Source organism: Phodopus roborovskii, unplaced genomic scaffold (genome assembly GCF_943737965.1).
Source record: "Phodopus roborovskii unplaced genomic scaffold, PHOROB, whole genome shotgun sequence".
Lineage (NCBI taxonomy): Eukaryota > Metazoa > Chordata > Mammalia > Rodentia > Cricetidae > Phodopus > Phodopus roborovskii.
In genome coordinates this window covers 2087664-2204496 of record NW_026125545.1, presented here as the reverse complement: position 1 = coordinate 2204496, position 116833 = coordinate 2087664, and the positions used below count along the sequence as shown (strand labels likewise).

The 116833-nt window shown below is 41.7% G+C and overlaps 1 protein-coding gene across 5 annotated transcripts; it reads right to left on the bottom strand.

The window, feature by feature from the left end:
- Positions 1-3186: 3186 nt before the first annotated feature.
- Positions 3187-64473, bottom strand: Fbxo34 (F-box protein 34). Of its 5 annotated transcripts, none has more exons than XM_051177095.1 (3): positions 64276-64473; positions 38971-39035; positions 3187-5829 (listed from the first exon to the last, which is right to left on the bottom strand). In XM_051177095.1, the coding sequence occupies exons 1-3, from the start codon at positions 64444-64446 to the stop codon at positions 3693-3695; spliced, it is 2373 nt and encodes a 790-aa protein (XP_051033052.1). In that variant the 5' UTR covers positions 64447-64473; the 3' UTR covers positions 3187-3692. The 5 variants fall into 5 exon arrangements, with proteins under 5 accessions (XP_051033052.1, XP_051033051.1, XP_051033053.1 ...); XM_051177094.1 differs by lacking the exon at positions 64276-64473 and adding an exon at positions 63728-63928; XM_051177096.1 differs by lacking the exon at positions 38971-39035 and having other exon boundaries at positions 64276-64444.
- Between the last annotated feature and the right edge of the window lie 52360 nt (positions 64474-116833).

The following is a 116833-nucleotide window of genomic DNA, read 5'->3' as shown; positions in this document are numbered from 1 at the left end:
GTGCACAATAGTTACAGGACTTGGTACCTGATATGCAGTAGATGTCAGTTCATTATTGGCACTTTTCAGTTTGAGGAAGGGCTTAGTGTCAAGTGATTCTATCTTGTTTATGTGAAGCAGTCTGGGGGGGGAGGGAAGACAGGCGGTCTACTGAGCAAAGAAATAGCAACAGTTGATGTACAAAGAGCTGGTAGTACATAAAAACTGTCTTAAGATGGCCTCAGAATGCTAACAGGCATGGAAAGTACACACGACAAAGGTGACTAAACAAAGCCCAACGGAACCCCAGGGGCCAGGCTGTAAGCACCTGCCCACAGCAGGCTGCTGGCAGCACTAGTCTATAGCAAGTATCTGTACATTGGATTCAAAACAAAACTAACTCCTGTAGGAGCTTCTCTAGACAAGCGTCTTCCCCTGCGATATCCTATGTCCAGAGGCAAAGGTCCTTTAAATTCCCTTCAGGATTTCATAGAAACTATGGAATGAGCCAGTGTCGCCCAAACCTGTCAGCACTATGAAGCTAGGTTTGGGGATACATGCCTATAATCTCAAATACTCAGAAGGCTAACCTGGACTGCCTGAGACCATGCTCTCCCCCCCCAAAAAAAAATAGTGAAAAGGGTTGGGAATTTGGCTCAGCTATAGAGAGCTTGCTGATCAAACATGGGTTTCAAACATACTATGATGTGTATACCGTATGAGGCAAGTTTCCTTTGGCTGGGTAGGATAGGGGAGGACCCTGGAGTGTTTCTGTCATGATCCTTCAGTGTGATGCAGGAAGGGAGCACCATGTCGACAGGAATAAGGTGAGCCATTTTCCTGGGGGCTCAGAAAATATGGTTCATTAACATTGGCTGCTCTCCCAGAGGACTAGGGTTCAGTTTCTAGTACCTACAGGACAGCTATCAACTATGTAACTCCAGTTTTAGGGGACATATTGCCATCTTTTGACTTTCACAGACATACATGCAGGCAAAACATATACATAAAATCTTAAAACCAAAACCAAAGCATGGGTTATTTCTCCATTCGACACTAGAGGGCCACATAAATCTTTCTCCAAAAGCAGCATTACATTCTGGCAGTAGGGACCAGCATTGGTGCCTTCCAACACCACCAACAAAAGCCTCTGTTCAGCTCTGGTAACCTGTCCTGCCACAGGTCAAATTGCACCATCTATTTTTGAGGTAATGCTAAGTGGCATGGGGCCATCCTGTGTCCCTGCTGTCAGTCAGCCCAGTCCCACACACAGCTGTGTAGCTTGTGATAACCAGGTTAGAAATGCTGACTCATGAAAACCAAAGTTATTTATCCTGTACACCCATGGGGGAGAACCATGGCCAGCAATGGATGAACACACAGAGCATGAGGCACATCACACACCCTTGTCGTCCTGTGTGTTATATCCTTTAATCCCACATTATGAGGGATTAAACAACAAACTTTTTGGACACTGATTGCCAGTTTGGCTCAAACCAACAACAGATGTCTTGAAGACAAGTTGTTCTCAGCCTGATGCTTCAGGCCAGCATAGCATGGCCCATTTGACAGGGGGTGGCTTCCCTGGCATGGAGTCACTTTGTAGTTTCAGCCTGCTCTCAGCAGTTATTGCTAAGGATAAAAGAAAAACCTAAACCAGAGAGATGGCTCAGCAGTTAGGAGCCAAAGACCCAAGTTTGGCTCCCAATACTCTGTTACTACTGTAATTCCAGATGTAGGGCATCTGACACCTTCTGGTGTGCAAGAACAAGTGCACTCGCTTGTGTACACACACACACACACACACAGAGTCTTTCACTACATTAGTTTGAAGCCACTCTGCCCTCTGGCCAACACAGTAAAGCTGGCTCTACCTAGATGTCCTCCTGGCCAAATTTGTATCCTATTTAAGGTAACAACTGCCCTTTGCTTTCCGATCACTCACCCACATTTATCATCCTGTCCTCCCTGCAACTTACCGTAATAACAAGATTTCTGTGTGTGTGTATGACTTCTGACTTTTGGGTTGTTTTTGTATTTTGATTTTACAGCCCCAACTCTTGGGGGCTCAGGATTCCCCAGCTTTATTGAGCATCACATGTCCATAAGTCTGAAAATTCTCAATGGCTTCTAAGTGACTTCTATGGACAAGTTGTGAGAATTCCTTGGATATTACTTAGTTATACAGGGAATATGTTAATACTAGACAAATTCAAAATGCTAAAAGGTCATAAAATTTTAAACCTAATTTAAGGGAGGATGACGCTGTCATAGATAAACACTACCCTCCCTTTTTAGTAGCGTTTATGTTTGAAATCTGTTAATCCAGGAATGCCTCAGGCTCGGCAGTGCTCTTGCCTTGTCCCAGAGTTCTGGGATTGCAGGCACGAGCCACCACAAACAGCTTCAAATCAAAGCTTTAGAAGGTCCTTAACAAGCAGGCTGGAGAGGTTGCACCACAGTGAAGAGCACCAGCTGTTCTTCCGGAGGAAGGTTTGATTCCCAGCAAACATATGAGGGCTTACAACCCACTCTAACTCCAATTCCAGGGCATCTAATGCCCTCTCTTGGCCTCTTCAGGCACTTGGCAAGCATGTGGTGCATATATTCATGCAGGCAAAAATATCCATACACATCAAAGTTTGGTTGTTTGTTTTGTTTTGTTTAATTACAACTGAATTTGTAAGTACCTTCAAAAACCTCACATTCAGGAGCTGGAGAGAGGATTTTGGCAGAAGAATCGGGTTCAGTTTGTTGGGTAGACTGTAACTCAAGCTCCTGGGTAGAGGATCTGGCACCTTTGTCCCCTAGGGTGCTTGTACGCAAAAGCAAGCACATGCACACGTAAAATAACTCTTTGGGCCGCATGGCTCAGCAGTTAAGAACATGTTGCTCTTGCAGAGACCCAGATTTGGTTCCCAGCAGTTTCAGAGGGTCCAAAACTACCCACATTTACACACAAAATCTTAAAAAGATTATATCCCACCCCTTCCCCCCAAATCTTTGTAAACTCAGGCCCCATTTAAAATGTGCATTTTTATTGAAGATTTTTTAAAAAATTTTTCTTAACCGGACAAAATGATGGACAATGTTTTGACTATTATATGATATTGTCTTACTCTGTGGTGATTATGTTCAGTCAACTGTCCATAATATACATTACTGGATTTTCATCACGTTATTTACAGAGGGGCCAAAGCACTCATCTCCAGGTACAGGCGCTCAGGTTTAATGTGCACTTTCACAGCCCCATGAAAACACAACCATTATATACACTGTAAACACCACAGGGCATAAACTCCACCTGCAAACATCATTCTCACAAAATCAAGCACACAAGGTATAGGTACAGTGCCCAACTTTCTGTTTAGGCATAATTCTCAGAGGCTTTGCTTTCTTTTCCACTCACTCCAAATACAGAGCCAGTACTGGGACATTTTGGGATCCCCTGTGGGGACTGCCTGGTGACCTCTGGATGTCCTTGATGGAGGCAAACAGGCAGAGTTCTTCACAGCTGAAAGGGTTAAATGTGAGGCACCACCATACAAAACCATGGAACTAATCTCATGTACAGCTGGCAAATTAAGTGTTTAAAAACTGCCTGTGCAATAGCAGTCTGGTCTGAGCAGAGACTCCGGAAAGGGTGGGGATGAGGTCACACGCCTCAGGGTTGACCCAGATGTTTCACAGTCCTGCTCCCTCTTATGTGGACTTCAGTATTCCTCTTCCGTTTCGCTCCCTCTTGATTTCTTATGGATTGCCCGATTAAAGCTGTGGCAGGCAGGTAACCAGTGATTGTCATGAAGGCCCAGCTTACAGCCAGGGAAGCCCTTCTGAGACCGGTGGCAGCACATCCAGTACCCAGGCCCATAAGGCAATGCCTGGCAATAGGGTTTGGGGTGCCACCGGCACAGGGACACATCACCTTTCACATACTTTTTCTTGCACTGCTTGCAAGGGTCTTCTCTATAGCGTGGGTCTCGAACCCACCGAGAATCTGCTGGCCTGATGTTGTAGTATTCGATGATGAACTTGAAATAGCGGCAGGTACATTTAAGAACTGCTAAACTCCTGGTGGGGAGTAACCTGAAGATTTTAACCATGATGTGGTGAGGCAGGCATACCATGTATTGCTGAGGCTCCAGAAGTTGCTGGATTTTAAACCTGGTCTCCAGAAAATCCTGAGACACCTGCTTCTTCCAATTGGATGCCTCAAGCACTGGTGATGTACTTTCCACCACAGCAGCTGCTGGGACAAATGGCTCCACAGAAACACCTTTCTCCTCACATACACTGTTGCCCTCAGCAGCATCTTGAGGCCTCCTGGCCTCTGAAGCCTCTTGTGCTGTGTGTTCATTCAACTGGGAACATTCTTGCTGGTCCTTCCCAGGTGAGAGAAAAAACAGCATCCCTGGAAGAGGCTCTTCAAGGGAGTCTAAAGCAGAAGGCTGGTCTTTCTCTACTGTGCACACCGTAATACTGATGCACACAGTTTCTTTTCTCTGATTGGAACTGTGGTTTGTGAGTGGTACAAGTGCTCTGCTCATACAACTGATAGCATCTGTGGGCAATTCAGTGGCTTGAAGACAGGTGTGAGAAGAAAAGGGCAATTCATCAAATTCATCTGTCATTTCTATGTCATGCCTGTTGCAGTTCTTCGCAGCTGTTTGCTGACCTGGCTCTAATTCTGTGCTATCCGTGTGGAAGCTCACGCCTGCTGGCGAGGGACAGCCCTTAGACATAGCATCCCAGACCTGGTCACCCACAGAACAGTGGTCAGCTGTGGAGGGTCCTTCACCCATAGACACTGACTGCATGGGATGTACCTGGGTGTCAGGTACATCTGTGGGGCCTTTTCCATTTTTGTCATCGGCCTGAGCACCATTAGTGAGCAGCACCCTGCCTACATTTCGACGGAAGCTGTTATTCCGTGACAGGGTCCCCGGTTCCCGCTGGCCCTGGTGCTTCAGGCACTCGGACTCCAGCCTGGCTACCATGTCAAGGACACGGACTGGCTCACTCTGTGACCTGCCACCCTCAGGATTTCCTCTTTCCGTGGGTTCTTCACAAGTTCCTGGGGCAGAGAACGGCTCAGATGCAGGTGGCACAGCTCGGGACTGGCCAGTAATCTTCACGATGGCAGTCGAATTTGTGCAGTTTTTCGAACAGTTAGCTAGCAGAGCACTGGCTCTCTGCTCAAGGAAGGCAACCATCTGTATCACCGACAGAGGCCTTCCAGTATAGACACCATCCCCACTGTCACTCACATAATGCACAGAACAGTGCTCAATGCCACATGCAAATGGCTCAGGCTGATAGCACTGGCTGTTGGTTTCTCTCATCCTTTCTAACTGTACCTTGGCTTTCTTAAGATCCCCTGATTTTTTCCTTCTTTTAGTGGCTCTCCCATCGATATCCCAGGAGCTTTTTATTTTCATAGATCCTATCCTATTGCTACACTGGTGGGCTGCAAAGAATGCAATTTTCTCCTTTGTATTTCCAGGCTTGACAATAGCCCAGCTACCAGGCAGTCCTCCTTCTTCACCCTGGTGTACTGTTGCAGACGGCACATTCTTCTTGGCTTTCACATTCAAGCTGTTCTCCACAGGACTCTTCCCACTCATACTGCATAGAACATTTGGAGAAAGGATCCCAAAAGGTTTTCTAGATGTTGCTTTGACAAGGGAGGCTGAAGGAAAGACAGTTGGTTTCATGTAGTTAGCTTTGCCCTTTTCATCACTGACAGTGTTTTGGTGGCTCACAGGTGTTCTTAGAGGGTCCGTGCTGACTTCGAGAGGGCACTCTCTCTTCTGGAGTTTCCAATATGGCTTAAGGTGCATAACAGATGCCCTGGAACAGGAGGGAAGAAAACCGACTTAGATGCAGCTTCTAGCAAGAGAAATTTGTCTTCCCAACTTCTAAAGTTTTTACCAAAAGTCACATTTCAGCTTGTTAGGGCTACTGGTTAACGTAAACGAATCCTTAGGATTGCTCATTTTGTCTTGAAAACAGGAGGGAGAGTTTCACCTAGGCCAGGCTGGCCTATGACTTTCTGATCCTCCTTCCTCCATAATCCCAAGATTAGACTCAGTATTGGGGATTGAACCCAGGACTTTGTAGACACTAAGCAAGTATTCTACCAGCCGAGATTACAATCCCAGCTCTCCTCCTCCCATCTTATTCTCCATAACTATAGTGTCTCATTACATAACCCATGCTGATTTCAAAATTGTGATCCTCCTGCCTCAGTTTCCTGAAATGCTGGGATAACAGACATGCATACCATGCCCAATCCTAGTAGATTGTTTTATTTGGTGGGTAGATTTGTTTGTTTGGGATAGCGTCTCAGTATGTAACCCTGGCTGTCTTGAAACTCACAAAAGAACTGCAATTCTCAGCCCCTAGAATATTTTTAATCATTATCTTTCTAGGTCATCACAATTAGCATCTTATTGGTTGCATGTAAAAATAATTATCATTTCTTCAACCATTCCCATAGTGTTGTCTATTCTGCTGCCTATAACTTTTTACTTATTATAGTATACTTTATTTATATACTAGTCTAGGCTTTTAAATTATTTATATTAAGTATCCATTTTAATTGGCCTTTTGGCTAAGGCCAAGTTTAAATCTCCTTTAGCTATCTTAAATAAAATGTAGAGCCCAGCCAGATTCCTTACTAATTCTAAAAAAAGTTTGAACTAGTTAGACAAAATAAAGAAAAAGAAAGAAAAGGCCATGGCTCCCTCTTCTTCCTTTCCTGGCCAGGGGGCAAAGACGAAGGCATTTCAGGATTGAGACAGAAAGATGATTAGAGGACACTGGCTTCCATCCTGGTCTCTGCTATCACCAAGTAGCTAGACGGGGAATACAATTCAGGCATGGTGCTTCCTCTGTTAACTGAAGGGCTGAAACACTAGATATCCAATGACACACACCCTAGAGCCCTTGCCACAAAAATTCCCTGGGATATCCTACCAACCAAAATAAAGGTGTGCAGTCTCAGGTTTGTGGGAGCAAGGCTATACTTGCATATCTACACATGGAGAGATCCACCCTACTGGAGATGATTGCCTAAGACATGCATCCTAGTAGTAAGGAAGTAGAATTCTTCACATGGGTTTATGAGTGCCTAACGCAGCAGCTTTTAACTACCTTCAGGAATCAGTGCTGACGGCCACGGCCAAGTATGGAAGTTCTTCTTTATCTTTCAATTTAATTTTTGTAGCTCTCCAGTCCAGCCTCAGCTGTCTTCTAACTATGTAAATGGAAACTCTACTCTTATGGTATACAAAGGGCCTTTAAACAACTTTTTTACATTTATTTTTATGTAAGCACAGGCATATGCCACGCAGCACATATGGGGAGGTCAGAGGACAACTGGCAGGAGTCGGTTCTCCCCTTTCACAATGTGAATTCCAGGGATCAAACTCGGCTCCAGGTTTGGTGGCAAGCACCTCAACACACGGAGCCATCTCTACCCTATGATAGATCTTAACAAGATCCTTCTGATTGCTCTGACAGCTCATAACCTAAGCATCTGTGGGGAGCTTCTCCCTTCTTACACCACAACATTTTAATAGCTTTCTGTCATATGCTAGAATTTAGTCTTCCCAAAAGAACCACCCAGAGTTCTCCAAGAACGAGATGATATATAAAGAAAGAAAAGAGTCATCATAGTGAGTGCTCTCTCTCTTTGTGCCAACTATGTGCTGGAATTTCTTATCCTCCTGTAAGATAAATCAAAGCATAATGATTTCATCACAGAATACCTGTGAATAAATTCAAACTTCAGCATTGTGTGCTGTTTTGCAATGCACAATGTTTTCTTTGCCTCCCTCCTCACAGTATTTTAGCTGCTGTGCTGTCTAGTTTTATGACAATATGACACAAGCTATAGTCATCTAAGAGGAAGGAACCTCAACTGAGAAAACTCCTCCAGAGATGAGACTGTATGCAGACAAGCCTCTAATTGATAGGGGAGGGCCTGGCCCACAGTGGGTGCTGCCATCCCTGGGCTGGTGGTCCTGGATTCTATAATGAAGTAGGCTAAGCAGGCCATGATGAGCAAGCCTGTAGGCAGCACTCTCCATGGCCTCTGCATTAGCTCCTGCCTCCAGGTTCCTGCCCTGCTTGAGTTCTTGTCCTGACTTCTTTCAATGATGACCAGTGATACAGAAATGTAAGTCAAATGAACTCTTTCCTCTTTGATTTTGGTCATGGTGTCTCATAGCAATAGTAACCCCAACTAGGGCAGGTACTATTACTGACAGAGACATATGAGAAGAAATGAGTATAATTAGGGGAGGCATTTGCTTGCACAAAACCTGTGAAGTCCACTCTACTGACAATAACTGAATTGGCAGTTTCAGCAAGATAAAAACTGGAGGTATCCCAAAGAAGGAAGTGAGGGGGTAAAGAGAACTATAATACAACCGAGTGCTGGGGAGGGAGGCCTAGGAGGCACCATGGAGGAGGAGTGTGACCTAACAGTTCTGAGACAAAAACAGGCTCTGGTAAGACTTAGACTACAAACATCTGAGTTGGTTGAAATTGGTGGTGAATTAAGGATTCCAGGACATCTGTTACAAAAACACCAAAAATAAAAAGACGGCAGCACTTTGCCCACTTCCACCCCACTCTAGAGACAAGCACAGTGGGAAGTCCCAGCCAGGGTTCTATGGCTGCCAGGCTCTTCATTACTGAGTCAGAACCTTGTCCATGCTAGGCATAATCTGTGCTAGGCAAGCACTCTATCACTGAGCAACACCCCCAGGTCTCAACTGTGACAGTTTGCTAATTAGCTAGGTGTGACGGCACATGCCTACAATCCCAGCACCATCTATAGAGAGAGGCAGGAGGATGAGGATTGAGATGGTGGGAGGTCAGTGTCAGATGTGGGTACCCTCAGCTACACAATGACTCTGAGACCAGCTGTGGTTTAAACAAAGTCTGCTATAATCAAGCCCTCCTCTCTTGTAATTAAATAACATGCAAGCCTATGTAGCACCTACATAGCAGCTTCTTTGGCCCTCAGAAGAGCCCATTCATCAGTTTCCCCAGGATTGGGCCCAGGTTCTGTTTTAAATCTTACACTAAAGTTGGAAGAGACTTTGGTGACAGCCAACAATAAGTGTTGGTAGGGCTTTGACTTTGGGCTGGGGAGCTAATAGGAGTGAGGCAGAACTGTGTGCCAAGAAGTTGAGGACAGACATGATCTGTGCTCAAGCATCTCCTCTAAAGACAGACTTCCTTGTGGCTCAGGCTTCTTACTGCTCAAGACTTTCGTCTCAGCTGCGGAGATTGTTTAAGAGCACCTTCAGGTTGTGCTTTCTTTCCTAGCTCTTAGACACCAGAGCTCCTCAAGGTCCATCCTGTTTACAGACCATGATTCCTTTTAGGTGATGTCTAGATGACCATTTTTGGCTCTAATTAGTTCCCCCACACGGATGACTCTCCATCTTGCCATTTCCTGTGGCATACCTGCTCACCTGCATGACAGACAGTAAGGACCTCAAAACCTAACACTAGTAGATGACAGTCTCAGGTACCCACACTAGCAAGCCAGAAACTGAGCCACTTGGATTTCTCCTCCCTGGACCCTATACCAAGTCATAAAATATGGCCTCCTCAGCATCCCTAGCACGACTGCTACGTTTAGCACCATCTTATCTCTGTTGCACAGTTGGTGGCTACAAGAAAAGCAGAGTGCTAGAGTCCATCCCAGCCAATGTACCAGCTTTCACTCCTGTTTTGTCCTGCTTATTCATAGAACTGTAAGGATGGGGCCAGAAAGATGAAAGCTACACATGTAATCAATTCTAAAGCAACAAGATCCATAAAACCTAACCGCTTTAGCACTCATTCACTTGACTATCTGCCCTTCTATTTCCTTCTAACTACTTAGCATTACTAACCAATCAGGACTAGACACTTACACAACCATGAGATACAGTCACTGTTACAAAGAGACAGAACAATTACAAGAGAATGTGATAAGTTATATAGGGTGTCATGGGTCTATGTCATGAGTCTATGAGGGAAGGAGAGAGGAGGGGTAGACATTTTAGAGGTGAGGCTACCAGCCCTGAGCTTGAGGGGAAACGGGTCTCAGAGGCCCTTACTTTTTAAGCTAAAGCCTTGAAGGAAATCACACAAAGTCCTAAAAGGCTCAAAAGGAGATGTTTGGGGAAATACAGCTAACAAGAGTCTGAGCTAAGATCCTAACAGTATATAGGCAAGCAAGATTCTCTCAGCTCATTACAGTTGGATGCAGGAGAAGCATCAAGGGTCCTTAAATGTATGGCTTCGGCACCTGCATGAATGGGTCCTCTCTGGATGGCCGGCCAGATCTGCAGAAGGGAAGGCAGAGGTTAAGTTCAGTTTCTCAGAAATGTGCGGTGTGGGTGCCTGTAAAACAGTAGATAAGAGGTCAGGTAGAAAAGAAGAAAGGGGAAGACAGCTGCCACTGAAGTATTTCAACAAGAGATTGAAACAAGTTGTTTCAATAGATGTGTCCCACGAGTTTGCATGATAAACATGTATTATTGCTTTTATAGTAGAAAAATGTGTATAAATGGAATATGGTAGTGCATCCCTACAATACAAACACAGCTACTGGGAAGCAGATGTAGAAGGATTTGATGCACACATGTATGCTTGAAGCCCACCCCACCACCAAGACTTTATCTCAAAAACCCAAACAAAAATGGAACTAGTCACTGACAGACTCTGTAACAACACAGTTCACAGGTTGATGAATAAATGTTCAGTAGTTAATTAAAAGGAATGTGGTTAGAAGGGAAAAGACCAATTTTCTGAGTACAGTGCCAGCTGCTGGTAGACTCCTTGGTGACCCACTGTGAGAAACTGCAAAAGGGAAAGCAGATCTGATCAGAGCGGCTTTCGGGAGCTCGGCTGTAAGGGAGAGCATGTCTAACACACTGGATTTGCAGGACTGTGGTGAGGGGAGCATGTCTAACACACTGGATTTGCAGGATTGTGGTGAGATTAACAATCAAGTAACTCACACTTGGACAACTTCATGCAGTGATGGCCAACATCTAGTTTTCAAAAGCTCAAAGCATTCTGGTTACACGCTATCTAAGTCCATCCAGCTCACAGATGTTTGGGGAGAGGCGCTCAGTGCTCAAGAGCACTGGCTGCTTTTACAAAGGGTTTGGTTCCAAGCACCAGCATGGTGGCTCACAATCATCTGTAAACCAATTCCAGGGATTCAATTTTCAGTGCCATCTTCTGACCTCTGTGGGCAGCATGTTATTCATATGGTACATGCAAGCAAATACTTATACATAAAAACATCTTAAGAAAAAAGTGAGAAAAACTAACCTGAAGATAGTATAAAATCACAAGTTTAAGCTACAAAAGATTAAACTGATGTGTTAAAAAATGTGTACGGGGTAAGGTGTGGTAGGTAGATTACACTTGTAATTCTAGCATTCAGGAAAGTGAAGATGGCTGTGAGTTCAAGGTCAGCCTGGCCATAGTTCCAAGGCAATCTAGGTTATGACTTGAGACTTTTATCACTCCCACCTCCAGCCAAAAGATTTGTGTATGAACACCAAACCATCAAAAAGTCAAAGCAAGGTTTTCATATGTACAGTGCTGGGAATCAAACCCAGAGCCCTGCACATGCTAGGCAAGCAAAGTGACTAGCTCCATCCCTAGCTCCTGGTCTTTTGAGGTAGGGTCTCCCTTGCTAGGATAACAGGTATTTACTGCCAAATAATAACTACACAGAGGGATAAACTTGATTTCTAAGGAACTAAAAGGCAACATGTGATGAAAATAAGAATTTTTAAAAGATCCTGTCTCAAATGTTTAAAAAAAAAGCTTTCGGTGTGTGGTGGCGCACGCCTTTAGTCCCAGTCAGCACTCTGGAGGCAGAAGCAGGAGGATCTCTGAGTCTGAGGCCAGCCTGGGCTACAGATTAAGTTCCAGGACAGAAAAAAACCTCTCTCAAAAAAAAAGGCTTCTAGAGACACAGCTGTCTGAAGAAGGGGGAGCTCATGGACCCCCAGACTGATAGCTGGGAAACCAGCATTGGAATGACTCAGAACCCCATGAACATGAGTCTCAGAAGACCTGGGTAGTCTAAGGGACCTCTGATACCAGGATGCATCCCTGGTGCACAAAAGGACTTTGGGAGCACATTCCCCATGGAGGGATACTCCCTTAGCCTAGAGGCAGGAGGGAGGGCCTAGGGCCTATTCCAAATGACTTGACAGATTTTGATGATCCCTCCTGGAAGGCATCACCTTCCCTGTGGAGTCGGGTGGAGGGACGGGATGGGAAGGGGCCAGGGGGCATGGGAGGGAGGAAAGGAAAGAAAGGGAACTTGGATATGTAAAATAAGAAAAAAAAATGATAATACACACACACACACACACACACACACACACACACACACACACACACACACACACACACACCAAGTATAAGTACTACATCTTCCTCAGCAGGCCATCACACAGATGGCTAGCAGTTCTAGCGGCATGCTTCTGTGTGGGGTGGGGGTGGTAATGATTTATAGTTAACCTTGATTTTCAACTTGATGGGACTTAAGAGTCACCACAGAAACCAATCTGTGATCATGTCCATGAGGAAGGAGCTTCTAAACAGGTTAACTGAGATAGAAGATCTACTCTAAATGTGAGGTCCCAGCTGACTGAAAAGGAAAAGGACATTTCTGTATTCATTGTTCTCTCTTCTTGGCTGTGAATGCAACATAACAGCAGCCTCCTGCTCCTGCCCCCACAGGAACTATAACTTCTACAACTGTTAATCAAATCCTCCTTTATTTAAGTTGCTTTTGTCAAGTATTTTGTCATGGTAACAAGAAAAATAATTAAGACATGACTTCTGGAGACCCATAGCTAGATCATGATAAAAATTAAGATTTAGAATAAAACTGCAAGCTCAGGGATGGAGAGAGGGCTCAGTGGTTAAGAGCACTTGGAGCCTTTGCAAAGGATGAGAGTTGGATTCTCTAACTCCAATGCCAGAGGAGTCACTAATGCCCTCTTTTGTCCTCTAAGGCTATTATGCATAATATATATACATACATATATACAGGCAAACATTCACACATAATGTAAAAATAAAGTCTTAAAACATATAGAACCTCTTAGATAATTTTTCTTTAAAAAAAAAAAAAAGGCAACCCGATGTGGTGGCTCATATCGGTAAATTTAACACTTAGTGAGGCAAGAGAATCAAAACAAAAAAAACTTGCAGTCCAGCTACTCAGGAGATGAGGTAAGACTGTGTTAGCTCTGGAGCTAAGGGCCAGCCTGCACACACCACATCAAGGCCTCAAACAAAATACATTAGTAACAACTAAATGTCTAAGCTCATCTACTGTATAAACAAAGTTACTCAGGATTCTCTTTATCAAAAGAGCTTTTATCTCTGAAATGAGGTCATTTTCTTGCATGCATGGCAGAAGAGTGCACCTTATCAGAACAGTAGTTTTCAAGAAGGCACAAGACACTCCACTGCTGTTAATTGGAAAAGGTGCCATGACCAGGAGGGTGTGAATACAGACGGAGGCACAAGAAAAGATGCACCCACCTCTCTTAAGTACTGACAGAATGTATCCAACTCCCACAGAACACTAAAAAACCTTGTATGTGGGGAAACAGCTTCCTAAAACCAGCTCCTGAAGACAAGGTGTTGGCTTTGTCATGGAGACCTTCAGCTCTTTTTTCACTTTCAGTTTAAGAGAACAGTCTCACTATGTAGCCCAGGCTGGTTTGAACTTGGGGACTCAATATCCTCTTACCACCCATGTAGCTGGGGCCATAGACACCTCCCTTACCCATTCTTACATAGTTTTAAAGGAATACTCACCAAAGCCTTTATGGCTGATTTGTCTCAGGGTGATTAAATGGTTAGTAGCACGTAATAGGGGGAAAATCTGTATCTCTTAATTGATGGTAAACAAACAAGCCACAACCAGGAGAACAGCCTATGGAAACATGCAGTTCTGAAGAGAGGGAATTCACACCTTCCATCTTAGAACTGGCTATGGCTCTTAAAGACAGGGGTGCCCCACTTGACTCAAGGTTAATTGTTCCATGAATTCTATACAGTAAAGAAGACCAAACACAATGAATTTTCAGGAAATAATTTATGGTAAACTCCATAAGACAATGAAATAGGCAGGCACAGAGAAGTTACACTGAATTAGCACTTGACCCCCAAAGCCTCATTTAAGTCACTATTATCTCTTTAAAGGCCCTCTTTTTAACACTCCGAGGTACTGAGGGATGGTCTGCAACAGAGAGAGTCATAACACCTAACATTAATGAAAAGTAACAAATAGATCTCACACCTTTAATCCCCGAATGGCGGAGGTGCAGAGGCAGGTAGAGCTCTGAGTTCGAGGCCAGCCTGGTCTACATAGTGGTGGAAAGAGACAGAGGAGAGAGAGGAGATAAAAGGGAGAGAGGAGAAACAAAGAGGGAGGGATAGGGGGGCAAGAAAGTGAACTGATAGAAACTCTACATAATCCAAAATGATTCAAGACCTCATGTGAGAATATAGTGGACAAACTTCTAACATACTGAAAAATATATATGGAAAGGAAAAATTTTATTATTCATGTTAATTAAAATTTCTTTTATATCAAGTACAGCGATCTAACCTTTTTCCAGTCAGGGAATCCTTTGAAATACTGATCAAAGAAAATGGGCCACTCCTGAGGAAATGGCATGTCTTCGAAATCTGTCACTGTTTCAAGATATTCACAAATCACCCGTCTAAAGTTCAGCAGGGTCCACAGACATACGTCATGGAGTTCTAACTTACAGATCACTTGTTTATCAAAATTAAAAACAAACCTGGGGCCAGGGCTGTGACTCACTGGCATAGTGTTTGCTCAGCATGCAGGAAGCCCGGGATTTGATCCCTGGCCTGCAGAGACCTGGACAGAGTGGTACAACTGGACTGGGAGGTGAAGGCCCAGAGTCAGACAATCAAGACAGTGTCCAGCTACACAGCAAGTCCAAGGCCAGTTTGGTACATGAGACCCTCTTAAAAATATATAAAATAAAAAGCCTCTTAAAAGGTAAGCAAGCCTGACAATGTAAGTTTGTTCCCAGGAACCTTCTGTGGAAGAAGAGAATCAGTTGTTCTCTGACCTCATGTGTTTTATGTGTATACATACAATGAAGAATAAAATATTTTTAATCAAAAAAAGTGCTTGAACATGACAAGGCACAGGAATATGCTCACATTTACCTATTTTCCAAAGTATGGGAGGCAGTGCAATCATCAGTTCACAAATGAATTTTAAATATTAACTATGGGGTAAGAGGGGGAAAAAATTAGTCTTTTGAGAAAGCTAAACTAGGGTTGGAGAGTTGGTAAAGTGCTTGCCTTACAAGCACAAGGGCTTGAGTCTGACACAAAGGGCCTATATAAGAAATCTGGGCATAGTGACATGCACTTGTCATCCAGCACTGAGGATCACAGTAGACTGACTGCTGGGTTCATTGCCAATAAGAGAGCCTGTCTCCAAAAACAAGGTGAGCATCCCTAAGGAGCAAAACTTATAATTCCTCAATCCTCTACACACATGTACGTACACACACACACACACTCTCTCTCTCTCTCTCTAAACTGCAGTTTGGTATAATGTTAGCTGCAGAAGTCAGGGGAAAAAAAAGAGAGAAAATGTGTAATAGGTAGAAGTCACTAACAGGCTATCATTTCAGCATACCAAATTTACAGCCACCAAGGTACTATGATGTGGAAGGCTAAGAGCTGCCTTGTACTTCTCTACACAGCAGCATACTCTGACTTTCCTTTAAAGGGAGTCTAGATGGACTCAAGTCAGTTCTTCCTAGGAGAAAGGGATACACAATGGCACATTTGACTGTGCAACTGTGTATGTTAGAGCTACCCTGTAAGAGCTAATTAGTAAAAAGCCTGAGCTATTGGCCGAGCATTTATAAGTAATATTAAGCCTCTGTGTGATTATTTGTGAGCAGCTGTGGGAAAACAACTGCCTGAATCACTGAGTTGGCAACTTCTCTTTTCTGGGCTGCCAGATCCAGCTATTTACTTTAAACAAAATATTCTTTCAAATGATACAAAAGTATCATTATGTTACAAACATTAACAGAAGACTATGGGGAAGGCCCTAGAAGATACCAAATGAGCTCCAGATGCCTGAATATATTCAAGTGGAAAATGGGCAGTTACAAAGCAAAACCTTATTGTAAAGTAGAAAACCTAACAAATAGTATTTTCTGAAACTTCTTTCTACAAAAGGGAGAGGGTACACACAAGACACCAAGGCAAGGAGGATTGTCGTGAGTTTGAGGCCAACTAGGGCTATAAAACAAGTACTAGGCAAGATTAGGTCTTGAAAAAGTCCCCACTCCTGAGAAAACAAAACAAAGCAAACAAACCATAAAACCAATGCCTTCAATAAGTAATGCCAAACCTACCTGTACTACCGAGTCCAGACATTATTTTAGACTCTACTGTTCAAATTTCAAATCAAGCCCAGAAATAATACTTTAGAAAATAAGCAGGTGAATTCATTTAAAAAGCTTAAGTATAGCTGGGGATATACAGCTCAATGACAAAGTACTTGGAAAGCATTTTAAAGCCCTAGGTTTGACCTTCCCAGCACTTTAGAAAAAGAAAACAAGAAAAAGCAAGCAGGTGAGGCCTTATAACAGCCACATATAGTATCCAAGTAGGGAAGTACATGTTAATTTGAACACAAACTAAACCCTAACAAGCTGAGAAATGAGCGTTAAGTAGTCTAAGACAGCACCCTAACTAGACAAATTATAGGGAATTTGAAGTTGGACTATTACCAACTACTCAATATATACTATACTGAGAATCTTAACACCAAATATTAGGATTCTGGCATTATGCTGGCCTGCCCCCAGTTCCCCGGCAGAATGCACTCAGCTAACACCCAGGCTGCTACATCAGTATGTAGCACAGTCTGCACTCAGGTGCAAAGGTCTCTTTAAAAGAAAAACTCCACCCACTTCCTCTTTCCCAGCTGTTAAGAGCCAGCCAGGACTTGTCCTGCCTCTCCTCTCACCTTTCCATTCTCTTCCCTCCCCTCCCCTCCTCTCAGTCTGCATCTCTTTTTCTTCTTAACCCCCTCCCCCTTCATTTTCCCTAATAAAACCTCCCACTTAAACTCTGTCTGCCTGGTGTGTTTGTTCCTCAGCCGTCATGGAATCTTCCAAGCAAGGTCCCCTCTAGCCGTATTAGAACACCTAATCCTGTCACTGCTACCCAGTGTTATAAAGGATACTAACAATAAAAATACAGTCAAAGCCATCAGCGTCTTTAAGGGGAAATGTATTTCCTCATAGGTGGTGGTTAAAAGAGGAATAGCAGAAGTAATCATGCCCATTTTGCAGCTTGTGCCGTATTAAGGTCTTGAATAAGACGACTCTTGATGAGAGAGCAAAACACTTTCATAAACAAAACTTACCAAGTGCAAATTTGGTCAGCCCTGGAGAACCAGCCACCAATTTACAGGAAAACATGGGTGAATAGGAATTACCTTACCCACCCAAGGGATATACAGAACAATAAAATCTGAACCATGGGGAAACTATAGAAAAGTTCTTTAAAAACCTTGATTCTTCAGACAACTTCCAACTCAAAATAGGAAAAAGGTGAGAGATGATATATTATTAAGAGTTCTTGTTAATAAGAATTAACAAACACATAGTACTAGCTAGCACTTGGGAGGTAAAAACAGCACCAGGAGTTTAAGGCCACCCTGAGCTATGTGAGGTAATAAACTGCTGAAGCTTCATCATGTAGAACTTCCTTTTCTATTTCTGTACAAAGCTCAATTTTTCTATATTTACTGTTTAAAAAGAGAAGTAAATACACAGAAGCATTGGGAAACACTGAATAAGTGAGCTCTGAAATGTTCATTATGTATACACAGTGTGGACCAATCGGCTAACTGACTTGGAGAGAGGTGTGATGGGTGAGGCAACTCTGCACCCTGAGTCCCACAGCTGCCTAACTCCTTCCTGGTTCAGACAATGGTCACCAACGTAAGTTCTTGTTCCACTCCACACCCATTACTGAAAACTGAATAGGAAGTAAATCAGGAAGCAATTTAAAAAGACAGACAAGGAGACACTAGGAAATCAAGTAATAAAAAAAGAACTGAAGTAAAGGTGACACTGGTTAATGGCAACCACTTTCTGTTTTTTTCTTTTAAAGAAAACTCAAGATACATTGTTTTGAGAAAAGGTCTCTTTGCTGAGTCCAGGCTGACCTTGAACTTGAGAGCTTCTTAGTGACAGAATTACAGGCACGGACCACTGGAGCTGGTTCATCAATTGACTTTTTTGTTTGTTTGTTTCTCTGTGGCTTTGGAAGATGTCCTGGAACTAGTTCTTGTAGAGCAGGTTGGCCTTGAACTCAGAGATCCACCTGCTTCAGCCTCTCAAGTGCTGGGATCAAAGGCGTGCACCACCAACACCAGGTTCAATTGACGTCTTAAACACATAGGACTTTCTTTCTCTCCTCCCTCCTCCCTTCTTTCCTTTCTTCTTAAAGTTCTGTGTATGTGTGGGGAGGGGGAATGTGTGCCTCAGCACATGTGCGGCAGTCAGAGGATCTGTGCCTCAAATTCAGGTCATCATGCAATGTAGCAAGCACTCTTATGAGCGTCTGGTTGGCCCTAAGCAGTATGACTGTCAGTACCCCAGTCTATATTCTAAAACAAATAGCCTACGAAGTACCTGGATCTATCTTGTTTAAGTACTCTTAACTTTACCAAATTTAATGTAAGATACATGTAAAAATTTAAACACAAAAATTTGCTGTTTTAAATTATCTTGTAAATATCTTCTTATAGCAAGAATCATGACTATCTACCCACATTCACTGATGGGGAAAGAGAAAAGACATTATTTTGTAAATAAAAGTGACTTAGCCGTTTTTATTGAGCATGGTGACCACTTAGCTAGATACAATTAATATTCTCATTTACAAATGTATAGCTTAATTAAAATTTAGAATAACTCTTGGGGCCTAGAAAGATGGCTCAGCAGTTAAGAGCACTGGCTGCTTCCAAAGGACCCAATTTGATTCCCAGCACCCGCATGATGGCTTGCTACTATCTTACACCCTCTTTTGGCTTCCTCCAGTGGGGCATGCTTGGGGTGCACAAACATATGCAGGTGAAACACTCAAATATTTTAAATTAGTAAAAGTTTATGACTCTTGTTTGCCTTTTTGAGATGGGGTGTTATTAATATTACTATGTATCCTAGGCTGGTCTTGAACCCATAATCTTCCTGTTTCAGTCTCTCAACTGCTGGGATTAAAGTCATTAACTGCCTCTTCTGGCTAGGTAATTTTTAAAATTTATTTATTTTTATTTTATGTGCATTGATGTTGCCATGGATGTCTGATCCCCTGGAACTGGAATTATAGACAGTTGTGAGCCACCATGTGGGTGTTGGTAATTGAATCCTGGTTCCTCAGGAATAGCAGTCAGTACTCTTAACTACTAAGCCATCTCCCCAGCCCAAGTCATTCATTCATTCATTCATTCATTCATTCATATATATATATATATGTATATACACACACACACACACACACACACACACACACACACATATATATAGTGTTAGGGTGTGTGTGTGTGAGAGAGAGACAGAGAAAGAGAGAGAGAACACTAGTCTGCATAGCTAGGAATTAAACCCTTAAGATATAGTCCAGCATACATTACAGTATTTAAAACAAAACCATGCATATTTATATAAACCCATATGTAACAACCAGTAGTCATAAATGTCAAATGAGTTATATAATATATAATTACCAAATGTTCCTATCAGTAAGCACAATGCATTTGATTGTTTTCCTTTAATCCTAATTCTCCACTCTCAAAGGAAATATAAGTCACAGATCAGAGTCACTTATTTTAATTAAAAATAGCTCTTAATTGGGTCTGGTGGTGCAGACTTGCAATCCCAATGTGGGGATCTGAATGACAATGGTCCCCCATAATGCAACTCCTGCCATAATTTCCTCCGCTTATGCTTTCCCAACCCCCTTGAAGATGAGAGGTGAATAAGGCAAAGAATAGAAAATGCTATCTAGTACGCAGTCACTCAATCTTGAGTATGTTCCTGCAACACAAAGACATTTGGCTGAAGTAGTAGCTTTCCGCAGCATTCTAGTTACTTCAACTATCCCTATGCAATGTCAGATTTTAAAGACAATTCAGGACATCAGCTTTGTGAAAACAAGCACTTTTAAAATAAAGGCATTTACTTTTTTATACTGTCAAACTAAATAGAGAAAAACAACTTTCATACTGCTAGTAGATTCTGGGATAGAACAGTGTAGTTATGTAGGTATTCAGCAAGCTCCTTTTTGTTTGCAGAAGCCCCAAATCCTGTTTTTTTAAAGAATAAAGACACCAAGTTTTAACTAGAAACACTGTAAGGCCTTCCCATGATTCTTTATTATGCCAAACACAGCTATCTAAAGGCATATCTACATAGATCTTTAAGAATAAAAAAAGCCAAACTATTATCAGAACAAATAAATTTTCCGATAGACTTCTAAACACCCAGATTACAAAGGAAGAGAATACCAAAAAGCAGAAAAATACTTTGAGGTTTATATTATAAAATATAATTAATCTATGTCTTATCATGTCCTGGTTATTTCTGCATAGCAATTTTATATTTATTTTTAAAACATATATTATTAACTTCAATAGAAACCCCCAACTTAACTGGTTCAGGATTATTAGAAAGTATGCAGAGATCACATCTAGAACCCTTTAGTATTTCTATTACTAATAAAGCAAACCACAAAGGAGACTGACAGCAAGATCAAGCTTCACTGCCAGCCAAAGCAGAGCACACTGTTATGGTTTCAATGTGAGCACGTAGGCACGCACAGGCAGGCACACACACACCAGGTTCCTGTTTTTCAACAGTTGGCTCCAGTTGATGGCACTGTTTTGGAAGATTATGTAACCTTTGGGACATGAATCTAGTTTCAAAATATAAGGATATGGGGCTAGAGAGTTAGCTCACTGGCTAAGAGCAGTTGTTGTTGTAAAGGCCCTAAGTTCAATTCCCAGCACCCACAAGGAGGCTGACCACCTCCTTGGGCATCAGGCACACTTGTGATATACAGATGTACATGCAGGCAAAACACTCATACACATGAAATAATAAAAAATATATATCTTAAAAAATGTGGGGACCTGGAGGCAGGGTGCCTAGGTATATAGCCTAGAGTTCTTCTGGGTCTCTTACCAGGTCCTAGGAGAAGTGAACAAAAACTAAGCTGCATCTCTCAAGTATTTTGCCACAGGAGGGAGAAAGAACACAGAAGTCACATATGGAGGAGGAAAAGCCAGAGGATAAAAGAAAACTGTACAAATTTCTTCCATATTATCCATTTTATAGATAATAAGCAACCATAATCACAGCTAACAAACTGCTGGAATTTATGATGCACACTTTTAACCTTTTCCTTTCCATACCTAAGACAGGATGCTGCTTCCTTGCATTGCTCGATTGTCAACTGTAGGCCACTGGGAAAGTAAGAAAGCAACACAGACACAACCCCACACACCTCCCCTAAACTTAGCAGCATTCAATATTTAGTAAGGAATGCTTTAAACCTATACTTTTCATAACATATCATTTGGCTTTTTCTGCTGCTGAATCACTTCTATCTTGGGGGCCACTATGCCAGATGATCCTCTTTCTTCACTGTTAGTGGTCCTGATGTTAGCACATCTATCTATGTCAGCCCTGCAACATCTGTACTCATGCAACCATTATGCAGAAAAGGAGATCAGCACTCAGAAAATGACACCAGCTCAAGACCACTGTGCTGGTTATTAGTTTTGTCAACTTGACACAGCTAAAGTCTCCAATTGTGGGGCATATCTGTGGAGAATTGTCTTGATTAATGGAAGAGGGAGCAACCCATTGCAGGCAACATTTCTGATGCAATGAAACAAAATGTAACATTTTAAGTAAAAAATATAATTTTTTAAAAATATAAATAGAGGTATACTAAACCCCACTATGAAAACAATGTGGTTTACTTCAGGAACTAATACTTAGTCCCACCATGTCTGAAACAACACATCTCGGTTTTAGACACCTTATATAAGACAATCTGAGGAAAAAATTCTCTATCAAAAAAGCCTATAGTGATTAACAAATAACATTACCTGGCAGCAAAACTGAAGCTAACCTGAAGTGTTATGGAGAACACAAGGTCCAGACCTAGCTTACAATCAACCAACCCTCTAAAAGCCAAATCTTTCAGCCAAGTTCACCAGTGCCATAATCCTTTATCTAGAGCATTCAAGGAAAAAGGCTCAGGAGTTTAAAGTCATCTTCAACTAATATAGAAATGTCAAAGCCAGTCTGGGCCACATGAGATGCTGGAAAGGAGAAAAGAGAGAGAGGGGGAGAGACAGAGAGAGAGAGACAGAGACAAGAGAGACAGAGACAGAGGGAGGGGGAGTCAGTTCTTAGAGTAAAAGTAACATTTATTTTGCCTTAGAACAGAATGCACAGTTAAGAAAACCATTAAACACTCTAAAATAACCAAGTGTCATGTTCTTCGCTCTTGAATTCACTAGGGAATATCTTACACCTAAAGACAGATAAGCTTCAATGCACTAAAACCTTGATTTCGTGAGGGTGAAATGAAGACTTCAGCAACAGGTAACACAGAACAGTGGAGAGAACTCAAGTTATCTTATAGCCAAACCTAGTCAGGCTTGATAGACGTACACACCTGTGCTCCAGTTTCAAACCAGTATTAGTCAAACTGATATCAAAAGAGTATTTTGTTTGTTATAAAGCACACATGATCATAGAACATAAAACTAGAAAACTGTATACATGGAAGAACATCAATAAATTTCTTCTTTTGGATAGAACTTATTACTCAAATTTATAGCCTATAAATTTAGATCAGTAATCATTTAGTACAGGAGAAGATGAAAACAGTGTAGGAAAAGCTATCAACAGATATAAACCAGAGTTAATAAAAACCACAAAGAAAGCAGCGATTTCCAAGGCACACCTTCTCCAGATCTGTAACACGACTGTCGTGTTAAAACTAGAAGCATCTGGTAAGAGTCTGCACAGACCAGGCTATAAGAAATGCAATGCTTAGCTTTGAGGGTTTTTTTTTTTTTTTTCCACCTTCCATCTCATTTAACAAGTATAAAACAATTCCAGCCTCTAATTTGGATGTTCAAGTAAATTGTTTCTCCTCTTCAAATCCCACAGTTCAGAAGCTTAATTATCTTTTAGCTACCAAAGCCATGATCCTTGCAGTCACTCACTCAGGCTCCTGAGCACCTGCCTAGGTTCTAAGCATCCTTTTAGAGGTTAACACAGCAATAAACAAAAACCTCACCTTCATCCAGTGTACCTTCTCATTTGGAGATGAATTTTAAAAGTGCATGAAATTAGAGTAAAGGCTAAAGAGGACAGAAAGGGAAGTGAACACACACACACACACACACACACACACACACGCGCGCGCGCACGCATGCTAAACTCAGGTCAAAGACTTCACAAGCTACGTTGCAGCCAACCAGGTCACAAAATAAGGTGTGGTCTTTTGGCTTTTGTTTTTTAATAAAAAAAAAAAAAGAACATGAAAACTCAAATGACAAACATCAGGCTATCGCAGAAAGGCAAAACAAACAGGGACATCTTTGGAGACTGAAGCCAATTCTGGTATACAATCAAATCAGCCCTTCAAGTCTCAGATCTGAAATAAATTGTAGGAAAACATGGAATACAGAAAGAACACCCCCCCCCCATCCCAAGCAGGATAAAATCTGAATTTTAAAAGTTTTTCATATTAGCAAGAGTATAAAGGAATTCCAGAGTTTATAGCCCTGAAATTATATTTGGATAGAAAAAAAAAATGATGTCATGCCTATATGATGCTGCTTGGCTGTAAACTCTTTTCATGATCCTCCTGCCTCAACCTCCAGAGTGTTGGGATTACAGGCATGTACCACCACACCCAGCTCTTAGCTATTAACGTCTGGCACAGTTATGGGAAAGCCATAAATCTAAAACCACACACACACTGCCTTTCCAAAAGCTCTCATTTGGAGAGGGGAGAGGGAGAGACAGGAATACAAAACATTAAGAGAAACAAAATCCAGGTAAGGCAAGCAGTAGAAATAGCTATTTTTAATTTAATATGGAATTTTAAAAATTTAATGTAATAAATCAATTTAATAAAGAAAATGTCACTGAAATTAATATTTTCTAATGCATAACAGAAAAAGTAAGAAGGTTCAAGAACCTATGAGAAAAATCTTTGTTTAGAAACAAGTTCTCCCATAGTCTAGGCTGGCCTCCTAATAGCCTTATGGCTATATAGCCAAGGATGACCTTGAACTCCTGACCTTTCTGCCTCCACTCCTCAGTGTTGGGATTAAAACATACATCATCATACCTTGCAAAAATTTTGTGTATACTAATTTTTAGGATCATATCATTGTGAATTTGCCTTTTGGTCTTTACATTCACAAAGTCTTTTGATTACAAAACGCCTCCCCCAAAGAGCCATGTTTAATTTTTCTGCCCCTACAATCCGGCCTCATTTCCACAAATCCCAGAAAATTATGTTGAGTTCTCAAAATATTTTTTATTTTTTTCCCTCAAATTATTATTGAATAGAAAGCTGTACCTTTGAAAATACAAAGATTAAAAAGAATCAAGGAGCCTAATTAAATATCCTTTATAAAATCATCACGCTGGTTTATTACCTATCCTCTTCAGGTGATACAGCTGAATAGATTTTAACATATGGTATTCACATTTTAGAACTTAACCAGTTTTCCTGGCTAAAGCTCTCTAGATGCTCATTCACTGACTTCTGTGTCTGGGAAGATGGTCAGTCAATCAGTGAAGCACTTATAGCAAAGCTTGAAGGACTCAGTTCAAATCTTAGCACCCACGTAGAAAATCTGCACAGATAGTGCAATTCCAGAGCTAGTTTAAGGAAGACAATCCCTGGGGGCTTGCACATCGGTCAGCCTATTCAAATGGTGCAGAGAGCCTATACCAAAAAATAAGGTGGGGAGTGACAAAGAAACATTCTTCATATAAACACATCTCACCAAAACCCACCACCTCTTGGGCTTTTGCCAATCAGCTCAAAGTTTTGTATAATCACTGAACAAAGAAGTAAAATTACCCATTTATTTTTTCCACGGGAATGCCTTTATTTTTTTTCTACATTTTTTAATTGAAAATAGATTTTTTTCATACAATATATTCCATTTAGGGTTTCCCCTCCCCCAATGCTTCCAAGATCCTCCTCATCCCCCTTGCCATCCCAATCCACACCCTGACTCCTTAGATAACAAACACACATCTAAAGAATAATGATAAAATAAGATAAAAAACAAACAGAATAGGACAAAATAGAAGAAAATGAGCCAAAGAAAAAGCACAAGAAACACACATTCATCCTATAAAAACACAAAACTGGGGTGTGGCAGGGATGAGGGGAGACTGGGAGGTGAACAGAGCTGGGATGCATGATATGAAACTCTCAAAGAGTCAACAAAGAAGTTATTTTTAAAACCCTACAAAACTGGAAGCCATAATATATATGCAAAGGACCTGTAACATTTAACAACAACAAAAAGCCCTTGTAACACGCTTTCTTTTGGGGCCACCAATCAGCTCCCAAATCATGACATGGAGTCTTCTTAGTTCGAATGCTCAGCCTGATGCTTGTCCCACTAGCTTTATAACTTAAACTAACCTGTGTCTTTTCATCTATACCTTTTACCTTTCTTTCACTCTATATGTCTTACACTGTGTCTGCCTGGCTCCTGGCATTTCCCTCTCTTTTTCCCTAGCATTCTCTGCTCCCTTCTCTCATTGTCTCTGCCCAACAACCCCACCTATCCCGCTATTGCCTAGCTATTGGCTGTTCAGCTTTTTATTAGACTAATCAGATGCCTTAGGCAGGCAAGGTGAAACAGCAACATATTTTTCCATAATTAAACAAATGCAACACAGCTTTACACAATAAAAGTAATATTCCGCAAGCCCTGACAAAGAACTTCCAAGGATGCCAATGAATTCATTTTGTATTGGCCATCTATTGCTGGCTTTGGGGACAGGCTTTCAGAGTGGTTTGTTTCCCTGCCCATCTTAGTGCTTTTAAGGCTTAAGAACAGGGTCAAGGTGGTGATGTAGCTCTTTTGATTGAGTACTTGATTGACATGCACAAGACCTTGGGATGACCTTCAGCACCACATAAACTTATCATGGCAGTGAACACCTGTAATCCTAGCTAGCATTTGGGAGGCAGAGGCAAGATGATCAGTTCAAGATCATCCTACACTGTGAGTTCAAGGGTAGTCTGGGCTGCATGAGAACATGTTTCAAAAACAAAGCAAGGAACAGGATAATAGACTTGAGAAAGAACTTCTGGAAGCAAAGTGTACTACTGTAACCTGTACTCCTAGTACTCAAATTTTCAATTTGAAGCCAGCCTAGGCTACGGATAAATATCTGCCCCACCTGTCCACCACTACCAATCTGCACAGATTTTTTTAAATATTTTTTTTTCCCTTAGGCTGTCAAGATGACTAAGTGGGTAAAGATGCCTGATGACCAATTTGTCAGTCTCTGAAACCCACATGGTGGAAGGCAAAAGTTGTCCTCTGATTACTACACACACATCGATGAACAGTGGCATGTGCAAAGGGATGCACACATGCATGCATGCACCAATAAATGTAAAGCAGATAATAGTAAGAAATAATCTGTATTTATCTGGAGGACAGGGTAGAGAATTTGCCTTAATCTAGAAACCTACTGCTTAAAGCAATGGTTCTCAATCTTCCTAATGCTATGACACTTTAATACAGTTCATGTTGTGGTGATTCCCCCACCATAAAATCATTTTTGTTACTACTTCATAACTGTAATTGAATTATAATGCAAATATATGTTTTCTGATGGTCTAAGGTGACCCCTGTGAAAGGATCATTTGACCCCTCCAAAGTGATCAGGACTTACAGGTTGAGAATCACTGGCCTAGAGGCTCAGGGAAGGGCTTGCACAGATAAAATATATATGCTCGTATGTGAGTGCAAGTGCCCAAGGAGTTATAGATGGCTGATCCGCCTGATACAGAAGCTGGTCCTCTTATAGAAACAGCACATTCTTAATCACCAAGCCATCTTCCCAAACCATTCTTTTCTTAAAATAAGGGGGATGGGTGGAGAGAGGGCTCAGCAGTTAAAAGTACTGGCTGCACTTCCAGAGGAGCCAGGTTCGTTTCCCAGCACCCACTTGGCAGCTCACAACCGTTTGTAACTCCACTTCCAGGGGATCTGACAACCTCTCTGGCCTCCACAGGTACAGCACACATGTTGTACACAGACATACCTGCAGACAAAGCATCCATTCACATGTCACTATGTAGCACAGTCTGGTCCTTCAACTTAACAATCTATCTGCCTTAGCCTTCTGAGACTTGGAATGACAAGTGTAAACCCCCATACCTGGTTGACAGGCTGACATGCTAATTTTCTACTTGCTTACTGTGTGTGTGTGTGTGTGTGTGTGTGTGTGTGTGTGTGTGTGTGTGTGTGAGAGAGAGAGAGACAAACACTACTAGGTGCACTGCTGAACCCAACCTCACAGAAATACATGCAAGCATACATCCCTCACATCCTTTTAAAATTACACGATTAACCATATATCATACCATAATGTTTTCATAAACATTCTGAGTTTAAAGATATTCTGTGGCACCTCAAGCAATTTGGGACCTAGGCTCCTTCATTCCATTAACATTCTCAATGTTATCCATATGCCTCACCAAATCATCAACTCAAACTTCTCTCCAGTTTGTACACTAGCTATTTTAATTATCCACGTACACATCAAATAAGCATCTCAAAATCAGCATGTCCAAAGAAAAAATTCTGATTCCCTTTGCACATTCCATAATCTTCCCCCATTTTAATAAACAAAAACATTATCTTTTCATTTGTTAACATCAGAATTCTTAGCCTTTTCTTGGCCCCATTTCCTGCCTCACAAACCCCACTGGGTCTGCCCGCAGACTTTAACAAGAATCCAACTACTACCTGCCAGTGTCCACTGCTGCCACTATGATTTCAACTCTATTTTGCTCTCTTGCTTCTATTCCTGCATTGTAACAAAATAGAGATGCTCTATCCTACCACCTTTTTTCTTTTATGAGTGTGTGTTTCCCTGCAAATATGTCAGTACACCACATGCATGTCCAGGGCCCTCAGAGGTCAGAAGGCATCAGATTCCCTTCAACTGTGTGCTGGGAATCCAATTTGGGTCCTCTGCAAGAGCTCTTAATCATCAAGCTGTCTTCCCCAGTTCCCATCCTATCATTTCCACACTATACTCAAAGTTCCGGAAGATTAGCACACTTCCATTTCTGCTTACCTGCCTCTCCTCTGTGTACACTCAGTTTAATGGGAAACTAGATTAGTTTTCCAACATGACACACACATTCCTACATGCCAGCTGAGACTTGCTGACATAAAATCTGATGCTTCCCAGAGATATCCACTTTTTTGTGTCTTTTTCGTCTTCCAAGTTTCTACTCAAATGCTGTCTTCTCAGAGAAGCCCTTGACCGTTCCCATAAAGACTCCTCCTCAATCTCTGCTTTCCTCATTCTGCACACTCCCCCTCCCTTCTGACATGTGCTACAGTGCTGCACGTCCCTGCACTAGAACAGCAGTTCTAAGTGGACAGTCTGAGTTGTGCTCACTGCTCAATGTACCAGTCCCCCAAACAGCACATTTACAGATACACAAATCCTGTCAAGTAAAACTTACACAAATTGTACAGGAGGCCTGAAGTTCAATTCTCAGCACTTACACCTCCAAATTTTAACATCTGTTTTAGGCCTAATGTTCTAATTACATCAAACTATCCACACTACTTGTAATATTAGAAGTTCTCCTATACTGTCTCCCAAAACTTTCCTGCCTGCATAATAAAATACAATGCCAGATCATCCTTATCCATAGATTTTATTTAGCTAATCTAAAATGGATTATATTTTGATTTTCTCTAAATTCTTTAATTATATTCATAAGCTAAAAAGATGAAGTAATCAACTGTATTTTACTACCTACCAGTAAATTAAAAAAAATTTTTTTTTCTCATCCTACAGAAACTAGGGTAGACAGCTTGGGTGGCAAATCTGAAATCCCTCATAAAACCTAAGAAAGTTACTTCAAAATCTCAACCACTACATGTTTAGATGAAAAACTACAAGGACCACATGGGCAATTTGGCCTAAGTAAAATCACTTTTTACTTTTGTCTCATGTGATTCTCTATTCTCCTAAACCTCTGCCAGTTAGCTGTTTTCAAGGTGGACTGAGAGAAGGGTGGGGATGGTAATGACACTTAACAGGAAGTGGTCAAGTTATCCTCAGGTACATGTAAAGCCACCTGGATCTGTTTGTAAGTCTTCACAAGGTGACAGAATCCCAACTCTGGGGACTGTCCATCCCTTACAATATACCTTAGTTGTGCTGAAATATTTATAAGCTAAATATTTATATTTAGACATGACCCTGAACAGGTTATGCTGTCAAGTCTACAAGTAGGTGTATCTGGATTGTTTTTTATTAAAGCAATAGATCAGAACCCTGCCTCACTTAGAATAAGTTGATTCCTTGTTGTCATGGTAATAAGCTGCTTTGCTGAACGTGCAGAGCATTCTGAGGCTTTGTTCTTATCAAGATTGAGACAGGAGCAACAGAGCCAATTCTAGCATATCTTTATAAACATAAGGTGATATTTTTTTATTCTAAGTAACAAGAATTTTAAATTGCTTGGTTTATAGGAATAAGAGTAAGCCCAAAGAAAACAAAAGTGTTGGGCTATATTCTGTTATGCACAGCTCTACGCCATCACAGAGCTCAGCAGTATACATTTTCAGGCCGGTCACAGACTCAGAACAAACTAGGAACCCTCAAAAGTTCCTGTGCACAGGTCTTGGTAAAGATTCACTGAAATGAAACAGGAAACAGAGAAAACAAGAGAGTGGTATGCTGAGCCGATGGTGATGAAATACTAACAATATTAAGAAGCTGTCTTAAATTCTTACATAATATTCACCACTGCTGTACACTCATGTTTGTGTCCTTCGTGCTGAACCCCTAGTCCTCAATGTGACTATTTGGAGGTGAAACTTTTAGGGGATCATTAGGTCATTAAGATGGAGACCTCATGAACAGGACTTGTACCCTTGAAGAGACCTAGAATACTCCCTTTTCCTTGTGATAAAATGACCACCAACTCACCAGGACCCAGTTCTCACTGGGCTCAGTGAAATTTCAAGCATGAAAACCTCAAAACAGCTGCAGTGCAACAGTCAGAAATGCTATACGCTATCTCAAGAAAAATATATATGCCTACTTTGGGTTGTTATGCAACAGACAGGGAAGCAAGAGTGGCCATTCCTCCAAGTGAGATGAGGAGGATTTCTTCTATTGTAAAGCATCTGGGGATAATTTCCTGAGAAGACCAGGTATTCCTGACAAGTAAAATCATTTCTGACAACTCACTGAAGTGAAAGCTAAAGTCAATCAGCTTCTACAAGCAATTATCTTTATTAAGATCTTTTACTTCAGAAATGGAGGAATTCTAAAGCCATCCTTATTTCCTTTAGTCTATCTTATCTATGTGTTTATTTTGTTTAGAAACTAGTGTGTGCCATGGTGGGCAGGTGGAGTTCAGAACCATTCTCCTTCCACCATGGGAAGAGACAAGGGGGTCAAACGCAGGTCATCTGGTGTAGCATCAAGGTCCTTAGCCTGTTGAGCCATCCTGCCACTCTGCTTCATCTAAAGATGAATAAGATTACAGCACTAACAAGTTAACCCAAATGAAAAATATTTTGGTGAATCATAGAGATATTTTTAATTATGATTCACCCACACTGGTTTCATTTTAGTTGACATGTTCCCATTTTATCACGACCATCTGCCATATCAACAGTACTCCAGCTTCCACAGAAGTTTTAACAAAAGTTATGACTGTGCATTAAAAACTACAAACTTTCTCACCTTAAAGCTTTAAAGAGTTGGGGGTTCTAGAGAAAAGGTCTCAGGATATTGCCTTAGCTAGGGTCAACCACAATCTTCCTGCCTCTCTCTCACACCCAACTTCCAGCTTACCATTATGAGATTAAAAGCATAAAAGGAATATGCTGGCACATTTCCCCAAACCCCACCCTATGTATTAGAGGTGAACTGTGAAAGGCAAACGGTAGCAGCTTCAGCTTCTGGTTTTCCCGCCACTCTGGAGCTGCCCACGTTACCACCCAGGCTAAGAGAAGAAGAGCTTGCTCTGGTGTCTTTTGGGTCAACCAGACAGACACTCACTGCCACTTCCACAGGTCTGGTGCCTGAATAAGCTTTTCAGAAACCTATAGCAATGGCTGAGGTGTGGCTTACTGGTAGATTGTTCTCCTCGTATACACACGGCTCTAGGTTTAATCCTCAATCCAGCAAAAATAAAATAATAAAAACTCTATGTAATTCTCTCTAGACCATGCTTTAAAAGGTCCTCCCTTATTTACAGATTCTGCATTTCAAATACATGTTGTAAGCAATGCCACGGCAAATGCAGGTTAGTTTCTGAGGAAGACAGGGATGGTAATCACTGGACCCAGATAATTGTGGATAATCCCATTTTGTACTGAAAGTAGTTTGTTAAACATCCAATTCAAGGTGATTTTCCTATAAATGAAGTTTTGGAGAAGGTCCTTTCAAATACCACAGGAAGTTGGTCTCCAGAATGAAGAAAGCTGGCCCACCCCTCTTGCCGGCATGTCTGAGGGCAATCACTGGGATTCACAATAACTGAAAACAGCAATTAGCCATATACAGTCTCACCTAGATTTCATCACACTAGCTTGGGGGAGAACGGAAAAATCTTTTGCACACAAAAGAAGACAATGAAAGAAGACTAAAAAGAGGAACAAAAGCTCATTTTGTATAAATGCTTAATAAAACCTAGCAACTGGATATTCCTATACATGTACTTTACAAAGACCACCCTGGTGATTTGAATGAGAATGGGCCCCATGGGCTCATGTATTTGAATGCTTGATTTCCTGGGGGGCAAAACTGTTTAGAAAGGATTAGGAGGTGTGGCCTTGTAGGAGGAGGTATGTCACTGGGGTTTTCAAACCCACACCAAACTCTCTGCCTCCTGCTTTTAAACAAGGATATAAGTCCTCGGCTATTATTCTAAAACCATACCCATCTGCCTGCTGCCATACTCCCCACCATGATGGTCATTGGACTCACCTTCTGAAACTGTAAGCAAGCCCACAATTAAATTCCTTCTTTTATAAGTTGCCTTGGTCATGGTGTCTCTTCATAGCAATATAACAGTAACCAAGCCAACTACCATTCTTCCCAAGGTTGAACTCCAACTTTCACCTGGGTCCATGTATAATCCACATGTCCAGTGCCAAAAGGAACATGATCAGGAATCTATTCCCTTTAGTTACAACAGTCACTGTCTTAAACCACTAAAATCTTTTGAAAAATTAAAGCATGTGTGTGAAGCACAGGTATTTAGCTTAGTAGTAAAGTACATGCCAAATATGTATGAGGCCCTGTGTTCAATATTCAGCATGGGGGGGGTATCCTTCAAAGGAGGAATCTAAGAGTTTATACTGACCTAGAATCTTATAACCTCATTCACCCCCCCCCCACACACACACACCTCCCCTGCCTTTTTTCATTAATTTTGAGGCTAGGTGTCAAGGTTTGTCTTGAACCTGTGATGTTGAGCCTACCTCTGTCTCTGGAAGTCTGCTTCCACTTACAACACTACCTTGCTTCCCATGACATTTCTGCATTGGTCATATAGCTTGTCAGTAAGAACAGGGCAGCAGGAGAGTGTCGTGAACTGTGAAATGAAGGGCACAGACAGTCTGACCAGCCCAGTCACATGATACATAAGACACAAAGTCTCACTAGATTACAGCCCAATTTAGTGCTTACCAGAGCAGATGAATGTTCGGGTTGCTAGACCCAGCCAAAGATGAATTGTTCAGGAATCAGAGCAATGAAATATTACTGTTCTAGTTCTCCTGAAGACCAAACTATGTAACCTGATATCGTTTCATCTTCCCACACATTCATAAGCAAACAAACAAGCAAGCACAAGTCATTCAGTTTCAACCACTATAGATAGTTACACTTCAGGAAAATGAAAAAATTTCCTCCCACAATAAGCAAAATATTTTCCTGACTTGCAAACCAATTGGAGACTGGTTAGGCCTATTTTGAAATCTCTTTAATAGCTGAGATCATTTACCTATTTTATCAAGAGGCAGGAGAATCTCATGAGTTTCAAAACACAATTCATACAGTAAATGCTGTTTCCAGACAGGTGACAGTGACGATGATGGCATCATATTAAGGAAAAGTTTACTTAGCACAGACAGCTGAAACAATATGCAGACTATAGTCCAACCAAGGCAGCTACATGTTTGTATTTATTCCCTAAGGGTGACTTGACTTCTGGAATTAAGGAAAACTGGTTTCATAGCTTCCTATGCTAGTATGCAGGCAGCCATAGAGAAATCCTAACATAAAATAAAAAGATTCTTTTCCTCTTAGCATTGAAATAAGATACACAAGATAAAGGCAGCCTACCTTTCTCATCCTTTTTTGGCCTAGTGATGCCTTGTCTCCATTATTAATTAGTAAATCCTTGTGTTCAAGAGTAGTGTGGTCTATAGGTTAAAGAACACCCCCCACTTCTACTCTAACAACAGTAAAGCACTTAAATTTTCTTTCTAAAGGCTGCTACCAGGGCTTGGAGAGATGGCTCAGTGGCTCAGAGAGCTTGCTGCTCTACTAGAGGGCCCTTCTTCAGTTCCTGGCATCCACATCAGCTGGTTCACAGCAGTCTGGACCCTACCTCCTAGGGATCAGACTCCCCTTTGGGCTTCCTTGGGTACCTTATGCACATGTGACATGCACTCACACTGATATACATAGATAAAAATAGATCTTTCCTTTTTAAACAAGCTGCTATCAGATGTTTTTCCTAATGTAAAATTGTTTTGCCAATTTATATAAAGAATACAACTGCAGATTAGTAGCTGTAGACCTTATTCACAACTTCAAGTTAACCCTGTAGAACTCTAGGTAAAGAACACTAATCTCTGGCATCTAGAAAGCTCCCCACTTCAGGGAAGTTTGGCTTCCCTGGATAAGAGATGGGTGCCACCTCTATCAGTTCCTATCTCACCATCCCTAAAAAACAGCTTCAAGTTTTTGTTCTGTTTTGAAATAGTGCTTTTTTTCCATCCTGAATTTTCCCAAACTATTTCAGGACTCTGACAATCCTGCTGGTGACTAAGTCTCCTCTTGGGAATAGTTGCCTTGTTATCACTATTAAAAACAGTCACTCCTAATACTTGACTGATAAGGATCTGGAAACTTATTGTAACTTGGGGAATGCAAATCCCACCCTATCCAGTCTGAAGATAAATTTGTTGCACTTGGAATAAGGGCTCATCCCCTCACCACCTGACACTCCAGCAATCTTTGTGTTCCAATCAAGCTTTTCAGTTTTCCATAATTTCTGACTAATATTAAGATTTTATTACTATTTCCTTCCTTAAAACCAGTTAATCCATGAATTACTGTCACTCCCCATTCCCCTTCCTCACTCAGGAGCAAATGCCCTCATATTTCTAAGGTAAAAGAGTTTCCCAACTGACCCGTCTCTGAAATATTTTTTACAGTGTTATTTGGTAACTTCTGTTCTTGGCAAGCTAGTCCTCCTGCCTGGAAAATAAACAGTAGATAACCTCAAGAGGTCTTTTCCTAAACCCATCAAATGGAACAACTACTTACAAACTTAATTCTTCCAAAAAGTGTATCCAAAACAGAGATGAGAAAAAGTCAAAAAACAAAGGAAAAACAAATAATCACAACTACAAATTTATCTTTACTTTTACCCAAACTCAGTATTAGAGACATGTGGCATCAGCATAGATTATCAGCCTGGAAACCCTAGATTCAGTCTGCTAGAGGACATTCCTAATGCACTTACAGAATGCCACCCCTAAACCAGAACCAAAATGAGCTATTTAATCCTTAATCTTTAATCCAGGGGAGTGCAATAAACTTCTCTGGCAGAGCCTTTAGCTCTTCTCAATATTTTAAACCCAAGTGTGTGTGAATGTTTCACAAAAGAAAATCAATTCTAAAATCAATCTAGGAACTCGGGCATGCTAGGTAAGCACTCTAGTACTAAACCATATGCCCAACCCAGTTTCTTATCCCCTATCTCCAAGGCAGAGTGTCTACTGTAACCCTGACTGGCCTAGAATTCACAGAGATCTTCCTGCCTCTGCTTCTAGTTTTTCCTTTTTAACAAATTAAGTAACATGCTCTAATAACAATTTTTATTACCTTGATTTCTACTTAGTAACCAACATAAATATTTATAAAATTTCTACAGCAAGCAGGATATGATAAAAACATTACTTGTCCTGCTCAACAAGAGGGAGACCACACCTGGTACTAGAAACTTCACTAGCTACTCAGTGCTAGTGAAGTCACTGGTACTGGAGGAGAACCTATAACCAACTACTTTACTAAATGAGTACAATCCCTAACAACTATCTAAACATTTGTCTTTATACTCAAACAAGTATAGTTTTCATCAAGGAAATTTCTTGTTACAATAGTCAGGCAACCACTACAGAAAATCAATCAAAACACAGAGTGGTAGATAACTACAAAGCAGTCCCCACCAAAGGCTCAGCCACTGCAGATCAGGGCGTCTGCTGTGAGAGCGCCTCCAGTAACATCAGAAGCTACCCCACCAGTAAGTCTCGCCAACATGACTGCCCAAACAGGAGCTGAAGGATGACAACAATACACATGCCAAAGTGGAGGGGAGAAAGCCCAAAAGACCTCAAGCCTACACAAAGAACTGTAAGCGACTAAGAGAAGCTGGGAGTGAGAGGTGCTCCTCCACAGTGAAGAACACACCCATTACTCACTCAACACCAAATGGTCAGACCTGAAAGCACACACACAAGTAACGTTATACAGACTGTACATTGTGTTTAGGAGGATATGTGTTAGGAACTAGCAGCCAGCTGACCTCCTGCCCCGATGATGGGCTGATGGGCGGGACACTCATGGCTGTGTCATCGCTACTTCAGCTTTACCTGGCGGCCAGAGGACTCAGTTACGCATGCGCAAGCCTCTTTTAAAGCAAGCACGCCAAGTGCTTCTCTCTCTTTGCTTTCTCTCTCTGCTCTCTGCTCTCTTTGGTCTCTGTTTCCTCTCTCTCTCCTGCTTTCGGTTGGCCACCAGCTACCCCCTCTTTCTCTCCCCTCTCTCAATAAACTCCACGTGGGCGCTGAGTCTCGTGTTTGTGTTTCTTAGGCATTAGCTGCAGCAAAAGAACAACAATATGTGCATGCCATATCCATATGTGCATGTAATAGCAATTAGTGAAAAAAGTAGGTCGTAAATTTGAAAGAGAGCAAGGAGAGGTATATACAGGATTTGGAGGGGGGAAAGGGAAGGGAGAAATGTAATTATACTATCTCAAAAAAATTCTTTTTACAGAGAGTAGTTATACTTTTTATTGATGACAATGTCAAAGGCATTGATAACACTGGTAGAGTTGGAAGAAAATACTGTTTCTTAGAAATTAGCGAAAGCAAGAACTGTTTGTAACTTTTTCACCATCCAACTACAGGTACAGCCCCCTCCCCACCCCACCCTCCAAGCTTTTAAAACATACAGCAGGCCAGCAATGGGTCAGTAATGAAGCAAGCCTGATGACCCAAATTCAGTGTATAAACACCTGGTAGAAGAGAACTGAGTCATAAAAGTTACCCTGTGTCCTTACATGTGTGCCGCACACTTCCACACAAACACACAGTAAAAATGAAGCAAAATGTAAAAAGCCATAATCAGTGAGGAGCATTTAAAGAGTTACTGATGATCACATCCCACAATATCGTTATTTAAGTATCAACCAACTAAGCAAGTACATACGGTACTGATTAGCTGAAGTACTCCAACCCCTAAGCACAGCGTATTGTTTTCTAGTAAACCACCATTTCCTTCTGATCATATGATCCTCAAATGTAGTAATACTTAATGATACAATGTAAAGAACAATACACTTCAAACTGGAAAAAAAAAAAAACCCATAGTTTTAGTTTCAAACTTAATTCCGTACATATGAAGATGATAACCAGGTTGTAAAATAGTAATTTGAAATGCAAACTGTTAAAACCTCTGACAGTGCTGCATCCTCTCCCTCTTTTTCCTCTCTCATTTTGGTTTTTCGAGACAGGGTTTCTCTGTGTAGCTTTGGAACCTGTCCTGGAACTCACTCTGTAGACCAGGCTGGCTTCTAACTCACGGAGATCCACCTGCCTCTGCCGCCCGAGTGCTGGACTAGAGGCGTGCGCCACCACCGATCAGTGCTGCATTCTCAATGCCAGGGTTATTACAGTGAGCTCTCTGAGAGACCCAAGGCACCACCACTCTTTCCTTCTTTCTGGGTGTACCATATCTTCAGATTCTGGTTTACTTCCTAAATTAAATATGTGTCATCCGGTGGATTTCCCAAAGGATAAACTAACCCTAGAAATCAGTCACTTAAAAGTTTAAGAAAGGAGTAGAGGGGCTGGGACTTAGCAACTCTGTAGCCTATCACATGCAAAGGCCTGGTTTCATCCTCAGAACAGAATCACAAGGTGAAGATAATGTACATAAAGGAACTGGCATTTTTATGACTGCAACCCTCTATGCAAAATGCCTGTTTTCTCTGATTCCCCACTTGTCAGTCAATAAAATGGGAATAAATGCTAAGAGCCACATGAAGGTGCCATGAAGGTCTCTCTCCCAGAGAGGCCAGTAAACATGAACTATTATTAAGGTAACTTTCTGAAGCAATCTAGAAGCTCCCCTGAATGTGGACACTGGATATTTACATTCTCCCTCCATGTCACTTACTAGATACAATAAAGGGAAGGTGCTGGACCACAAGACAGCAACCCTAGTTTAGCAAAGGTGAGAATATCACACATGGTTAAGGCAGCCAGGACTACAAGTGAGACAGAAGGAAAAGCCCAGAGGCAAAAGGTAGTCAGGATAATTTAAGAAAAGCTGACAAGAAACAAGCCAAGCTAAGGCCAGGCATTTATAAGTAATAATAAGCCTCCAAGAGTGTGAACTATTTGGTAGCTGGGTGGTGGGCCCAAAAAAGAAGCAAAGAGTAAAAAACAAACAACAAGAGATAGGTCATAACCCCCTTGACAATGCTCTGTTTCTAAAAATATTTACAATATGATTCATAACAGTAGTAAAATTAGTTATGAAGTAGTAACAGAAAATGTTATAGTTGGGTCACATTAGAAGGTTGAGAATCTTTGGATTAGGAGGTGTGGCCTTTGTGGAGAAGGTATATTACTGGGGTGGACACTGAGGTTTCAAACGCCCAGGACAGACCCAGTCTCTCTGCCCACTGCCTGTGGATAGGTAAGCACTCTGCTCCTGTCCCAGCACCATGCCTGTCTGCCTGCTGCCGTTCCTTGCCACAATGGTCATGAAGTCACTCTCACACTGTAAGCAAGACTCCACTAAATGCATTCTTATATAAGTTGCCTTGGTCATGGTGACACCTTACAGCAATAGAAAAGAACTACACAGCAAAACTGTCTCAAAGAAAGAAGCACCAGCCCAAACTAACCCAGATAAAAGTAAATAAACTTTTGATGGACAAGAGTCACACAAAATTATTTAAGTGCTTAGCTATTCAAACATACAATTAAACTCACACAAGCAAGGCCACTTAACTTTCCACACATTTTGCTTTGCTTACCACTGTGAAAAGAATTCAAAGGAAGACTGAAGCCAGCCTGGACAACACAATAAGACCTCATCTTGCTAAGAAAAGAGAGAAAAAAAAGTCAATGTGGTTAGATATATCGTACACATGTTAAGGTGTGAGTGAGTCGCAAACATTTTAGTTGACAAGGAACACAATAAAGAAAATACAGCAGGTCGGTCGTTCAGGGGCACAAGCACAGAAATGCAGAGCAGATTGTATTAAACACTGGGAGCCGAACTCTGACCTGCCTTGCTCTCCTATTGTGCCTTTTATTTGCAGTAGTAACTACAAGCTATATAAAAGACAATGGCAGTTGTTGTTAGGTTACCTTTATTCTGTGCCAAAGCACACATGCAGCAATTTTGAATAATCAATCTTATGTTCAGGAAAGGCTGTAGCCAAACAAAATGGGTGGAGATCACAGTTAACAATCTTGTAATTAGCTAATAAGACAGAGGAATGAGTGGCCTTCGGCAGATGAAGTGCCCTTTCTCCTGACACAGTAAAAAGCTTACTACTTGAAAAGCAGTATCAAAAAAGGCTTCCTTTTTCAAAGACGCGAACAATGTCAGTTTCTAAACAGAGTTGGAAGACCATATATTATTTCCTTAAATAATTTGTAAACAAAATATACTGATTGGATGGTACATGTAAAATATAATTTTCAAAAGGATGCTCTGCAGAAGCAACTTCAGCAAAAACCTGTCAAAATATTCAGATGCTGCAACTCAAAAGCAAACTTTAAATACATTCAGTAAGAGTGGAAATGGGATGAGGGCCCCAAGAAGCAGCATCAGGTCAAAAGCCTGGTCTGACATATGCTACTCTTTTTACCCATAGGAAGCAAAGTATTTTCCTATACAGTTTCCTAACTTCACTCTCTGTTATATGAAGTCTAAAGCATTAAGCAACTGTTTTTGATACTGTTCACATAACTCAACTTTATGGGCTGAGATGACCCAGAGGTTAAAACCACTGGATTTTCTTCCAGAGAACCCAGTTCAATTCCCAGCACCTACATGGCAGCTCACATCTGTCTGTAACTTCTTCCAAGGAGATCTAATGCCCCCCCCCCTTTAGCCTGTACAGGCATCAGACACAAGAGTGATGCAGAGACATAAGGTGAAGGCAAAACACCCAGACATAAAATTTTAATTAAGAGAAAGAAAATGCCCTACATTTGTACCTACAGAAGGCACTTTTTAAAGGAGGCTCACTCTTCCCAGATGACTAAGTTGACAAAAAGCTAAACACAGGAGCATGCCATTCCTAAGCTCTCATCAAAGGCAGCAGCAACTACAACTTCAACTTTGCCACTTCTGCAAAAGCCACAAGAATTTTCATAACATAGTGTGCGCTCATACACATATACACACACTCACTCACAGGCCAGGAGTCAGACTCACTCTTACACACACACTCACTCATACACACACTCACACACTCATACACACACTCACACTCACAGGCCTGGAGTCAGACTCTCTCACACACATACACACACTCACACTCACAGGCCTGGAGTCAGACTCACACACACACACACACACACATACACACACACACTCACAGGCCGGGAGCCAGCTCTCTTTTCACCATGCACTTGGGTTCTGGGATTGAACTCAACTTGTCAGGCTTGGTAGCAAGCACCTTTCTCCACTTACTGGGCCCTAAATAATTACTTTTTTGTCGATCCATTGAATGTCCTTATGTTCAGCCAGCAATGGATGCTCTAAATGTTTCACAGCCACTCAGAAAGACTCTCAGCTCCAGACATCCTAAGGTATCTTATTATGGCCACAGAAGTCACTGCTTCTGTTTCAACAGCTTCTCTATTAGTCACTGCCTCAGCCACACTCATTCCAAGTGTACTGCCAGACCTAGGAAACTGCCTCTCACCCCACCCCCCAATGTGCCTCCCTGACTCACAACAGACAGGACAGGCAAACCAAGTACTCTTATGCAGCCTAGTGTGACTATGCAAAGTGTGCGGCAAGCAGACAGACCTAAAACTCCATGCATGGCTGGTTATCTAACCAACCTTCCCCTCAAAAAATGGTTCAGTCTGGGAGACATGCCTTGTGTGCACTATGCTGTATAATAGGCCCCAGTAAGACTTAGTTCAGTGACCTTACCAGTTTCATTGACTACTCATGATCCGTCATGATCCGTTACTGTAGTTAGAGTAGGCTGAGCTGGCTGCATGAAGAGCAGATAGCACCAGGGGGGCTATTAGCTCTAAGCACACCCACCAGCTAGAATGGATGAACCTGTGAGAGCAGAGTAGCCAAGAAGGAGGCCACAGAAAGAGGTGGCCTACCCAGAGCTGAGGCTACAGAAGGTGAAGGAGCAGTAGAGAACTGAAACCTGAGAGTAGTGAAAGGGATGCGGATGGTGGCAGGATTGTGACAATGCTACAGGATCTGGTGGCTAAGCAGCACTCAGCAGTACACTGGAAGTCATAACCCTAGGAGCTAGTACTCAACACTTGAGCTGCTAACACTCAACAAACTTCACTTGCCTACTCCTGATTCCTCCCCAGATGATCAACAACACCCCCCCAGCCTAAAACAAACAACACTTAAGACTGAAGCTGCTCATAAGTCCTGAATAAGTAAACTTATGAGAACAAATTAAGTTCCATTATTTTGCCAAAAATTTTTTTTCTAAATTACATACCAGGAATTTGAGTGAGGTTTTTTTGTTTTGTTTTAGGCATTTTCAGACAGGGTCTCACTGTGTCCACAACTAGCCTGTTATGCCTATGTACAGAAGGCTGGCCTCAGACTCACACACAGCAACCCCTTAACTCATTGTACCAGGTACTGGGACTATAGCTGTGAGCCCTCATGCCAGGCTTGTAAATAATCCATTTTTAGAATAACAAAATAAGAAATAAAATTAAAAAAAAATATTCTATATATTTAGGACCTATTTAATGGTCTAAAAAAACAGTTTAATTGACATAACACAGCACACAGAAGACTAACAAAGCATTTCAATCAAGCCCCCACACACTCTTTGAAGGAAGAACTGTTATTCTACTGACACTGCAGAAGCTGCATCTTGCATATTTTGTGAGGGTTTTGTTGCTGCTTTGCAATTGACTTCTATGAATCAAAGAACACCCATAACGACTTTAGATAACATCTAATTTACACCTGAATATATTCTTAGAAATTATTTTCACAGATGAGAGTGACAATTAATTGTGCCAGTGATTTAGAGGATTAGTGTTCCTAACAATTAAACATAGTCCACTATTGACAATATAAAAAGTACAGTCCTCAAAAACAACAGATTTTTTTAGTTCTAGGTAGTAAAATGAAATCACCATGGTAATACTAAAATTGTAAGCATAATTATATACCTAGAGTCAGATTTATTAGATTTGAGGCATTTACTAACAACTTAGTCTCATTGGCAGCATAATGTCACAATAACTAAGCAATAAATCTAGATATTATTCATTCTTTTGTGTAACTTATCACTTGTTTAATTATCTTACACAGAATCCTAAGTTAATTTATATGTTCTTTTATGTTTTGAGGCCCTTTAAAGTTTGCATTTTAAAATATACAAATATGTATGATAAATGAGTGCCTCTATTTCTCTATGATTTAGTTCAATCCTAGGAGTCTTCCTTTAATGACCCCATGTTTAAAGACTGGCACTGTACCTGTGTTTGGCTAACACACTCATTAAATTACTTTACAATACTACTATTAAGTCACTATCACAACAAACCCCCTGCCCCTCTACTTGAGTCCCAGGCAGGTAATTGACCCACTTGATTATTTGTTATCAAACTCTTCTCCTCCAAAGATTAAGTATGAAGATTTGTGTGACATATCTTACATTGCTCTTGAAAGAAAGTTACAGTAGTCAAAGGCAAAAGGCAAAACCCTTCTTTCCAAAATTCTATTCCAACATCCAATTTAGTACCGCAGAAGCAAGCAATGATATGTGCTAGGAAAATGCCACTATTTTTTAGTACTAACTAGTAGCCTAATTGACTATGTAAGTGACACAATAATTTGGTTTCTGTGGTGATATATTATTTATGATTTATTAAAGCTTGCCAGAGGATTCAGAAAACAAAGTCTGCCACAAACTATTGAAGCCAGGCTCACACGCTTAATCCTAGGACTCAGGATTAAAAGGTAGATGGATCTCTGTGAGTCCAAGGCCACCTAGATCTACACAAGATTGATCTAATCCTAAAGAGAAAGAGCTCCACAAAGATGGTCTCAGCACTCCCATTAGGGAGGTAAGACAGGAGCAAGGTCAGTATCGGGCATTCATCCTCCAGCAACATTGAGGATGGGAAGACATTCAGGTGTCTCCAGCCATGCTGAGGAGAGGTAGCAGGATCAGCCCATTCAGCCTGAGGTAGCGGTAAGAGCTAGTGGCCCACTACTTTGCTTCTCTAATCTTCAGATTGAAGTTTGAACTCCACTTTCAGTCTCTGGGTCTTTTATTTTTTGTGTTACAGGTTTCTCAAAAATCTGTAAACATGAGACTTTCTCATCAGCTCACACATGAATAATCTATAAGGAGTAATAAACTCAAGTCTGAAAGAAAGTACATTGACTACTCTCAGCTACAAAGCCCAGTCGTGTAGAACCAAAAGACCAAGTTCTAAGTATTGAGAAAGACAGTGATAATATTCATACTAAAGCCTCATCATTTTACTAAAGCTTCATCATTTAACCTGTAAATTTTTGTTGTTGATTTTGGTTTTCGAGACAGGATTTCTCTGTATTGCTTTGGAGGCTGTCCTGGAACTTGCTCTGTAGACCAGACTGGCCTCAAACTCACAGAGAACTGCCTGCCTCTGCCTCCCAAGTGCTTGGATTAAAGGCGTAGCCATCAACACCCAGCTTAACCTGTAATTTAATTAACTCCTGGCAAAACAATCATATTTTAGTGCTTACCTTTAAAATTAGAAAATGTGTTCAGTTGTTTCTCCATTCTGTAGGAAGTCTCTCTACAGTCTCAGACTTGATATGTTGGTGTCTCCAAGTCTGCCCTTCATCTGGTTTTTTGTTTTCATTTTTTTTTTTTTTTTTTATGAAATAGGGTTACTCTGTGCAGCTCTGGGGAAATCATAGGGTTCGGCACATCCGGAGTGCAATGGATAAGCCTTGTCCTGGGAAAACCATCTTCACCATCTTCCTGATCATATTATCTCCCCCACCAAGTAAGCATTGACTACTATTCTCAAAGCTTTTGCCTTGATCCCCAACACTATACAAAACAAGAAGTAGAGAACACCTGTAATGCCAGCTGTTGTGAAGCAGCAAGATTAGAAGTTCAAGGTCATCCTCTTTACACAGTAGTTCAAGGCCAGGCTGGGCTACAAGAGATCGTGTCTAAATAAAACAAAATGAATAAATGCTACCCAGTCTCAACAGTTGTTGACTTCTATAATTTTCTAACAACAGTCTCATTACAGCAATGAAGACAAACTAAGTCTATTAGGATTAGCAATAAAGGCAAACTGTTTCTAGGCCTTAACTAGGTTAAAACAAGTGAAGACAAATATCATCCCAGGTGGAGTATATGTAACAGGACATACACATGCAATGGGCCTTGGGTTCAATCCTCAACAAAGTACCTAGGGTTTAAAGAGCTCTTTCCCCAAAAAAGATATGCTAACAAACATGAAGAGATCACTCACAAGAGCTGTCAGGGAAGTACAAATTATGATCTCAGTGAGGTACTATAAACCTGGTAGTACAGATCTATAAAGTCAGCTATTTTGGAGGCTAAGGCAGAAGGAGCCTAAATTAAAGGCCAACCTATGCAACTATCAAAATCCTGCTTGTTTTTTAAAAGGCTAAGGATACAGCTTAGTGATGGAGCACTTACTTACCTAGTATAAGCAAGGTCATATTTTTAAAGCCCCACCTCTAAGCACTACTGCACTAGGGGGAAAGTCTTCAATGCAGGAGTCCTTGGAAGCCATTTCGGATTCAAACCACATCTCCAGAGGAAGAATGAAGTAAGGCATGTTACTTCATTCTGTTGAAGCCTTGAGGGCTCCGATAGGAGAGAGAGGTTCATTTGCACACTGTGGGACAACTGGAATCTAATAGGGTGTTCCTTTTTCTTCACTGTCACATCTCTATTAAACTGAAAAGATGCTGTATTAGGCATGAGGCAGATGTATTTTTCTTTGGCTTTTCAGCTTTGTGTGTATACAGTACATGTACAGGTGAACATGCACATACACACACGGGTGTGGGTCAGAAGTCAACACATTGGGTGTCTATCATTCTCCTGATCAGGGTGCCTCTCACTGAACCTGGAGCTCGCTGACTCAGGTAGATTACCTAAGCAGCTAGCTAACTAGCTGCCTCCCTAATGCTGGGAAAACACCATTACTGCACATTGTTACAGGGCCTAGCTTTTTATGTGAGTGCTGGGGATCTGAACTGAGTAATCAAGCCAAAAGTCAGTCCTTTTTCCACCAACAGATTGAGAGTACTCAGCAATGACAAAACAGGGGAAAATATATATACAATACTTCAACGGGCACACATTGCTTGCCCTTACTACCATTACACAACACAGTGGTCTACAAAATAACTTTTATTTTAAGCTCCAAAATTACTATTTTTATATCTATTTATTTGTTTTGTTTTTTGGAGACAGGATTTCACTGTGTAGCCCTGGGTATTCTGGAACTCACTCTGTAGACCAGACTGTCCTTGAACTCCAAGATCTGCCTGCCTCTGCCTCACGAGTGCTAGGATTAAATATGTGCACCACCTCACTGGGCTCCACTCCTAAATTATTTTTTAATTAATGGAAATACTTTTGAACACAAATGTCTTAAATTGTAAACTATTTTGTTGCTAACTTCCTCGTGTTACATTCTTTCCTACCTTTTCTCACTTGATAAATGTCTTCTGGTACTTGGAAAGTGGTGAACAAACAGACAAAGGCTCTTAAGGACTAACACTCAGTGAGAAGAGCTATAAGCAGCAGACATACATAAACATCCACACAGTTCAGGCCAGGCAGGGGCACAGTGGCACACATCTTTAGTCCCAGGATTCAGGGAGCTAACTGCTATGGTAAAGAAAATGGATCACAGATCTATGCACTGCCTCCCCTTCACTCTTCCACAACTCACATGTGTTACAGTTTTATACACACTTGAGACTTTTGCCTCTGACTGACTGTATTCACGGAGGTGAAGCATAAGGGCAGCTAGCTAGGCCGTGCAAGGGAAAATCAGCAGAACAATTTAAACAGGGAGGTCAGCAGACTTTCTTAAGGTGATGTACAAGAGTCTAAAGCAGTCTAAACAGCAACCAGCAAAGGGAAACAACAATACAAAAGTCAGGTCAAGTGCTTACTGGCCTCACTAGTTAGTAATGGTGGGTGCTACCAATGAGCAAAACATCAGATGTTGTCACTAGCCTCTTCTATCTCCATTTCACCTAAAAAGTATGTGCTGCTGTGACAAAGCAACTCGTATACATTCACTTAACGAATTTCTGCACCATGGTTTGTGCCATTTTCAGTGTGAAGTACACGGCCAGCACTACTTTTTATTCTAAGCCATAAAAACCTCAGGAAGAATCCTTACATTAACTACAAAGTCCAGTGATGGAGAGAATACTTCCTCCTATTCTTTGACTTGTAACCTTCATCGTTTTGTTGTTGTTTTTTAAAAACATGAGAGAAATGTATAGAAATTTGACTTCCAGACAAGTGAATGATTCTGCACTAGAAGCACCTCAAAACCTATCTTAGGTCGTGGGTACCAAGCTCTCATTAAAGTTTCTTTAAGTGAGAACTCAAAAGTATGATCACTGGCATCATATTTAAGTTCCCTTCCCTCCTAGAAAGGCCAAAACATTGCTACTGAGATGGTGTGGTTGGAACTGAAGTCTGTTACTGTCCTTTGTTTTTAGACATTTGTTTACCACCCTGTGAACTACTTTGAAGCAATGGAAAACACAGGCACACGTGTTCCCACGTACTTTAGGAGGTGAGGCCTGGCTAGGCGGAAGGTCACTTGAGTAGGCATCTGAAGGTCATACCTGCCCCTTGTCCTGGAGATGCTTAATGGTCTGCCACCATGTCAACAGACCAGCACCTTCAGCTCCCACTACCAGGGGACAGCCACCCCATCTGCCTTCCACATGGACTGGAATCTTTCTGGAACCTTATTAAACACTTTATCCTTTAAGTTATTTCTCTCAGGTATTTGGTAACAGCCATGTAAAGCTACTTAATACAGAAACATAATCCTTTTTCTAACACTTCCCCAAAATTCACCACATAACCACACACACACACACACACATATATACACATATACACATATACACACATACATACATACATACATACATACACACACACATACATACATACATACATGGTGAAAGCTAAGAGATTTCTTCTAAGCCCTCACCATGTGGTATGAGACACATACTTTCCTTCTTGGGGGAGGGGGCACAAGGCTCATTATACAACTTAGGCTGGTTCTTGTCCTGAGCTTAATCTACCTTCCTGACTCAGGCCCTAAGCAGCTGGGACTACATATCACCTTTTATTAACTGCTCCAATCAATGTCAGCACTAAAGATAGCTTAACACTCTACATAGCATTAGCTGGGAAAACAATATCAACTTTTTCCTTAAGCCCAATCCAAACTTCCTATTTGTATTAAAATAAAATAAAATAAAATAAAATAAAAATTAACAACTCACTATGTAGCTCAGACTGGTCTCAAACTACAATTTGTCTGCCTCATACATCTGAGTGCTGGAATTATAAGCATACCCTATCACACCCAGCATAGAAATGCACTTGAAGACTCAATAGCCTACTAAAAGAGTTATGGCAAAATACATTTTATGTAATCTGAACCCATCTGAACTGGAGAGTAAAAATAAAATTTAAAGAATTTCAACAAAAATAATTATATTAAAAAATAAAACATGCACATTTCTGTAAAAGAAAACCAAACAGGATATATGTTCATTACTTTGGGTTTTTTCCTCTTTAGGCAAAGAGAACAACTAGAAATCACAGCCCAGGGATGCAGAAGCAGTTGGACTTCGAATATTGCTTCTACAGGTTAAATGTACATGGAAGGAAAAATAGAGGACATAAATATAAAAAGTAAAGCTAAATTAACCTTGTGCCCTAATCTAGTTTTCATTTTCTTTGACAGAGGGTCTAACCTCTGGAGTGCAGTGGTCCTCTTACTCACTCCTCCCTTGTAGCTGGAACTACATACAGGCTTGCTAACACACAAGCTCACTCTACTACATTACCTTCTGTCATCCTACCAAGCTCACTGTGAGGCATTTATAAGTCAGAGCCTTTCTTCTTTTACATCAACCATTAGGTTCCTATTAGGACAATGAAAATGTGCTGTATGTATATCATCTGACTTAGCCTGAGATTACCTTGATGGACAGTCTGCATTTTCAAGGCACTGTCAATACATTAGGACATTAGGATAGAATTACTTTCTATACCTATTCTACTGGGCCAATTAGAGATGGCCATGGCCATTCTTTTATATTTATGAGATTACCAAATATAAAAACTATGACAGCAAGAAAAAGCAGACGAACTCCCCAGCTAGCAGCTCAACTTCTGGGAACTCATCCACAAGGTGTTCACTGTGATACAGAAACATGGCGATGACTGGACTGCTCAACCTCCCTTACTTCTGATGCAACCATAACAATGCATTCTAACAAAACTGCTGTGAAGGGGCAGCTTCTACAAACTTCCCTTTTAAAAGGTCATCTGCATGTAATCTTTGCTCCCTAAAACACACTGCCTGGAATAAATAGTTCCACTTGAAGATCCAGCAGCCATTTTATAGAGTACAGACAATTTAATAAAAAAAAAAAAACCTCACTGAGCCATCCATGTAATATATGTGTATCTTTCTATGTTAATTATACCTTAATTTAAAAAGAGAGAGAAAAAGAGAACCATTACAGATACTACACTATGCCTAACTGCATCCGAAATGATTGTTTTTAAACTCACCGTTTAGGCTTTCTACCTCACAAAACTTTGTTCATATACCAAGATGTAAAGATTGGCAAAAATGTTTAAAAATTAAATCAAAGTACTATATATTTATTTTTCATTTTTTAAATAACGTGTATTTTATGAGTTAGTTTTTATATGTGCTAAAAGATCAGATAAGACACAAACAATCCTGCTGTTTCTAAAGAGAGGAATGGGGGTGACCAATAGACAGAGAAAGGAAACAGCACCTTTGGCATTCTGAACCACTTAAGACATGACCTAGTCAAAAACATGTTTTCAAAAGCCGTACTTTTAGATGCTGCTGCATGGAACTAATTGTCTGATGAACCACTATGTCTTAGTGTTCTATCACTGTGAAGAGACGCCATGACAACAGCAACTCTAACAGTTGCTCTAAAGCATTTAACTGAGGCTTGCTTACAGAGCCAGAGGCTTAGTTCACTGTCATCATGGTGGGGAACAGGGCTGCACGCAAGCAGACAGTGCTAGAGAAGGAGCTGAGAGTTCTACATCCAGATGCAAAAGCAGAAGAATGACAGCCTCTGTGACTAGCATGGGCTTCTGAAACTTCAAATCCCATCCCCTGTTGACACACTTCCTGCAATAAGGTCACACCTACACCAACAAGGCCACACCTTTTAACCCCTCCTAAGTAGTGCCACTCACCAATGACTAAGCATTCAAATATATGAGCCTATGAGGACCATTCTTATTCCAACCACCACATACTAGATATAAGAGAATTAAAGTATTGGGAAGGATGAAGGGAATAGAAAGTCCTGAGAAGTCCATATCCTTGAAGAAGGACAAGAAATTAAGTCCCATTAAGCTACGCTAGACATATTTTAATCTGTCATCACCTGTTCTTAATATAACAGACAAAAGTGACCAAATGCAATTAAAAAGCCAATTTGAAGGGTCTTGAGGAGATGGTTCAGCAGTTAGTATCTGCTGCTCTTCTTCTCAATCACCCAGGGGTCCAAATCCTAGCACCCACAAGACAACTAACAACTATCTATAAATCAAATATCAGAGGATCCGATGCCCTCTCTGGCCTCTGTGGGTACTGTACACACAAGTTGCATAGACATAGTTGTAGGCAAAACACTCATATACATACAATAAAAAATAAATCTTTTTTTTTTAAAGGAAAAATGATCAACAAAATAATGTCCCAAAGAAATCATATAAAAGATTGGGGGACAGTCTAGAGAGCCTGAAGAATTACAAATAGGAACATTTGCAAGCCTGCAGATGGATTAAATATAAAAATAAATGAAATGTATCAAACTGATCATAGGTGAGACAGGTACCTAAGCCAGCCTGAAACTCACTAAGTCAGGCTGTCTTCAAACTCCTGGTGATCCTGCTGCCTCAGTCCCTTAAATATTAGGATTACAAGCATGAGCCACCACATCTAGTTGTCAACACTACTTTAAAATATGCATAAATTGTCTTTTTCCATGTTATACACAACATAAGAATTATCTAAAATTTTATTTTTTAAGCCAGCCTTGGTGACACAACTGACTCTTAGCACTAGGGAGGCTGAGGCAGAAGGATATGGAATTCAAGGTCAGCCTAGGCTACAGAAACGAGACCTGCCTCTGCACACCGCGCATACACACAATTTTTCTTTTACTGCATATACCTCAAGCTGGCCTTGAACACAAAATCCCTCTGCCTCAGCACCCCCCATGTTAGGATTACAGGTAAGCATCATCACACATGTCTAAATTGACTACTCTTACATCATTTAAGACTAGGTCTATTTTTGAATATATAAGTGTAGACTCCATTTTCTACACATTTCTATGTAACAATTATAATTACATCACATAAAATAAAAATGTTCCTTTACTTTAGAAATAGACATTAAATTTGAGATATTTAGCACTAAAAACTACTGGAGTCTTGCAAATTCTATGCAAACAGAGAGCTACATCTCCAGCAAGCCCTATTTTCTGGCACCAGTACTCAGCCTTAAGACATAAACCTCCAGTTGGGTATGGATCCATCCCAAATACAAATAGCCTTTTAAGCTAAGCAACATACATTTCAATCCAAAAGGAGACATCATCTATCATTTCTAGTGTCAACAGCAAAAGTAACATTGGGCTGAAATTGTAGTTTCCCTAGCATTTGTGAGGTCCTGGGTTTGATCCCCAATACTGTAAACAAACAAACAAACAAAAAAGAGCCAAACATCAGATTGCTTCTAATAGGCTTGAAAAGTTACAAACAAAACCATCAAGTATTTAGAAATCCTTAGTAAGCACTGGGTCCTCTGAAATACATGTTAGCACAGATATTAATCACTAACCTTTTCAAAGTAAACACTCTTGGAAGATAAATCCATACTTTCTAATATATTATCATTTCAGCAATGCAGAATAACAGGACATTCAAATGTAGAAAGCTCACAGCAGTCACACAGTTGGTGAGGGTAATGTGCATGCAGTAACAGTTTAGAAACAAATACACCAGGCAAATGAACCTAAGCTGAAATTCTCTGAATAAGATGTCAATACTAACAGCCCCATAAAGCTAACAGAAAAATGTCTCAAAGAAAACTGAGCAATTATGCTGATTACTGCAAGTTCTAGGTCAGCCAGGGTTACAGAATAAGACCATGCTTTAGATGAACAAATGAACAAGCAAATAAAAACCATGAATAAATAAAATCAAAGTGGTAAAATGAATGAATTCAAGAGTTTAGTACAACCAGAAGAATGCTAGAAAACACTCAGGCCTCATGAAAAGACTTTACCACAGGAAGATTGCATTTATTCATTTTTATTTTGTGTTCATTTATGTGCCACAGCATGGTTATGGGTTAGAGGATAACTTGTAGGAGTATGTTTTCTCCTCCACCATGTGGGTTTTGGAGATTAAACTTAAATTTAGGTTGTCAGGCCTGATGGAAAGCACCCACTGAGCTACCTTGCCAAACATTTTTTCCCCCTGAAGTAGGGTCTTGTTATGCAGTCCAGGCTATCCTCAAATTTGAAATCCTTTGGTCTCAGGCCTTCAAGTGTAGGGATTATAATCATTGGGGCACCATGCCAGGCTGATACCCTTCAGAAGTGTGCACTCCCTCCCCTTCTCATGTCTCTTAAAGCACATTAGGGGTGGGGAAATCCTTGAGCTTTTTAACTTCATCTCTACATTAAAATTTAATCAAGGGCTGGGTAAATGGATCAGCAGAGTTCAAATCCCCAGCAGACACATAAAAAGCAGAGCATTTCAGACTAAGCCTGTAATCCCAGTAACAAGGGGGCAGAGAGAGGAGGCTCTGTCGAGTGCCTAGTCAATCTGTGAACTTAAGATTCTGTGAGAGACCTTGTCTCAGATCATAAGATCCAAGGGACTATAGAGAAAGCTAGGCTATTAAGAGCACTTGATGCTCTCGCAGATGACCCAGGTTCAGTTCCCAGCCCCTACATGGGGGCTCACAACCATCTATAACTCCAGGTCCACATAAAATAAAAATAAATCTCTAAAAATAAATAACAAGTGATCAAGAAAAACAGCTGGTGTTGACCTCTAGCCTCTGAGTATGCTCAACCACATACTCAGACACTCCACATACTTAAACACATTTCAAGTAAAACAAGCAAGATAAAGATTCCCAAAGTCATAACTACAGTACCAACAAAGGTGGTGATTTTAGCTTTTATAATAATTTAGTAATGAGATCATTCACAATACAAACTTTTTTTTTTTTTTTTTGGTTTTTCCAGACAGGGTTTCTCTGTGGCTTTGGAGGCTGTTCTGGAACTAGCTCTTGTAGACCAGGCTGGTCTCAAACTCACAGAAATTCGCCTATCTCTGCCTCCTGAGTGCTGAGATTAAAGGCTACAATACAGACTCTTTAAATCAAGAAATTTTACAATAATTCATCTTCCCAATTTAAATTCATAAATAAAACAGTAATAAAGCTTAAGTTTCCACTTAAATCTCAAGACCATTAGACTGGCTTTTTAATAGTTCTAAGCCTTTTTATTCAAAGTTTTAAGATAACAATATTTTCCTGATATTTTAAAAAATATAATCTAAAATGTTAAGTTACATCTTAACTTGGAGAACAGTTTTAACTAACCAGCGAATGGGATAAAAATGTAAACCCTCCAGGTAAGTTAATCATTTATCTGACTATTAACAATCAACATTGATTATTTATAACCATCGGTATGTATTTAACATAAGTTATTAAGGGAAAACAACTGCGGAACATGGGAGAATTCTTAAAGCCTATCAAAAAATAGAAAATCTGCAAAACTGTGTAACACAAAAAATAAAAGACCCAGAGACTGATATTGGGGTTCAAGCTTCAAGCTGAAGATCAGAGAAGCAAAGCAGCCAGCCAAGCCAGTAGATCTTACCTCTACCCAGCTGAAATGGCAATCCTGACCTAATGAATCCTCAGAGATAAAAAGCTTTCAGATCCTGTCTCCTCCTTATTCCTTTCTCTGCCCAGTCTTATCACTCCTGCCTCCACTCCCTATAGTGCTGGGATTAAAGGCGTGTGATCCCAAGTGCTGAGATCAAAGGAAGGTATGAGTGAGCTCTGTTACCCTTTACTCGTGTAGGCCAGAGTGGCCTTGAACTCAGAGATCCATCTGCCTGTCTCCTGAGTCCTGGGATTAAAGGTGTGTGTACCACACCAGGCATAGCTCTATGACTGCTGGGAGTAAAGGTATGTATCATCAGTGCCTGACCTCTACAGCTTGTGGCTGGCTTTGCGTCCTGAACCCTCAGGCAAGCTTTATTAAATCATAAGTAATATATCACCACAACTGTGCTAAGAGAAAGGTGACAGAACTTAGCCAGGTCTGGTAGGCATGCCTGTAACCCAAGCATTACTAGAATAGGACAGGAGCTTGAGTTTTAGGCTAGCCTGGGATACATAGGAAGATACTGTCACAAGGAAGCAAACAAAAAACTAATCCACTTAGCATCATGCCTAGTTTATACTTCCCAGGAAATAGTGGATCTTAAAATTCCACAAATTAAATATGTTACCATATTTCTAGTTCTTCACACTAATCATTATCACATGTTAAAGAAACTGGGGTGGGGGGATTCCTTAAAGCTTCAAGTTCTCAGACCCGTTAAACTTATTTTCCAGATCTTCTGACAGACCTCTTCATAGCACCCCAAAGAACCAACATAACACAGAGAGAGCTCTGTGTCAACACAGTTGACAACCTGGACTACAGAAACCTATACCCATGACTGAGTGGGGACTGTGAAGGTACTGAGAAGCCCAGAGACTAAGCCTGATGCCTGGACTTGAAATAAGATCTCCTGCCCTACTTTGGAACTGGTCTGCCTCTCCTGGTTCTTCAGCAATAAAGCAAATGGGTCCTGTGTTCTTATCAAACACAGATTTTATCGTAAGAAACTCCAGCGAATCACTGATTATCCCTGTATTCCTAGAGTGGTTTTATGGCTTCAAATAAGCAATTATATAAATACAATCATTTTAACTTTTAAAAAGCACCACACACACACACATACACACACCACAAAAACTCCAACAACCTTATCTATTAAAAACATATCTCAACATTAACCAACAGAGCAGAAAACAAAATAACTTTGAAAAACTTAAGGATACAAATTTAAATAATTTTCCTTACTAAGGAAAAGCTAAATCTTCAATTATATGCCTGCAATTTAGCGTCATAATAAGATGTGAGGCTTATGATTTAGAAGAAATAAGAGTAATATACACAAGACAATTAGAGAACAATTAAACAATTGCATATGCGTTGAATTCAAGATGCACACAACAGGAGCTTAAGGAAGCTAAGAGGTAAGGAGCTAATGACCCAAGGAGGTTTTATGGAAACCATTTTTTAAAATGGTTTAATGTAGTTATTTGGTTTGGGTTAGATTATTGGTTTTTTAAGGCAAGTTCTCATGTAGCACAGGCTACCCTCAACACAGCTGAGCTTGGCCTTGAACTCCTGATGCTCCTTCCTCCCCCATCCAAGTGCAGGGAATACAGGAGTGTGTCACCATGCCTGGCTTTGACTATTTAAAGCAATGTAAAAAGCAAGGCAAGGCTGAAGAAACTAAGTACTAGGATTACTTCAGGCAAGCACACACAAAGTACAGGAGAGTAAAGCCATGTTAAAGTTACAAAAGCGATTTCCCAGCATGACAACAAGAAATTAGAGTAGGTTCAAACTCAGAAGTAGTTATCACGGTGTCAGGCAGAGCCAGGAGGACTTTGAACTCTGGCTCAGCTTGGCCTGTACCATATCTCAAAGACAGAAAGTGATAAAAAGGAGGAGGGAAACATCAGCTCTGGAATTTTTGTCCAAAACCAAACACACACACACACACACACACACACACACACACACACACACACACGTTTTTCACGGACAAGTATAAATTGCATGTATTGCTCACACTGTATTTTTATTGGACAGTGCCATCCTACATAGCCATCCCATCCCATCTCTTCTAACATGCCCCTAATGTGTTATGAAACAAAGGATGTTTTTCTTGCTTCCACCCACCCTTACTCTACATCAGAAGCTTAGGACAGCAACAGAGATTAAACAGGAAAGGTGAATTTAGGATGGCATAATGAGTTATGCTGTCTGCATCTACTGACTCTTAGCCTTAAGAACCCCCTCTCCTCCGACAGCGATGTCTAAGTTCTACATTAGTCAAGTTCTGCTCAAGAAAAGGGTTCTATACCAAAAGTATAGAAGGTACAGTTTAGGGGCCCTTCCCACAACTTCTACAGGAATTCTTTCCCCTCTGCATATGGCATGAGGACATGAAATCTGAACTATGACAAATGTACTATAACCACAAAGGGACAAAAACCATTAAAACTGGGCTCATTAAATAAAGGAAGGAAAGCCAGGTGGTGGTGGTGATTCACGCTTTTAGTCCCAGCACTCAGGGAGGCAGAGACAAGTGAATCTCTGTGAGTCTGAGGCCGCAAAAGAATGGTATCAAAAAGGGAAGGAAGAGAGAAAGCAAAAATCAGAACACATACACATAAGTACATAGTCAAATTTCATCTCTGGACTTCTCAATGGTGCTAGCTAGTGAATGAGCTAGTTTTCTGTTACAGCAACATTTTTAAAATTAAATAAATGTTACCATTGATTTCACTAGGCTCTCTCAGAAAACAAGCCATGGCTTTGTTGAAAAGCAACAAAATTAGAAAAGGCAGTATCTTCACACCAAGGATAATGTGGGAGAATGAGTTCAGTTCTTCACACAGTACACTGAGAACAAACTCCAATCATGGCATGACATGAAGCAAAAGTCTCACATGAAGAAAGAAATACTATGACATTCACTCCAAAGAACACAGTGGCAGCTGCTTCTGGCTCAAACATTGGTCCTAAGGTCTGTGGTGGCAGTAGGCATTTAGCAGACAAGTTCTGCACCATCATTCTGGTGGAGGCTAGATCTAATGTGCAGTCAGCCCTGCGTTTACAAATCCTCACTCATTAAATCCCACAACCATCAAGAACGCCATACATCGTTGAATACAAAGTGAACAGATACACAAAAGAGCTTCACTTAGCAGAGCGCAACCTAGCAAATTAAAAGCTTATGGGACGCAAATATAAGGATGACTTCATGAGAAGCCCTAAGAGGGTCAAGGACACAGGACAGTCTGGATCTGGAAAACAAACAACTGGCAGCAAAGGTGAGAACACAGGCAGGCAAGAAACAAGAAGAGAGAACACAAGAAATTATGACGTCAACAAAACCTATCAAGATGGATGGGAAAAAGATTTCATTAAGAGGCTGCTTTTCACATTACTCTTTCGTAAAAACACATCATTAATGAATGCTGGAGAGATGGCTCAATGGTTCAGAGAACTAGCTGCTCTTCCAGAGGACTCAGGTTCAATTTTCCTCTTCCCACCACAGCAGGCTCCAGGTAGTACACGGTAGACATGTGCATAACAGGAAACCACTCATATACATGAAAACTAACTTTAAAAACTTCTCTCTAAATTCTGGCACTTCTACTACTAATACTGTTAGTATTCAGGCATCTGTACTGACCTGTCCTTGGGGTTCTGACAGGATATGCCCTCAGCTGCAGCCACTAAGAGCATCACCTGTGCCCATTCACTATGTTCCCTACCCACCTCTCATGCTCATTCTCTCTGTTCTCTTCCTCTTTCCTTTCTCTTCTCTCCTGCTGCTACTGTCTCCAGAGGCCAGTCTCTCCCCCAACTTCCCTTTCTCTAATAAAAAAATCCTCTGCTTGAACCCTGTAGATGGTGCTTTTCTTAAATACAACAGATACTTTATACCAAAATTTCCAGTCTTTTTAAAAGAAAACAAAAGTTCTATTCTGACTCTTAAATAAAGGCCTTCGTCTGGTAATGATCAAAGTGATAATTTATGACAAGAATTTCTCATAGTTCTTGAGGCTGGAGCATGATGATCAATGCACTAGCAGAGAGGGCTAATTCTTCAGAGGCAGAAGGATCAGGATTCCTGGAAGATTCTTTTAAGGAACTAGCCTTCATGAGGACACACCTAATCACATTCTGAAGCGCCTAAGAATCCTTCAGTTGAGATTAGGATTCAATACAGAATGGGGGGGGGGGGTACGTTCAAGCCAGACAGCCAGACTTCTACCCTAGTCCTCCAAAGGTCATACAAAACATCCTCACTCCTTAGCAACAGCCCCAAATATCTTAACCAATCTAAGCAATAACTCAAAAATCTAACATCCAGCTGGGTGGTAGTAGTACACACCTTTGATCCCAGCACTTGGAAGGCAGAAGCAATTGGATCTCTCTGAGTTCAAGGACAGCCTGGTCTACAGAGCGAGTTCCAGGACAGGTTCCAAAGCTACAGAGAAACCCTGCCTCGAAAAACCAAAATAGATGAATGAATGAATAAATAAATAAATACAATCTAACATCCAGACTTTCATCTACATCAGTGACAGAATCATCACGAAGCAAACTGCTGTCTAGCACTGATACGTAAAACCAAACAATTCAAGTGCTTCCAAAATACAATGGTGAGTCAGGCACAATTCCACAGGGGAATAGAACATATACTAAAAGAAATAAATCATTTCTTAAAGCTGTCACTAAGTACAGAACCTACCACGGCATATTAAGCCTGAAAGTTCCATAGTATCTGACTTGATACCCTGCTTTCCAGACAAACTATGCTGGGGACTGGGCCTCCAAGGATCCAAGTAGTAGACACTACCATGGCTTCGCTAGACACAGCCAATCTCAAGCTGGAGTTGTCTACAGTGATGGTGGGGGCAAGCCACATCCCTAAAGGCCCACTGAGCTTTGCCCTAGTAACGGCACTCTCCATCATGGCCCACCTAGTGGATGGGGGGGAGGGGTCCAAAGTTCTCCAGAGCATACTTGGAAATTTAGGTGAATACAAAATGTCATTCTCATTCTCTGTCTCTCTCTCTCTCTCTCTCTCTCTCTCTCTCACACACACACACACACACACACACACACACACACACACACACACACGCAAACATACTTCAGGCACTCTTCTCTGGAAGAACTTGAAACATACAGCCAAGTTTAAGACGTCCAAAGAGCACCACCGTGACCTAGACTGCACCTGGGGTAGTCAGAATGTGAGGAACAGAACCTTGAAGTCACTGCAGTTATTCGTCCTGTGGTGGTCAGGGCAGCAGTAAGCAGCTGACATATCTTCAGGATTACTGTCTCAATGAACAGCACCTGGCATCCATTGACCTACACTAATCTCTTTATCCAAAGTTCACCTGGCTACACCCTGCGTGCTCTCTACTGAATATCTCTTGGTTTACAACAGGCTCCGTCTGAACTGTGTCCTGCTCTTCACCCCGACCCTTTCCATTATGAACTCTCCTGCATAACTTGCTTTTGTTACCATCACATGACTGTAAGTAGTCAAGAGAGGCCACATGCATTGTCAGCAGTTTGCATAGGTGCTTCTGCTACACTCTACTGCTCAGCAAGGGTTTTCCAAGAAGCACAAAGGGCACAAGCAGAAATCTGCCCAGTTCTGTCCACCTGAAACTCAGACTGCCAGCCCTTAGTTTCCAACACACTCCCCACTTCCACCTGTTCCTCTCCCAGCAGCCCGCTCCCAGAACTGTTAGACCCTCTGGCCTGCCCCCAACCCCAAAGCCATCCCCACATTTGCAGATACTGCTTCCAGATGCCACTCTCCACCCCCTCTCAGGACTGCTAAAACAAAACACCTCAGCAAGGTTCTTTCACAGAAGTGAAGCTCTGCACTCCACAGGCCAGGAAGCTCAGGGGGCCTTCTGACCCCCTCACAGGACACACAGGTCTCAAAGCCTCTTCCATGAAGTGCTCTGCTTCCATCGCCTGAGTGTTCGCTGTCTGTCCTTGACACCCAGCATAACCCTGCCCAGTTGTGCACTAAGGAAAAAGGTAAGAGGGTCTTTGAAACAGACGTTCAGAAGAAACTGATGAATGGAATACAGCAAAGGATTAAAAGCCACTTAAATTGACTTTCTGTGGTGACAGTAATGTTCTGTGATCCTAACAGGATACACAGCTTACATGAAGATGTAGACATAGGTTTGTACATTTTACTATAAATGTTGGCTAAAATTAAGTAAATACTAAGTATTCTGAAGTATGTACATGTACTATAAAAATACCAAAAAAAAAATGTAAGACTGGCTGATGAAAGGAGGGAAATGAGCAGGTAGTAAAACAAAATCAGGTAACTATTTCATGGAATACTACAGACTTACAGAATCTAGATGGTGGTATTTAGGTATTCAACATTCAAATGTTTTCTTCTGTAATGACTAGACTCTTCAGACCTCGGAAGGCTGAAGGGGGAGACTCGAGTTTAAGGCCAGCCTGAACTACATGGTAATACTCTGTCTCAAAAAGCCAAACATTGAAGGGAAGGAAGAAAAGGGGGAAAGAGAACAGATGTTTGATGGCCCTCTGACTACTGAATTTTGATTGTCCATGCAGACTAGTTCTAGCCTTAGGCACTTACCCTTCCCATTTATTCTAGGACAATACGACTTGGTGAAGTAATGACATAAGTCCTTTGTCTGAGGCTAGGATATCGTACTCCCTCTTCTTTCTACCTGAGTTTCTAATACCTCCATAAAAGAACAATCTGGATGAAACACCTGACCAGCCAAGCGTAACAACAGTAGTCAACAGTCTGATCCTAATCCCTCAGACTCAATGCTCTCTCTGGTAAATGAATGTTAAAGCAAAGGATAAAGGCCTGGAGACACAGCTCAGTGGATGAGGAGTAAAGTGCTTGCTATACAAGTCTGAAGCCCTGAGTTCAGATCCCCAGAACCCATGTAAAGCTGAACATTGTGGCACACGTCTTATTCCCAGTACCTGGGAGAAGGACAAACCATTGGATCCCGTGGACTCACTAGCCAAGCAGATCTAGATAAAGCAGTGATCCTCGGTTTGTGTCTGAAAGATTAGGGTGGAGAAATGACTGAGTGAGGCATCCTGACATTGAAATCTGGTCTCCACACATCTTCCCATACAGAAGGGTGCATTATTGTGTGTGGGAGTGCGCACACGCACACGTGCACATGCGCGCACACGCGCATACTAAACAAAGAGAAAAGGTAAGAATATGCAGTCAGCATTGCATCATGTGCCGCACTATCTGGCACAAAGATGCTCCAAGTGTCTGCTGGCTGACATGCTCTCTACAGGCACACTAGCACAGGCCTGGAGTCACAAACACACTGTGATTAGATAGGAAAGGGACAAGCTAGGTTGTGAAGCTAAATATTGATAACGGGATGTTCAAGTAGAGTCCTCTGTAGCAGTAACTAGAAGATGAAAACTGAAAGGTTAAATAATTTTAATAAACACTGAGAATCACATACATTTTAATTACTAACTCCGTCCTGGATGATACAGTAGGCTCATCTGCTTCAAAATCCCATAAACAATGTAAGTAGAGAAGATAAACTAGACAAGGGGCTGACAGAAATCCATTTCCAAATGACCTGTAGTGCATCAGAGCTAATCTGCTCTTTTCTGTTGTTGCTGTCAGAGGACAGCATGCAGATTATGTACTTGCTGAATTCTGCAGGTCACAAATGACCTAACAAGGAAGGCATTCATCACACCATAGTCGTTTACCCCTAGTATCTGGTTTTAAACAGCCGTACATTTTGGAAAGTAGCTCTAAATGAAGTCTCTCAAGATAAGTATGTTCTACCAACAAATATTAAGACAAGAGTAAAGTTCAATGGAATTCCAATACTGCAGAAATTAAATTAGGTGAACACACACTAAGTTTGGAAAACAAAGTAGAAAATGTTTATAAAATTTTAAATTCTGCATGTTAGTAAAATAACTGACCCAATAAGCATATCCTAAGGGATTCTATCTAATACTACACCAATTTTTGCCTTATCCATCAGAAAGATACCACATTACTAATGACTGCTTCAGTCCCTTTAAATTCTATAAGTGAATTAAATAACAAAATATCTTAAAATAAGCTTAATCTCCAATTTCCATAGAGCCATTTAAGAAGTAAAAGCTGCTTCCTAGACCCAAAACTGCAAGGCGTGGGTGAGAAGCATCCAAAGTAGAAGCAGGTTATACAAATGTTCCACAGTTAAGGCTTGTTATGCAATGAAACATTCAAGCAGCTTTCTTATGCCCACCATTGTTTCTTAGTAACATCAGAACACAGGAAGACTTTCATTTTCCACCTATTAACTCTTCTTTTTCCATGTAAAAATGAAAACTAAAACCAAAGCAAGATAGGCAGTAAGGTGGATGAGCATTGCCAGGCACAGCTATTGCCATCCACTACAGGGTTTCAATTCCCAATGAGATTGACTTCCATCCCTTCCCATTTATATTAGCACAGTCAATTTACATAGAGCAGTGGCTCTCAACCTGTCTCAACCCCTTTCACAGGGATAGCATATCCAGATATTTACAATTCATAACAGCAGCAAAAGTATAGTTGTGAAGGAGCAAAGAAATAACTTCATGTTAAGGGTCAGCACAACATGAGGAACTGTTGGGTTAAAGCATTAGGAAGGTTGAGAACCACTGACAGAGAGCCATGGAGGCCACCACTGCTTAGCAATGACTCCCTGTAGGTGTCCCTTTTAGTATCACATCCAACTTTGGAACATATCCCCTGTGAGACCATTCTTTTATCCTAAACAGTAGGTTGATTACCACCCACCTGTCCCACCCCCATATCAGCAGTTCCAAGTTAGTCACTGGTGTTCCAAAGTACTCAAATTTTATTGTAAGAGCCTTAATTGGGCATTATTACTATACAATTTCTAATTTCTTTAGAAGTAAAAATTCTGTTTAACAATACATACATACAGTGGCTACTGAATTATCAAGATTTGGTGAGGAGAAAATAAGATTAGTGAGAAGTCTTGTCTTGAGAACTTCCCATCAAATCCCACAGCAAGGGCCTGAGCAGCTCAGTGCTAGTACCCATGCAGGAGACCCTGGACTTGAATCTCAGGACACACGGACACACACACACACTATAAGAGATAGTTTTTTCATTTCCTGTGTTAATTAGCATTTCCTCTGCATACTGATGCAAAATCCAGAAAGACATTACAAGTCTTCAAGGAGCCAGGTGTGATGGCACACACAGGTAATCCCAGCACACCAGAGATAGGCAGTACTTGCTGAGGGTTCAAGGGCTACACAGCAAGAACTATGGCTGCTCAGAGCTAGAGTGAGACACTGTCAAAAAAAAAAAAAAGTTATTAAAAAAGATATATTTGCTTATGAAATGCAAATATTTGGAGAACAAATGGGAAGCAGGAAGTATTGGGGGAGGGAACCCTACTATTACAAGAAACTATCCACAAGGAGGCAAGGACAGTTCCTAAGAAGGGTTCCTGCTGAAACCCCAATTTTAAGTGTGCTTTGGTTTTAAGTCCACTACCTTTTGAACTTGATTCTAGAAGAAGACAGGATGAAAGGACTGGTTCGATGGACTATCCCAAGCAGGTTAGTTTAGCACACCTCCTTCTTATGCAGGTCTACTATCTACTGAAAGCCTAATGCAAAACATTCACAAAATCACCTGCTAAAATGTATAACTTTACATTCAAAAGCACTACCGACAAAATTTTAGTTACCTGTCCTAAAAAATAGTCTTCAGATGTGTTATTATATTAAGTTATAGCCCAGTCTTGGTTTAAACAAACAAACAAACAAAAATGCAAAGAAAAGGTTTGTTGCTCACAGAAAACCTCCAAATATCCTTGATGGAAGGGGTTGGAATGGAGTGGAAACACCTAGATAAATTAAATCCTCGGGTGGCTATTTTTTAAATAGAATGTTGGACTGACTCAACCCCCTCTTTACAAGACAAAGTTCCTTTAAGAGCTGCTTGCCATGGCCATTCGCTAACAAAAAACGCTAACAAGCAAATCAGTAGCCAAAAAAAAAAAAGTAAATAAAGCCAAATGAATTATCAGCTCTCCAGTTGGTTCTGCCCCGGCTCACCCCTCCCCAGCAACTGCTGTTATCAAACCATCAAACTGAGTTTAGCTTCCTGAAATGCACTTAACAGTGAACACCCCAATGCCCATTCCCCACCCCACCCTCAAGATCCCCCACGATTTCCCTTTTTCTAAACCAAATATCCTTAAACTGTACTAACGATGCTTCCTGGAAAGAAGTTTAAGCACCTGACAATTATTACATTCAAACTGTACGAAGCCGAGATACCACGATTTCGGTTCAAATCTGCTAGGACTGAACTTCCTTTTTCTCCCCGCCGGTCCTCCCAGCCCTTCCGCGCGCCAAGGTCGCCACTCGGGGCCTGCTGTGACATCACGGTCTCTCCGTAGAGCCCTGACATCACAGGCAGACATCGAGCCTCGGAACGGTGACCTCACCGCCGCAGGCTCTCACGCCAGGGCCCCGGGGAGGGTGGAGGAGACGCGCCGCTCACCTGCGCTGGGAGCCCCCACCCCGTAACCCCGCATCCCGCACGCAGCTCACCCGCGGCGGCCTAGCTCGGGTCGTCCGCCTCAGGGCCCAGGGACCTGGCGGGCGCACGACCTCGGGGTCCAGGCCGCGCGGACGGCGCCCAGGAGGACGCGGCAGCAGCACCCCGAGCGCGGCGCCCCGCGGTCCCCGCCCCCAACGCCCGGCCCCGCCGCGGGGAGCAGCGGGAGCCGCCACGGTGTCCGCCCGCCTCGCGCCCTGCGCCCCGCGCCCTCGCCCGGCCCACCTGTGCTTCAGCCCGGCCGGGGCCTGGCCCGGGGCTGCGGCAGCCCGATGCGGCGGCGGCGGCAGGCCTGACTCGCTCCCCAAGACTGAGGCGGACCAGGAGCTCAGCGCTGTGCGGCGGAGCCCAACGCTCGCCCCGAAACCCATTTGTTTGGCTAAACCGGCGTGACATCACGCGCCGGCCCAATCGACGGTTGCCCGGGGGCGGGGCCGCGGAGCCTGCGTGCGCCAGCGCCCCCTGCCGGGGGCGGCGAGCGCTGCGGAGAGAGGTGAAAGGTGCGGGGAGAAGTGCCTGTGAGCCCCCCAAGTGGTGGAGATGGGGGGGAGCTAGGGTGTGACCCTAGCCCTAGAGCAAGGTTAGAGTGACAAGTGTATTAGTGCTTCCTGGATGGTCCAGAAGTTTGACACTATTAGATATCCAAAATCCTAATCGTGGTTCTGCCACTAAGCTTCTATGGTTTTATCTCAGAGTTCAAATTTGAAACAATAAACTGCTTTGCAAGGCCAAAGTCCCAGGCTTGATCCCTAGACTCGTACACACTGAGCATGTTGCTTTACATCTGTAATCCTAGAATTTGGGAAGCGGCTGCAGATGGATCAGAAGTTCAAGGCCATCCTCAGTGGCAACACAAATTTGAGATCAGCCTGGGCTAGTCTGTGAAGAGCACTGACTGCTCTTCCAGAGAACTCAATTTCAGGTCCCAGCACCACATGGTGGTGGTTTACAACTAGCCCCAGTTCCGAGGAATCAGATTCCCTTTTCTGGCCTTCACAGACACTTCATGCACGTGGTGCATAGACAAATGCAGGCAAAACACCATATGCATAAAATTCAAATTTACAAAAAAAAAATCTTACATGAAATTATAACTGAAGTACCTACGAGAAAGTACATAGACTTTGAGGCTTTGAGGTTGAACTGCTAGTCTACAGTAGCCTATAGGCTTGTCTTGAATTTTAAAAGGGGGGGTCCAATACTTATATTCAAGTCAGAGTATCAATAAACAGCCTTTTAATGATCTTTCAAATTACTGTTTCCATTGAATACTTTTAACCACATTAGACAGTGTGCTGGCTAGTTTTATGTCAACTTGACCCAAGCTAAAGTCATCTGAGAGGAGGGACCTCAATTAATAAAATGCCTCCATAAGATCAGGCTGTAGGCAAGCCTGTAAGGCATTTTCTTAATTAGTGATTGATGGTGGAGGGCCCAGCCCACTGTGAATGGGCCCAGCCCTGGGTGGTGGTCTTGGATTCTATAAGAAAGCAGGCTGAGCAAGCTATGGGGAGCAAGCCAGTAAGCAACATTCCTCCATGGCCTCTGCATCTGCTCCTGCCTCCAGTCTGTGTATGTGCCACATGTGTGGGTTCCTGAAGTAACCAGAAGAAGGTGTCAAATTATCTGGATCTAGTTACAGTTGGTTGTGAACCTTCTGGAGGTTAGACCAGGGATTAAGTACAGGTTAGTGTGTGAAAGGGCCTGGGTTCAAATCTTGCACCCAAATCAGGAAACTCTGGTTTGATCCGGCCCTTTAAGAAAGTAGGGGCTGGAGAGATGGTTCTGCAGTTAAGGTCACCCACCAATTCTTGCAGAGGACCTGACTTTGGCTCTGAGCACCCACCTTAGAGGGCTCACAACCACCTGTAACTTCAATTCTTGGAAATCCGACATCCATTCCTGACTTCTGCAGGTATCTGCATGTACATAACACACACACACACACACACACACACACACACACACACACACACACACTTTTAAAAGCCAAATGAAGCCAAGCATAGTGGCACACATCTGCAATCCCCAAATTTGGGGACTGAGACAGGTGGTTGCTAGCAGTTATGGCCACTCTGGGCTATATACTGTGTGCCAGGCCTGCTGGGCTGCATCGCTCACTTTCTCTTTGCTGTGATCAAAATACTTTACAAAAACAACTTTAAAAAATGAAGGGTGGAAAATGTCTCGGTGGTTAAGAGCTCTTGTTGCTCTTATAGAAGACATGGGTTTCATTCCCAGTACCCACAGGACAGCTCATGCCCTGTTGTAACTGCAGGTTCAGGAACTCTGACACCCTCTTCTGACCTCCAAGGGCACCAGGCACACATGACACCCAGACATAGACATGAAATAAAATGAATAAGTCTAAAGATGTCTTGACTAAGAAAAGAGAAGGTATACATTGCTCAGGTAAAACAGTGATGACAGTGTGGTGGCATCAGTGAGACAGTTGGTAACATGTCGTCCACAGCCAGGAAGCAGACAGGTGAGTGATGGTACTCAGCATAGTTTCTACATTCAGTCCCGAGCCCCAGCACATCCAGTGGTGCTGCCCACATTTAGGATGAGTCTTTCTCGCCTGTTGAAGCAGTATCTTTGGGTATTTCTGTTGCTAAGCAGCACAAGGCTTTGTATGTATGTTTGTATAGGTTCCAAGGATGGAACTCAGGTCATAAGACTTTTGGAGCAAGGTTTTTTTTTTTTTTTTTAAGCCCACTTAGCCATCTCCCTGTGCACTATTAAATGTTTAAAACAAAAAGAAAGCCCTATATTTTAATGCAGATATTGCACTAGAGCCCTGGAAACCAGAAAGACTTTTGATGATGACGCGCTATCAATGTGTAAGCCATTGCCATGGCATTACAATGGTATCTGTGTTATGCATCACAGTGTCAGTTCCTTACTCAGAAACTCCCAGTAACAGCATAGTAAGGTAGTAAGTGGTGACACATGCCTATAAAATATTTGCACTTGTGAGACTGAGTCAGAGGGACTGTCATGAGTTCCAGGTCAACCTGCACTGTATAGTGGAACCTCCTCCTAAAAACCACAAGTCAAATCAAACAGCTAAACTATATGTAAATGTCTATCACATATTATCCAGATATAATGCAATAAATGTTAGATATTAACAAACTGCAATGAAGATGAGGTTTAAATGAGTCCACCAGACCCCAAGATAAATGATAAATAGGAATTTATTAGGGAAGCTCTTACTCAGATAAGAGTAAATAACCAGAAGATGAAGTCTCTACCCTTCAAATGCTCTCAGCAACCTGAGAGAGCCAGCCCCACCTCTATCTTATAAAGGGTCACATTTGCACCTGAAACCTCGCCCAAAGGGTGTGACCACCACAACAAGGTCCCTGGCAAAGCAAGATGCAGCTACACTGCAATGCTAGGCATGCATGTCTGTTCTAGCACTGAGCAGGCCATGGCTCCAGATTCCTGCAAGTTCCAGACCAGTCTGGTCTACACAGCAAGAGTCTGTCTGAAACAAACAAACAAACTGAAATAACAAAATAACCAAGCTGTCGGGCTGAGGAAGAAGCTCTGCTGGTGCTCAGTCCCCAGAACTCATGTTTTTTAAAAAAAAATAGTAAAGTGGGGCTGGCTGCTAATCCAAGGGGCCTAGGTTCAATTCCCAGTACCCGCATGGCAGCTTACAACTGTAACTCCAGTTACAGAGGATCTGACACTTTCACACCAATGCACATATAAAATAAATTTTTTGAAAAAGTAAAGTGAGGTAGTCTGGTACATAATCCCAGTGTTGAGGAGACAGTCAGGCTATCACAGTTGGCAAGTTCAAAGCCACTGAGGGACCCTGTCCCAGAAAAAAAAAAGAAAGCCAGTGAACAGTGCCTGAGAAACAAAACCTACCTTTGTTTGTCATCTAACCTCCACATGTCTGTGTGTCCACATAAACATGCATACATGTGAATACACAGAACAGGTATAAAAGTATTCTGCCTAGTTGCCAGCCAGTAAAGTTTTAAACCCTTAATTTTCACAGACCAGTCATTGGACCTCACTGAGCAGACCTGGAAAATGCTGCCTTGACTTTCTCCATTGTGAGCCAAAGCAGTACAAACAGCACAAGCCCTGCAATGGGCACTCAGGAGAAAATGCCACCTGTAAGCACGGGCGTGGGGGTTTGCAACAATGCAGAGAAACCTCTAGGGGCTCAAAGAGGCAGCAGCAGGAAAGGTCTAAATACATCATATGCAATTTTGGTTACCCTATCAAAGACTAAAACTGTGTTTTCTCAAGCCGGCAAACACTGCATTGAACTTATACCAGCACAGTGGATTTTGTTTGCCTAGGATTTTGTTTCCTTGCTGTTCCGTGCTGGGGGAGTAAGGGGGTGGAACACATCAATTAAGAAAAAAACTAAGCCCCTAGCGCTTTCCATTTAATAACCATATTCCTGTCATCAAAGGGGATGAAACATCACTCCACCCCCCCCAAGTCCATTCCATCTTTAGCTTTGTCCTCAAGTTCTTAATGCCAACAGGGCTCATTTCCCCCAAACCCATCCATAGGGAAAGGAAACCAAGAAACAGAAGGCAAACATCATTAGACCTTGCGTCAAGGCCCATCTTTGCTTTAGAACATAGGCCGCTCACGTAAATAATGTCTGTTCTGTCTACTTGGATTGTGTTGTTGTGAAGATCAAATAAGAAGGGCAAAAGTGTTTTCTAAAGTCTAAACACAGGGCCAGAGAGACGGCTCAGCCTGTAATGAAGGTGCTTCCCCAGCAAGGAAGGAGACACCAGCACACATGTAAAAGAACAAGGTCTGACATTACAAACTTGCTATCCTAGTGGGGAGGGGGTGAGCCTCAAGACAGGAGGAACCCTACGGACTTGTTGGCCAGTTGAGCCAGATCATCCAGTTCCAAGTTCAGTGAGAGACCTGATCCCCAAAAATGAAATGGGGAGGAAGCTGTAGATGATTTTAGCTTGGTAAAATGTGTGTCTAGTGTTCATAAAGGCCTGGCCTCAACCTCCAGCACCATATAAGCTGAGCATGGTGGCGCTCACCTGTAGTCCTACCACTCTGGAGGTGGAGGCAGAAGGAGCAGGAGTCCAAGGCCAGCCTCAGCTACATAGTAAGTCTGAGCTGGGCTACACGGGACCCTGTCTCAAAAACGAATGAATAGGACCAGAGAGATGGCTCAGCAGGTAAAGGTGCTTTGCTGCCAAGCCTGGTGACTTGAGTTTATTTCCTGGGTGTCCCCATAAATTGTCCTCCAACCTACATATGTCTTGTGGCATGCATGCACAAACACACACACAATAAATAAATAAATAAATAAATAAATAAATAAATAAATATTTTAAATGAATGAGTAAATCAATGGGACCAAAGAGGTGGCTCAGCTGATAAAGGCACCACTGTCAAGCCTGGTGATCTGAGTTTGATCCCCATAATTCACGTGTGGGAAGTGGAGAATTGACCCCGAAGATGTTTTCTGACCTCCACACACATCCCATGGCATGAGCACGCATGTGCACACGCACGTGCGTGCGTGCACACACATAATAAGTAAATGTTAAAAAAATATTTAGGTGGGCGTTGGTGGTACACACCTTTAGTCCCAGCACTCAGGAGGCAGAGGCAGGTGGATCTCTGTGAGTTCCAGACCAGCCTGATCTACAGAGTGAGTTTCAGGACAGGCTCCAAAGCTACACAGAGAAACAATTTCTCAATAAAACAAAAACAAAAAAAACAAAACAAAAAACATTTTAAAGACTGGAAAGACAGCTGAGTGGTTAAATGCTCTTGTTCAGAGGTTTGATTCTTAGCATTTACATAGTGACTTAAAACCAATCACAATCTTGGTTGCAGGATACCCAATGCCGTCTCCTGACCTCCGAGAGCACCAAGTGTGTATGGTGTGTACGTACATACTGGGGGCAAAAACCACACATAAAACAAAATAAACTGAATTTTTCAAATGTAAAATGTAGAGAATGACTAAGGAAAACACCTGGCATGTGCTCACATGTGCAAGCACGCTCACACACAAACACACACACACTATCATGGACACACATCATTGACCTAGCATGGTGGTGGACATCTGTAATCAAGCACTCAGGAGGCAGAGGAAGGCATATTACAAGCAGATCAACCTAGACTACATGTGATTCTATCTTAAAGGGGGGGGGCGTATTTTTTAAATTCCTAAAGAACATGTGAATTGATGATTGACAACATCATGGCAAACCTAGTTAAGGCCCTAGGTCTTCATATGGCTATGGCATTACCCTCAGATGATCTCATTGTCATCAGTGTCCTTAGCCTTTCAGCAACACTCAGAAGATAGGTTTTATACCACCACCACTATGAACCGTGGCAACCTCGATAGATAACGCATGTCCTGGTACACACAGAAGAGGTTATTGATTCTGTCTTCTACTACAGATTCCATGCAAGGTTCAGGTCAGACACTTCCCGTTCCCGTTCCTATTATAAGAAGTAACACCAGGTCACATTTGATAGCAGGATACGGTGCTTTCCAGTCCTGTCCCTTCATATTTGACTTGTGACTAGAATTGTGGGCTTAAGCAGCCATCTTCATTCCTGCCATTCTCATGGCTTACAGTTACCAATCCTCCTGCCTCTATCTCCCTGTTTGTCTCCCATTGCAGCTCAGAATAGCCTGGAACACAAGGTCCTCCTACCTCAGCCTACCACATCCTGTGGTTACAGGGGTATGGCCCTGTGCACAACCCCTGGTGAATCATGGCCAGCCTGGGATACCTGAGACCCTGTCTCTAAATCTATGCATGAAATCAATGAAATGTCTTCTCTAGCAGAGTATAAGTAAGTGTAGCAGAGCAGAAATCAATGAAGTCATTTTGTTAGAGCCTTTTCCAAATTGAGCAGTCTCTGCTCACTCTCAAAGCCTGTTCTTATCCCTTATCCCTGAAGGGTCCTCCCTGCAACTGGTTAGCCACAACACTAGTCTGGGTGTTGGTTTAAGAATCCCCTAAAAGCACCAAAGATGCTGTGGTCATCTAGATATTAGGGTGGTGGTTTGATTCGGTGCATTTACTGAGATTCCACCATCCTTTGAGGAGGCCGGGAGACACAGCCAGCCATCCTATATAGTCTCCCAAAAGTTTGTTCCTTCACAAAACCATTCTTTCATAGCACGAATGCCACTCACTTTGATATACCATTTCCTGTGTCACGACTGCTCTAAGGAGATGAGTTTTATTTGTCATCTTATCATGTGACTAATCTCCAGTTCTGATGCTCAGACGACATGTTTGAAGGGGTGCTTTAAAGGATTTTCCCATAAGAACAACTGCAGGGCATTTAGCCCCTGCAGTGAGGAGTGGTGGAAAGTTTGAAAAATAAATGGGAAGACATTTGATGCTGTGACTCTTCCTGAAACTTTCCCAGAGGCCCTTACCCAGTGAAGTCAGATGAAGAGAGAAAGTCTATGAAACCATAGACCCTGAGGTCTAAAGTTGATCAAGCAGAAACACAGACATTGGGACTTCTTAAAGCAAAAGGCCTAAGAGTTACAGCTAGAAAACCAAGAGCTGAGAAAACGATGTTGACTTAAGAGTTAGGGTAAAATCCATGAACTGAGAACGCAACCTTGTATATCCTGATAATTATTAGAGCACCCAAGGAGTTAAAGCCAGCTTCATTCCAAGAACAAAAGTATATCAAGCCAAAACCCATCACGCATATATCACCATTATCATCATCATTACCATTACCATTGCCATTGCTGTCTCTGAGCTCTGTGATTCAGTCTGCTCTGAGAAATGGGACCCATCATTATCAGACATGCTCTCCTCCTCATTCATTCCCCCAGTTACTCCTGACTTACCTAAATGTCTCTGCTCAGAGAACTTTTCCCAACTATCAAATCTAGTCATCTAGTCTGGTCATTTTCCTTCATTAATGCACAACCCCAGTCATAATAGCTCCCCAATACATAGCTGTTCAATTAATTGAACTATTCATACTTATTTTCATTAAAAAATAATTAAATTTAGGACATAAGTGCTAATCATAAGCAGATGACTAATAAAAGTGACAAGATTAGAGAGTCTTGGCTGTCAGGAAGAAGGCATGAATAAAGGTAGATCCTGAATTACTACAAAGGCATACTGGTGGCAGGGACACCTGAATCTCCTAGAAACAGCAGAGCATCCTGAAGTAATGGTGTTGTTTTGATGAGCTACACTTGATTATATATTCTCTATCACCAAGTGATAACAAAACTATGTTTTAGCCAAGTGGTGGTGGCCCACACCTTTAGTCCCAGCACTTGAGAGGAAGAGGCAGGCAGATCTCTGTGAGTCTGAGGCCAGCCTGATCTACAGAGCAAGTTCCAGAACAGCCTCCAAAGCTACATTGATAAACCCTGTCTCGAAAAACCAAAACCAAAACAAAACAAAAAATACCTATGTATACATACTAGTCACTGAGCATTTAGATAAGTGGCTCTCAACCTGTAAGTTGTGACCCTGTATAATTGGAATGTCACTTTAACAAGGGTCACCTAAGACCATCAGAAAACACAGATATTTATATTACAATTCATAGCAGTAGCAAAATTACAATTAGGAAGTAGCAACAAAGATCATTTTATGGTTGGTGGTCAGTATAACATGAGCAACTGCATTAAAGGAAGGAAGGTTAGAAAGGCTGAGGACCACTAATTTAGATAGACTAGCATTGATTGGGAAACCATAGGTAACTAATCTCTGCTACCCTTTCTGGGCTCCAAGGGCTGTGGGTCTGTACCCATGGATTGAGAAATGATTGACCTAAGCTGATTACTTTCCTTCCTCAGGAAGATCAATTTCACTTCCAAGAGATATTCAGCCATTTCTAGAGACCAGTTGTCTGTCACCACTTCCGACACTGTAGGGGTCCAATAAATGCTCCACATTCCATGTCACAAAGTACAGTTTATGATATACACAGTCATACCACAAAAATGGCAATAATCTCAAATTTGAGAAATAGTGCACTGAGCAAAACAGTATTGGCCAACCTACCTATAAATGACTGGTTCCAATGAGTGAGACTGAAGTCTTGGCAATAAAATACAAAGGGAAATTTACTAAGATATTGTTGGAAAGGGGGCTATGTTTTTGTTTTGTTTATGTTTTGTTTTGCTTTGTTCAGAAGGGATCTTGCAGTGTAGCCCTGGCTGGCCTGGTATCACTATGTAGCTCAGTCTATCCACAAATTCCCAGCAATCCCTCTGGCTCTGTCTCCTAACAAGCACATACCTCCATACTATGGTGAAAGGATTTTTCTTAACCTTAAAGAAGACTGGTAAAATGCATCACACTCTTTCCTGCTTGTGGAGGAGAAGTAGAAGGGGAGAAGGGAAGAGGAGTAGGACATAAGACAGACATAGACTGCAATCCCGCTGTGAGATGCATGTCTGAGGTGGTAGTGTCTAGAACCATGCCTGTCTGGAATCTTGGGACCTCAGAGCAGTTAGAAGAAGAAAATTAACGAAGGCAGCAAAGCAGAAGCTACCTGTATCTTTCATGGCATCCATGAAACTGATTAAACAACCCTTGAGACCTCCTGTTGTATGAGGTAATACATCCTATTACTATTAAGGAATTTATGGGGCTGAGAACACTCTGTGGCTGAAAACATGCTAGGGTATACACCGTGTATTTTTATGTTGTTCAATATGTTGAATAGAAAATAAAATAAGGGGAGAAAGACTCTGGCTTATTCTTTTGGGAACAAGTTCAGTAGATGCCTAATAATAGGATTTTTTTATTTTTTTTATTTTTGTACTTCTGGAATATTCTTGAATTAATTATATCAGAGGCTAATAAAAATCAGTGATGGGAAGAACTCTTTCTATTAGTACTTAAGGCAATGTTCCCTAAATAGACCATGAGGATTTCGTGTGCCGTTTTGAAATCTTTAAGAAGATGACACTTCCTAATGATTGCAGTTTAATTGGAGAGCCTTCTTCATGTGCACGAGACCAGTCAGTCTGGCCCTGGCCTTGTTAAGCACTTACACACCTAATTAGCAGGCACCTGCTACAGCAAGGAGGAGCTGTCTGGCTAAGAGAACCTAGTTACATAGCTTGCTAAAATGGCCCAGGCTATTCAGTTCTTTGAAAAAGCCAGCAACTTCCGGTGCAGTTACTGAGTTTGCTGACATTTTCTTAACAACTGTAATGATGCCACTAATGCCAAGTCTTGCTTGAAAATACCGACAACACTTCTCAAAAGCACACACACACACATACACACACACACACACTGAATAACTGTGATGAAATTAAAATGAATTTGTAACTGAGACATATGCCAAAGGCAGTATTCAGCCATAAGCAAGCCTTTCTCCCACCATGTTGAATACTGAGCAAGAAGGGGGATGAATGGCAGCAGACTGAGTCCCAGTTGAGAAAAGATGAAGCCAGCACAGCAGACGATCTGGTCCAGTTTCATGCTGTTCTTTACTCACCTCCGGGGCCCAGGAGAGGAGTAGGTTGCAAAGACATTGCCCCCTGACTAACTGACTGGGCTCTAGGTGATGCCCACACATCAGTGACCAGAGAACAAGGAAGATCAGGACCAGGGACCTGAGGATAAAGAGGATTTGGAGATGAGTTGGGGGAGCTCTGCAGCAAAGTCCTAATTTGATTTACACAGTACTTTCCTGTATAGTGGTGTAAATACTCCCACCCTGGTAGTTTCAAGCTACTAATGTGTTGGGAAGGGAAGTCCAGAGTTGGCTCTCAGCAGTTCCTGTGTACTAGCTCCAGGACACTGATGTGGACGCTATAACAAAGAGTTATAAAGTGACATTTTACGTCCTTGGGCTTTTCTGCTTCTCTGTAATATCAGACCCATGACAGGAGGATGAGGGAAGGACCACTCGCACCAGTGACCTCCAGTTCAGGTAGCAAGTGGAACCAAAAGATAACTCTGAGCCTCTGCCGGCATGGTGAACACTAGGATAATATTTTTTGATTCTCTAGGAGATGAAAGTTAAGATGAGGTTGCCAATAAATGAAGAATTCTTTTTCTGAGGGACCCCAACCCACCCTAGAGGGGAAACAGGATCCACAAGGCACTCTGGACCCTTGATCTCTGTAACACTGTTGGATATTCCTTCCTTGTGAATGTGATTGGTAAGGGAGTGGTTCCTTAGTGAGCAGTCTTGGATCTCTGGCCAATTTGAAAGGTAGGAACTTAAGGGTGTTTTCCAAGTACCTGACTGCTGCATTTTCTCTTCTTAAACAACAAGGTTTCTCCAGCCTAAAGTACTCTCAAGCAGTTGCTATGAGTCTTCCTTTTATAAAAAAAAATGAGTTTTGAAGATATTTCATCAATTCCTTTTTATGTCTTTGGACAGAATCTTGGTTTTGGCTTTTTGTTCAGCTCTTCACATCTTTCTATCCTTATGCTTCTATCCCTGATATTTATTTCTGTTTGGGAAAGAGTCCACACTGCGTTTATAGAGTAAATTGCCTCTGAGTTGGTTTTTTGATGAACTTTTATATTTTTTCCTTGAAGTTATTCTGAAACAACTTGGACATTCTGCCAGAGCTTTGGCCTCTCCCTTCCTGGGAGCTCTGTGTTCATTTTGGTTCTAGATGTTGATCTGGAATCAAATTCATCTCTGAGCTGAAGATGCCTCTCTTTTTCTTTCTTACGAACAGTGTCATTCCACAGCGGCGGTGCCTCTATGGGTCAGCTACTCCAGGACTCCGGGAAGATTTCTTTCATAGTTTTGCCAGTCTTTCTAAACTTTGCCTACAGGGATCAAAGCACCTACGGGCTGTGAAGCTGTTGTCCCTGAAGTTGGGGGTGGGTTTCATTCTGCAACGAGGAAGGCACGCCTTCCTTGACCTCCATTTCCTCCTTCAGGCTCTAACACCATCTCCCCCCTTCATGACCTGTACTCCTTAATGTTTGAGGCTGTCTCTTCAGCCCTAGTGACAAAATGGGTACCTCTTCTCTCACACCCTTTCCATCCCTCCATTCCCACTCTGCGTTAGACACCTTGATTGTCAATTTGTGTCATGTGATGATTGCTGTGCTTTCTATTCCCTCTCTTATTGCCTAGGAAGGGGGGGATCAGAACCCAAACTACTCCTTCCTTTTATTACCTTCTTCTTGGGACACAGATGTAAGGGCTGAAGTCACGGTAGAAGGAAGAAGACACATCAACAGAGCACAATACAGCTGACTGAAAAATAACAATTGTGGTAACTAGTTTGGGAATGTTTACCATGGTCACCGATTTTACCAATTTCTTCCCTCCTATCTGTTACCATGCTATATACATTTAGTTTATTTTTTCTTCAAAAGCCTTGACACAAGTAATTCATCTGTAGCAATCAATTTTTTTTTTTTCACACTTCATTCAGGCGTCCAATTCCAAATTTCTCACATTGTGTGGTTTTTCTTCCAGTCTTTCTCCAATGGGGTTCAATTTCTCATTTTTGGCTACTTTCCCCCATATGCTTGCCTCTCCCCACCCCCAATTGTTTAGAACTTGTGCCATATGTCGTGAACATTTCCAGACTCTTTGTCTGTGGGATAAGTTCATTCAATCTTCCATTCCATTCTGCAGCTTCTTGTGAACACTGTTCTATTCTTTCTTGAAAATCAGAATTTGCATCCAAAATTCCTTTTAGCGCTTCTGAAGTTGCTTACATTTTTGTCAAGCATTTTGAATTCTGTTTTGGTGGCAGTCTTGTGTGTTTTGTCACACCTTCTAAAAACTAAACCATTCTCATGCTGTTAAACACATTCAGTTTGTTTTGAGTCCTTGCGGTTTTTTCTTCCGTAAGTTCCTGGTTTCAGATACAAGGAAAGAGTTGGCAAAGCCCAGGTCATTATCATATGGTACTTTCATTAACACTGATGAAAGTTTCCTAGCCCCCTTTTTTTCTCCCCTAAAAGGACCTGTATTTTCCCATACAGTATGTTACTGGAACCCCTGATGGAATCCAACAGCAACTCATGAATCAGTAGTGATATTTACCACTGTTAATCTCTGAGTTGATGATTATATGGCATAAGAGTTTATTGTTTATTTACTCATTTATTTGGCTCCCCCCTACCCCTCTTCAGACAGGATCTCACTCTAACACTGGAGATTGATGCCATCTTACCAGTCTGGTTTAAGACTCTTTTTTTTAAATTTTCTGTAAAATTTCTTTCAAAACTTTCTGTACATCCTTTCTTGTAAACTTTAGTTTTTAAAAAGAATAAGTTATATTTGCTAGAGTAATTCTCAGGTTCACAACACAATTAAGTGGGAAGTACAGAGTTCCCATCGGTGCGTGGCTTCTTCCACCATGCACAGCACAGTGGCAATGTGTTTGTTACAGAGATGAGCACCTGAAGTTCATCATTTACATCAGAGTTATCACGTGGTATTATACATTCTCCAAGTCTGTTCCATTGTGGAGAAGCAATCCAATTTCCACTTGAAAGCTGGATCAAACACCGCCTTAACACTGTTACTTTCTTGGCCTGATGGATTAAGAGCATTAGAAACCCAGTGTCCTGAGGGAAGTCTGAGCTTCCAGTTCAATGGAATATTTGTTGTGTCTCCTGGCAAGAGAATTCCCTGCTCTGCAACCAAACTTTCTAGGCCAGCAGAACGTAAGGTCATGGGAACAGGGAGCAAACATTTTCCTAGTAGGTCCCTAGGCATGAGAGTGGAAACTTTACCTTTTCCACTCCTTGATTCCTGAATCCATTTATCCTGAATATGGGAGAAACAGTACCAAATACTAGATGCTGAGTCAAAGCATATACCATCTTCTGGAGAACCCTGCTCCAGCCTTCCATGTTGCTGCTGCTAATTGGCACTATAATTGTGTCTTCCAAAGGCTGTCATTCTATCAGGCCAGCTGTCACACCATTGTACTTCTCTGGCTGTGAAGAGAGTTCCTTGGTCAGAAACAATGCTGTGTGGGAGCCCATGATAAAGAATTCTGTAAGTCCATGAATGTTAGTTTTGGCAGCAGTATTACCTATAGGAGAGGCAAATCCATGACCAGAATAAGTATCTGCAATAGTAAAAACAAACCATTGTCCTTTCCATAGAGAAAGTGGTTCAATATAGTCAACCTGTCATCAGGTCACTGGCTGGTTACCTAGAAAATGGTGCCATATCTGAGGCTCAGTGTTGCTCTCTGCTGTTGGCAGATGTAGCACTCAGCAGCAGCTGTGGCTAGGTTGCCTTGGTAACTGGAAGCCTATGTTGTCAACCCATGCATGACCTCCATCTCTGCCACCCTGACCACATTGGTCATGGGCCCATTGGGCAATGGCAGAGATAACTGGGGGAATTAGAGATTTCTTCTTCAGGATTCCAGCAATTAATGAAGACCAATGAGACATCCATCCTCATGGAACAAACAAATACTGGATCATTGGGTTTTATTCTTGAAAGGAAAAGTACCAGCTCAGGAACCCCAAAGCCAAGTGCTCAGCATGAAGGAAATTTATTTGCCCCAGAAAAACAAAGGACTGGGAATAAAAGACAAAACCAGGAGATAGGAGACTAGGGAGGAGGGGAAGGGAACAAGAAAAGGGGGCAGAGGTATTTGCCTCGGGGGTAGGGAGACAAAGGACTGACTCTGGCTAGAGGGGACATGGACATGGAACATAGGAAAATGGCAGTTTATAAAGATAACAGAGGGAATTCCTGTGTTAGGTAGGATGAGATATTTCAATTTAATTGAGCATGTTTATTAGGTGAGCCAAAGAGTGTTTTTGATTGCTGGACTTCAGTCCTTTCATAGCTGGACCTTGGTAATCAGCCTCAGGAGGGGTGTCTCAGGATTTCTATTGCTGAGAAGAAGCATCATGACCATGGCAACTATTATAAAGGAAAAAGATTTGAGTAGCTAACATTTTCAGAGGTTCAGTCCATTATCATCGTGGTGTAACATGGTAGCATGCAGGCAGACATGTTGTTAAAGAAGTAGCTGAGAGTCCTACATCTTGACTTGAAGGAAACAGGAAGTGGTCTGAGACACTGGGCATGGCTTGAGCACATATGAGACTTCAAAACCTAGTTCCACAGTGACACATTTCCTCCACCAAGGTTGTAGGTACTCCAGCAAAGCCACACTTCCTCATAGTGCCTCTCCCTTTGGTCTTTTTTTTTTTTTCTTCAAACCACCACAAGGAGGAAGTGGCCAAATAAGAGAATAGACCTTGGTGGCTAACTTTAGAAATATAATCTAAAGGTTTTTATTAAGGCAGAAGGAATGGGGGAGGAGGGCAAGGCCTGTCAGGCTACAAGCTTGAGTGTCCCTTTAATGCTGGTAAACAGCCATTGTTGGAATAATTATACCACAGTCTATAAGCCACTCTAATACATTCTGAATGTTGGGATGTTAGGAGGAAGACCCCTAATATCCTCCTCTAGCCATCTAATGTCTGTGGTAGGCATGAACCACCTGCACATATTACACACACACACATACACACACACACACACACACACACTACATACACCACACACATGAATACACACACAAGTACACAGCACATACCATAAAATTGAAACAAAAAAGTGTGGGAGACAGCTTACTGTAATGAGCACTTTCCTGCCAGCCTGGTCCCACCGCCACATCAGCCCCAAATAGCACACAGAGACGCTGTATTAATTATGAAACTATCGGCTGGTTACTAATGTTTCTTATTGGCTAGCTCTGTCTAAATTCTTAACCAATTTCTACGTGGTCTTATCTTACCAAGAACACCAGACTCACACATCCTCTCCTCCTGAGATCACATCGCAAATCTGTCCTACGTTTCCCAGAATCCTCCACCTCTCCTAGTCTCACCAATCTTGCTTCCCTATTGGCCAACAGTGTTTTACTCATTAATCAATAAGAGAAACATATTTACAAAATGACATCTCCTATCATCCCCTCTTTTCTGTCTGAATAAAAAGAAGAGTTTAACTTTAACATAGTAAAATATATAACAAAACAGTTACCAAATAAGAACTATAGTTAACAATATTTAGTTCATTAACATTTAGCAAGATTTAAAGAAAATATTCCATCATCTATCCTATCTTTGTGAGTATAAAGTCTTACATGTAACTTACCTTTAATCCTAATTAAGGAAAAGTATAACCACAACTATCTGTCTTCAACTCCATCAAGACCACAGAAGGATAATATATAAACTCTAGAATTGACAGGAACAACTCGCTGCCTGGTCAGTCACATGAAGTTCTTTTGTAATGTTCCATCTTCAGCCTATAGACCATAGTGTGTCTGGCAGACTCCTCAGCAAAATAGAAAACTTTAAACTGTCCACCTGTACTGGCAGTTTGTCAGTCACTTTTCCTCTGTGTCCTGTAGAATGTCTGGTATGAAGGGTTCCATAAAGCAGGAACCCTGTAGGACTGTTCATCTTGCTTTGTAAGTTCAGCAGTCACTTTCCTATGGGTTCTGCATGTCCAGTTTATACAGCAACAGTCAAACAGTCCAGGCAAGAGCAGTTTCTTGCTGAAATGGCTAGTCTTGCCATATTGAAACAAACTCCATAACGAGTTTCTTCAACGCCCATCTTCCTCTCAGACATAATTGGTTTTGCCAGGAGCAGTTATGTTTCATAGTCATGAAAAACCATACACCATCTTAAATTCCATTTTCTGAAGGTCTTTGAAAGGTTTGAAGAATGCATATCCATTTGAAATACATCTCTACATCTCTAGAAAACTTAACTAACCTAACTGAGTTTTGGCTATTATGGGTAACTATCTATAATTTGTACTTAATTATACATTTTAAAATGAGTTATACAAACAAAACACTTAAACAAGAGGAGACATATGCATATGACAAAATTGACCTTAAATTTGTATCAATAAATGAAAATCCATACCAATACAAAGTATTCATTTCTATATCATAATCCCCTTTTACCTTTAAAAAGAGATTGGTTGTGATCATTGACCCCATTTAAATGAAAACAAATATTTATAAACAATATTTGGGAATTTGAACATCGTTCTTTCCAAACTGCTTCCTGCTGGTAGGATGCACTGTCTTGGGAATCCTAAGAAGACCCAGCATTCTTGGCTGTAGTGGTCTGCAAGGCTGCCTTGTCCCAGCTGTTTTGAAGGCTGGATCACCTGGGACACTGCTTCAGGGGGTCTTGCTTCATCAAACCATGTTAGTCTGGAAGGAATCCACAGCTTTTCATTTTCTGTGGAAACAAAAATAAAATCTCTTTTCCAAACTAACAAACCCTTATACTTAAATTTTGAAGTGAGGGCATTTTAAAAATATATAAATTGGATTAATCCAGCAGCATTTCTTTTAGCAGTTGTTACGGTTTCCTCAGCAGTCAAACAGTTCAAAGATAACACAATAGCATACAGTATCTAGACTTTCCATGTATTTTCCATCTTTACATGACTTTTTTATTACTCTATTTTAATTTTTTTGAGACAGGGTTTCTCTGTGTAACTTTGGCTGCCCTTGAACTTACTCTGAACACCAGGCTGGCCTTAAAATCACAGAGATCTTCTTGCCTCTGCCTCCCAAGTGCCGGGATTAAAGGCATGTGCCACCACACCCAGCTACTGTATTTTTTAAAACCACTTTATCCTGTTTGTTTTTCTCTCCCAAACCTATGTATATTTTTAAATACACTGTTAAAAAAAATTTTAGGTTTTACTTTATCTGAATCTGTCTTTACTGTATATTTATTTCTACATTTTTTCTAGTCACAATGTCTTTTATCTGCTAAACAGCATTGCTAAAATTAAACCGGCGACTGTTTTAGCTGCTGTCTTTCCAATATGGCAGGGGTACATTTACTGCCAGCACTGAGAGCTGTGCTCACTGCCTTGGCCTATGCTGCTGCCTTGGAGATGTGGTTACTGCCACTGCCACTGCCAGCTGCTCCTACACACCATTCAGTTGTTAGCAGGGCCTCTTAAAAGAGCCATGCAGTTTTTTTCTGCTTATGCCAAGTCAGCAAATCTCCCTTAAAGGAGCCTTGAGAGTCCCTGCTTGTCTCCACCAAAACAGAGCCCACCTGAGAAAAATGCTGCTACCAAGAAGCCTGGATTGGCTCTGCTCTTTTGTCTCTAAAATCACTTTTTAAATTTCTGTCAAGTTTTAAGTGGAAGTTCTTAGTACCCACATTGTAGGCGCCATTCAGACACATTATCTAGAAGGCAATTGTAGTGACTGTCCAAGTCACCACAGCATGTGTACTAAGATTCTAGGGTTTTTGTTTGTTTGCTTCAGAATATAACATAAAACTCCCATCATATAAAATGACCATGATACATCTCTGCTCTAGGACTCTGAAAATGTGAAACCCACTACAAAAGATGAATGCGGCACAGAGTAGACAATTCTAAGTGCCCAAGGTTGCCCAGTGGATGTAAGTTCATAAAGGGATGCACATCCAATTTATTTGTGTATTGTCCAAACATCTAGTGCTCCTGGGAAAGCTAAGGACATGCCTGTTGGGAACTGCAATGGGAAGTGCAATGCAGTCCCATTTAGAGTAAGACTGGGTGTTAGAAGCCGAGATGGATACACATTAAGGGTTTATCCCTTGTCCATCACCTGCCCTTTCTCCATTCTCCTTTGTGCCTTAGAAGAATGTTATCCAAGGACCTCAAACCTTCTGGTCACACCTGTTATTTGATGGCCATAGCTGTGACCGAGGAGTCTCTTTCCAGCTCTAGCTTCCCAGGTCTCAGTGATATTGCTTCCTTCCTGGCCTCTTCAGGTTGACAGTAGGAATAGACTCCAGCTGTCATTAACCCTGAGTCTTTCCCTGGCCTTTGCTGGATCTTTTAACCTGGGCCATACTTCTGAAAATACTGTCTCCATTAAACTCTTCAGTCCGACTCAGTAAGTGGGTCATCCATTACAGCCAGGGCCAAACTGTTGCACTATGTTCATATTTCAGAAGGAAGATAACACTGTTCTCATTGCCAAAGAGACTTACTACTTGACCTTACCAAGGAGGTCATGTTCACATTCTGGACAAATGTACAAAAAGGCCTTTTGTGCCACTGGAGATGAAGGACACCTCAACGTCTTTCATTATCTCCTCCCTAAATTCTCTCCCTGGGGCCAGACCTCAGTCTTTCCCCCAATCCTGCATGCGGCCACTTCCTTCCCTAGCGCTAAATTCATTCTCTTTTGAATCTCCCCTTCTCCTGAGTCCCAAGACTGCTTGCTTTTTATGTCAATGACCACTCTTCTGATTTCATCTGCTTCTTCCAAAGGGAATTAGGATTTCTAATGCTGGAGATCAAAGGAGAAAGAAGAAATGAGGAGGAAGGGAGGATTTATAGATTGTCTGCCTTTGTGTTGTATAATCTATAGGGTTACCAGATCCCACAGGTCAAGTTAGGTACCATGGCCTTGGAGTTAGTCCAATCTTGGAGAAATCACCCACAATTTCCTTGGATCTACATTTCTCCACTAACTGCACTCTCCTTACCTTGGTTTCTGTACAGCTAGCAGCATGTGGCATTGCATCCTTTCCTGAGGAGAAGGTACCTGGGCCAAACCTCCAATTATTTGTGTCAACAGAACCAATCACCAGGAGCACATAAAGGTCATAGGCTGATTGTCACCAAAGAGATAACACATTCATTATTGAGCCAGTGCCTCACAGCCTGTTGAAATGACCTGGAGTGGCCCTATGCCCAGGAGGATGGACCTCTAGATGTGAAACATATAATCAGTCTCATTTACCTGCTATACTTGCTGCTGATAACAGAAGGCAAGTTAATGCTGGGAAAATCAGTAGAACCCACAGAAGGATAACGCATGTGTACATAAGGATAATAAATGTGTACATAAGGGTAAGTCAGAATAGCAATGGATCTAACAGAGTAGTTCTCTCTGCTAACATTTCTAATGTGATAGTACAGGAATGGACCACAGCTCTCTCCATTGTCCTTGGAACCCTTGAGTCCTGATCTTGATGGCATTCCTAGAATACAACCTTCACTGTCATTACCCTAGGCAGATCTCTGCTCCAGGCAGCAGGATGGAGAAGTTACGAGGAAGAAGGAGCATAGAGGCACACTGAAAGGAGGGACACTAGCAGATGTGCACATCACTACCTTTATCATGTGACCACGATTTCCTTACAAGTATACGCAGAAGGGGCCTTGACCCAGGGGTGGCCATTTTCCTGTAAATATTCCATGACTAGGAAATGAGGGGAAATAAGTTTTAGGAATAATATGCATTTTCACTGCTCTAAAGAAATGAGGTTAGTAGAGCTGATAGAATGATCTCAAGCCTGGCGACATGAGGAGTGACTTATTAATACTTAGGAGAGCAGGGATCCATTTCTAATCTAGCAAACAAGACAAGATGAGAAGAGGAAAAAATTCCCAATTTAGAAAAATAAAGTAATGAAAAGGGACCAATAAGTTATGAATTAAAAGAACTGTATTTGAATGCTAGAGGGGATGGCTCAGCCATGTCTAACAGGGGACCAGGGTTCAAGTCACAGTACTGACATGGCAGTTAACAACCATGTGTAACTCCAGATTCAGGGGGTCTGAAGCCCACTTCTAGTTTCCTCAGGTACATAGATGGTGCACAGACTGAAACACTCATACACATTAATAAAATAAAATAGTTGAATTAAAAAAAAGACGTGTGTCTGGATTCTAATTCTAATAATTACATGACCAGTAGCAAGCTACATTCTTGTTTGTTTGTTTGTTTTGGGGTTCTGTTTTTTAGAGACAGTGTTTCTCTGTGTGGTCCTGGCTGTCCTGGAACTTGTTCTGTAGACCAGACTAGCCTTAAACTCAGGTATTTACCTGCCTCTGCCCCCTGAGTGCTGTGATAGAAGGTGCCTAGCTAATAAGCTACATTCTTAACAAACCTGTGATGTATCTATTAGGTGAGGATGATTGCAGCTTTGCCACAAAGGCAGAAATTGAGATGTTAGCTCTTAAGTGTTTTGGAAAGCATAATACTCATGCAAATAAAAGCCATCTTTATTAACAGCAATGCTTACAACCATGTGGTAAACACTTTAGAAGCACATTTATTGAGTTAAGAGTGAGATTTGAGTCTTTTCATTAACTCTTCAAGATTGGTATCTGTGGCTAATTAAATTAAACTTTTCTCATTATTTTTCCCTGTTGATCAGATCTCATTTGTGAAGTTTGTATATCAAGAAAAAAGTTGAATAACCATTCTCAGTGCAGTTAGTCTGGAAGCAGAGCAGAAGCATCAAGTAAGAGGATTCCAACTACAACATATATAGATAGCATCAATGTCTAGAGTGAAATAAATCTCTTAAAGTTATAATAAATAGAGTTCTTAAGTTCATCTATAAACTTTTATATACAGAGTAGGCATTACTTGAAAATAAAATGTTTTATGTTTTGGATAACATGCATCTTACAAGTTACAGTAGGAATAGTAGATGTGTTGTTTCACTACGGAGACATCATTTCTTCTCCTGGTTTAGTCACAGTGAAGGTGTTTTCTTGGTCTGTAAGTCAATTGTTGATAGGGAAACAGTTTCTACCAGGGACTGATCTGAGAGCATTGTGATCATGGGTGCCATCTTTGTCATGGTCAAAGAAGAGATTAATACAGGAAGGGAGTTCCATTCTCCAAAAAGAAGACACAAAGATCCAGGAATAAATGGCTGACTTGCTGGGAGAGGGTAAGGTCAAAGTGTTCCTGGGACATCCTGTTGAGCAAGACAGTAACAAAGTACTCAGAGAATGGTGAGAAAGTGCCAGAAGGACTAGAGCCAGTCTGAAGGTCTCCCATTAGCTAAATCTGAGACAGTCTGAATGCCAATAGATGTAGCAACAGGATGACTCCTCTTGAAATCTGTTCTGTGGGCACATGGCAAGGCTTACAAAGGAGCTTATACTGTCTGGCCTTCTGGATAACACTTGTACTTCTCCATTATATACACAACATGCTTTAGAGACAGGACTCCCTTGTCCCTTGCCCAGCAAATACAAATAAAATTGTCAAAATGGGTGTTGAGCAGGGGAGAGGAGATGGGTCAGCATGGTGGAACACAACTGTAATCACAGTGCTTGGAAGGCTGAGGCCGGAGGATTCTAAGTTTAAAGTCTGACATACCTAGACCCTGTCTCAAACATGCACACAAACCAAGAGCATGAGAAGAATTGAACTTGAGTCTAATGATGCCTCTGCACCTAGTGCCAATTTCTAAGAAACACAGAAGACAGAGCAATAAGTAGAACGATACAATGAGTGTAGTCAACAAAAGACAGACTGTAAGGAGGTCTGAGTCAGACACACTGCATTCCACAGTAAATAAGGACAAAGGGAAGGAGTGGCAGAGGAATCTGTACACTCTAAAGACACATCAAATGTTTGGGAGGTTTCTCCCCCACATCAGAAATTTGCTGAGATTATATGAAGTTGAGGTTGGTACTACTAAAGATCTCAAAATATTCATTAGCATTTAATTCATTTGTTTTTGAGACAGGATCTCACTATATGGCCCAAACAGCCTGAAATCATGACTTTCCTGCCTCGGCACTGCCAGTGTTAAGAACCCAGGCCTCCTGGTGCCAGGCCTGAAACACTGTGCTGTATTTGTTAATCATTACTTTTTAAACCATTGACAGGGATAGAATACACTCAAGCCACGTATGTGATCAGTAATATCATTAATTACATGCAGGATTCCAGGCAATAATAAATTAGGGCATGAATATACACATAGTGAAGGGGTTGTAGAGAAACAATAGAGAGTGGCTGATGTAAAAGCCAGAAGAGGAGCTGTGGAGGAAAGGAGGGGTGGGAATAGCTGGGGACTCCTGAGGATGCTGGATCACATCTGAGTTTGGAGTTAGGTTACAGGGGTAGTCTTCTTAGTATAATACAAAGCTCTATATTTCTGCCGTTTAGTTCTGTATTTCTATTTAATTTAACAAGTAAAAGGTTTTAAGAGGAGGGAATTGGGAATAGATTTGATCAAAATATATTCAGTGCATGCATGGAAATTTTTTGTTATTATTTTTATTGAAAATAGATTTTTTTCATATAATATATTCTGATTATGGTTTCCTCTCCCTCAGCTCCTGACAGTTCCTCACCAACTCTCCCCCATCTTGAGCCATACCCTTTCTGTCTCTCATTTAAAAAGCAAGTAGGCAACTAAAGAATAATATGAAATAATATATAACAAAAACAAGCAAATCAAAATAGGATAAAAGAAACACAAGAAAAAGAACCAAAGAGAAAGCACAAGAAATAGGTAGACACACATGTTCTAAAACACAGAAAACCCATAAAAACACTAAACTGACTTTGTTTTGTTTGTTTGCTAGGCATGGAACATACCCTTAAGAGTGGTCTATTTCCCCAGTGAGGCTCTCCTGGAGAAAACTAATTTTCCATTTGCAAGTGGTTCTCTGGGTTAGGGAAGAGTGTATATGTCCACTTCTTTCAGCTCTGGGACACCATTTAGTGCAGACGCATGCAGGCCCCCTGCTTACTGCCACAGTCTGTGTGAGCTCATTCATGTGTGCATCTGTAGCACTGTGTTTAGAAGGCCTCGTTCCTTGGTGCCCTCTCTTCCCTCTGCCTCCTACATCCTTGCCACCTCCACTTCTGCAGGGTTCCCTGAGTTCTGACAGGAGAGATTGATGGAGACATCTCATTTAGGGCTGAGAGTTCCAAGGTCTCTCACTCTCTGCATATTGTCCTGCATTTGCTCCCTTCTGCTGCAGAAGGAAGCTTCTCTGATGATGGCTGAGCAAGACACTCATCTGTCACTATAGAAGAATGTCATTAAGGAGTCATTTTACTGCCAAGTTCCTTCAACGTAACAGTAGCATTTGGTTTTCCCCTAGGTCCCTTGTTAGAACATGGAATCGTGTGAGGAGATTTCTGAGTGCTTGTGAGAGTACTCCAAGAAAACAAGACATGAATCTTGTGACCTCAGTTTCTTCAAAGCTCAAATTGTTCTTGGAATGTTTTTGTGTTCCTTCCAGGTATAGCAGACAGGAGTGAGTTCACTTTAGCTGCTTTACGCATGTGCTTCGATGGAAAAACATGCTTTTGCCACATGTAGCTTGTCTTTGTGACTGTATACTGCTTGACCTCATGAGAATTTTACTCAGGTGACCTTTCTTAACCCTCAAGGTATAAACTGCCTGATGCTCTCAATAAAGTTGCTATTGCATGAGACTTCAGTCCTCCTCATTTTTAGGCCCTGTTCTCTCAGGTTCCTAACACCAATTAGAGCAGTAAACAATCCCTGGCCTATCTAGTCTCATGTTCTGGACCACCCAAGCAGCTTTGGGTATGGGTTCCAATTCATGGTGTGGACTTCCCACAAGTTTGTGCAACTATCGAGTCAGTGTACCTTGCAGGCAGGTCACCATGGTAGACCAAAGAATTTGTAGCTATATTGGTGTTTACAATCTTTTCTGATAGCTTGCAAAGTACCTTCCAGTACCAAGAACACTAGTCCATAGCCATGAAGGATCTAGGAGTTATGGGGGGAAAAAGACCACTGAACCCAACCAAAGAGTCAAATCGAGAGTCTGTATTAAGCCAGCCAGCAACTGTCTGGAGAGAAACACACAGAGCAGCCTCAAATGCCTATCACAGGGAGTTTTTAAAGACAAGGACACAGAAAAAACTACATCCTGGTTGGCAGTTGCAGAGGAACCAAGCAAGAACCAAACAAGAGCCATGAACATGCAGTTAGATAGGACATTTCAACCCTGAGTTTCTAGAACAGGGACTTTTCAGGGCCGGGGACAGAAACCAAAAATGGCTTTGGCGATACAAAATGGAGAAACCTTTACCCTGCTACACAGGTAAACACAAGCTTGACTTCCCTGTGGTCAATGAGTTGTATAGGTGTTGTCTTCAGCAATAGGGCCTTGCCAACACTTAGTGGAGAGCAACCAATAGCCTTGGCAACAGCCTGAGTTGTTCGGGGGTTCCCTTTGGCCAACAACTAGGTTAGATGTAAGCCATTCCTGGTACTGGAAGCTTCATTTGGTGAAATGTTCAGCCAGGGCTCTATATCCCCCATTATTTGGCAATTTCATTTAGATCATATATTATATATTTTAGAAAGATTCTACTGTATGAGATTTCCATATGACCCCTCAAATGGCCCTCAGTTCTAGCTGTCTGTCCCCATATTCTTTCCCCTACTCATTTGATCCTCCTGTTACAGCCTCCCCCACATTAATCCATAACTACTCTATTTCCACTTCCTAGGGAGAGCTATGCTCTTTTAATTGCTATGACTCTGTAGTAGGATTTGAGAACAGGATGGTGACACCTCCAGCAGGTCCCATATTATTGGGTATTGTCTTATATATGTTGGGTTTGTGTATGTGTTTCTATATGAAACTGAAAAATGTGCTTTCAAGATCTATGTTAGAATTTTGGTGTGGATGGCATTGAATCTGTAGATTGCTTTGTTGGATGGCCATTCTTACTATATTAATCCTAGCTATCCATAAGCATGGGAGACCTTTCCATCTTCTGATGTTTTCTTCAACTTCTTTCTTCAGTGCCTTAAAGTTTTTAGCATACAATCCTTTTGCTTGCTTGGTGGAGTTACTCCAAGACGTTTAATACTTTTTGAAGCTATTGTGAAAGGTGCTATTTCCCTGATTTCTTTTTTGCCATTTTGTATATAGGAAGACTAGTGGAGTTTGTGAGGCTTTTTTGTTTTGTTTTTTTTTAAACCCTGCTACTTTACTGAAAGGTTTTTCAGCCATAGCTGTTTCCTAATGGAATTTTTGGGGTCATATATGTATCCTATTGCATCATTTGTAAATAAAAATACCTTGACTTCGTCCCTTACTATTTGTATCCCTTTGATCTCCTTCGGTTGTCTTATTGCTCTAGCTAAGATTTCAAGTGCTGTATTGAATAGCTGTGGAGCAAGTGGGCAGCCTTGATGATTGTGAGTCACAATGCAGGTGCTGAGCTGTATCCCCAGGCCCTGCACATACTTTCTTCTTTTCCAAGGACATAAGCATTATCAACAGGCAGCATGCCTAACTTAACTGCAAATGAGATCAATTGCCTCTATCGTTTTATAACACCTTCTGCATAATGAGACCAGGAGCTTTGTCCAATTTATTGCTCCACTGCTGGTGCCTAAAACAGCGCCCGATGAAGAGTGAATGGATGAGTGACTTAATTCTCAACACAGAAAATGGATGTATGTAGTTAAAGGCTTTGTGCAGAAAATCTAAATGAACTTGTAAATCTCATAGAAAATCAGAGCAACAGCCTCATTAACAAATGGCAGTCTACAAAATAGTTGCCAGTGTCCCCTTCCCTGTCCAGGCCACAGAGTGGCCTAATATGCATCTTTCATATTATTGGATTTCTTGCAATGAAACCACAGGGAAGATTATTTAAGGAAACCCAGAGTATACAAGTGCTAAGTTCTAGTGAATAATGTATAAATTAATTGCTCCTGGTAAATTGATGAAACTTTCCTTTTGCTGTCTACAAATTTATGTTTGCACCTTACACTCCCAGAGAGGCAGTAACACATCAGAGTTAATTAAGATCACAGGTTTGGAATTAGGCAGTAACACCCCATTCTGCTTATTTCCTTCTATTCTTTGAGAGGAAATTTTAATTCCACAACATACTGTGACATCATGCTGGAAAGGAACGAGAGTTGGGCAGCTGAATTAACACATGAGCCAGGCACTGTGCCCTAGCAACCGCCCTTCCACAGGGCCCTACTATTCTCTTTAGTTCAGTTTGGCATTTTGACAGGAAAAATAATCTCACTATTCCAGCCTTGCACTAAAATTAGAGTACTAGCTTTCATTTCCAGTGCTTACCTCTGGTAAGCATTGTGGTCATGAGAAAATTATTCAGGCCACAGTACACAAATTTCTTCATCTATAATAATGACAAAATCCTGATCACCAGGGAAGTGTGTAAAATGAGGAAAAATAGCATAACATTCTATTGTTTTTGTCTCAACATATTAAGGAAGAGGTAAGGTGTGCTAGAAAGTAGAGTGGGCTAAAACAAATAGATTCTTTCCTCAGCTTGTCGCTAGAAGACAGGGTGATTTGGGATGAGGACTAACTTCTGTGGGTTAGAATCTAGCAGCCACATGACCTTTAGGGTCTATCTATCTAGATTCCCTGCTGACTTTTCATAAAAAAATACTTGGTACAATTACCAGTAACAGAGCAGATTTTGTAGGGCACACAGTGTCATAGGTTCTAGTTCCTGGTCAGCTAGGCCTGATGTTTGGAGCCTTTGATGAACCAGTCTGCCACAACCACAGAGCCACACCTTTTTCTAAAGGGTCCATTCCCTGACAGCATCACCTGGAGACCATGCCTACAGCCTAGATTTGGGGTAGCATTTATACAAACCACAGCACCCTCCGACTAAAATTTCCAAGATTCTAGACCTTGTTCAAGTTCAAATTTTTCTGCTCTGGCCAAATTGTTTGGGTGGAGAGAGGACATGGATAAAACCGTGATGAAGAAACGCTAAATTAATGAGCATGTCTCCATCATCCCCAGTATCCCCAAGGGTTTTTTTTTTTTTTTTTTTTTTGTTACTTTATCTTATAAAAGTAGGGCCCATGGTTAAGAAGAGGGGCAGCTGCTCCCTTCCAATGGGGACAGGATCAGCACAGTTTGCTCCATCCTTCACAAGGTTGCTTTTCCAGCCCCAGGTGAACAAAGCTTACTTGACAGCTGCCCCCAAGGTAAATGGTGTTGATTTGCTATTTAGCAGATCCCATGGCCCCACCTAATGCTCAACCAAATGTCTAGCCTACTAGATTCATGCAATAAATATAGAAGAATTTTTTTTTTTTTTTTTTTTTTTTTTTTTGCCACGGGCATCTCTCAAAGTTAGAGTTCAACCAAAGAAATCAAACATACTTACTGTGCTATAAGGAATTGGTGTATGAGGCTGTGGGCTAGTTGAGCAGGCCTGAAGTCCATAACACAGGTAGTAGATAAGGCAAGATCTTGAATGTGCTGCATTCCCATGGGACCAGGCTGAAGCTTGTCCTCAGGCAGTCAGGAAGGAAGAGCCAAGAGGAAAGGAGAGCAATGACAAACTCAGCTGTGTAGCACAAATTCTAATAGGTCTTAATAATAACAACTCCAAGTCAGATATAGGGATTAATGCTGAAAGATCAGAGAAGCGGCGCAGCTATCATGTCTCTAGGAACCCTCAGAGGGAATGCAACAAATCACTGTCTCCCACCTCATATTCTTTTTCAACCCAGCCATATCACTCATGTCTCTACCTCCATGGTGCTGGCATTGAAGGTGTGAGGCACCACCTCCTGGCTGTGTTTCTCTTTTACTCTGGATCATTCTCCTGTAGCTCAGGGTGGTCTTGAACTCACAGGGTTCTGTCTGCCTCTGTCTCCCAAGTATTGGGATTAAAGGTGTGCACCACCACTGCCTGGCCCCTATGGCTAACTAGTGGCTAGCTCTGCACTCTGATCTTCAGGCAGGCTTTATTTGTTAAAACACAAACATAATATTGAAAGATGTTGCTTTCAAGTCACCAAACTCAGGAGAGACTTTTGTCCCTCCTCAAGAGGAGAGCTTTATAGAGGTGGAGCCTGGCCCGGAAGCCCACATCAGTGCAGAGAAGCTTCTTGCTGTAGATGACAATTGGTACAGAAACCCAGCGCAGGCCAATGTACAAAGGACCCAAGACTAAGGAGTGCTCAGCCCTAAATGGAATGTCTGTATCTTTCCCCATCCCCGAGGCTCAGGGAGCTTCTTGTGAGATTGTAAGAGCCAGAGGTGGTGGATGACTTCAGGCAAAGTGTTCTCCAGCTGCACATATGAACTCACAGCAATTGTGACAGCATGCCTAAGGCCCATGAGAGCTCAAGCCAGACAAAATCCCTACATGGATGTGGAAGGTGAGCATGAAGTCCCACCCCTTAGCTGAGGAGCTATTAACACCTGACAACTGCCAGGAGATGGTGTGTGCCAGGCTTTTTCTTTGGGGCCACCAACCAGCTCCCAAATCAAGACATGGGGACTTTTTTAGTAATGAATGCTCGGTCTAGCTTAGGTTTGTTTCTAGCCAGCTCTCTTAACCTGTTTTTCTCCACCTATGTTTGGCCTTGGGGCTTTTTATCTTCATTTTTTTTTTTATGTCTTATTTTCAACACTTCTTGTGTCTGACAGCTCTAGCTTCTAGCCCAGGGTGTGTCCCTCTCTTTCTCCCTCCTTCTCTCCTCCTCCTCTCTCTGCGCCCACCAGCCCTGCCTATGTCTCTGGCCTCACTATTGACCATTCAGATTTTTATTAGACTAATCAGGAGCCTCAGGCAGGCAAGGTGAAACAGATGCAACACATAATTAAACACAAATCTTTACTTTGTTAAACAACTGCAGCATAAACAAAGTAACAGAGTTAAAGTGATATTCCATAGCATAAACAAATGTAACACAGCTTTACATAGATAAAATAATATTCCACAAGGCAGAATCCATTTTCTTTAATCATGTGGCCCTGGTAGGTCAACCACATGACAGAGCAAGTCCTACTCAATGAACTCAATGGTTTTAAATTGAAAGAGAGATCGAGAAAGAGAGAGAGAGAGAGAGGACAGGAAGGTGGGTGGGTAAGGGTGTGGGGGTGGATCTGGAAGGAGTGGAAACAGATTAAAATATGTTGTATAAAGTTCTCAGAGGAGGGGCTGGAGAGATGGCTCAGCGGTTAGGAACATTAGCTACTCTTCCAGCACCCAATCTGGACCTCTGCAAGAGCAGCAAGTAACCTTAACTGCTGAGCCATCTCTCCGGCCACAACAGGAGCAGTTTAAAAGGTAGACTCAGGAGCCAGAGAAGTGGAGAGGAAGGACAGAGGAGGGTAGTGGAGAGAGAGGCAAGTGTCAGCAAGCATGGTGACATACGTGGACTGAGAGGCCACAATGAAACTCATTGTTTTATGCACTAAAGAGTTAGGGAAAGAAAATGGTTTTACACAGATGAAGGCATCGTTTAGTGGCATAGCTTATGCTCAGCATGCATCAGGCCCTGAGCTTGACCTCCAGCATACATGTTTAGTGTTACCCCCAATTTGCAGTTGGTTGAAGGTGAAGATGTGGGACCTGCAGACTGAAGGGACTGACTGCATTACAGAAGCTGTGCCATCATCATCACAATCAATTTTAGAAAAGGTTTCATCATTTACACATGCCTCCATGGCTACCTACCCTCTCCCTCTCCAAATGCTACACCCAAGCCCTTATCAGCCACTTTCTGTGTCTTTGGATTTGTTGGATTAGAGGACTGATATAAATGGAATCAAGGAATAATATTTTCATTAGGGTTTTTGTTTTTATTTTATGTGATGTCTGCTAGTAGTTGAACCAAGGCCCTGTGGATGTAACCACTGAGCTTTATTTCCATTCCCACATGTAAAGTCATGTTCATTTAAAGCAGAGATAGTTTTATTTTTTTCACTCTCTAATTCAGATGTCTTTTTTTTAATCTTGCCCAATTTCCCTGGAAAGAATGTCTAATGAAATGTTTGCTTAAGTTGATGAGAATAATCTGGGCATGGTGGTCTAAGCCTGTTACCCCAGCTACGTGGAGGGATGATGTGGGAACATCTAGTGAGCCCAGCAGCCAGTCACCAGCATGGGCAGCATCAAGACTTCCATCTCAAACACAAAGAGGGGTGGGAGAGAAAGGTGCTGTTCTTGTCTTATCTCCAACTTAGGGCAGAAAACAGTCTTTTATTACGACGTGTGATCTGGCTGTTGTTTTCCATAGGTGCTTTTTAGGTTGAGAAGATTCCCTTGTATTGCTTTTATCAAGAAGAGGTACTGGGGGCCCTGGAGAGATAGCTCGGTTGTTCAGAGCACTTGCTGTTCATCCCAAGGACACCCACATCAGGTGTCTCATAACTGCCTGCAACTCCAGCTCCATAGGATTTGATGCCCTTCTCTGAACTCCATGAGCACCCACACACTTATTGCAATGCCTGTGTATGTTTGTCTCTCCTAAAGTTACTATCATTTATGTGTTGTGAAGCATGATGTGCACGTGAGCACACATGCCACAGCATTAGTGTGAGTTTACACCTTTACGTGGCTTTTGGGAATCAAAATCAGGTTGCCACATTTGCGCGCCAAGTGCCTTTACCTACTGGACTCCCTTGTCAACCCTCACTTTTTATGCTGACATCATTTAGTACATTAATTAATTGATTTCTTCGGGCATCAAACCAACCCTGCATTTCTGAGATAAATCCTATTTAGCCATGGTGTAAAATGTCTCTCAATACCCTGCTAGAAGTGGTCTGTTAGTATTTTAATGAGGATTTCTGTATCTATGTTGAAAAGGGACACTTTCTCCTCTTCCAAAGCCTTTGGTGTTTACATCACATTAGCTCCACAGAATGGTCAGCCAGTGTCCTTCCCTTTTCTGTAGGCTGGAAGAATTGTAAGGAATCAGTATTGATCCTTATTTAAAGGTACAACAGGATTGGACAAGCTGTTTGAGCCCAGTCCGATCTGTCTTTTAAAGCCATCTAATTGGATTTCTAAAATCTCCATAAGAGATTCTTTCTTTTGATTAACTTCAAGCCAACTAATTAGAGATTGAAGTAAAATTAAAAAAATGTTTTACCATAAAACTTAGACTATGTTTTGTTGAAAATTGAATAACAGTGTGTGTGTGTGTGTGTGTGTGTTACACACTCTCTTCCCCCCCCCCCCCGCCCCCTCTATTTTAACCCTGGCTGCCCTGAAACTCACTCTATAAACCAGGCTGGCCTCAAACTCAGATCTGCCTGCCTCTGCCTCCTGAGTGCTGGGATTAAAGGTATGTTCTTCACCACTGCCCAACTAGCTTTTCTTTCTCTTGCAGCTCTCTCACAGGAGATCTGCTGACATCCAACCCACAAGAGATAGGCCAGAAAGGAATTCTGGGGACTGTAGTTCAGCCTAGACAATTAGCCACTTTCCAAGGCCATCAGTTTCCAAACCCATAAATGCTTCAGGATTATCTAAGAATATGTGACAAAGACATGTGTTCTGGGATCACAAATCTACTGAATTACAACCTCCAGAAAAGTTAATTTTTATATACTATACCAATATGTCCTGGGATTTGTGGTTGATAACAATAATACAATAATAACCCAGAGGATTTGGGATGTTCATAACTTGAATCCCAGTGATCCAGAGGCAGAGGCAGAAGCAGAAGAAGAAACCCTAAGACTTTCTGGCCAGCCAGTCTAGCTAATCCATGGGTTCCAGGTCGAGATAACCTGACACAAAAGAATAATAAGGTGGAGAAACAACTGAAGAAGACGCCTGATGTTGAGCTGTCATCCATCTGCACGTGCAACCACACGTGTATTCGCACACACCAAACAACAATAATACATAGGAACTCAATCAGTAAATGTGGAAAATTGACCCGGGTTCTCCTCTCCCCCTCCTTCCTTGTCATCCCTCCCACTCTCCCTCACTCTCCCTCCTTTCCTCTCCCCTCTTCTTTCTCCTTGACTGTTTTTGCTCTGAGACCACGGTGTCAGTATTCACCCAAGCTGGCCTCAAACGTGTGACCTTTCTGACCTCAGTTTCTCAGGTGCTAAGATTACATAAGTGTGTCACCACGCCTGTCTTGGGTTTGAGGGGTTTGGTTTTTGTTTTCAATGTTAAATTGAAGAGAATAAGATGGATATGAGAGGAGAGGGGAACCTTGAGGTACGCCGTGACCCCTCACACTTTCCATAGTGACAGTGTGGATGTTTGGTGGTAGAGATGAAGCTAGTACAACTAAGGGACTGAATTTTAATTTCATTTCAGTTAAGTATATGTTGGATTCAGCCACACATGTCTGTAATATTGAATGGCACAGCTATGAATTAGGCTAAGAAGAACAGATTAGCCAAATTATATGTATAGACCTTGTGACAATCCTGTCTTGAAAGGATGGCAAGAATAATAATGATGCTTCTGAAATAGACTTTCCAAAGTACAGTCTAAAATGATTAACAGTCGAAGGGGCATGCTATTTGCAATTGGGTTTATAGTAGTCTTTCGAGGGCTACAGGAAAATTGATGAAATGTGACTGCAATGTTACTGCCTGTGAGCAGATAGTTGTTAACACTGTCTGACTGTGGTCTTCTTCTCCTTCGTTTGGTATGGAAAATCTCTATATAGATCATGCTGGCCTTGTACTCACAGAGAGCCACCTGCCTCTTCATCCCTCTGGGTGCTGGGATTAAAAGTATGAACCACCATACTGGAAAATATTTATTTTACTTGTGTGTGTGTGTGTGTGTGTGTGTGTGTGTGTGTGTGAGTATGTACACATGAAGGCCAGAAGAGGATGTCAGATACCCTTCAGCTGAAGCCACAGGCAATTGTGAACTACCCAGCATGGGTGTTGGGATCCAAACTCTAGTCCTCTGCAAGAGCAGCAAGTGTACTTGTCTGTTGAGCCATCTCTCCAGCTCTTGTTTTTCTTTCAAAGAATATGGTTGAAATTTATATCAACGGAAAGTTTTTGTTTTGTTTTACATGGCTGGAGAGCAAACCCAGAACCTTGTGTCAATTGACTATATGTCTTCCTATAGCCCCAGATTAAAAGGCTGTTTTGTTTGTCCATTGAGATGAGTTCTCCTGAGCAGCCCAGGCTGACTTCCATTTCTTCTTTCTGTCTCAGCCTCCAGGGTGATGGAGTTCCAGGCTTGCACCAACATGCTCAACCTCAACTGTTTTTGAGAGGACTTTAATTTCCCATGAGCTACCTCATTTTGTCATTACTATCTTGTTTGGCAACTTGGTTACTGTTTATAGACAAAGATCTAAGAGTCAGAGAGATTACATTACACACTTGCAATCACACAGCTAGTTGGAGGCTGTGCTCAAATCCAGGCCCTTTACCTCCAAATCTAGGGCTCTTCTATTATAAAACTCTCATCAGTAGCTTATTGGAGAACACATAGCGAAGAATTAGGAAATGGGCTAATGGCCAATGCTCTCGTTCAGAGTGATGGATCTGTAGCATGGGCTTCTCTACAGGGATCATACCAACCAGCCTCCGGCTGCTGTGAGTTTACAAATAAGAGTGTTGCTTACCAGGGTTGACTCTGAGGTTCCAGATGTACAAGAAGGGCTCCAGATGAGAAAGAAGGGTTCCACCAACATTTCTGTATACACCACAGAAAACAGTGATAAAAGCAATTTTACCGTTAAATTGATTGCAATTGCCTTTCTCGGGACTCAAGATAGAACTATGCACCTTTTCCTTCAAAAATAGAGTATCTACTGAGAAAGATGAGCCATTACTTCTGCTCAGAATCTGTTAACACACCCATTATCGAATCAGTTTTGTCATGGGTTGCTTTCGGCTTCCTCAAGGCTGTATGCCAAGGCCTATGATTTTCTTTTGGCATTTACATTTCATACAAAAAAGATGTCACAGCAGATCAGCTAACACTCTTTACTAATATTTTCACTCTTTAACAATTCTAATGCAGAAGAGTGTCCTTAAGGTAGTGAATTAGCCACTAGCTCTCTAGTAGGAAATAGAAAAGGAAATTATGAATATACCAGTTATCACTTGTATGCCACAAAGAAGGTTTCCACACAGAAGTCAGAGGAATGACCATCTGGAGGTAAAACTCCATTTAGGTTTATATGGCAGTAAAAGAACATAATCAAACCCCTATAATCCAATATCTACAAACAGTACAGGGAACTATGACTAGGTGTCATATGCACTATGAAAAGTGTTGAACATGAAAATAAGAAAACATCCCTGGTGTCTGAAGAAGCAAACACATTTTCAGTCCACATCAAGACTTGTGATACACCATACCTGCTACATTCCTTTGTCACCTCACAAACTTATTGCCTGAGAACCACTCAGCAGTTGTCATGTCTAGTTATCCTACGGGTTTGGAGTTTTAATTACCTTGTTGCTGGGATGCCATGGCACTGTGTAATGCCATGAATAAGCTTCCAGTGAAAAACATGGTTAGCCTGAACTATAGCCCAGCTGGGAGTTGCCCGAACCCTCAGGATTGGCTTGATAAGGAAGAGAAAGGAGGAGAGGAGGAAAGAAACATTAGTCCTGGGACCCACCAGGTGAACTGTCACCCTAACCTGACACTTAGGAAGACTGCATTCAATAACTCAATTTTGTGCAATGAACAAGGGCTTCTAGTGAAAAGCACTGGCGATGATGTCCAGTGTTGAGAGATTTCCCAAACATGTCTTCTGAATTTAATTTGACTTTACTGGTGACCTCTCTTAATAACTGGGAGATATGGAGCTACGTAGTAGGATCAAATCACCATATTGCTGGTTACTTAGCACCAGTTTCCAAATTTCTCCATTGTGACCTAAAAGGAGCAAGAATGAAACAAACTACATTTGTGAGAAATAATCACTCATCAACAAAACTGAATATGACAAGAAAAATCAAAACTATAAGAAAAAAATCACGATGGGCAGTGGTGGCACATGCCTTTAATCTCAGCACTCAGGGGACAGAGGAAGGCAATGAGTTAGAGACTAGCCTGGTCTATAAGAGTTAGTTCCAGGACAGCCTCCAAAGCTACGGAGAAACCCTGTCTCAAAAAACAAAAAAAACAAGAAAAAAAAAAAAAAAAAAAGGAAGGAAGAAAGAAAGATCTTCTGAGCATCACTTGGTAATGTTTACCTAGCAGCCACAAAGCTGTGGGTTTAAACCTCAGCACTTATCTGAATTCCCAACACAAGAGAGGTGAAGGCAGAAGAATGAGAAGTTTAAGAACATTTTCATCTACATAGTGAATTTGAGGCCTGCCTGGGTTACTTGACATCTTGTCTCAATAAATAAATAAATAAATAAATAAATAAATAAATAATCCAGGTTGGAGCTGGATTTTCCATGGAGAATGAATCACCTAGCTTTTGTGAGGGTTCTCATACCACAGTAAGTGTGGCCATCAGAGGACAACCTGCAGAAAAGGGTTTTCTGTGGGTTGCAAAGATTAGACTGAGGTGCCAGGGTTAGTATCAGCATCTTTCTTCAAAAATGTTCACCTCTGGTGTGGTGTCTCCTGCACCAGTCCCAGCACTGGGGAAGCCGAACCATGAGGACTGAAGTAATCCCATCCCGGCATGGGCAACATAGTGAGTCTGAGGACAGCTTAGGCTGCAGAGGAAAACCTTGTTTAAAAAGACAAATTAAAAAGTATTCAGGTATGTTCTCCTTGGTTCCGTTGCTTTACTTGATAGACAGAACCCTCATCCTGCAAGCCCCAGCTAACTGGGCCATCTAATCCCCACTATCTTCTCCTTTCACAGAAGCTGAGCAAATCTTGTCTGCTCCCAAGAGAATAGGCAGTTATTATAACCTAAAAATGATCTCCTCTTCTGGGGTTGAAATAAGTTATAACAGTGGTATCTAACCATAAATTGCTGGCCTCTCTGAGGCAAGTTTGATGGACAGGCCCTTCTGTCCTTTATTAGCAACATTAATCAGAAGGCTGGCACCATTTGTGGGTAGCTTCATGGGCAACTCTTTGTTGTGAAATGAGTCTTTCTTACAAAAATCCTTGTCTGTCCTGATGTGCCTTATTTAAGGACAACTGCCACAGTTTGTTTATCCAGTCTTTCGTTATTTCCTGTCTCGTTTTATCTTGAAGGACAAAGGGGAATAGTTAAGCCTTTGGTGCATCTGAGGGAGGTTTCGGGTAGACGAATGATCTCCAAAACTCCATGCTCATCAGAAGCAGCAGGGTGGTTTCCTCCTGGGGGTTGGGGAGAAGCATGAAATCATAGAGGTACACAGAAGTTTCTAGTGAACTTATAAAAGTTCACTCTTTAAAAAGAAAAATGGCTGGACTGGGGAGATGGCTCAGAGGGTGAAGATTCTTGCCACCAAGCCTGACAAATGATCCAAGTCTGAGCTCCAGGAGGCACTTGATGTAAAGCAAGAGCCAGCTCCACAAATGTCGTCTCATGACCTCCAAAATGTGCTGTGGTGCACGCACACACCTAATAAAAGTTTTAAAAGCACACATACTGCTGTAGTCAGGATGGGGTATGTTCCCTGTGGCCCATATGTCCAAACTTGTTTTTAATCTAGCCACCTTTCCAGCCTTATATAAACATATATAAATATTCTTTTTAAAAATTTTATATATTTTATCATGTTTTTCTCCCCAATTCTTCCCAGATTCTCCCCACCTCTCTACCCACTTAATTCTATGTTACTTTTCTTTCTCTTCCAAAACAACAAAAATATCCTGAAAAAAACCCACAAAAACAAAAATCAAGCAAGCAAAAGACCAATAAGATAAAAACAAAAAACAAACCTGCCAAACAATATCAACAACAACAAAAATATTACTGGTGTCATTTTGTGTTGGTGGAGGCTCTATTTCTGAAGGCTGTGGAGCCATTGGGAGGCGGAGCCTAGCTGGAGGGCGTGGTTCATTGTAGGCTCACTCTCCTCCAAGCCACGCCTTCCCACCATGATGGGTTGTGCCCCTCCTTAAATTATAAGTCAAAATAAACCCTTCCTGTCTTAAGTTGCTTTTGTCATGAATTTGTCAGTATTGAGAAAAGTATCTTACACATTTGTATCTATGTAAAAGTTTAAAGGCATGTATTTACACACATATGTTTTATATATGATAACTATCTGGAATAGGCATAGCTCGTGATCTCTAGGACTGAAGGGTGGGAATGAGAAGTCTTCCTAGATTTTGATATCTCCAATTCAGACTCAATTCATAAGGGACAGGATCACAGGTGCTGTAACAAATAAGCTCATCCATTGGCTCAGTTTAACTGAAAAATCTACTGATGTTTGGAGTTGGTCCTGAATCTGGGCATCTCAATATGGCCAGGATGACTTTCTTGACGGCTCATTTCATGCTTTGCACGTGTAAATGGCGCCTCCTAGTGGCATGTACTTACTGCTCCACTCTTACTATGTGAATGGCTTCCTTCAAGTCAGCAATATAGTGAACCTCACTTTGTAGTCTGCACTACAAAGTGAGAGAATGCCTCAATAACAAAACAAACCAAAAAGAAAGAGAATTTAAGATCCGTCAGATAATGACATCATATATATTTATAATTATTAAATATGTAGGCTAATTAACATGCAGAGGAAAAATAGGGTGTGATAGGACACACCTGTAACCCAGCTGTGCCTCCTCCTGCTCATGTGCTTTTGCCTGTGCACTATTTTATGATGACCTATGTTCATCTTCCTTACACTTAAGGTAGGTAGGCATTGCAAATACCATCCCCTGCTAGCTGTGAAATGCCTTGAGTTTCATAATGTGTGGAAATGATAAGATTACAGGTAAGTAGTTTGTTCTAACTTTTGGACTTGCTGATATAGTTTCCATTATCTTTTCTGATGACAAGTGCCTGTCATTCCTATTGAAATTATGCAAATCTATAACTATCACAGCAGCAAAATCTCTTTAAATGTGCACCAAATTTTGAAAGTTTATTCACTATTATGGTATTACCTCCCACGGGCTCATACTTTGGATACTTGTTACACAGCTGGCACTATTTGGGGAGGCTGTGGAACTCTAGAATTTTAGATTGTTTCCCAAAAGAAGAGACACAGCAAAAAGCGCTGGGTGGACATAGCTGATGCAAGTACTTACTGGGGTTAGGCCTGGGAATGTGATCTCCGACCCCAGGTTCCTTCCTTCCTCTCGGCTTCCAGATCTGCTATGATGTCAATGGCTTCCACCATCCTGTTGTCACCATGAGCTACCATGATGGACTGAACCCCTCTGAAACCACGAGCCCCAATAAAATTTCCTTAGGTCATTTCTGCTAGGTTAATTAATCACAGCAATGTGAAAGTAACTAATGTGCTCACTAAGGCACACAATTCTAATAGGATTTTCTAGTGCTGTTCAGGAAAGACGGAAGAGAATCCAAGCATTAAGAGCTTAATGAATTAAGCAGATGTGTGAAGATGACAGATTCAATGATTAAACAACTGCCATGGCCTGCTCGCCTTTGGGATGGACACTACTGAGGTGATGGGGAATGAAGAAATGACAGACATACACAGAAAAGCTGGGATCAGGAGGGCTGTGTGCTAGGATGGAGATTTACTAGTGGTGCAGGAAACTCAGTGAGCTTATTCTTCTTAGCTGAATGAAGAGGTGATCTAGCCAATCTTGGTATGGGTTTTTTTGTAGAGGAGCAGTCCTAGGCTGCAGTCATTATGGATGAGGAAACTGTTGGAGGAAGCATGACAGGGCCATGCTTATGTCATGAATGTTCATTCACACAGGTATACACTTGTTCCCCACAACCAATCATCTTTTAAAAATGTATCTTATATTTAATTGTGTGTTTTGGGGTATAGATCTTCTGTACATATGACAGTGTCCATGGAGGCCTGAGGGACTGGGTTCCCTGAAGCTGGAGTTACAGGTGGTTGTGAGCCACCTGACATGGTGCTAAGAGTTGAATTCAGGTCCTCTGTAAGAGTAATACATGCTCTTAACCACTAAGTCACTTCTCAAGCCTTATTGCTAACAATGCAAAAACAAAAGAAACCAAAAACAAACAAACAAAAACAAAAAACAAAAACAACAACAACAAAAAAAACCTCCAGATCAAACTGCAGACTCTACAATATGGCTAATCTCCCTGAAATACCGCCAAAGTTATTTTTTAAAAACATAGCAATGGTGGTTTAAAGGTGACCCAGTGGTTAAGAACATGGTCTACTCTTCCAGAGAATGTGGGTCCAATTGTAAGGACCCACATAGTGTTTAACAAATGTCTGTAACTCTAGTTTCAGGGGACCTGACACCCTCTTCTGCCTCCATGGGTAACACTTGCATGTAGAGCACAGACATACATGTAGGCAGAACACCCATACACATAAAATAAAAACAGATAAGTCTTTAAGAACTGTAATAGTGGAAAACAATTTGAGTAGCATTTATGTATCCCAAATTTGAGAACTACATGGATTTAAATTTCTATATAATTAAAAGAAAGAAAACTGCATCTCAAAACTTGGAAAACAAGCCAGGTTCTTTCTGAAAGCTTCAGAGATGTTTCAGACTCAGTATCAAAGACAGAAAAGTGGGCTGCAGAGCGACGGGAGTGCTCACTCACTGACTGCAGTGGGCCATAGAACCACAGGAGTGCTCACTCACTGACAGCAGTGGGCCACAGAGCCACAGGAGTGCTCACTCACTGACAGCAGTGGGCCACAGAGCCACAGGAGTGCTCACTCACTGACAGAGCAGTGGGCCACAGAGCCACAGGAGTGCTCACTCACTGACAGAGCAGTGGGCCACAGAGCCACAGGAGTGCTCACTCACTGACAGCAGTGGGCCACAGAGCCACAGGAGTGCTCACTCACTGACAGAGCAGTGGGCCACAGAGCCACAGAAGTGCTCATTCACTGATAGAGCAGTGGGCCACAGAGCCACGGGAGTGCTCACTCAGTGACAGCAGTGAGTCACAGAGCCATAGGAGTGCTCACTCAGTGACAGAGCAGTGAGCCATAGAACCACAGGAGTGCTCACTCAGTGACAGAGCAGTGGGCCACAGAGCCACAGGAGTGCTTACCCAATGACAGCAATCGGAAGTGCCCACTGAAGATCTTCTGGCAAGAGAATTGGGGCCAGGGAGAAAATTCTAGGTCTGGCAACAACTTCAAGAATTGAACCAAAAAAAAAAAAAAAAAAAAAAAAACCAAAACAAACAAACAAAAACACTGAACAAGGAACTCTGGATAAATGGGTAAATATACCTGTTACTAAGCCAGAGATCTTTCCCAGCTTTAGTTGTTCTCAGTTACTTCAGCCATAGCAATGCAAACAATAGCTTAGAAAAATAGGAAGATCCACCTTTAATCTGGACCATACCTTCTGCTAGCAGTCTACATAAAGGGCCTGTTCTCTTTGCCTGCTTGTCCTCACTCTCGATGGCAAGTCCATTCCTTCACTAGTAATTAGAGCCTATTTCTTTGGGGTTCTGCTATATACTGAAGACCAGCTGAGACATCCAGTCTAGTGGACTGAACAATGACTAGATTCTTGGACCTTCTGTTTGTAGACAGTCATTGTTGGACTAGCCGGAATATAGCCTGTAAGCCATTTGAATAAATCCATTATATATATATATATATATATATATATATATATATATATATATTCATTCTATCAATGAATATAAAGTCAATGAAACAACCATTAGAATACTTATAAAAATAAATTAAAATACCAGTAATGAAACCACAGAGGAGGTGGGCACTATAGTGCATACCTATACTCCCCAGCATGCAAAAGACAGAAGCAGGAGGCTCATGAGCTCCAGGGTAGCTTAGGCTAAATGGTGAAACTGTGCTTCATAAACAAACAAATAAATAAGCAAATGAAATAAGCATCCAGGGGTAGAGGGAAATATAAATAAATAAATAAATAAATAAATAAATAAGATAGGCATCCAGAGGTAGAGGCATAGACAGATCATAATTAAACCTTAAGTGTTCATAGAAGAAACTCAATTGAGTCTATGTGAAACTGATAATACTTGAAGAACAGAAATATATTAAATTAAAAACCGAAACTACCACCATAAGTTATTTATGGAAATGGATTACAAACTGAGAGAAAGAAATATTTAGGCAAAGTAGGGAGATTTAGTTTTTCCATATTAGGCTTGTTTTATTCTAATTTTATATTATATGAATGGTAACACTTTAGTAACAAAATTAGATCAATTAAGAATAAATAAGGCTATTTTAAACACATAATCTCATTAATATTAATAAGTTATAGTTAATAAAGAGCTCATTAAAAATATGCCATGGGCACTAGGTTTTCATGTTTAAACTTCACTGCTAAATCTCTTTCTGTATCATAGACAACTGCTATTCTGGGGGGGGGGTCACTGAGATGACGGCTTAGTGGTTAGAGGCACTGGATGCCAAGCCCCAGTGTCTTAGGAACCACAGAGCAGAAAGAAAACTGATTCCTGTAAGCTGTCCTTTGCCTGACACATGTGTACCATGTGTGTTTACAACCAAACACACAAAGAATAAACAAAGAAATACACAGAAATGAAAAAACTCCTTGCCTTTCTACAAATAAATGATTTCTTCCAAAGCAAGTTATAATTTGTTTTTGTTTTGTTTTGTTTTAGGTTTTTGGTCTTATGGTTTTGTTTTGGTTGTTTTGTTTTGTTTTTTTTTCTTTTTTGGTTTTTCAAGACAGGGTTTCTCTATATTGCTTTGGAGCCTGTCCTGGAAGTAGCTGTGTAGACCAGGCTGGCCTCGAACTCACAGAGATCCACCTGCCTCTGCCTCCCTAGTGCTGGGACTAAAGACAAGTGCCATCAACACCGGGCTAACATGTTTATAATGTTACAAAAGTTAACAAGAGTAACAGAACAGCATCAGTGAGCATGCAGTCTTTTGGAAAAAGAGATCATTTAGTTAATAGACAATCATATTCTTTGATCCAATTGTACTATTTTTGTTATATTTATAACAGGCCCCAGGCCTTCGTGGGCTCTCAGACCTTCCTTAGCACAACTGATTCCATGATGGAAGTGCCATTTAGGCCATAACAGTCGGCATGTAGACAGCACCACCTGCCAAAAAATAAAAAATAAAAATAAAACACCACCACCAACAACAACAACAACAAAACCCATAAAGATGTAATCCATCCAAGTCCATAGTTCTGGGAAAGTCTCTAAATGTACTAACCTTATTTTTTAGCCTCTGTAGTTCCTCTTCTGGAGAACTGCTCTTTTTCACTGAAGTATGTCAACTCAGGATATGTTTTCTTGTGCTTAAAACTCACCCTGGGGAAGTTTCAGGGCTACACTGGGACCCTGAATACATAGTGTAGTCACCAGCTGGCTAATAGAGACTGTCTATTGGTTTAAACCCATGTCCGAGTATTTTCTGGTGGACACCCCACATTTTAATTCATTTTCCTTGTGTGTGTTATGTGGTGTAGAAGTGTGGGTGCATACATGCCAGGTGCATGCTTGCTACAGTTGTTGTAATTTCAAAAATCAGCACAAGAAAGATGCCATGCTATGAAGCTTGGGTGGGTTCTTTTTTTTTTTTTTTTTTTTTTAACTGGGGGAAAGTGAATAGGAAAAGCAGGGAGGGAAAGGGGGAGACTTCTGGAGACAGGAATGGCAGAAAAGAGAGACAGAGAGAGAAGCAGAGGGAGGGAGGAAGATGGGAGGTGGGCAGGGCCTTTTAAAAGGGAACATTGTGCACAGGTGGGGCTCTCAGTGGCTGCAGTTGAGGGCGTATGCTGTCAGAACCCCAAGTACAGGCCAGTACACATGCCTGAATACTAACACTGGGACATATGTGAAAGTGTGAGAACTGTAGGGGTGTGGATGTCTTCATGCTCACAGACATGCACTGGGGGAACCTGCATTGTTAAGCACACAGGGTTTTTCCTTCAAGAGAAAGAGTCCTAAACCTGTCTTCTGGCCAGGAGGCTGAGCGGACTACTTTCTATCCTGGTGACATTGTGAAATGTGTGTGGCTGATTCTTGAATGGAACCAGCCTCCAGATCCATCCTGGTAAACTTGCTTCTGTACAATCTATCTTTATGGAAGGTGTTACATATACTTTACAAAGTTTCAATGTAGTCACCTGTGATCTGTATCCAGTTTACTCTGTTAATAGGGATCTAGATATGCTTTGTTGTGCCTGTGGGATTGAGTTAATCATCACAAAAATAATTTTTACCAAATTGTACTGTATTTAAATAAACCTAAAATAAACAACCCCCAAAGTTTGAACCAGCATTAGCTCCTGAGTCATTTTGCTGGAATTGCTCATCTCTCTGCTGCCTTGAAGGTTACAGAGACCCCAGAAGAAGATAACTTCAGAGAGTCAGTTTTCCCTACCATGGTGGACTCGGGGATCGAACTCAGACTGTTAGGCTTGGCAACAGGCATCTTTGTCCACTGAACCATCTCACCCGCATGAACTTTTTTAAAAATGATGGGTATGGCAGCACAGCCTTATAATCCCAGCATTTATGTGGTGGAATAGGAGGGTCAGGAGTTCAAAGTCAGTCTCCACTATCCATAGGACAAACAACAACCACAAAAGTATCCTGACCCCGAGAAAAAGAAGTGTAAGATATTTCTGCTCCTGATGTGGTAAAATCCTTATGGATCTGGGTTAGTTCTTTTAGCTCTCACTCATTTTTCTCCTTTGTAAAAACAATGTTTATCCATTGAGCAATGTGTTGGATATTTTTTCATCACTGTGCCCAAATTCCTGAAAAAAAATCAGCATAAGGCAGGCAAGGTTTGCACTGGCTCACACTTGAGGGGATGCAGTTCATCTTGGTGAGTCAGTATAGTAGTGAGCAGAATGTCCAGTAGCCCTGTGCTCACTTCTCAGTGGATCAGGATCAGAGGAGCCAAAAAGAAGCTAGGCGGGGCTATAATCCTCAAGGTCCACCCTCATAGCCTACCTCCTCCAGACAAGTCCTACCTCCCCAAAGTTAGTACCATCAGTTAACTGACATCCACAGGCACACCATGGCATATGTATACACACATACTGTAACACACAAATACACACAACACTGTTACTCTGTGTGTGTGTGTGTGTGTGTGTGTGTGTATTTGCAAATGCCCTGGAGGCCAGAAGGTGTTGGATCTCTTGAAGTTGGAGTTATAGGTCTTTGAGGATCATTTGATGTGGGTGCTGAGATTCAAACTCCAGTTCTCATGATAGAGCAGCAAGCACTCTTAGCCAATGAATCATTTTTCTGGCCCCCCCTATAAGTCTTGATTTGCATTATTTTCATTTTCACTTAGTTTTGGGATTTTTAAAAAATTCATTGTAATTTCTTCTTCAACCTGTTTCTTAACAGAGTTTTAAGTTTATCTTCTTGTTCTTAGTTTCTAATTTAATTGGAGGTCTGATCTCTGAAACTTCCTGGTGCTTTTTCCACGGTCTAGTGTGTGCTAATTTGTGGTCTAGTGTGTGATACTTTGTAACTGTTCATGTGTGCTTTGGAGATAGAAAATGTGTTTTCTCCTGTTGTATGTGGTGATATACGTTTATGAAGATCAGAATGCAAAATTAGCCACAGCCACAGAAGCTGGGCAGTGGTGGCACACATCTTTAATTCCAGGACTCAATCTCTGTGAGTTTAAAGTCACCTGGGGCTACATGAGAGTGAATCAGTCTAAAAGAGAAACAGAGCTCATGCTTGTAATCCCAGCACTAGAGAGTATATAAGGGAGAAGCAAAGGGTCTCGTGTAAGATTCAGTTTCCAGTCACTGGGAGGACAGGATCTCCATTTCAGCCTTGATGGAGGTAAGAACTACTGGCTGGTTGCTTTGCTTTTATCTTCAGCTTGAACCCTAATATCTGTCTCTGGGTTTTATTATTCTTGTTCATGCTACAATTGTATGTTTCTCTGTTCAAGTGTGTTAATTAGCAAGTTAATATTTTCTGGTCTACTTGCTAAAATTTTGTTCACTGAGACTATAAGGTACATGTTAAGTCTACTGTAGTTTGGATATGGTTGAAATGCATCCTTTTCGAGTGAGGAGGTTAGGTCTGGGGAGATCACTTAGCAGTTAAGAGCACAGACTGCTCTTCCAAAGGATCTGAGTTTGATTCTCAGAATCCACATGGTGGCTCACCTCCAGTACAGTTCTGGCCTCCAGGGGCACCAGGCATATGCATGTACATGGTATACAGACATACATGCAGACAAAAACCTAAACACTTTTTTTTATTTTAAAAGATGGGAAGCTAAGAGGTCACTGAGATCATTCCCCTGGCCATTGGTGTGACTCTCCAGGGCTCTGTCGCTGGTCAGGCTGTCTCTGGCTTCCAGCTGTACCCTGTGATCTCTTCTGTTTTACACCACTCCTACCTTATTGCCATCAGATGCCATGTACAGTCTCAAGGGGTTCTGGCCAGAGCCCGTGCCCTGATATTTGGATTTTCTGTTTTCAGAGTGGAAAGATAAACAAATCCCTTTCTAACCTACTTGGTTAGATTCCTAACCTACTTGGAAAGTAGGAATAGTATTCGAAACTGAACAACACACTCTTTCACAATTGTGGTGGTTTGAAAGAAAATGTCCCCCAAATGGAGTGGCACTCTTAGGGGCTGTGTCCTTGTTGGAGTAGGTGTGGTCTTGTGGGAGGAAGTGTCACTGTGGGGGTGGGCTTTCAGGTCTAATATATGCTCAAGCCATGCCCAGTGTGACAGACCACTTCCCATTGCCTGTGCAAGATGTAGGACGCTCAGCTACTTCTCCAGCACCATGTCTATCTGGATGCTGCCATGTCCCACCATGACAATAATGGACTAAAGCTCTGAAACTGTTAACCAGCCAATTAAACATTTATCTTTATAAAGAGTTCCTATGATCATGGCATCTCTTCACAACAATAGAAATTCTTTTTTTATTTAATTTTATATAAATTAAATGAAAACAAACATTTATACACAATATTTGGGAGTTTGGGCGTCGTTCTTTCCAAACTACTTCCTGCTGGTAAGGGGCGCTCGCTGTCTTGGGGGATTCGAAGAAGATTCAGATATCCTAGCTGTAGTCTGTAGGGCTGTTAACAATAGAAATTCTAACTAGGGTAACAATCATGATAGAATTACTCAATTATTTTTCTCTATAGTTCTAGTATTTTTTGCTTCATCTATGTCAGATTATTTTAATATATACATATATGTGTGTGTGTATATACATACATACATACATGTTGCAAATTGCCCAGCCTTGGCAAACTAGAACTTTTATCATTGTACCAAGACCCCTTTCATCTCTAACAAAGGTTTTGTTTGTCTGTTTCATTTGAGACAATGTCTCCTATCTCAGGGTGGCCCCCAACCTTAGCCTCCCTTAGCTATGATGGCAGCCAAGCACCTGTGTACACCCCAGCCTAGGTTCATTTTGTTATCTGTCTGTGGTTATATATACTATTCTTCTCCAGAATCTTTATATCACTGGGTTTTAAGACTAGATCTTGTAAATAGCAAATATCTAGACTTTTAAATAAAATCTACTATCAAATTGCTAGTTTACTAGCATTTATAGTTACCACCTTTATTTATATATTCAAAATGGTTCCCACCCTCTTAATTTATAATTTCAAGGACTAGAGAGATGACCCAGCAATTAGGACCACTCACTGATTTTGCAGAGGAACCTGGAATCAGCTCCCAGAACCCAATGATGGCTCATTCATCTGTAACTCCAGTTAAAGGGGATTTGGGAATTAAATCTGGGGTCTTATACACACCAGGAAAAAACTATACCAAATGGGCTACATTTCCAGTTATGTTTGCAATGTCATAAAAAAATTAGATATACGTAAAGTATCTGTCCTGGTTGGTTTTGTTTGTTTGTTTTTTAGTAACTTCTCAAAAGTAAGAATTATCTGAAAAGGGAAACCCCTGTTGAGAAAAATCCTCCAGCTGACTGCCAGTAGGCAAGTCTGAAAGGCATTTCCTTTCATGGGAGAGTCTAAGTCCCTATGGCAGTTCCACTCCTGGGCAGGCAGTCCTAGGATGTGTTAGGAAGAAAATGAAGGAGCCAGAGGGAGCCAGCCAGTAAGCAGAGTCTCTCTCTTTGCCTGTGAGGCTTCCAGCCAGTGCTCCAGCTCCACTTCACTCCCCTTCTCCGCCATGGTGACAATGGACTAAACCTCTGAAACTGTAAACCATTCCCAGTTAGATGCTTTCCTTTATGAGTTGCCTTAGTCAAAGCAATAGAATCATAACTAAGACACCTGTAAGCAGGAGTTTTGGTCTATCCTCTTATACCTTGTTTTATTTTCTCACCTGCATTTCATTATCAAGAAACACTGATTAAAGGTTTAAAGAATGAATGTTCTCCCTTGGTCTTTTCTCTACAAATCTCTTTCACATGTTCAGGTCTTTCTGTTTTGTTTTGTGACACACCCACTTTCTTAAGTATAACCAGGGTCATCCTTGGTGTACTCACCAGTGGGTAACAAAGAAAGACAATGACTCTCCCTTCCTCTGGCTCCTGTCCACTGAGCCATCTCTCTAGATGACAGGCTCAGCATTCTAAAAATGAATTTGGAGAGAGCAGAGAGCACAGTCTGTGGGCTGTGAGACAGTCAGCAATAAGGATGTCCACACATGACTTGTCTTTCAAATAAGCTCGTTTTGTTCATACAAACATTCCTTATAATAATACCACACTAATAAAAAGTTAGCAGACACCTCACCAATGGAGTCCTGCAGGCTTCCTCTGGGAAATCTTCTCTAGTGAGGTTGCTTTGGGAGGTTTGCTGACCCACCCACGGCAGCTGTGAAGTTTTTCAGCATTGACAGGTTGGGAGGAAGGTACCAATGGAGATCCAGCAGGCCACTGAGAGCAGAGGCCCTTTGCTAGCATTGACAGGCAGGGACTGTGCCAGAAGTGGAAGTTCAACGGCCACTGACACCAGGACCACATACAGGGTCCAATCTCCAGTCGTCTCCCGCAGGGGTATCAATGTAGAGGCTTGTATTCCATGTCTCAGGAGTACTCCAGTGAGATCCTAGAGATCATTTCTGAAGATCCAGTTTTTTATCACTTCATTTAGCAGTAGCTTTGTGCTTTGGGTCTCAAATATCTGTAGTGGCTCACTAACATATCAAGGCCACCTTGTGGTTAGGCCATTAGCATATCTAGGTCTATTAGCATATCTAGACCTGATTTGGGTCTGGCTCCTACCTGAGCTACCATGTGGCTGGGTTTACTAACACAGAGTTGGGTTCTGAGGCCCAGCTCTGATCAGAGCTACCTAGTGGCAAGCTCTTGACTTACAGGTATTGCATTATTCCAAATCACACAAAATGGTTTCATTTATGTTTCTAACAGGTTTCTGTTTCAATTATTTGAGACAGGGTTTCTCTGTGTAACAGCTCTCTCTGGCTGTCCTGAAACTCACTCTGGAGATCAAGCTGGCCTCGAACTCACTGAGATCCACCTGCCTCTGCCTCCTGAGTGCTGGGATTAAGGGCATGTGCCACACCACCTGGCTAATATTATGTTTTAAATTGAGATAAGATCTCAGTATGTAGCCTTGATTTGCCTGGAACTCAAACTTCCAGAATGCAGGATTAAAATTCTTACCACCATAGTCAATCTGGACTCAGCATTTTCCTTTAAAAACAAAACAAATTTTATTTATTAAATGTTTTAAGATTTGGTTTTCCACATGAGTGTTTTGCCTGCATGTGTATCTGTATCACACATATGTCCACTGAGTTCAGGAAAATGTGATGGACCCTCTGGAATTGGAGTTACAGTTGATTGTTAGCCACCATGTGGTTGCTGGGAATGCACCTGGGTCAACAGCAAGACCAAGAACGCATTCCCAATTGCTAAACCAATCCAGCCCCTAGTCTCAGCATTTAAACAAGAAATATTATGACAATTGTCTATTCTCACTTCTTTCTTCGTGTGTTCTAGAGGGCTCATTGCAGCTATAGAGGAATAGGCATAACCTGTACCAAGAGGTTGGAGAAGAAGCAAAAGTCAAACTCTTACAAATGCTTTCCTAATTTATCTTCCAGTATCAGCCTATAAACACCTGTCAGCCTATAAACACAAGGCCAGCATAAGCACTGGCCCAGGATGTTTTGTTTTCTTGTTATTTTAAGAGTTTGCTGGGCAGTGGTGGCACAGGCCTTTAATCCCAGCACTTGGGAGGCAGAAACAGGTGGATCTCTGTGAGTTCGAAGCCAGCCTGGTCTACAGAGTTCCAGGGCAGACTCCAAAGCAATACAGAGAAACCCTGTCTGGAAAAACAAAACTTTCAGCCCATGACTTGGCTTATATGTGTGTTGTTGTTTTAAACTGACCTCAATGGCAACTTCTTAACTTTACCGTCAGCTGGAAGCAGAAATGAAATAAATTATCTCAGTTAACCTTATTAAAACTTTTCTTTCTTGAGCCTTTAGTCCCAGCACTCAGAGACAGGCAAGCAGATCTCTCTGAGTTTGAGGCCAGCCTGGTCTAAACAATGAGTTCCAAGAGGGCCAGAACTACTAGTGAGATCCGGTCTCAAAAAAGAAAAAAAAAAAAAAAAGAAAAGAAAAGACCAAAAGAGAGAAAAAAAAAAAAAAAAAAAAAAAAACTCTTTAAAATGAAAGGAGATAAGGAAAAACGACCTGGAGAGACGAGGAGAGAAGTTCCTTCAGTAGTACTCGCCCCTCCCGCCCGCTCCAGCCGAGCTGAAGCTCGCCGGCCACAACCTGTTTACCGCAGTCTTGTGGCCCTCCGGCTCCTAATCCTTTGCCTTCCAAACAATTCAAAAGTCGCACAGAACCAACCTATCGTAAGCCTTGTCCGAGGGGAAGGGGCGGGACTTCCGCAAGTGTTTGTAAAAGTCCCTCCAATCAGCGGTCAGCCGCGGGAAGTTTCAGTTCAGGGCGGCTTTAGGTGTTCCTTCTGCGGGTCTGCGGAGGTTTCTCGGTTGCAAGGTCCTAGGGGAACGTGTCCAGAAACTGCTTCAGGTAAGTAGGATCGAGACTTCAGGGTCCACCCCGGCTGCTTACCAGGTCGAGAATGACCTAACCTACATGAGAAAACTTTGAAATGATCTAGAGACGTGGCTCAGCAGTTAGGAGCACTTGCAGAGGTCCACTTCCCAGCACCGCACGTTAGGCAGCTGCTTTTGAAGGCCATCTAGGGATCATGGAGGGCAGCTGAGGCTTGGCACTGGGAGAGGTCATTGGTGAAGGTGCAGCCCAGCTGCAGCCGAAGACACCAGGGCTTTGGAAATGCCAGGACCTTAGGGCGGACCACCAAGAACAGCAGCAGTGCAGTGGAGCAGCCAGAGCCTGGAAGACGCTGTGTGCTGCAGGAGGCAGAGCTTAAGAAGTCAGCCCAGCCCCTTGGAGGAGCCTAGGAGATCGCGAGTGGATGCCAGACGTTGAACATTGTGTTGTTTACACTTGGAGTTTGGGTTGATTGTGACTGTGCGCTGGTTCTTCCCTCTTGAATTAAGAAAGCATTTAATTTTTACTTTTACAAGAGTCCACAGCTGAAATTATTTGAAATATATATATATATAGTTTTTCGAACTCAGAGATTCACCTGCTTCTGCCTCTGGAGTTCTGGGATTAAAGGCGTGCACCACCAACACCCAGTTTGAGATTTTGGATTTTTAAAGAGATCACATATTTTGAAGAGACTGAAATTTGAATGTGTTTGAATTTGTAAAGACTATGGACTTTTGTTGTTGTTTTGGTTTGGTTTAGTTTTTTGAGGCAGGGTTTCTCTGTGTAGCTTTAGAGTCTGTCAGCTTTGTAGATCAGGCTGGCCTTGAATTTACAGAGATCCATCTGCCTCTGCCTACCGGTTTCTGGGATTAAAAGCATGGGCCACCACCAACTGGCAAGACTTTGGACTTTTAAGGTTATTTATGTTTTTAATGTGAGATCTTGGGGATGAATAAGAAAGGAAAGGTTATGGTTTAATAATATGTTTGACTGACAAGGGGTCATTTGTCCTGTCTTTTTTGTTTTTCGAGACAATGTGTCTCTGTAGCTTTGGAGCCTGTCCTGGCACTCACTTTGTAGACCAGGCTGGCCTTGAACCCAAAGAGATCTGTCTGTTTTCTGCCTACCAAAATACTGGGATTAAAGATGTACATCACCACCATCTGGCTGTGTCTTGTTAGTGTTATGGCTAGTCTTATGTCAATTTGACACACAAGGTAGAGTTATCTGAGAGGGAAGCCTCAATTGAGAAAATGCCTCCATAAGATCCAACTGTAGGATATTTTCTTAATTAGTGATTAATGTGGGAGGACCCAGCCCATTGTGAGTGGTATCATCCCTGGGCTGGTGGTTCTGGGTTCTATAAGAAAGACTGAGCAAGCTATAGGGAGCAAGCCAGTAAGCAGCACCCTCCATGGCCTCTGCATCAGCTCCTGCCTCGGGGTTCCAGCCTTCTTGAGTTCCTGTCCTGACTTCCTCAATGAAGGACTGTGGTTAGGAAGTGTAAGCCAAATTAACCCTTTCCTCCCCGGCTTGCTTTTTGGTCTTGGTGTTTTGTTGTAGCAACAGAAACCCTAAGAGCTCTCTTCCTGATTTCTCATCAAAGCTGGAGCTCATTAATTCAGTTAGGCTAACTGGCACAAAAGCTTCAGTTAAGTGCCTGTCTCAGCCCAGAGCAGCACTGGAATTAGACATGCTGCTGTGCCCACCTCTTCCATGTTAGAGGTGAGTGGTGTTTATGGTTGAGTGGCAGATAATTAGTGGACTGAGCCATCTCCCCAGACCATTTTTGCTTCTTGAATTGAGAAGAAAGGGTGAGGTTCTTTATTCCTCACCAGAAGAAGGTTCAGAAAGTCGTTCTGCAACACAGCTCTTTACTGTCTCTGTTGCCACTTTCCATGTGCCTCATCTCTATTCTAGATTATAGTTTTTCTCCAATTCATTTAATCTGTTGAGTAGCTTCCTCCTCCGGGAATCACAAATAGGCCCTGGTATCTTGTCTTTCATAACTTTCTACTTTTATCTTTACTCATTTTTATTCTGTTAGTGTTTTAATATTGAATTTCAAGGGAGTGCAAAGTGGTATAAGAGATGGACTGAAATCTTCATTTTTATTAATTTATTTTGGTCTTTGAGAGAGGCTGTTACTGTTTAGCCCAGACTCACAATGATCTGCTTGCTTGAGCCTCCCAAGTGATGGAATTACAAGGCTAAGCAAGCCACCACCACCTGAT

Bases quoted from the DNA above. Each gene is read 5' to 3' on its own strand.
- Fbxo34 (XM_051177094.1), bottom strand. From the start codon at position 63,913: ATGTCTGCCTGTGATGTCAGGGCTCTACGGAGAGACCGTGATGTCACA. The intron at 39,036-63,727 runs GTGCTTAAACTT...CTCTTTTCTTAG, and splicing joins TTGAATGTAATAATTGTCAG to CAAGATGAGGTCTTATTGTG. The intron at 5,830-38,970 runs GTAAGCAAAGCA...CTCCTGTTCCAG, and splicing joins TTTGAATTCTTTTCACAGTG to GGCATCTGTTATGCACCTTA.